Consider the following 144,179-nt stretch of genomic DNA (forward strand, 5'->3'; position numbering starts at 1 on the left):
GTTTCTTTTTTGCTTTAATGTAGCATGCAGCCCGGGAGGAGATTCTAGCCAACGGAGGAAGTCTGTCTCACCACCACGGAGGTGAATCTCACCATACATCATCTGAAATAAATGAATATATTCCCTCACTTGGATCTCTACCGAACACAACATATACAGTTATCTGTGTCTAAACTCAACAGTTCAGCTTTTTCAGAGAATTGCAGAGTTTGAATCAGTGGTTTGGCCTGGTTTATTACATCTGAAACACATGACTTATTAACATCCGCCTGCTGTTAGCTAAACTCTTTTATCACAGACACACACACACACACACACTGTATCCTACATGAGGTCGACTGCTATATTCTGGAGTTCACTCTGTGGTTTCCTGATCATTATGTTGTTCTACACACCTGAATGACTTTTTTCTTCTTCTATGGAACACAAAACAAAATTCTGAAGAATAGTAACTAAGAAAATGTGAGTTTCAGGCTTCAAAAAATTATTTGTGTGAGAAATGTAAGATTATTATCTAACAGTCTTCTCCAACAGTGAGCTGTCACGTGCTGCGATCGAATCAGTGAGTTAAACTTGTGAACTGGATCAATCAGATTTGTGAAAGAATCATTCTGATCTATTTAACTGAAAAGATCAGATTCCAAATTGATCATTTAGATTCCACAGAAGAAAGACAAATAGTTTATTAAATGACGTGCAGGTGATTTGAGTTGTACCTTTAAAATGAGAGAGGAAATGGTGAGCTGATATTTATAAACTTTCCTGACTGTGATCTAAAAGAAAGAAAGAAAGCGATGCTGATGGTGTGTGTGTGTGTGGTGGGGGAGTGCTCTGTAATTGTGATTAATAGCAGTACTGCGGTACTAACTGCCTGCCGGCAGGCCCTTTTGTCTACACACAATCACAGCATGACAAATGAAGTGTGTGTGCGTGTATCTGGAAAAACAGATGTAGTCTGGGCTTGTGAGGTGGGAGGGCGCAGGAGAGAGGCACAGTTTACTAACCTGTGTTTACCGTGGGTCAGAGATGTGAATACAACCTAGCACGTTTGCCAGACCTCCACTCGCTTTAAACACAAGTGCACACGATTCTTTGTTGGCCATGTGTACATGCATCGAAGCAAACTAAACTAACTGCTCTGTTAAAGATAAAGGGTTTAAGAGAGGCCATGCAAACAGACTTTAGGGAGAACAAGAAAAAATGAAGACTCCTTTTTTTTAATGATTCGGTCAAACCAATTTTGCAAAGCATTTGTCAGGCATCTGACTGTATAACTTTGGGAGGTGGCTGACATTGATACTTAACACTATGGATTAGTTGAAACACCTACCCCCTAGCAAACAGAACTTACTAAAGATTTATTTCACAAAAAAAAAAAAAAAAATTATGAAAGTGTCTCAAAAATCAGTCATTTCTGCATGAGTCATTTTTATTTTGGGTGCGGTGACATGGATTAGATTAGTTTTGCATTGTGCATTCATTGAAATTATACAACGAACCTAGCAAACAAAACTTATTACAAAAAATACATTTGAAAAAAAGAAGGGCCTATGAGAACATTTTGAAAGTAATGATTAAAAATCAGTGAATCATTTGTGGTTTATTGAATTGAACTGTCCAAACAAACCTAGCAACCTTCACAAAGAGAACTAACTGAACATTTATTTCACTACAAAAGGTAGGGCTTCCTATTTTATAAAAGTCGTCTAAAAAAAATACAAATAATTATTTGAATTGGCAAATCACTTTGTGAACAGTTGTGAAATGAACTGATTCACTAAAATGAATAAAACTTTCCAGCATTCACAAGAACAACAATCACCTCTGTTGCCCAACATCCCTAGTATTTGTATATGTTTTAGACTAAATTAAAATTAAAAATTAAATTAAATGTATGCATTTAGCAAACACTTTTATCCAAAGTGACTTACATTGCATTCAGGCTAACAATTTTTCCTAACACAAATTTTTAAAAAATTTTCCTAGACTAATGTGACCCTAAGGTGATTTTTTTTGGTGCCGTGACCCAGATTCAATTAATTATTGTTGGACTTCGCAGCAAGAGTTTTGTTTTTTGGGGTTTGTTTGTTTGGCACCATGCAGACATGCTTAAAACTTTCTTCTGAGCTGCGTGTGTAAACGCACGCCTCAGGACAGTGTAGAAATACGAACAGCAGTGCAGGTGAAGAGCAGGGGTTATATGAAAAACAAGTGCATCGGTCTCAAGCACACTCAGACCGCTTCCGCTTCATTCAGTCATTATTGGACACAAACCTATGCTTTGTCTCTGGCTTGAGTTTTTTGCATGTCTCAGCTGTGCAAAAGTGGTTATGAGAGATGAGTAGTGACAATACAGTGATGGAAAGAGAGTGCGGGAATATGGGCTGATGGTGAGATGATAGATGTGTAAATTATCTCCGTGATGGAGGCAATGATGCAGTCATGCCTCCTTCTGTTTCTGTCTGTCGCCCAGCAGAGACACAAATACACCACTGGTGGTTTGAAGAGGGGCCGATGTGCACTCCTCCTGATTGGCTTGCTGTGTGTTCGGTGAGCCAGCGTGTTTTTTTCATGTGAAGTGACTGGCTCTATGGCTGCAAGACTTATTTGCATATGTATGAGAGAGTCCTGGGTTGGGGTGTTGCCAATAATGAGCTGCCCTTGCCCTAAACCCCGCCCCCTCTTCAAATGGTAAAGTATTACGGCGAAATGCTGTCTGCTCGCTTATCAATCATATTAAGCGCGTGACACAGAGAGAGAGAGAGGAGATGGGAACATCAAAGTTCCCTAAACTGCTGCTCTCACAAACAATATGCCGTGTATTACACACTCTCATAAACATGTTGTTGTTTTAATGATCTGGGAAAGAAATCATATCAGCATTATATAATTACATTATCTTTTTTGGACATTGGTTTAATTTTTACTTAATTTAAATATATATACAAAGTTTATATTTTAAAACAACAACAATAGTTATATAATAATAACGTAACAATACTAACAATATAACAATTTACTAACAATATAACGATAATGGTTTAAGATTTATTATTTATATGTATTATATTCTTGTTGGAAATTATATTTATTATAATAATCAATAGAGTGGGCTTTTTTTACTTTATCCAGTAAGCAACACCCATGACGCTCTAGCAATGCTTAAAAACCTTTAGATGAGCTCAACAAAGAGCAGCAGCCCCCTGGCATCTACCCACACTTCAGTTTATTCCTTCGTGTTATGATTGAGTGTCATCATTTTTTGAATTGTGTTTACAAGTAGTTTTGGTACATAGTTTAGTGTTAATTTATGTGTTAATGATTGTTTTTTGGTGAAGTGTGATAATGTAGTTGACGTTTATGTATGTTCGGTGGTGTTTAGTCTAAACATGAGAGAAGCAGACAGACAGACAGACAGACAGAGAAAGAGTTGCTCTCTCTCTCTCTGCTGGGAGCGCAGGCAACTTAATGAGTTTGATAGTCTGCTGCTCTCCATAAATCACATCATGCAAAACATCTGAGTGTTTCAGCAGTGCGGCCCACCCCACAACATCCATCATCCAGCGCTTACAGCCGCTCGCACACGTCTGCTCAATCCCTCTCTCTCTCTTTCTCTCACAGTGGGAAAACTCCGGAAGGAATGGATGAAAGAGAGCGTGTCCGGCGTGGGGCTCGGCATGCTCAAGTCGGTGAAGGAGTATGTGGACCCTCAGAACATTTTTGGCAACAGAAACCTGTTGTAATTCACTAACACACACTGTATTCATGTTTTCTATTATCGTCGTCAAATTTTGATTTAAACTTCATATTCCTGTGTTTCCTGGTGTGTGTGCGCCCAGTAAAACCATTCTTCTGTTTTCCCATTAACTCCATCCTCTTGCATTATTTGACCTTTGACCTCATCTGTAGTGAGGTGGCAGGACTCAAGCGCCTGTAACATCCTGCCTCCTCGCGATGACGTGACTTCAGTTCTCGCCGGTCTTCCCAGGGCTCGTCTGATTGATCAGGTTTTTGATGCTGTTACGTCTGGATGTTTGTGTGTCTGGCACTACTGTTGAGTTTGGTATAGTAACAGTGACTGAATGATGCTTTTTAAAGCAGTGTGCCTTCTGTCTGTCTTCCACTCCTCTTTCTGAGTGGCTAAATGTTTACTGTCTCTTTGATCCTCTCTGTACTTTTGCCTTTTCTATGCGTCTGTCAAACTAGGTATACTATAATTTTGGGTCAATCTCATGGAAAAAAAAGTCCTATTTGTATTTCACTCCAGACTCAAAGGGAATACAAGAACAATAGCCAACCCCGGTTCTTTTTTTTTTTTAAGGTTTACAAAAAATATGAACAATTTCCCCTTATATCTCACTATGGTAATATAAAAAAAAAATCCTACTGTAATCAAAATAATTTATTTAAAAATAATTATTTGTATTACAAAAATAAAAATGGGGAATATAAATCTATTAATTTTATTTATACTATCTATAATATATATTTACAGGTGCTGGTCATATAATTAGAATATCATCAAAAAGTTGATTTATTTAACTAATTCCATTCAAAAAGTGAAACTTGTATATTATATCCATTCATTACACACAGACTGATATATTTAAAATGTTTATTTCTTTTAATTTTTATTATTATAAATGACAACTAAGGAAAATCCCAAATTCAGTATCAGAAAATTTGAATATTACTAAAGACCAATACAAAGAAAGGATTTTTTAGAAATCTTGGCCAACTGAAATGAATGAACATAATAAGTATGAGCATGTACAGCGGGCTCCTTTTGCCTGAATTGGCTGTGTTGACCTTGGACCTCAGAAAACACAGTGGACCAACACCAGTAGACGACATGGCACCCCAAACCATCACTGACTGTGGAAACTTTACACTGGACCTCAAGCAATGTGGATTGTGTGCCTCTCCTCTCTTCCTCCAGACTCTGGGTCTCTGATTTCCAAAGGAAATGCTAAATTGACTTTCATCAGAGAACATAGCTGTGGACCACTCAGGAGCAGTCCAGTCCTTTTTGAAGCGAGACGCTTCGGACGCTGTCTGTTGTTCAAGAGTGGCTTGACACAAGGAATGCGACAGCTGAAACCCATGTCTTGCATACGTCTGTGTGTAGTGGTTCTTGAAGCACTGACTCCAGCTGCAGTCCCCTCTTTGTGAATCCCCCCCACATTTTTGAATGAGTTTTGTTTCACAATCCTCTCCAGGGTGCGGTTATCCCTATTGCTTGTACACTTTTTTTCTTCCACATCTTTTCCTTCCCTTCGCCTCTCTATCAATATGCTTGGACACAGAGCTCTGTGAACAGCCAGCCTCTTTTGCAATGACCTTTTGTGTCTTGCCCTCCTTGTTCAATGAGTCAATGGTCATCAACTGTCAAGTCAGCAGTCTTCCCCATGATTGTGTAGCCTACAGAACTAGACTGAGAGACCATTTAAAGGCCTTTGCAGGGGTTTTGAGTTAATCAGCTGATTAGAGTGTGGCACCAGAGGTCTTCAATATTGAACCTTTTCACAATATTCTAATTTTCTGAGATACTGAATTTGGGATTTTCCTTAGTTGTCATTTATAATCATCAAAATTAAAAGAAATAAACATTTGAAATATATCAGTCTGTGTGTAATGAATGGATATAATATACAAGTTTCACTTTTTGAATGGAATTAGTGAAATCAACTAATTATATGACCAGCACCTGTGTGTGTGTATATATATATATATATATCACAAAAACGTTATAAGATTATATTCAATAACATTAGTTATGTTGACATGAATAAACAATAAATTATATATATAACTTAATTTTTAAGAATTATAAATTAAGTAATTATAAAAAGCATTGACTAGTCTATTTGACCTTTCTGTAAAAGCGTTAAAATGTTCTCTCTTTTATGGAGATGAAATGTGATGTGGACGTTTTTGTGAGATTCTCCCGATGAAGAGGTGTAGTTTGTGCTGAGATCTCTCTGTATCTGTGGGCTTAAACAGATGTTGTATCTTCGTGGATCTGGTTTGGTTGATCATCTCAATGATCCGCATCAAATCTCTCCTTGTTTTTCTACCAAAGACTGCTTCAGCCACACACACATCTGTACATCCTGTACATAAACATGATCACATGGTTTGGAGAGCACGTTCACTGAAGATCCATCATGATAAATTGTATTTTTTTAACACAACGTATGCAAAAAGCCAGAGATGATCTGAACTGAGATCTAAAACATTATATGTGACCGTTACATCTTTTGATTTGTATGCATTCAAGCAGGATTCCTGCTCCATTAATCTGTTGTCGATTTGCGTCTCTGAGAGTCCGTTATACTCTGTTCTTCTCGAAGTTGTTTGACTTGTGTAGGAGATGCTTGCTTTCAGAGAAATAGTTCACTTAAAACAGAACATTCTCTCATTATTTACTCGTCCTCGGGATGTTTCAAACCGAATGACATTCTTCTGTAGAACACAAAAGGAGATGTTTGGAAGAATGTTCATGCTGTTCTTTTCCAGACAGTATGGATAAGAGATAGTCCACGCTATTAAATTTGTATGTCTTTATGTGCTGCATTTGCTTCATTATGATCACTTATGAGACACATGACCACTGCCATGATATAAAACCTGCTGCACATTAACACATTTAAAATGTGCAATTAAGTTTTGAGAGTTACTGCTGATACTTCGTGGTTATTTTTTTATTAATATGACTTTGAGGTTGGAGCTAATGATGACAGTTTTCTTAAGTGAACTATTTCTGTAGGCCTGTAAGCTGTGCAGACACATCCGTTACTGATTAATTTAGTGTTTAACAGCTTAGAGTTCAAACTACAGTGGCAGGGTCTTTATTTTCAGACGTCCTGCCCACTGCTCCTCGAGCCTGTCAGACGGGGTCCACTGCTTTCCCAAATGACACTCGACCAATTACGACGTGTCAGAGGAGCTTTTATATTTCTACACTGAGAAAAAAAGATGATTCATTGAATTTGCAAAAAATGTTAAAGTATGTGGTTGCAATCAATTTTCTATCTAGATTTGAATAAATTTAGTTGAACTTTGAATGTTTTTTTTATGTATCTAAAATAAATTATTTGCAACCACTTACCTAAAAAAATGTGTACATTATAATTTTTTTCAGTGTGCTTTACTCATGTAATCATATAATATTTGTATTTATGTATGTATTTATATTTGGGGGGGGGGGGGGGGGGGGGGGGGGGTTGGTGAGTTTTATTTTTAAAAAGTTGTTACATTTAAAAATATAGTTAATATTTTTGCTCAGATAATTTTGTCCAGTACAGCTGTAGAGAACGCAGTTTGCGTAGAACACTAATGGAGCACCAGTCACTAAACAGTCGTAGATTTTTTATTAACTACAACAATATTGTTACACGAGTGATGGAGAAATAACTCTTGGGAAGAAAAAGCTGAAGAACATTCAGTTCTTTAAACTTCTGAGGATCTGAAATTAAATTTTAAGCATTTAGTCACTTGTTTTAATGCATAGACACTAGTTTATGTAAATCTAGTTTCTTGTGGGAATGAATCATGCACAAACGCCTCTCACCACACGGTGTCACTGCTGAGTGCCATCTGTCTGGATCTGAATACAATGCTGCTCCTAGGAAACCAGGAAACCATGAGCACATTTGAATTGAATTATGTGTGTCAGGTTAGTGAGACATCTAAAATGAGCAGTTTTATCGCCACCTCTGCATGCTACAGCATTAAAAAAGTACTAGGAGCTCATGTTATTTCTGTTTTTACAGGTTTATGTATTAATACCAATGCTCAATTTTTCAAAGTATGCACAATAAACATGCAACTCATTACCAGCAGCACGTTTATTTGAATCGGACAGTTCACACTTTCAGAAATAATAGTTCAGGATTCTCAAGAAATCTCTTCCAGACAAAAGGAGAGCTGGAACCCAGAGCAAGACAATTCAAAAGAGCCTCATCACGTACATAAGAATCTTAAGTTACAACAAGAACCAATCCCCCAATAAATCATTGGGAGTAATGTAAAACATTCAGAACGATGCAGTCGCATGATATGAAATCATTCCTCCCCGCTGCGATGCAACAGCTGCTTCCATGCAGGTACATTAATGAATTACAGATGACTCTCATTACACTTAACTCTTCTTCTCTGAAGCACACGCTTCTTCATGCAATTACATTTGACTCTTTATCAGCTGACAGAGGACCAGAGTCCACTTCAGGACGCAAAGGATCATGGGACAGGGGAGAGATCTGAGTGAATGTTTGTGGCTGTTTGTTATAGTTGCCCTCAAAACGATAGATGTTCTCCTAATTGGAGGAAGACTTTCCGTAGAGGAAACCCCCCTGTGACCTCTGACCTGACTCATAGTACATGTTCGAACACAAGCCACTAAAAATATTAGTGTGTAATCATACAAATTTAGCTCCATACAGCCAGTCTATCTCTGACAGCATACAGATCCAATAAACAACCCCAATACCCTTCCCATCAGCCAACAGGCTTTATTTTTCCCAAATACTACGGTATAGTCATATTTTTTCCCCTCCATCCAGGAAAACTGAAAAGACCAGATAATAAGTGTTTATTTTGTGATGGGTTTGTGTTGAAAACCTTGGAGTGAGTTATGCCATAAATCCAGCATTCACATTTAAAAATATTTAGATTTTTTTTTTCTTTAAGATGTAGACGTGAATCCGTGAATTTAACAGTTATACAGTCCTGGACAAAAAAAAATAAAACAACATTTTTATGTGTATTACAAACAAAAAAGGAAACAATTTGGACATGTTTCATATTAGTGAATTTTGATAGAAAATGTGTTGCAACTGAAATAATATATATATTTTTTTTAACCTGCTAGATGAGATTAGAGCTTCATTTACAAACAAGCTAACTTTCCATACTGTGAGGTTCTGTAATGATGCCCGTGTGCACTGAAGTAGATTTTTAATTAGTAAAGGCACATACTTGTCTCCGAACTTTTGTCATCAACTCTTGTGGAAAAAGGTGGCTGACAAAAACAGTCTGAAGTTAGACAGACATTAGCAGACATTTACCTCCACATTTCCTACACTACTTTTATGAGACAATCTGTGGAGGAGAGTAATGCACTTCTGTAGTAGTTGAAAACATGACCTAATTATTCAAACTATTTAGTAATTATTTAAAGCATGCAGAAGGTGTGTAGTACTTCTGTGTAAACCTGCCAGGCGTTCGGTGTGGGTCTGAGGTAATGCATACACCACGACTTTATCCCAAATCACACACTCTAAGTACTTTTTCTGAATTTTGACATACTACACTTTCCACACTCAGGTTTTTGGCCTACTATATAGTAGGGAAGTATGTGACTGTGGGTGCTGCTTCATATGGTTAAAACAAGAAAGGCATGTAAGGCCTGTTTCACTCCAGCCTATGAGGCCGTTCACACATAACATGTCTTAGGGTCTAAAAACACTAAAGAAATGGTTTTAAAAGGCTTTTGAGATGTAGACAGCAGAATAGAATATCAGGCATCTTTTGTAAAGAAACCGGTTGTGATAATTGCTTGAAAAAATTTAATATCCTCACACAGCCACTATCAGTGCTTCCTCTGCTGTGTTGCCATCACAGAAAATCATCTTCCATGCCTGATTGATACTGTAAACTAAAGCTTGCAATGCTCGCCCCGCCTACGGGGCCTTCTGATTGGCCCACTGTTTTGGAAATGACATTGATGGGCGGTGCTGCATGTAAAAGTAGATTTTTTTTTACTTGACATGGCATCTCCAAAACATGATGCTCATGTACGAAACACTGCAAAAGTGTGAGACGCGAGTGCAACGGTCATACACAGCCACCTAGTGGGTTTATATAGAAAAACAATGGGAAAATAGCACACTGGAATGGAAAAGTGCATTTTGTGTGAAGTTAAGTTTTGTTTTTTCAAAATAAAAGTTTCAAAGCTGCATCTCTGAATTTCTGAGTTACTACATCAAGTATTTTCTTTAATAATTTATGAAATGTCACAGTCACAATCATCATGAAATGTAATTTACATGAGGAGCGGCATCACATTTATAGCCAAAAAGTAAGTAATAAGTAACTACTATAGTACGATGCATTGTTGGAGAAACAAATTATTCTTGACTGTTTTCCGAAAAAGTAGGACCTTTGTTCCACATCCCTCATTTGGACAATTTTGGTTAATGACGTTAAGAAGGTGGAGTGAAAAAAGTTGTTTGCGAATGTTTGTTGGAATATAGATTTGGGAAACACCAAACTGTTGAATTATGTTGGTAACAATAGAACTTAAAAGCATTGTTGGTTAACTATGATTTTGGGAAACGCACCAGAGTACAAATCTTCAGGATTTCTCTTTTTTTTTTTTTGCATCATACATACTAGGGGTGTGCGATAATAAAAAAAGAAAAGAAAAGAAAAAAAACGACTAATTACACTATATTTTGTTACTTTGGAAAATATACTTTAAATATATACTTAAAATTGGTGGTAAATCACCTCAGTCATTGAATCATGCATTCAACCGATTCATTCAAAAGGCTGATCAGTTCAGTGACGAAACACCTTACTAGCTTATTGTTTATTGGACACGTTTATTGTTAGGTTTTTGCAATATACTTGATAATGTCAAATCACGTATCGATTAAAAAAATTATGATATTATCGTAGAAAATATAGATCGCACACCCCATACTTGAAACAATAAAAGTGTGAATAAATGATGCCAGAATTGTAATTTTTCATCATGGGCGCTGGAGTAAAAACACGTTGCTTACGTCGAGATATGAAACCGGCCCCAGACATGAGGGAAAATCCATGATGGTATGCAGTGTGAACTAGAGAGAAGAGTGATGTCAAGGATGGGCTGCATGCATTATCATAGGGTTTTACCAAGGCACAGAGTACAGCGCTGGAGTGGGTTTGCATTGCAAGCATTGCAAAGAGCCCCGCGGCTCCACAAACCCCTGATCCTGGAATAAACACATCAGATAAAACAACAGAGACAAACCCTGCAGCATTCACTTCCTCACATTACATACAGAACCACGCTCCAGTGCTCAGGACATGTCTACATTCAACAAGATCAAAGCTACAAAGGGAAAAATACACTATCATACCTTTCAAAAAGCGGCAATCCTTCTTAAACAGTCCCTGCTGAAAGAGTCTTTATGTTAGCATGCTAGCCCTAAATTAGCTAATTCAGCCAATTAGCTTCTGGGCGTAAACACATCCCTAAGGTTCTCCGTTGCTAGCTAAACGTGCAGTCTTTGCACTATGGAGAAGAATGCAAACTCGTTCACGGTTGCCTGAAGTGCTCGCAGACAGAGTAAATGCCCGATAGAGGGCGCTAATGAGGTAAAGTCTGCTGGTCTGAAGCATGCAGCAGAGGTCAAAACTCCTTCCATCTGCATTGCTGTGGGTCTGAGAGAAGCATGTGGAGAAACCTGGCAGGTTTCTCTCTCAGCTGCAGCTGGATGCAGTGGTGTCTGCGTTACGTGGACTGCTGCTTTCCTGGCTGCTCTGGTGTCTGTGGTGAAGCTCTTCCCATTTGGCACGATTGGCCTTTATCAAGTCAACCATCGGCTGTAGTTTGGGGTTTAATTTGGCAAATGTCTGCAGAGAAAGAAAGAAAGAGCTGATTTATGTAGTAACTGTGGTATGGCAGTGGTAGACACATTAACAACAAAAGACGGAAACATTTTCTCCAACCTTTTAAAAGTTGATATGTCTATTCATTTTAATGCACAAACAAAAGTAAAAAAAAAAAAAGATTTGTGATGAACTGTAATAAAATGTACTCATAAAAAAACTACTTGCAGATAAAATATTAATGAAATATAACACCACTTAACATCACACTTTAATTTCTTAACTTGCACTTTTAAAAAGTCCACTCTGTAATGTCAAATTTAAAGTACATTTGAAATAATCTTTTGTTGTTCTTTACAGAAATACACTTGTTTTGTTGTTTTGACTAACATACTAAAGCACATATAAAGCACTTGATTATAATTATTAACTGTAGTGTGTTATTCAAAATTGCATGGAAAGATAATATACTCTATTTAAATGCACATTACAAATATATGCCTTGTGAGTTTTAAAAGAAATGGCATTAAGTATATTTTAGCTTTACCATAAATGCATGTCAGTACATTCACTTTAACCATATACAGTATAAAAGACAATAGAAGAAATTATGAGTTGACATATAAGTCTGCAAGTAAACAAATGAGTCAAAAACCCTCTAAAGTTCAGCTAACTGCATTTTATATAAATTTAAACGAATACATTTTCTGCAATTTAACATGCAATTAAATGTCTGAAGATATTACTGTGCTTTCAGTTTTCAGTTTGGATATTCTTTTCAAGTGCATTATTATTATTATTATTTTTATAATCAGTATGGTTTTAAAGCAACTATGAACAAGTATATTCAAAACCCTCTTATTAAGGTTAGGGATTTTTACTAGAATGTGAAGAAGAAAAAAAGGTGACTGTATTCATTAGAAATTAACATTCAAACAGGACGGACAGATTCTTGTGATTCTCATGTCACTGTTCAGGAACATCACACATTTTTAGTTCAGTCTAAAGCATTAAAGTGAGGAATGACTGCACATGAATAAATTAGCTGTTGTTTGAGTTGCTCAGTGATAAACTGTCATAATTCTGCCATGTGCTGGAAAAACACTCCGCCAATTATCGTTCAATATTTGATACTGGATTTTTGATGCTGCTCTGCTGCACTTCATTACACACCTGTTTCTTGTTGCCATGACCTTCCTTCATCCCTTACAAAAAAGATGTTTATTCAAAAGTGCTATTACGGTAGTATACTTCTTTTAAACTAAAAATAGGAAAGTCTGCTTTTAGTTTACTTTTTATGTACTTCTCAATGACATTTAAGTATACTTGACTTATACTTAGTGTACAAAAAATTGAATTATATTTGAACTATACTTGTGCTCCTAGAATCTGTTTTCATTATTATGCCGTAGAGGGCGCTAGTACACAACTTCACTGAATTTCCAAAAAAAACACAAGTGAAGAAGAAAAAGAAACAACAGATACTAACACATGTAACACGATCATCTGACATGAAACAGCATCAAAACTGTAATGTTATGGAATAAAATGTTGACCGATGAGGAGGTAATAATTACAGTCAAGCTTTGGGGTGTTGATCGACTCCATCTACATTTTGATTATCATTCTGAATCCAATTCATAGTCTTTTTTCAGCTTTTGTTCAAAATGTTATTTCTTTATTTTTTATGAAACACATTAAAGTGTTTAAAAAGAATGCATGAAGCTGGAATAAAATGTTTTTGTTAACAAGCAGATACCCTGTTCTTTCTATGGATGTTTTGTATGTTCAGATATTCATGTAACAAAATATATACACATTAAACCTTAATAGGGACATAGTAGTATACTTAAAATATGATGTAAAGTTCACGTAAAGAAAACTGCTGAGTGTCTCAATTAAAAGTAAATTTACTCCATCTCAAACTGTGTGTAACCTCCTTTATTTTCTACACTTCCATCCCTTCTCTTATCGCTCTATCTACCTTCTTTCAAACCCAGAGCTCCCTCTAGAGGCTAACTCAGAACAACACATATCCCTCTCTCTTAAGAACAAATATACTATAGGGACAAAGTCACAGTGCAATTAGTTAACAATTAATGTACAAGTTACTATTGTACATTTTTTCTTTCTTTGCAACCTTTCAATCCCAACATTGATTTGCAAACAACCCTTTATGAACGAATATTGGTACAGTAATGCAATTTCCAAACACTTGGTATAAGCATCACATAACAGTGCTGAAACACAATAATCACAATATAGCAAGAACATTCTTTTCCTTATACTGTGTAGACACCTATTGTGTACTAGTAATGCATTAAGCACATTTCTGCTCCGAACAGGACGTGTAACTACTACAGGTTGTTCACCCCCTGCTGGATTAGTATCCCCAGAGTCAAACAATGGCAGTTCACTGTACTCGTCTGCTCTGCATTGAGTAAGTGCAGGTGCCAGGTGGGATGCATTCCAGCATCGTCCATCTGATAACTTGTATGTGTACAACCCTTTCTTACCCACAACCTTTACGGGTTTTCCAAATTTAGACTGGGTCTTTGGCACAATTCCGAGTTTCTTTACACGGACATATGATCCACACTGAAATGAAACATGCTTTGTGCCGGATTTTCTTTCTGTACTGTTTCATTTTTTTCTGTTTATTTCTTACATGTGAGGCAAGCTGGTGAGGTGTTGACCTTTTGCCTGCAGGTGGCAAGCAAAGACCTGAGACGGTAAGTTTGGTTAACATTGCTCTCCCATGAAAAAGTTCAGTTGGTGTGCTCTGTGTTGTAGCATGTGGCGTTGCACGGTATGCCTGCAGAAAGTCTTTGGTGAACTCCTTTCACCCTCTTCCTTCCAGCGAAGCAGTTTGTAAACGATCATTTAAGCTCTTGGGTGATACATAGATGATGTCCTGTGTAAGATTCCTCTGTTTTGCAAGAACAACCTGAAGTCGTGTGAACTGTACTCCATTATCAGAAATCAGCTCTTTCGGATTCCCTTCCCTGCTAAACACTGTAGACAAAAACTGTATCACGGCCTGGGTGGTAGGATGTGAGACAAATGCTATCTCAGGCTACTTACTGTAATAGTCCACCAAAGTGACCGGAAAAAAACGATCAATCAGCAGGTTCTGCATCAAAAGGACCCATGATGCCTATGGCCACTTTCTCCCAGGCGTCAGTAGGATAAGGTACAGGTTGGAGTGGAGTGGTATGTATAACAGCTGATTTGTCATGTAACTGACAATTGACACAAGCTTTGACAACTGTTTCTACTTGTTTGTCCATGCCAGGCCACCAGTAGAGCTCTCTCAGCCTCTTTTTTGTCCTCACAATGCCCTGATGTGTATCATGTGAGAATGCAATGAACTTGGGCTAGAGACCTTCTGGAACCAGAAGGAGTGTGGTTCCCCGCACCACACAACCATCCTGAAGTGAAAGTTTATGGCGCACTTGAAAATACGTCTTTAAAGCATGATCCAGTGCCTTTGCACACTTTGGCCATTTTGAGGTGAGCATTCTGTGTAGCTTAGCTTGGATAGGACAAGAATCACATGCTGCTTTGAACTCAGAGCTGGTTATTGCAGTGAGCGTAGACGTGAGAGCTATGACTTCTAAATCATGTTCCAAACTAGGTTCAGTGCTAGGGAGTGGTAAGCGAGATAGACAGTCTGCAGTCATGTTCTCGGCTTATACTGAATAACATAGGTAAATGCCATCAGCCTAGCTGACCATCTTGCTATGCGCATACCTGCTCTTCCTTGACCCTTGGATGACAGAAGGGTGGTCAGTGGGCTGTGATCTGTACGCAGTGTGAAGTGTCGTCCCCACAAGTAGGTCCTCCATAGCTCTGTGGCCCAAACACATGCTAGTGCCTCCTTTTCTACCGTGGAGTACTTCCGTTTTTTATATGGTAAGGGTGCGTGAAGCAAAAGCCACTGTTCTCTCCGTGTTGTCTGAATGTATCTGGGTAAGAACACCTCCTATCCCGTAGTCTGAAGCATCTGTGGTGACTATAGTAGGTAGTTCTGGATTGAAAAGCGCAAGGGCAGCACTATGCACAATCATTCTCTTAACAGTCTCAAAGCTCTCCTGAGCTGATGAATTTATAATACCATGACGTGAGACCCAGAAATGAACGAAGGCTAACCCCATCAGCAGGGGTGGTGCATCGGACACTGCAGAGACATGGGAAGCATCAGGCTGTAATCCCTTCTCAGACAGGGTGTGACCCAGGAATGACAGTTCTGCTTTTCTGAAGTGGCACTTTGCCATGTTAAATTTGAGGCCTGCTTTATCAATTCGCTGCAGCACAGTTTGTAGATTTTCATCATGTTCCTTAAGCATTGCTCCTGCGACCATGATGTCATCCAAGTAACAATGAGCTCCAGATTGACCTTTAAGGATTTCAGACATCATCCTCTGGAAGCCCCTTGGAGCTGAGGCCAGTCCATATGGAACCCTTTTGAAACAAAATAGCCCATCATGCGTGATAAACGCTGTAAGGTTTTGACTGTTCTCATGCAACATTACCTGGTGATATGCATTTTGGAGGTCTAATGTGGAAAACACTGTTGTTCCACACAGGTTTGCAAACATCTCCTCCATATGTGGAAGAGGAAAGCTCTCTACTACCACTGCCTTGTTAGGCTCGCGTAAGTCAACACAGAGCCGAATCCACCCATCTTTTTTTCTAGAGACAACTATTGGGGAGACCCACTCAGATGCATCCACAGGCTCGATCACATCCTGTTGTACAAGCTTCTGTAATTCCTTGGACACCTCGTTGCGAATTGAGAAAGGCAACCGCCTCAGTTTCTGCTGCACAGGCTGAATACCAGGCCGAATGTGAACATGGTGCACATATCCCCTTGCACATCCCAGCCTGTTTTCTGACTTTGCATCTATAGCTAAGGCAGTATGTGTGCACTGGTCCGTACTGACCTGACCATCACAGAGTTGTAAGCACAGTCCAGTAAAAAGGTCTCTGCCTAGCACAGCTGATCCCTTTTGAACAATGTCTGTGGTACTGCAATGGCCTCCATACGAGATGCTGGCTGGCAGGCATCCTTTCACTTCAATTGCATCGCCCCCAAAACTAACTAGACTGAGTTTCGGTGGTGAAAGGGGTGCTTGACTGAAAGATCCAGTGTAAATGGACATTGGTAATATGGACACTGCCGATCAAGTGTCCACCATTAACTGAATGTTCCGTGTTTGTCTTGTGCTTGCACATAATTTTGCCACAGTCCCGAGCAGAATGTTCAATATTTAACACAGTCACTTCAGGTACTGTAATTTCACTCACCCGTTTGTTTCCGCGACATATCTTTGCAAAATGTCCTATTTTGTTACAGTTCGTGCACACCGCATTCTTTGCTGGGCATCCGGGGAAAATTAGCTAGTGCTGCTCAGATCTGCAATGGTAGCAAGTACGTGCACGGTTTAATTTCGGCGGTCCCCGCAAGGCGTTGATTTTACTTTTGCTCCATCAAACCGTGTTATGTTGTTGAACTACTTGTAACTGTTGGATGACGCGATCATTGCTTTTGCCTCCGCTGTAGCAGTTTCTTAAGGTCGAGTGGCACTTCCAGCAACAGCCTTTCTCTAATGTGAGATGAATTAGTCTTTTCGACCAGCTGATCACGTATCATCTCGTCCTCGATCGTGCCGAATTCGCAGGTGGCAGCCAGTTCACATAGTGCATCGACATACTTTTCTGTAGTCTCGCCCACGCGTTGGCTACGTTGGCAGAAGCGGTAACGTTCAGCAACCACATTAACTTTAGGGACAAAAAACTCCCTTATTGCACTCAAAGCAGAATGTAGAAAAGCCTTTTCCTTTTACCACTAGAGGGTGCATATGTTCCATTTTACCATAGACAGTAAAAGAAATGGACACAGCGACCCCAATGGAACTCAATTGAGACAAGTGAAGCCCATTTTTAGTGATTTTTAGCACTTCCGTTTCTAATGCGCAGACTCAAACTAAGCTTGATGACGTCAGCAACCTGTCTGACAGATGTAAATCTTCTAGTAGCTGTGCGTGCAAACTGCCATCGTTAATCTTGCAGAGACGGCGAGCTTGAGCGGGGAGTTCTTTGGCGTGAGTGAGCAGGAGTAAGTATTCTGATTAATTATTTTGTATAGTATTTTAAAATGTAACGCCAGGGCTTGTATCTATGGGCTCCTCTCTTGACGTCTCCCCGAATTGCCTGCGAGCTTCTCCTCCTGTCTGTACGGTAATTTCTCTACTGTGCGACAGAGAGTCAAGTGGTTATGACGCAATCGTTAGCCTATTTTTACAAAAACTGTTTCTACGGGGCCATAATGTAACATAGAAGGTAATGGAGCCCTTTATACATTGTCGTGTATCTTTAGAAATAAATAATGGACAAATGGAGTCTTTAAACGCCTCAGATGTAAAGTTATTCGCTGTCAAAGTGACGCCAAAATGAATGGGAGTCAATGGGATGCTAACGCAAGTGAAGTTCTGCTACAAGATGGCGGTATGCGGCCGACTTCAACTTCCGGTCGACTTCCTTCACGCTTGCATTTTAATGATACCTATACACGGATACCTTCCCTTTAAGACACTGAGCATATACACCCCAAGTGCTGGGTCACGGTGAGCAATCGAACTTTAAAGTTGTGTGCGTTCATGCAGAAAAGTAAGTTTATTTTGCATTCTCTAGCGGAAACATGAATGTTAATCATGTTGATGTTATTGTGTTGATGATACACTAATCTTGTAAGCGTATATTTGCACAATATTGGGTTATTTGTTAGTCTGTGTTGGGAAGCTAAAATGCTAGTATCACAGACACATGCTACAATGTGTTGTTGTTATTTTTACGTATAAATCTTGATCTGTTAGCTATTTTGAGATCGTTTTGATTTGCTGTGCTATCATGGTTGTGAATTTGTCAGCAAATTTAAGACCATTGATGATTGTTTATCTATCTGTTCAGAATGGAAATGTTTAGCATTTTAAGTAAGTTAATGGAAAGACTGTAATATTCTTTATAACTAATTTCCACAATTTCTTTATTTCAGACCACACATACACGCACATACAGACTCCAATGCCTTTGCCTGTATACCTTAATGCTCACCAACGTGGATTGTAAAAACCCAACTCATTAAAGCTTTCTTGGATGTTACTCTCTGAGCCCTTTACTCTCTAACCGGAGTCACCAGTTTTCCAAGGTCTATCAGAACAATCCAGAGGTTCCACCTCTACACAGAAACATACGTATCGTCTCCCTGATCACTCATGGTCAGTGTTTAGAACAATCTTTGACCCTAGGCTCCGAGGCAGTGTATTAGAAGAGCGCGCTTCCTAGCATTAGGCAGCTCCTCACCCAGGGCCAGCAAAAAATTGTTGAAAGTTTTGATCCACGCTTTGAACGGAATGGGTGGTTCACCCGGTGTTTGCAGGAACGGGGCAGGTTGGCTCAGAGTCAAAGCCATCCTCATCGCCAATATGTTGAGTGTCTCAATTAAAAGTAAATGCACTCCGTCTCGAACTGTGTGTAACCTCCTTTATTTTCCACACTTTCATCCCTTCTTCTCTTATCGCTCTCTCTACCTTCTTTCAAACCGAGAGCTCCCTCTAGAGGCTAACTCAGAACACCACAAAAACATATGAGTATACTTGCAGTATAAAACTACTAAACTAGTAGTTTAGTGAGACTATACTTCAAAGTGTACAAAATATTTAGTAAAATATCAGTATACATATAAGTTAACTTTTAGTATAATTGCAGTACAAACTACAAACACAGAAGTAAACTAGTTGAGTAAGTCTGCTACTGTTATACTTTAAGTACACTTAAAAGTATACTTTCATATACTAGAAAGTGGGCCAATTTAGTCCCAAGTAGTAGTGAAACAGTACACTTACAAGAACACTGATATTTTTATACTTGCTACATGAAGTATACTTAAAAATGTACCTGAACTTTACTTAAGTATACTTAATAAAATAAACTTGAAGTATACTACACACTGTTCTGCCTCAGTGGTCCATCAGCACTCGTAACGTCCAAATCATTGAGAGGTTCATCAAGAAGGGAGTTTCAGGCAAGACAAGAGCGAATTAACTAAGATGCAAGTAGCTTGACATTTAATATTTGACTGTTTTACGATACAAATGATAACCAGTGACAGTAATGCCCAGTGCTGCAAACTGCTAATTTAGAAGTTTTGAATTGAAAATATGATATAATTTAATTATAATTTAATTGAACATGATGAGACAAGAAACATTTTGTGCTTTTGACATATTAGTCATACAAATAAGAGTAAATGTGTGCATATTTGAAATTATTTTTCCAAATAAAGAATCCTGAATGACAGAATTTTTTTTTTACTGTTATTATTTATTTTATTTTTGCATCTCTTTTAATCCTTTAAATAAAAAGATCATCCCCATCTAATTACCAAGACATGGTTATGACCTTAAGCCTGACAGAGCAATAGTGAAGAAGTTTAAAATGAGAGAGAGAGAGAGGGGGGGGGGGGTCAAGGCAAAAACACTCCCACACATTTCCTGCTTTCCCGCAGAGTGTGTGACTGGTAGGATTCTTTAAACACACACACACACACACACACACACACACACACACACACACACACACACACACTCACTCACACACTCAGGATGGCAAAAACTATGAAGAAATCCGCTTTCAGCTTTCCATTGAATTCATACATGCAGGTAATTTTAAACCAAGCTCTCAAAACCTGCTTGAAATAAAAAATGAATAATAAAAGAGAATTTCTTCTCTTCAGACGTATAATCAGTGGTAATGTATTTAGTTTGCTAAGGCGAGCAACACTGTTACTGCTGCTCAGTGATGTGACCAAATCCACACGCTCATATGTAGAGAGCAGAACATCACAGAGACACTGGTGTGGACAAGTACCCTAGCAACCACCTGCTGTAGCAAACCAATGGCATAGCAACCAGCCAGAATACCCTAGCAACTGCATTACACAACACCACACAATGCAACACCCTGACCTTCCAGCAGAGGTCAATTCTCTTCAGAAACTACAGATCTGGTGTTCATTAACAACAATATGAAGCGTTCTCATCTCTGCCTTTCTTCGAGGATGACAGCTAATAGAGGAATTAGAGCATACTGAGCGTGCATGACGTCAAATTATGCCTGTCTCTGAAATCTGGCCAGCTAGACTGATATTTCTGTGCATACAGGCAGAAGAATGAGAGAGAGGGAATGTCTGAGGGAACTGTGTGAGTATCTCTTAACCCCGTATCCTACTGTATCATACACACATTACACACAGGCCTTCAAATCAGTCTACTGTACTACTTGCCTTCTGTCGTCTGACTGATAGTTCAGACTTGTTTAGCAAGTGAGAGGCTCTTTTGTTTAATTGTAATAATATTCTCCTCCAGGTTGTGGTTAATGTGTATTTTTTCTGTGAAATCGTCATATATCTCTGAAAATGTCTTTTAGCAATTTCATTTGGTGTTTCTAGTGTGGTAAAAAGGGCAATTCAAGCTTTAAGTAATATGTATAAAGTTTTTTTATGGATTGGGTAACATCCCTCTTTGACTGTTCTCTGTGTAAGATTTTAGTCAAATTATTATGTATTGATGATGCATTACCTCGTACAGCGGTGCACAGATTCCATCAATCCACTCCAGCTGTAGACCTGGTAGCTCATCTTTGCGGTTTCGGTCAAAAATTGCCTATCACACACACACAAATACAAACTATAGTTTAGTGTCACACCTGTGCAATAATCATGCTGTCTAATCAGCATCCTGATATGCCACACCTGTGAGGTGGATGTATTATCTCGGCAAAGGAGTGCTCACGAACACAGATTCAGACAGATTTGTGAACAATATTTGAGAGGATTAGGCCTTTTTTTGTACATAGAAAAAGTCTCAGATCTTTGAGTTCAGCTCATGAAAAATGGGGGCAAAAACAAAAGTGTTGCATTTATAATTTGTTCAGTGTATACAGAGATATAAAAGTGCAAAACAGAGAGAGACACAGACCCTCTTGAATTAACCCTTTTCATGTGTTTTTCTTTATTTTGTTCACCCATGTCCACCTACAGATGTAATTCGATGGTCATAGTTTGTTGTCTGATTAATATTTGGCTTCAAAGCTATTAATTTAATTAACTTGTCTGTTGTGGCTGATAATGCCTGTGCTCTTTTATTTCTCTTCACAGATCTGTATGTGTGTGTGTGTGTGTGTATGTGTGGCAGCGCGGGCTGCAGCACAGAGATAGAGGGTCCGTGTTTGAATATATCATGCTAACACCCACACACTCTGAGAAAAAGACTTTTAACCTTAGGCGAGCGTCTCTACAGAGAGCTTCAAAGCTGTGGCATCCTGAGACTTCCTAATGTATAATAATACCTTCTGCCTCACAATCCAGGCCAATGGGAAATATACTGGGAAAAGAGCTAGCTATTTCCCTTTTAAAACTGGATGAATGTGTGCACACTTCAGTTTCATGCAATAGTAATATAACTGGATCATGTCAGAGCAAACCAATTGTAAAGTTCTGTCAAAATCTGTCATGGCCATGTAAAGACGGAATACACTTTTGCATAAATGTAGGCATTTTACAACTTAAAACACATTTTTGTTCTAACAAAAATGCATTCCTTCTATAAAGAGGCAGGTGATCCTGATGTGATCATGTAATGTTCAAGTGTTAACCTCACCGAGGGAGTCAGTTTCAGTTCTGATCGCTCTCTGTCTCCCTGCTCGAAAAACTCACTCGTCACCAGCTCTGCGACCTGTTAGAAAGACACACGTTAACACGCGAGGGTCAGTAGTCTTATTCATGTTTTATTTTGTATTTTTAGTTTTCATTGTAATTTTCACATAATTGCATGTGGTTTTGTCATTTTTATTCTTTTTAATTTGAGTAATTTTAGTATTTTAACTTGAAACTGTAACATGTTCAAAGTTTAACATCTTTTATTTCACTTCAGCTTTTCCCTTTCTTCGAATCCCAGTGATATTAATTTGCGTACTCATCTGTGGTGTATTGTGGGTAAGAGCATCTACCTTGCATGATATCTCCCAGGGTTTTGTGACAGCACCCAGATCACACGCTGTCATCAACATCGACCTGAGAGATGTTCAGAAACAATTTCCAATCAGAAATGTGAAAGTATTTGGTGTGTTTGTGCAGCATGTTCACATGTAACTGACCTGCACATGTCTCTGTGTTCCTTCACGTTCCAGTTGTATTCTCCTTTATTCACCAGCTCAAAGAAGGAGTTCCTGTTCCTGTGGATGAAAACTCAGTGAGCACTGTGCAGTTCACAGAGCAGCCACACGTTAGCAGTACAGGGTCACATCTCACATCTGCCTCCAACATCAGTGTGAAGCAGGGCTACATTCACACATGTGCACGATTCATTATTACTGCCTAAGAACACTACAAACAATACTTACAAAGCTCATTTGTGTACGTCTTGGTAATATACAGTTGGCATATTCCTAGTGAACTAACATGGTGTGGCAGAGACAGAAGTGTGTGTTATTTCAGTACTCACTGGAAGTAGAGTGTCAGGTCTGTGGCCAGGATGGATTGTTTCAGGAGCTGCATGAGTTCTCCATACTCGTGTGACGACAGATTAGAGAAGATATTGTGACCCTAGAGACAAAGAAAAAATGACAACTGTTAAACAGAAATATTTTCATTAATTTAGGTGTCATTAAATATGGTTCTGCCCTGCAAAGAGTCCACTCTGAAGATGTTTGAGAACATATATCTGCACTGATGGTGTGCCCATGTATTTTTATCTTACAGATACAGGTACTTTTCAGGATGAATTTCCATATAAAGTGGGTTTGTGTATGAATATATAACCATTACTTTACATGTAACTCTGAATTCAGGCCACCCACACATGCTTACATCAGAGCGCCTGATTAAAAAAAAATGATATTTAAACACACACACACACAAACAAAAAAATGTGTGTGTGAAGTTTAAACATTAAGTCCTTGTGCTGCCTTAAGAAAAGCAAAGACATTTCTTTAAAAGACACACATACACACGCTTCCATTTACTCATGTTTGACATATATTTGACATATTTTTCACTTTAACTGAATTATTTCCAGCAATTTAGCATCATTTAAGCTTGTTCAAAGGATTTCACTCTAGTAAACGTCTGCTTTTCAGTAACTGCAATCTAACAGATTAAAGAGCAGAGCAACCGTTCCCATTTCATTAAGGACCAACTTAATTAATACTTGTCTGTCTGCTGGTCGGTGAACACGTTCGTTCTCTGAGTAAATGATGAACGAAGCTCATTTGTATGCAAATGACAGTGACACAGATAAACACGCTGTATCTGTAGAAAGCAATTATTCACAGTCAACATCTGTCAGTTACCACCGGGTGTGATTTATTCACCTCTCTCTCTCTCTCGCTCGCTCGCTCTCATTTCCCCCTTGTTATCTCATTTACTGTGGCCACGAGGATCTCTTGTATGGCATTGGTTTAAGTGTAGCTGAGTATATGAAGTGAAAGTGTAAAAGTCTTCCCAATACAAGCATTCATTTATACCTATTTTATTTCTGATTTCTATGATGTGCTCACTTCATTGTTCTTATTGGGGTTTAAACTCGAAATAGAAATTGATCATAAATGCTAAATTCCCTGCAATGCACTTTCTTGTAAACTGTATTGTGGTTGTAGAATGAAAATGATTGTAAACTAAGTCTGTTTGTATAATTTAGCTGATTTGAGCTGTTTTATTACGTTATACTGATTTGTATTATGGCTTAAGTTAAAGAATCTTATAGATTGTAAATTTTTTCGCAGGATTGTAGTTGGAGTTCAACAATAGAAGTGATGATAGATTGATGTATGGCCTATTTTGTCAATTATAACTCATTGTAAACTGTTGGTACTACAGTATTTCTTGTAAATAATTTGTATTATGGAATTTTTAGCAAGCCCTTCAGGTGAACTGATTTGTATAATAGTTCTAATAAAATATAAAGTTCTAATAAAAGGTTCTCATTTATTTGTAACTTATACTGTAGTTCAAATAATTAATTGTTAACTGAAACCAAAATTAAGGCCAACTTTTCTTCTCAATTGTAACATACATCAAGAAAAAAAAGTGCTGGACATGACTGATTTTTGTCCATGAGAATTAATTGGATTGTTGTTGTTGGGTTTTATATATATATATATATATATATATATATATATATATATATATATATATACTGTACACACACACACACACTTGTTTATGCTACATTTTACACAGAGATAGTAAACCCTTATATTTTTTGCAAACAGGTTTTCTGTAAGGGGTGGGTTTAAGATTAGGGGATAGAAAATATAGTTTGGTCAGTATAAAAGTCATAGAAATCAATGGAAAGCCCGGCCAGTTGACCTCACTCTGCAGGATCATAACAGCATGGTTGAAATGATGGTGCTCTAGAGTGGCTGATGTCCCATAAAGAAGAGAGAGAGCTGATCCCGTCCTGAGAAAAACACAAATGTCATTCAGTTCATGTGCAAAGAGAAGACACCCAGCATTCAGCTTCATTAAACGCTGTAAGCTTCAAAAGACGCCAGACGTGAATCTTGTATTGCACTAGCGGTTGAGTCTCACTTGGCCTGGAAAGCGTTGTTGGTTCCTCTGTGGTCCAGATCATGGCAGATGCAGCCCACTATCAGAGCCAGAATCTCCATCTCAGTCAGAGTCTCCTGGAAGCCGGCCGTCTGCAAATGAACACACATCAACATAAATGTCACCTCTGTGATAAATGTACAAAAACAGAGGCAGAGGAATACACACACACATAATAATAATAATAATAATAATAATAATAATAATAATAATAACAATAATAGTATCAATGTCTGAGAAACTGCTTTGAAGTTTTGTGTGGTTTTTTAATAGTATGCTACACTACAATCTACAAACAAAAAGTGACCAACAGCAATTAACAATTTAAGAGGAATATTGTTTTAATTGAACCAATTAATAATCAGATGGGGTTTTCAATATCAACTTTTACTGATAATGTGACGAGCAAATTAAAATAAAGCCTTTATTTACCTTCATACCAGAACAAGCGCTCTGGAATAGCCTGCATTCATTTGATTTAAAAATACAGTAAAAACAGTTAATGTTGAGAAATATTACTACATTTTAAAGATCTATTTTGTATTTTTATATACAGTCAGGTCCATATATATTTGGACACAGGCACAATTTGTATTATTTAAGCTGCTGACCAAAACATATTCAAGTTCATATTTTTGCATAAGCTATGCTTAGTTCCTCTTCAGGAACTCGAGCTGCGTCGAGGACGTTTGGGGAACGTGTCCAGCATGACGTCTCTGAATAATGTGTATAATCAGTCCAAAGGAAGGGCGTGACGTCATAGGCGGGTGACGTCAGAGACCAGGAAGCATAAAGCATGAGCGGCAAAGCCGGAAGTCAGCCTTGTGTCTTCAGCAAGCGCTCTGTGTGTGTGTCAGTCACTATCTGTTTGTGAGTCTTATTTAGTGTCGTTTGTCCACTGATAAACTCCATTGTCAAAGCTTCAATCAAGAGAAGTTTTGGGCGAGAGCAGGCAGCGTTCAGGCTGTGTGTTTTCCCTGCCAAAAAAAAAAAGGTAGGGACACACGCAGCTCGTGTGTTGTCTACTTGAGAGTGAAGCGCGCAGTGTCAGCTCTCGAGGGAGTTGACGGCTGCGATGCGAGCCATTGCTTCACTCTCAGAAGGCTCTCTTTGAGGAGAGAGCTTTCACTGGCATTTCTCGCGGTGCCAGCCCCGCTTTTGTCGAGGAAAAAACGGAGCGGTGGTTGTGCTCGCGGGATTCGCTTTCGGATCTGCTGGAAGGAATGTAAGACGGGTCTTTTCAAGTCCCTATCTTCTTTCTTAGCCACCAGATCCGGCGCCCGCTCTCGGGGGTTCGGAAGCCCGCGTTTGCGGTACTTTCTCCCCGATGAGAGGGCGCGACGCACTGCCTGTCTTTCTCAGAGGAGATTGATATGGAAAGGCGTCGATGAGCTCGCCAGTTGTTCAAGCACCAGTCACACAAGCACCAGTTACACACGCATATTATGCCTAATATTATAATAAGCAGCATTAATGAGGAGTGGAGCTCGCGCAGTCGGCTCTCGGGGGGCTGATTGTGCTTTTCTCGCTGTTAAGCGCTCCGCTCTCGCCGGGCACGCTCCGAGGAGTGTGTCCGTGCATGCGATCTTGCAGTTGCGGTCGCTCTGGGGCTGATGCACGGCGGCGACCGCGATGGCGGGAATCGCACATGATCTGGTGAACGAGTTGGAGACGGCTCGTCCTATCCCCACCCGTGTTTACTAGATCTAGAGCTCGTTCTCGAGGCTTGGAAAACCAGCGAGGCTTGGAAACCAGTCTGCGGTTTTTCGCCCTCTGAGACAGCTCGCTGCTGCTGCATGCTCTCTCATCGGGCACGCTATGAGGAGTGTATCCGTGCATGCGATCTTGCGGCTGGGGTCGCGCTGGGGCTGATGCACGGCGGCGACCGCGATAGCGGGAATCGCACATGATCTGGCGAACGGGTTGGAGACGGCTCATCCTCTCTCCACCCGTGTTCACTAGATCTAGAGCTCGGTCTCGAGGCTTGAAAACCCGTGCTGTGGTTTCTTCGTCCTCGGAGGCAGAGCTCGCTGCAGCATTCGTCTTTCTCTGAGGAGATTGATGCTGTCTGTGTGACTGAGTAGCATATATATATATATAAAAAATAGAACATGCACGCTGCCGAGGCAACGCGTGTATTACATTGTTTCATCTTTATGTACACCAGACAGTGTTGACTCGTCTGGTTGTTGACTACTATATATTAATATTTATCTGACTATGTGAAGTTAGATGTGCAGGGGCTCTAGGGATGTAATTTCTTATGTGAGAACACGTGTGTACCGCTCTTCCTCTGAGGAGGTTGAGGCGGTCAGGGGCTGCTGGGCGGAGCAGTCCCAACCATGTTCCAGCCCCTCATGCCGGGGGTGTCACTTTTGTACTCCGCAGACGCTAGAGTCAGAGTGGCGCTCCCAGGCCGAAGGCTTCTAGTGGAAAGCAGTTCTACGGACCGTTGTTTTCGCTGGATAGCCTTCATCATAATGTCCTGAAGCGTAAGGCCTAGGACGTTTTGAGGGCCAGCTCCCTCTGGGGAAGAGTGGTGTACACCGCATTACACGGTGCCCGTCTCTCCTCGGTGCCCTCAGGAGATCGAGCTGCCAACCCTGCCGGTGTTCCAGGGCGCAGCGGTCTCCAGCGAGCGCTTCTCTCAGTTACCGCCCGGAAACGTAGCGGTGCTGAGAGGCTCGCTACCTCTACGGAGGTATCTAGAGCAGCTAGTATGGTCGTCCCCTGCTGGTCCGCCGCTTCAGGACACCGAGCTAGTGACTCTAGGCACACCAGAGGACAGTCTCGCGAGACTGGTTCCCTTAGGAGGTCACATGGCAGTGTGGGAGCCCCTGCCAAGTGTACTTCACGGGGTCCTGCCCCGAGCAGGCTCTGGTCTAGTCTTCCTAGCAGACGACGTGGGTCTGAGGCATGTCGTTTTTAGGAGACTTCAGCTACGAGAGTCCTGAGGCTGCGGCTCAGGACCTCGGAGGGCAGGCCCCTCTGGGGAAGAGCGGTATACACCACGGTATACAGGCACGTATGTCACCTGCTCGGATCGAGTCGATCCTCACTGCAGTCGCGAGAGTGAGAGAAGGCCGGTCACTCACTGTCAAGCAGTCACGGAGATTGCTGGGTCTGATGGCAGCTGCGTCCAACGTGAATACTATCAACCACTAAGGAGGTTTGCACTCACGCCATTTATACAAATAGCGTACCAGATCCTTGTGTGGGCCTAGGACGAATTCCTCTCACTCAGAGCAGTCCACATTCCTGGGCATCTTAATATGGGAGCAGACATCCTGTTGAAGCAGGGGCCAAGGCCCGGGGAATGGCGGTTTCACACCAAGGTGATGAAGCAGAGTTGGAGAGTTGGGCCAGACTCGGGTGGATCTGTTTGCGACTCGAGACACATCGCACTGTCCCCTCTGGCTTCCTCTGACTCATCCAGCTCCACTGGGGCTGGACGCCATGGTACAGACATGGCCGAGGCTTCATCTGTACATTTTTCCCCCGATTGCTCTGCTCTCGGGAGTTCTGGAGAGAGTGCGCCGGGACGGAGTCCGGCTGCTGTTAGTAGCCCCGTTCTGGACACTCCATGGGAGGTTCCCGTCAGGAGAGATCTCCTCTCGCAGGCGGAGGGTGCGCCCCCGCATGGAGCTTAGAGGCTGTAGGTGCTGTCTCTGAGGAGGCACAGCTCTTAGCTTCCGGTCTCTCAACCAAGGTTGTAAGACCGTTCTCCAATCCAGAGCTCCCTCATTGAGGAAACTGTATGCCTTGAAGTGGAAGCTTTTCACTTCTTGCTGCGGAGACCGCCAGCTCGACCCAGTTAATTGCCCGTATGGTACAGTGCTGGAATTCCTGCAGGCTCTCCGCAGGGTTGACCCACTCCACCATGAAGGTCCATGTGGCGGCCATGGTGGCCTACCGCGCCCCTCTCGGTGGCCAGTCAGTGGGCAGAAACCCTCTGCTTACATGTTTCCTCCATGGTGCGCTGAGGCCTCCGGCCAGTAGAAGCTTATGCTAAGCGGTGATCAGGATGTTATCCTAAGCCTCGAGTCCTCTGATCTCCCCTCTCCTGGGGGTCAAGACTCACTCCTTCTGAAGTTTGGCCATTGGACGGGTTGTCCCCGAATTCTGTCAGGCTCCTTCTCTTGCTTTAGCTGTGCTCTTCCACACTAGGCAGAGATTTGAAAGTCTGGCGGCGTGGGCATTCTCGTTCCCCAAACGTCCTCGACGCAGCTCGAGTTCCTGAAGAGGAACGTCTAAGGTTACGTATGTAACCCTGGTTCCTCGAAGGAACGAGACGCTGCGTCGCAGTGCCACACTTCCGGCATCTCTGGCTGGCGCTTGCTTCATCCTTTGAGGCTGACTTCCGGCTTTGCCGCTCATGCTTTATGCTTCCTGGTCTCTGACGTCACCCGCCTATGACGTCACGCCCTTCCTTTGGACTGATTATACACATTATTCCGAGACGTCACGATGGACGCGTTCCCCAAACATCCTCGACGCAGCGTCTCGTTCCTTCGAGGAACCAGGGTTACATACGTAACCTTAGACGTTTTTCAGGATTCTGAATGGAAAGTTTCAAAGAACAGCATTTATTTGAAACAGAAATCTTTTATAACATTATACATGCATTTACTGTTAGTGTCAATCAATTTAATGCATCCTTGCAGAATAAAAGTATGAATTAAAAATAAATAAACTGACCCTAAACTTTTGAGTGCTAGTGTATGTGAATCAGACGATATTATTATATTTATTATCATCTACAGTTTACAGTATACAATTCTAAATGTCAAAAAGATGAAATACAGCTACTGGGTTTAGTTATGATATATTAAAGTAATCAAACCCATTCCTCACACAGAGAGTAGGTCACTCACTGTCAGCATGGAAAACATGCACTGGCAAACGTTGAATGCATGTCTCCAGTTATGATACAGAACCATGCGATAGTTCTTCCTCACGGTCAACAGCCACCGACAAAGTATCTAGAAGGAGAAACAAGAGATGTAGTGTTACAGATACAACGAGTAGTCCCTGTCTTCTAATCTGATTGGTCTAGAGTGCTGAAAAACACTGTCACAAATATATAAGAAATAACTGTCCAAATCATTCTACTCAATATGAAGTTTCATCACATTTTACTTTTATAAATGAATACAGGCTTACGGTCAAATCTCTGCCATGCTGATATTCAATACAACAGCACTTTTGCTTGTGTGATATTGCTGAGTTAAAGAAATGCAAACATGTGTGAACCTCGTAGTCTATTTTGAATTTCTGCACCATCCCCAGCTCCATAAACATCCGCAGAGCTGCAGTGACCATGGCATCCACATCCAGAGAGAAGTCATCAAATGATAGTTTATCAATGCCCAGTTCACACACCAGAGGGATGTTTGCTGCCTGAAGAAGAGAACAATAGAGAGAGAGAGAGTTTGTGTGTGTGTGTGTGTGTGTGTGTGCGCAGAAAGGACAGAGTTTGCACTCGAGTGCTTTAAAACAGATGCTTTGTGAATGGAACGAAACCAGCGTCAGGATTTTCAGTAATTTGTGTTAATGCTGAATGAAGCTCAGAGTTGTTCTAATGAGACACTACAAATAGATTCACACACACACACATTAACAGATCTAATGAGGGACTGCCGGCAAGAGGAGCTGCGTGTTATGCTGTGACGTCATTAACAAATTCTAATTGTAGATATTTATTAATATAATTATTCGTACCCGGTACTCATAAATAACAGGAAGAAGAAACCAAAACATGCTGCAGTTTCCACCATCCAGCATGACACATTACACTGCAGTGGATGCTTTTACCCAGTTATTACAGGGACAATCCACACGAAACAATGTCGTAAAGGCATATTTGTGTTTATTTTATGGTTACAAAGTGTATGATGATCAAATACGTAATTATTGTAAATAAATATCGATAGGACACATTTCAACAGAAATTTATATAAATGGAGAATGTCTTTTTTGATTTAAACAGCAGGATTTTAGAAATTGAGTGCAGATAAAGAAACGATCTACACACACACAGTAATATTTAGTATCCATTATATTTATTTATATGGTATTAATCATATTCTGAAATTGAGTTATTTTTATATTTTAATTTCTCTTTTTAATTTTAGTTTCATGTGCTATCGTCATTTTTATTAACTTTTGTCTACTGTATTTTTTATTTCAGTTTTAGTTACTTTAGTACTTCAACTCCTGTGCTAAATGCCAGAGCAACATTTCTAATTTTTATTTAAAAAAAATAAGATTTTTTAATCTATTATTCCTCTTATTTTATTTTAGCTTCAACTACCATTTTTAATAGTTTTACTTCACAAAACTGGTCCAACAATATAATCCATATGCTCTGCTTTATATTGCAAGTTTTTGATAGCTTTTTCTGATGAACAGATGATTAAACTCCTGATTTTTAAAACATTTTCAAAATATACATATATATGTGTTTGATATATATATATATATATATATATATATACAGGTCCTTCTCAAAAAATTAGCATATTGTGATAAAGTTCATTATTTTCCATAATGTAATGATAAAAATTAAACTTTCATATATTTTAGATTCATTGCACACCAACTGAAATATTTCAGGTCTTTTATTGTTTTAATACTGATGATTTTGGCATACAGCTCATAAAAAACCCAAAATTCCTATCTAAAAAAATTAGCATATCATGAAAAGGTTCTCTAAACAAGCTATTAACCTAATCATCTGAATCAACTAATTAACTCTAAACACCTGCAAAAGATTCTTGAGGCTTTTAAAAACTCCCAGCCTGGTTCATTACTCAAAACCGCAATCTTGGGTAAGACTGCTGACCAGAAGGCCATCATTGACACAAGCAAGAGGGTAAGACACAGAAAGAAATTTCTGAACGAACAGGCTGTTCCCAGAGTGCTGTATCAAGGCACTTCAGTGGGAAGTTTGTGGGAAGGAAAAAGTGTGGCAAAAAACGCTGCACAACGAGAAGAGGTGACCGGACCCTGAGGAAGATTGTGGAGAAGGACCGATTCCAGACCTTGGGGGACCTGCGGAAGCAGTGGAGTAGAAACATCCAGAGCCACCGTGCACAGGCGTTTGCAGGAAATGGGCTACAGGTGCCGCATTCCCCAGGTCAAGCCACTTTTGAACCAGAAACAGCGGCAGAAGCGCCTGACCTGGGCTACAGAGAAGCAGCACTGGACTTTTGGACAAATTTTGCATGTCATTCGGAAATCAAGGTGCCAGAGTCTGAAGGAAGACTGGGGAGAAGGAAAAGCCAAAATACCTGAAGTCCAGTGTCAAGTACCCACAGTCAGTGATGGTCTGGGGTGCCATGTCAGCTGCTGGTGTTGGTCCACTGTGTTTTATCAAGGGCAGGGTCAATGCAGCTAGCTATCAGGAGATTTTGGAGCACTTCATGCTTCCATCTGCTGAAAAGCTTTATGGAGATGAAGATTTCGTTTTTCAGCACGACCTGGAACCTGCTCACAGTGCCAAAACCACTGGTAAATGGTTTACTGACCATGGTATTACTGTGCTCAATTGGCCTGCCAACTCTCCTGACCTGAACCCCATAGAGAATCTGTGGGATATTGTGAAGAGAAAGTTGAGAGACGCAAGACCCAACACTCTGGATGAGCTTAAGGGCGCTATCGAAGCATCCTGGGCCTCCATAACACCTCAGCAGTGCCACAGGCTGTTTGCCTCCATGCCACGCCGGATTGAAGCAGTCATTTCTGCAAAAGGATTCCCGACCAAGTATTGAGTGCATAAAAATTATTTGAAGGTTGACTTTTTTTGTATTAAAAACACTTTTCTTTTATTGGTCGGATGAAATATGCTAATTTTTTGAGATAGGAATTTTGGGTTTTTTATGAGCTGTATGCCAAAATCATCAGTATTAAAACAATAAAAGACCTGAAATATTTCAGTTGGTGTGCAATGAATCTAAAATATATGAAAGTTAAATTTTTATCATTACATTATGGAAAATAATGAACTTTATCACAATATGCTAATTTTTTGAGAAGGACCTGTATATATACATACATAGTGTGATATTCCTGGATTTGGCTTTAAGCAATGGGTTTTCATTCACTCTTGGAAACATGTTGGTACTTGTCAATGAAATGTTATAAGAGCTCCTGGCAAAATCCAGTTAACACGTTAAAATTGAGCATTTCACTAGAAAATGAACCCATGATTAATTAGGCATTTCGTCAACAAGACTCCACGGAGACTATCAATAATGCACACTTATGAGATATTGAATAGTTTTACTCTGAATTATACATATTGCATAAACGATCCAGTCTGATATACTGAGGTTAATATATCATAAATTTGGTTATTTCATTATTGATGTTGTACCTAACAGCAGTGAAATGTCAGACAGCGCTATAAAATACAGTCTATTGGGTATGATTCAGTGACGCATTACTGTTTACCTTAAACTTATCCACCTCAGTCTTTGAGCAAGTGGCGTGATATGACAGCACCTACGGAAAACAAACACATAAAATCTATCTTTAAAGGTTCATATTTTATGCATTTCTATATTTTATGTTTATAATAAAGACATGACACTTGAATAACATCATAGAGATGATAGAAAGAGCCAGCAAACTGGCCGAACTAGACCCAACCCCTGGTACTACAAGAACTCAACACTACAGCTATCTGATTGTTAATGGATGATTAAAAAAAACAAACCTTTCTGACCTTCTAAACTGAGCAGAGTGTTTTTTTTCCAAAGCTGAATTTAAAAAAAGAACATGAATATCAGAATTTTCTAATATATCGTTTGTCTCCTTATAATAGACCTCTAAATAATCAACATGATCAAAACTTTGCTGAAAAACCTGTTGTACACAATCCACTACATGTCTTCTGTCTTCTGATTGATAGCTGAGACTCACTTACCCCCATGTTGTTCCAAACCCATAAAAGCTTCGTTCTACTTCGGAAATTAATCTAAGATATTTTGGTTGAAGACCAGGAGGCTTGTAACTGTCCCATAGACTGCCAAGTAAATTACACTGTCAAGGTCCAGAAAAGTATAAAAAGCATCATCAGAATAGTCCATCTGCCATCAGTGGTTCAACCGTAACGTTATGAAGTGCCGAAAATACTTTTTGTATGCAAATAAAACACAAATAACAACTTTATTCAACAATTCCGCTCCTCTGTGTCTGCACCATTTTGGAGAATATGAGCTGAACGCAGGCTGCTTACGCTCTTCTGTGTCAGCCGCAACACAAGGATACGTTTTCTACGTACTGTATATTTACGCTTTGGTTTGAAAGAAAACAGCGCATCTGTTCAGCACGGCTGACTGCTGTAAATGTACAGCTCACATTCTCCAAAATGCGGCTACACTGATGTTGAGAGACTGTTGACAAAGGAATTGTTGTTTTATTCACATACATTTTTGTTTTATTCACATACAAAAAGTATTCTCGTTACAGTTGAACCACTGATGGCAGATGGACTATTCTGACGATGCTTTTCACACTTTTCTGGACCTTGACAGTGTATTTTACTTGGCAGTCTATGGTACAGTGTCAAGCCTCCTGGTTTTCATCCAAAATATCTTAAATTGAAGAAGAAGAACGAAGCTTTTACGGGTTTGGAATGACATGGGACATAAGTGATTAATGCCAAAATTTTCTTTTTGGGGTGGAGTAACCCTTTTAAATGATGTGCTAACAATGAATAGTTGTATTACTAATATTAAAGATGAAAAAAATACAATATTTATATATTTTACAAATAAATATTGTAAAAAAAAATTATGACTGGTAGTTATTCCTAGTTAATGAATCTACCAATGTTAACTTAAATACATGTAAAGGGTTTCCATTTAACTTAACCCAGTCAGCCACGGCTTTGTGAGAAAACGACAACAACAACAACAACAACAACAACCCTACAGAGCAGCTTTGACTGTAGAGAGTGTTTTGACTGTAAACACACCATCATCTGTGTTCCCAGACGATCTTTGTTCGATGAAAGTGAATTGATTGAATGATTTGAAGGTGAGGATATATTCCTCTGTGTCTCTCTGTTTCATTGTTAGATTAAAGGGGTCATATTCTGCTCTTTTATAGCTTTTTAGGTCCGCTTATAATGTCAGTAAGGGTTTCTTGCACCAACACAGTAATAATTTGGTTTGAATTGATCATTTTCCACCCACTGACTGAATTAAACAGGCTGTTTTTTTGTGTGTGACAGGTTAGTTTCAGTAAATCTTCTGGATGAACTGGAAGATTTGTGTAGCTAACATTATTGTTTGTCTAGTGTACTTAGTATATTAAAATTGTATATCAAAACCACAAGGAATATTACATTTTTGGTGATAGGATCTCTTTAATAGATAGATGTAATAGAGAGATGGCTGCTGGGTGAAATGGTTGAGTGTCAAACCTACTCTGAGTCATGAGTGAATACAGCTCTTGCGGCTCTGCCTCTAACAGGAAGTAGGTCAATATATTCCACCAGCCACATGCTCCCATCTTTACTATCCTACCAGTCATAAGTTTCTAATCTAACAACCCACCAATTATAAAATCTCCAACTAATTTACCACCACTTTAGAAATATAATAGCAATCATGGTCTGGAAGTGTGTGTGTGTGTGTTCAGAGAGACATACATCCAAAGCGACGGACTGTTTGGCCCAGGACTTCTTCACTTGATCATACATAATGGTGTTATTGATTCCCAGTCCACAGAATATCACAAATGCCTAAAGAGAGAGAAAGAGACCATGGAGTCACACATACAGCAAGCTTTCAAGAACAAATTTAAACCTCTGAAAGGGGTTTTTAAATCTTCGTTTCAGGGATCTGAGAGTGGTTTGCAAGAATTTTGTTTTTAAACACACTTAAAATGAAAATGATAAAAAATGGGGGAACCAACAGAACCACCAAAAATGTAACCAAGGTTGTGTTCACATTTGTCATGTTTGGTTAGATAAAAAAAAACTCATTTTGCGATTGCTCTTAATGCGGTTCAGTTGAATAAGTGTGATTGCTGCCATCCAAACCCTGGTGCGCACCAAACAAGAGAAACTCTGGTGCGGTTCAAATTCATACACCACATACATTTATACATTTCATACACCAATCAGTCTGCACAGTGCTAAACACACATATTGTTTGGGGTATTCAGTAAGTTTGGTCAATATATGTCATTAAACCCGACCAATCAGGTTGTGAGCATATGACTATGCTTTCAGGTTCAGTATCTTTAGGACAGGCACTGATGTTGGATCAGAAGACCTGGCTAATAATCTCCATTCCAGTTCATCTGAGAGGTGTTTGATGGGGTTGAGGTCAGTGCTCTGTGCGGGACAGTCAAGTTTTTCCACACCAATCTCATGACTTTATGGACATTGTTTTGTGCACTCAGTCATGCTGGAATAGAAAAGGGTCTTTTCGAAACTGTTCCCACAAAGTTGGAAGCATAGTATGCCTCAAACATTAAAGGGAAAGTTCACCCAAAATTGAAAATTCTGTCATTACTAACTCTTGTGTCGTTCCAAACCCGTAAGACCTCCGTTCATCTTCAGAACATAAATTAAGATTTTTTGATGGAATCTGAGAGCGATAATATTCTTACATCCCTAATAATAATCGTTATTAATATTATATTACAATATTATTTTATATAAGATAATATTAAGTAAAATGAGATTCACACACAAACTTTCTAGGCCAAGCTTTATGGTTCCACTTCTGCGTTCATTTGGAGAATACAGTAGGCCATAATTCTCTCAAATCACTCAGAGACCCTTGCAAAGAACTAATTGTGAAGATAGCATGTGTGGGTGTATGCATATTTATGGACCCCTTTAAAGTGAATGTTTTGGTCTGCAGTACAATTCGCTTAAATCATGTTTGATGATTTAAGCAATCATTAAGAGATCTCACAGATACCATACCTCAAACAGCCTCTGATCTGCATCATCAAATGGTTTTCCATCTAATCTGTTCAAGACCTGAGCCACACCTGCGACACACACACACATACATGAAGACAGTGAGATTGCATGCTGTGTTTCATGACCCATATCAGGTCCTTTCAAGCACAGCAATGCACTGCAGCCATTGCTGAAGGATTCAGGAGTGAAGAATCTCTACCTCGCCCCACCCCCAACCTCTCTCTCTCTCCCTACATGGCTAATTAAACAGTGTGCTGTGTTTTAGTATGCAATTAGAATGATTGTTCCTTTTAAGTGCAAACCCTCCCCATGTTCACACCCCTAACACCTCCCCCCATCCTCACCATCTCATTACAGTCAAACAGAAATGTGGTGCTTGCTTTGGACAGCTTGTACATGCATATATATGGCTCTACCAGAACACTGCTTATAATTACAACAAATTTTGTCATTTGAAGAAGACTGTTCACCTGAAAACCAACTGATATGTGTCTGACTGAGGGAAAAAAAATTGTTTCAAGTAATACTAAACCGGCTATGGTGTTATCATTTCAGTATATAGTTACACAGCTCACTGCATCTGCATATTATATATAGAACACCCCCAGCTATTTTAAAAACAGCATGTGAAAGAGTAGCATTAGGCAATGATAAATGCTCTAAACCAGTGGTTCTCAATCCGCGGCCCGTCATGAATTCAAATGCGGCCCACCATATGCTGAATAAAAAATAAAAAAAAAACTTTCAGTTTTACAATTAATTTAATTTTTTACGTTAATTAAAAAATGTCACCTTAGAAAAACTGTCATTCGACACACTGCATTGAGCAGCCGGGTTCAGTTTTATACTGTAGTATCTGTTCTTTTACTAAACTAAATTATTTTTATTACTATAAAAAAAATCTAAACTACGGTGGGGGTCGGTGCTGCAATGGACAAGTGACGTAACCGGTGTTGTGGCTTAACACCGTCATATATATACTATGCCAAAAATTCTTTATTCATTAATTTGATATAATGTTTATAATGTTTTATACAATGTGTAAAGGATGAAATCTTAAAAAGCAGCAGGTTGATATCACTTCTCATTCTCATTTATTAGTTTATTATACATTACTTCATGTACACTTTGGTTGTGTAGTGCACATGTTTATTGTAGGCATCTGGGCATCTAATCCATACAAACATTTGTAGTATATACTGCATACTACAAAAATAGTAGTATGCTGAATACAATTTCAAACATACCCAAGGACTTAAAAAAGCAACAGTATTTATATGAATATACAATCTTTCATTTATGGACTGTGAGGTCTCTGCATTAAATCTTTACTCTCCTTATAGTGCTGAAATGTTTACAATGGCTTTATACATGATTTGAAAGAAAAGAAGCCTCGTTCTGAAACTATGGCAGTGAAGAAAAAAGAGAGCGTGAAGGGGAGAGAGAAATCTTTTGAATGAAGACATCCTTGACTTTCTGCTTCTACTGGCTGTTTGTGCATATAATGACTTTCGGTCCCTAAAAGAGTCCTCCCACACACACATACACACATCCACCCACACACAGTGCACTTGTACAGAAGCACACTCACACACACACACACATGCTGATGTAATACAGATATAAATTTAAACAGACATTATCCTATAAAAACATGTTTGTCTTCCATTCTCTCAAACACATCACTTAACTCTAGCACACAACACAATACGACACAGCAGAGCAGCGAACATCAGTACATACTATCTGTAGTGAAACAACAGCACTTAACTGGATAACTTACCTATGATTTGGTGGTTACTGTTCCAGATAGGGACACATAGGACAGATCTAATATGGAAGCCAGAGAACTGATCGGCCTGAAGACATTACAAACAAACACTTGTCATCATATCAAAATCCAAATGATCTGACTTGGAGAAGTGAGCAAAAATTTGAGATCATCTGAAGACACAGTGTTATATATTATCTTGTGCTGCTGGCATTTTAAAGATGCACAAGAGCCGACAGAGGTCCAAGGTTTTAAGCAGAGCAGAAGTCTCTCTCATCTTTAATCATGCTCTCTAAAGGAAGATTCTGGGTTAAATACAACTCTTTCTGTAGCATCTGCTGTCCATTACCACAGAATACAATTTCAACTAGTCCCTCAATTATAAAGTTAAATGGTATATTACTGCAACAATATATTATATTACGTTAAAATTCTGGGTAAGACTGTTATGATGTCAATTAGAATGCATTAAAGTGTAAGCCTTTAAAGGTGCAGTAAGTGAAAAGCAACACCCCAAAAAAATCAATTTTATTCATATTTGCTAGCTGTCTGGTTTTATTTATTCATATATTTATTTATTCTGTGCTCTTTCCTTCAGTTCATGGTTTTAGCAAGATCATGAGTTAGATTACCAACAAAATTCACATGCATGAACTTATAGAAATGTTTGCCTTTGTATGTACTGTACTAATTGATCTATCTATCCAATTGTATTCATTTATTTATTGCTGTTTAGGGATCTTACTTCAGCATCGAAGCGTGGGTCTTGGTAGGCATCGCTGATATTCACAGGAAGCCCAGTGGAGGCGACCAGCTCTGCAATGCTGTTATTAATCAGCCAGTCAGAATAGGATGATTTTTCCATGCTGTCCTTGAAACTGTGAATAAGACAAAGAGGAAGTGACATGTGCTGCTATGTACAAACCCAAGACAATCCTTACTATTACTATTGCTCATACTTTGGCTTAGAGATGACATATAAAATCTAACCCCACAGTATTAAACTTGTGTGCAGCTTGTCTTGCACCATTTGTGCTTTGGACATGAAACGATATCGCTAACTGTCTGATTTACTGAGAAAGCATAGCGTTCCCTTGTGAAAATAAGTACACTTCAGCATACTTTTAAAATAAGTAAGCACTGTGAAAATAATATACTTTACAAAAACATACTTTGTAAACTGAAGGTACCGGTAATGGCTTTGAACAGTTAAATGCATTTATCTAAACTTAAGAGTGTTTTTTTTTCTTCTAAGGACTTAATTAGGAATTAAGTTCATCTTCATATGTAAATTCATAATTATTTCTATTAATTTTGAAATATGGTTACATTGTACAGCCAAATGTACCGACAGACATTTATTTTTAGTCTTTAGTATTTTTAGTCATTTAGTTTTAATGTCATTTCTATTGTACTTTTATTCAAATATATGTGTAATTATGCATTTGTATGTGATGAAGTTTCAATTTAGTAAAATACACTTAAAATGTAATACAGAATAACACATTAAAGTCAACGATACTTTACATTTGATTTTTGTATGTTAGTCAACACATCAAATCAAGTGTATTTAAAGAATGACAAAAGGTGATTAAAACATTTAAAACTCTGAAGTAAAACTGAAAATGTGATATCATTACAAAGAGAACCCTCTAAAGGAATATAGTAATGAAAGTGTCTCTAAGTTTTCATTCATTTTTATTAATTACTATTCTAAGTAATTAAGTAGTAGTTAAAAAAAATATTTTTATGATATGAAATACACTACAAGCACACATTCAATACAATTAAGTAAAACATTTTCACAAGGGGTTTAGCTCCATTTAACACATTTTAACATGCTTTGTATCCATTCAATTAACCAGATTTCTCCTAAAAATCAGTGAAAATGTCTGCAGATCTCATTTGGGCTTCAATGTTATCATGTAAACCCCTGCTGCTAGTACTCAAATTAGTGTTCTCTTCAATTACGCGACAGATCCAATTCTAAATTACAATGTATAAAGAGACCTGCGGAGACAAGCAGGTGAAATTAAATGCAAGTTCAGAATCAAGCGATCGAACAAAGTGTGAAAAGCGCTCAGCCGCTTCAGCCTGAAAGAGCTGATGGATGCTGAGGTCCACATGCTGCTTTTCACACTCTCATTCCCTCTCCAGTAATTTACAGCTAACGAACTTTCCTCTGCATTTTAATAAGGCTCTATGGAGCCTGCAAAAGCAATGAGAAGTTAACGCTCTGACTCTCATAAACGCCCACGTGCAGCTGGAGAACCAGTCCTGATGTAGCCTCTCTCTCTTTAATCTCTCGCACATGGTACATTTCAGGCTCTTGTGCTCTGGGCTGAGAGAGTCTGATCAAACATCTTCTCTCATACTCTCTATCGCACCCCGAAGATCACACTTGATTAACGGCGCTGCGAGCTGCTGTCGTAGGAAATGTCAGAGTCGGAGGGATGAATGGGAGCGTGTGAATGCGTTGTGCGGGCTGCAGCTGAGCACGCGAGATGTGTGTTGTTGTGAGTTGCATCTGTGTGCGTATGAATGGACAGCAGAGATGCGTCTCTTCCGTTTGGCCCCGAGCTGTTTCAGAGCGCAGATCAGATCAGATAAATCATCCTTACATAATTGCTCAGCCTGTACCTATAGAGCACCCAACACTGAGGATGAAATCACTAAATAACACACATAAGTTTGAGAAGATCCCCTGCAATATATTACTGAAGCTGTATAATGTCAAAGCTTTGAAGCAGTGTGACAATTTTTTGTCTGTATTCGATTACCTTGTGTTTCTAAACAATATTTTACGAGTTTATGTGTTTGTATAATCATTTAGTGCAGTGGTTTTCAACCTGTGGGCCGCTCAGGGCGGTGGTATTGCAGGTGGGCCGCCAATTACTATTAAAAGAAATAATAATATTGTTATTATATGTATAAATATCTAAGTCATAACATAATATAATTTCATATATATCATAAATAAAAAAATAAATATTAAACTGTTACTATGCTTCCACTATTCGAGCTCGCTGATTGGTTTAAGAATAAACCACCAATTTATCTTAGATATTTTTGCTGCATATGCTACAGAACAACAAATTCAAACATGCATAAATGGCTGTCAACAGGCTCAACATTAATGGCTGTTTTGTTTCCTCCTGACTGCTTGCTCCGATGACTGTCTACCCACTGCTGAGCTCTGCCTGGATCTGGTTTTCCCGGTTTGCTGAGCGGTGCCAGCCTGAGTTATTTTCTGTTCATTTTTACAGTCCATTCTAGGGCTGTGTGATTAATCGAAATTGTAATAAAATCACGATTTGAGCGTGCGCAATTTCAAAATCGCTTTATAGCATGATTTCCGTGGCCCTGACCTCCCACAGTATGCTATCCTATCCATTCAGAATGCAACGTGCCTAGCGCGAGAACAGAACAGACTGGGCATATGCATACGTAACGTACTCGTTTACTAACGTAACCTCGGTTCCCTGAAATACGGGAACGAGTACTGCGTCGAAGACGCATACGGGAAAAACTCCTTTTTTCTCCTGAACTGAAACCTTATTCAATCACGCAGTGAAACTGCACGGCCATTGGATCGTGCAGTGTTATTAAAACAAACAAATGGCTTGGCAGTGGTGCTGCACGAACCTATGGCAGCGAAGCCTGCCAAAGCCCGCCAAAATGGGCGGAGAATCTGGCTATATATTGGCCGCTTCGCCACAGGATGCATGCAATTGAGGAACAAAAAGGTGACCTTACACAGAAAGTACCCTAGCATGAAGCGCCGGGACGTCTAGATTATAAAATCTAGCAAATGTGGATGGCGAGTTCCAACCAGCCGCCGCACAAATTTCTGCGATGGTCACACCACTAGACCATGCCCAGGATGAAGACACTGCTCTCGTCGAATGGGCTCTTACTCCAATTGGGCTTTGGAGGCCCAGAGAAGAGTAGGCTAGCTGGATTGCATCAACAATCCACTTTGAAAGCCTTTGCCTTGAGACCGGTAACCCTCTGGTGCGGTTTCCAAAGCATATGAAGAGCTGCTCTGATCGCCTTATTGGTGCAGAACGCTCTAGGTAGACTTTTAGAGCCCTCACTGGGCAAAGCAGATTCAGCCCTGGATCATCCTCTGTGTTTTGTAATGCAGAGAGAGAGACCACTTGTTCTCTAAAAGGTGTGGAGAGCACCTTTGGCACATAGCCATGCCTCGGTTTCAGGATGACCTTCGAGTCGTTAGGCCCAAATTCAAGGCAATTAGGGCTTATCGAGAGTGCTTGCAAATCGCCCACACGCTTAACAGACGCTAGTGCCAACAGCAGAGCGGTCTTTAGCGACAGGGCCTTAAGGCCTATGGATTGTAGCGGTTCAAAGGGGGCCCCCTTTAGGGCTCTCAGTACCATGGGCAGGTCCCATGAAGGGACAGTGGGAGGCCAAGGCGGATGAAGCCTTCTGGCACCTCTCATAAATCGGACGACTAAGTCGTTTCTGCCCACCGACTGGCCTGCTATAAGGGCGTGTGACGCAGCTATAGTTGCTACGTAGACCTTGAGTGTGGAGGGGGATCGTCCCTTCTCCAAGAGCTCTTGCAAAAATTACAGTATCACTGATACGTCACAGGAGGTCGGGTTTTCACCATGGTCTGAGCACCATGTGGAGAACACAGACCATTTGGAGGCATAGAGGCGTCGTGTAGACGGAGCTCTAGACTGTGAAATTGTGTCTAGCACACGCTCAGGGAGTCCCGCGGGCTCCCGTCGAGCGACCAAAGGTGCAGAGACCACCTCTCTGGGTGTGGATGCCAAATCGTTCCGTCCGCCTGGGAAAGGAGGTCCCGTCTCAGGGAAACGGGCCATGGGGCCGATATCAGCATTTGTGACAGGTCGTGCTGATTTTCCCAGAGTGGGGCTACAAGCAGAACTGATCTGACCAGCACATGGTGGCTCTTTAGGTCTGACAGGAAGCTCTGGCAGGCTTGTTGAACTGCAATCATCTCGAGGCAGTTGATGTGAAGCCTGCTCTCCTCTTTCGACCACTGGCCGAAAGCGGGTTTCCCTTCGCACAGCGCGCCCCAACCCTTGTTGAACGCGTCTGTGGAGATCACTTTTCTTCTGCAAACCATACCAAGTGGAGCACCCCGTTCCATCCATTGCATGTTCCTCCAAGGGGTCAGGGCCGAAATGCAGTCCTGACTCACCTTGATATTCAGGCGTCCGTGACACCACGCATGAGGTGGAACACGCGGTTTCAGCCAATATTGGAGGGGGCGCATACATAGCAACCCGAGCTCCAGCACCGGCGATGCTGCTGCCATAAGACCCAGCAACTTCTGGAAAGTCTTTAGGGGTTGAGAAGCACCTATTTTGAAAGAGGCCGCAATTCGCTGTAGAGCCGCGACGCCCTCCTTCACCATTGTTGCCCTCATTGTCACTGAGTCTAACACTGTTCCCAGAAACGATATCCGTTGGCTGGGGGACAGCGAACTCTTGGCAAAATTCACCCTGAGCCCAGGCACTCCAGATGGCTGAGGAGCAAAGTTCTGTAACCCAATGCCTCCCCCTCTGACTGAGCTAGAACTAGCCAGTTGACGAGGTAATTGAGAATGCGGATTCCCTTCTGCCTGAGAGGGGAGAGAGCTGCATCCATGCACTTTGTAAACATGCGAGGCACCAGAGACAGCCCAAAGGGGAGGACCTTGTATTGGTAAGCCACGCCCTCGAAGGCAAATCTCGGCCTGTGACGGGAGGTTATCTGGATGTGAAAGTAAGCGTCTTTCAGATCCAGCGAAAAGAACCAATCCCCTGAGCGTATTTGTGAGAGGATTTGTTTCAACATGATCATTCTGAAGCGCCGTCACATGAGGGCACGGTTCAGATGCCTTAAATCGAGGATGGGGCGCAGCCCGCCATCCTTCTTGGGAACTAGGAAGTAACGGCTGTAAAACCCTGAGTCGCGGTGTGCTGGGGGAACGATTTCTATAGCTCCCTTCACCAGCAGATTTTCCACTTCGGCATGAAGAACGTGAGCGTTCTTGTTGTGCACCGAAGTGGTGACCACCCCGCGAAAGCGTGGTGGTCGTCGTGCGAAATGAAGGGAATAGCCGTGTTTTATTATTCCCATGACCCAATCTGATACCCCGGGAATGGCTTGCCATTGTGAGGCCCGGATGGACAGGGTATGTATTAACTCGAGTGTTTGTCCGCCGTGGGGGGACATAGCACTCATGAGTGTTATGTGAGGAAAAACTGCTCTTTTTGTGAAGGAGTGTGTTTTTTATTTTGTGCACTATAACAGCGCTTTGCTGTCTGGGCGCTAAAAAGGGCCCATTGTTTGCAGCAAGAACAACTTCGTCGACACCTGGAGATGGACGGCAAAACACACGGGGCAGTTTGGGGGGTGGTCGGGCCGCGGCGAGACTTAGCCCCCTCCTCTTTCTTTCCTGTAGATCAGGATGACGGCGGCGGCGCAGGGTCCAGCACTATCTTGGGCCGGGGTCCCATGCGTTTAGGGAACTGATACTGTCTGGTGTCCGAGCGAGAACGGTGTCGAGGCTCGGGTTTCACAGGCTGGGCCGCAGTGGTAGCAGCGGGCACTTGCTTGGGAGGCTGACTAGTCGGCACCTGTCTGGGGCGACTGGCAGCAGCAGATGAAGCGCATTTTGGCAGGAAGTGTCGCATCGCCTGGGACGACTTATGCGCCTCTGTGAAGCGTTCGGCAAACCCCTCTATTGCCGGACCAAAGAGACCGCTGGGGGAGATCGGTGCATCCAGAAACTGGGCTCTGTCAGCATCCCTGATCTCCGTGAGGTTAAGCCACAAGTGGCGCTCCAGTACGACCAGGTTAGCCATCGAGCGCCCAATGGCCTGTGCAGTGCTCTTGGTAGCACGTAGTGCTAAGTCTGTTGCACTTCTCAGCTCCCTGAGCGTGGCGACATCCGGGCCAGACTCATCAGTGGTGGCGACTCATCAAGTTTGGCCTGGAAGACTTGCAGCACTGCCATGGAGTGGAGCGCCGCGGCTGCTTGCCCTGCCGATGAGTAGGCACGCCCGGCGAGCGCCGACGTCGTACGGCAGGGTTTGGACGGATGGTTGGCCTTGGCTTTCCATCCAATAGCTGCTGGCGGGCAGAGATGCATGGCCACAGATTCGTCCAGCGGCGGCAATCGCTCGTATCCTCTTTCTTCAGCGCCGTCAATTGAGGTGAGGGTGGATGAAGATGAAGTACGCAAGCGCGCTGAGTAGGGGGCGCGCCACGATTTTGTGAGCTCGTCGTGGACCTCCGTGAAGAGCGGGCAGATCGCTGACGAGGGGCTTGCTGGCGCCCCGGCAGAAACCATTCATCCAGACGGCTACCGGCTGGTTCCTCTGGAGGAGACCATTCCAGACCCAGCTCATCCACTGCCCTGGAGAGAACGCGGATAAGCTCAGCGTCCATCCCGAGTTTCGAGCGGCTGGGTTCAGATAACATCGAGGGGGCGGGGTCGGGCGAGCCCGACAGCTCCTCAGCATCTGAAGCAGCTAGAGACATGCTGTCCTCTAGCAGTTCCTCCTCAGTCCCTCCAAACAAAACCAGATCACTCGCAGCAGCAGAGGGACACTGGTCTGGCTGTACAAAGAGGACTGGGGAATCCCCTCTGGGCGGAGAAAACGAGGCACGCGGGGGCTGAGCCGGCGTGAGCTCGTTTTCATCCTGCTGCTTTAATCCTCTGCCCCGCCTTTTTTTCCTCGCCGGCTCGCGGGAGGAAGGAAACGGGAGGGTGCGAGGAGCGAGATCGCTCTCTGAAAACAAAGCGATTCGCGAGCGCAGAGAGGCGATATTCATGTTCTCGCAATGAGAACATGAATTCCCCGCGAGTGCTGTGTCAGCGTGGGGTTTCCCCAAGCACGCGACACACTCGCTGTGCCCGTCATCAGTGTGCAGAGGGGCTCTGCACGAGCTGCAATGAAGAGACGGCATATGCATCAACGCCGTAGAAAGGCTCTTTTAGAGAAAATTGCTCTTTTAAATCTCTCTCTCACCGGATGGCCGCAGGGAAGCGATGAATCTGCAGCGGGGACCAGCAGTCGCGTTCCAGTGTGAGGCGTGTCAACGGCGAGCAGTTCAGCGGAGATCACCAAAGCGATGTGACGTCGTCGCTGAAGGAAAAGAAATCTGAATTCCTGTGGCGAAGCGGCCAATATATAGCCAGATTCTCCGCCCATTTTGGCGGGCTTCGGTGCCATAGGTTCGTGCAGCACCACTGCCAAGCCATTGGTTTGTTTTAATAACACTGCACGATACAATGGCCGTGCAGTTTCACTGCGTGATTGAATAAGGCTTCAGTTCAGGAGAAAAAAGGAGTTTTTCCCATATGCATCTTCGACGCAGTACGAGTGAAGTATTGAAAGGGAACTCCAGGTTCACACATGCACCTTTTTTCCAAGCCCATGTTAACGGATCAGAGCGTTCACACTGCACATGTGCGAAAATAATTAATATCTAGCACATGAGTATAGAGAGAGTTGTGAGTGCACAAGACGCAGTTTGAGTGAGAGAAGACACGTTTTAAGTGCGCACAGTCTTTCCGGGCGAGAGCAGTGTGTATCTGAACAAGCACGTCTGGTTTTGTGACAGAGCAAAGGAAATCTGCATGCGAGCAGAGAGATTCGTGCTCGTGCATTATTTTAATGTGCTTTCACATTACAATAACATGCTCTCGCTGCTGCTTCTGCACCGCTCACACATACTGTATACACACTGCAAACAGAGTATGTGTGAACCTGTATAATGTATAACAAATCTATTTCAACACCTGAGGCACTGCTACAATGAGCTCTGACCAATGCATGGCAAAAAAGAAAAAAAAGTCCCTGGGCACAGGATTTATTTATTTATATTTTTTGCCATAAGTCTATAAAATTTGTTACACCTTTACTATAGCGATTATTTTGACTTATGTCTGTTCAAGAGACGTTACAACTTTTTGATAAAGCTCTAATTGGTTTTCTTTTGGAAATATGTGTCAAATTCATCCTGAATGCATTTAAAACTGTAAAGCATGTGTGTGTCAAAATCGTTATTAAAAATATTTTTTTTTCTCATATTGCACAGCCCTAGTTCATTCAATAAATACAGTTAACAATCTGTCTCCTGACTACTAAGTTATTAACCCAACAATAGCGGGGTCAGTTAATTTTTTTGCAGTGGGACGCACAAACATATGTGTTTGGTTGTGTGGGACGCGAGTTAAAAAAGGTTGGGAACCACTGCTTTAGTGATAATTGAGTGATGTTGTCTACTATAGAAAACTATAATTTTTGAAGTAAATACACCAGTGAAAAGTAGACTTTATAGCATACGTTTAAAAATAGTGCTTATTAAGAAAAGAAAATACTATAACAGAAAAATACTTAAGTGTGAACTGAATGTAAAGTTTTCAGACACCGGGCCCTATTTTAACGATATAAGCGCATGGTCTAAAGCAGTGGTTTTCAAACTGTGGGTCACAGAATGCAACAAGGTGGGTTGCACAAAGTCACTTGGCTGCAGCTAAATTTGCGCTTCAATGACACACACACTCACACAATTTAGTCTAGGGCTGCACAAATGTGACGAGTGGGGCGGGGACGAGAGCTGTGGGAATGGAGCGAGGCCGGTGGAGTGATTGGAAATGAGCGACAACTGCGACACTCACCGGTCTCGAGTCCCACAGAGGAGATTGGAAGGATAGAAAAGACGAGCGACGACAGTGAAGGACGAGAGAGGACCAGGCCTGGGCTTTATTTTGTGTTTGGTTCCTCTTCAGGAACTCGAGCTGTGTCAAATGCGTTTTGGGGAACGCACTTAGCATGAGCGACTCTGAACATCGTGTGTAATCAGTCCAATGGAAGAGCGTGACATCACAGGCGGGGTGACGTAAGCGACCAGGAAGCTATAAAAGCACGTGCCGCGCAGCTGGCGTCAGCTTCGTGTCTTTCAGCAAGCGCTCTGTGTGTGAATGTCACTTGTTTGTCTTATGAGTCTTATTTACTGTTGTCTGTCCAGTTAGAACTCCTAGACATGCCGAAGAGCAAGGCGAAATCAAAACATAGTGAAGGCGATTCCAAATCACGTTATAGGTTGTGTGTTCTTCCCTGCCCGCGATATATAACGGGTGGGGATACACACAGCTTATGCGTGGTTTGCATGGGAGCGAAGCACGCTGAGTCGGCTCTCGAGGGGGCCGACTGTCCGCACTGTGAGCGTATGTCGGTGCGACTGCTTCGTTCCCGGAGGGCCCTCTTCGAGGAGGGGGCCTTCGCCAGTGTTCCCCGTGGTGCTGGTCCCGCTTCTGCCGAGGCAGAACGGCGGCTGCACTCATGGGGTTTGCAAGTGGATTTGGTGGAGGGAATGGAGACAGGCCAGTCCCTATCTCCTTCCACTTCCGCCAGATCCGGCGCCCAATCTCTGGAGTCGGAAGCACGCTCTGCGGTTCCTTCCACCCAGGGAGAGGGATCGACGCTCCGCCTCTCTTCCTCCGAGGAGGTCGATGTGTAGTCTGTCGACAGGGATTCGCCACCCCATTTGCCGCAATATGAGGAGCTCTTGGAGGTGGTTACTCACGCGGTGGCCAAACTAAGCATTGAATGGCCTGCCGAAAAAACGACTGAACCACAGCGAAGCAAGCTTGATGAACGCTTCCTGCCCGTGAGTCAGCCACCTCCCAGCCGGGGTCTTCCATTTTTTCCCGACCTGCATGATGAGATCGCCAGGTCGTGGAAACGCCCATTTTCAGCCCGCCTCTACATCCCCTCGTCTGACTACTACGGCAACGTGGTGGGGATGGGAGAACACGGCTATAGAGCGATGCCCCGGGTGGAGCAGACGCTCGTGAGCTGTCTGTCCCCCTATGCGGCATCCTCTCTGAAGGCCCCGGCATTGCCCTCAAAGCCACTCACAACAACATCGGCTTTGGTGGGCAAAGGGTATGCGGCTGCAGGTCAGGCTGGAGCATGTCTGCACACCATGGCGGTGTTACAGGCGTACCAAGCCGACCTGCTTAAAGAGCTAGATGAGGGAGAGGAGATCAAGTCCCATGATATTTCAGAGCTAAGAAGGACCGCTGATCTCTCCCTCCGCGCCACCAAGGAGACCGCCCGAGCGATTTGGCTGTCCATGGCAGCTATGGTGGCCGCGGAGAGGCACTTATGGTTGACCCTGTCCGATATGAAAGAGCGGGACAGGGTCTGCCTCATGGACGCCCCAATTCAGCCGACTGGCCTGTTCGGCGACGCAGTCAATTCTGTTGTCGACAGGTTTCAGGCGGCGCAAACAAGCGGCGGCGTTCCATAGGTTCCTCCCTCATCCCCCCCAGCCGCACCCTAGCTCCTCATACCGCGAGGCACAAAAACAGAGCGTTTTTGCTCTCGGGCCGAGGTCTTCTAGGCCCAAACAAGATCTCAGGGCAGTCATAGAAGCTAAGAAGTCCTCGGCCAAGAAACCCTGACGCCAGAAGCCCAGGGTTTCAGAGGGCAGCCTCTGCTGGGGTAGAGCGGTACACACCGCAGTACACGGTGCCCGTCTCACCTCAGCGCCCTCTGGGGGCCGGTCTGCCAACCCTGCCAGTGTTCCAGGGCGCAGCGGTCCCCAGCGAGCATCGGTCTCAGTATCTTCCGCCTGTGCGCGTAGCGGGGCTGAGACGCTCGCCGCCCCTGCGGGGGCCTCTTACACCAGAAGTCAGTCTCAAGAGACTGATTCTCTTAGTAGATTATTTAGCAGCGTGGAAACTACTGCCAAATGTATCTCAATGGGTCCTGCACATAGTAGAAAAAGGCTACCGTATTCATTTCGGCATCCTCTCTGAAGGCCCCGGCATTGCCCTCAAAGCCACTCACAACAACATCGGCTTTGGTGGGCAAAGGGTATGCGGCTGCAGGTCAGGCTGGAGCATGTCTGCACACCATGGCGGTGTTACAGGCGTACCAAGCCGACCTGCTTAAAGAGCTAGATGAGGGAGAGGAGATCAAGTCCCATGATATTTCAGAGCTAAGAAGGACCGCTGATCTCTCCCTCCGCGCCACCAAGGAGACCGCCCGAGCGATTGGGCTGTCCATGGCAGCTATGGTGGCCGCGGAGAGGCACTTATGGTTGACCCTGTCCGATATGAAAGAGCGGGACAGGGTCTGCCTCATGGACGCCCCAATTCAGCCGACTGGCCTGTTCGGCGACGCAGTCAATTCTGTTGTCGACAGGTTTCAGGCGGCGCAAACAAGCGGCGGCGTTCCATAGGTTCCTCCCTCATCCCCCCCAGCCGCACCCTAGCTCCTCATACCGCGAGGCACAAAAACAGAGCGTTTTTGCTCTCGGGCCGAGGTCTTCTAGGCCCAAACAAGATCTCAGGGCAGTCATAGAAGCTAAGAAGTCCTCGGCCAAGAAACCCTGACGCCAGAAGCCCAGGGTTTCAGAGGGCAGCCTCTGCTGGGGTAGAGCGGTACACACCGCAGTACACGGTGCCCGTCTCACCTCAGCGCCCTCTGGGGGCCGGTCTGCCAACCCTGCCAGTGTTCCAGGGCGCAGCGGTCCCCAGCGAGCATCGGTCTCAGTATCTTCCGCCTGTGCGCGTAGCGGGGCTGAGACACTCGCCGCCCCTGCGGGGGCCTCTTACACCAGAAGTCAGTCTCAAGAGACTGATTCCCTTAGTAGATTATTTAGCAGCGTGGAAACTACTGCCAAATGTATCTCAATGGGTCCTGCACATAGTAGAAAAAGGCTACCGTATTCATTTCGGCTCTGCGCCGCCAATGTTCAACCGGGTCATCCCGACGATAGTCGGACCCAGGCAGGGTCTGGTTAAGGAACAGGAAGTTAAAACCCTATTAGAGAAGGAGGCCATCGAGGTGGTCCCTCCTCAAGACAGGGAGTCCGGATTTTACAGCCGGTATTTCATAGTTCCAAAGAAGGATGGGGGGTTGCGTCCGATTATAGACTTGAGGGTCTTAAATCGTTCAGTTATGAGATTGAAGTTCAGAATGCTCACAATCAAGCATATTGTAGCTCAGATCAGGTCCGAGGACTGGTTTGTCACAATAGATCTCAAAGATGCATACTTCCACATATCCATCCTTCCACAACACAGGAAGTAAGTTTCTGAGGTTCGCTTTCAGGGGCGAAGCTTACCAATATAGATTACTTCCCTTCGGCCTTGCACTCTCACCCCGCATGTTCACAAAATGTGTAGACACGGCTCTGGTCCCCCTGCACATGCAGGGCATCCGCATTCTCAACTATATCGACGATTGGTTGATTTTAGCTCAGTCAGAGCAGGTTGCGGCTCGGCATCGAGATGTCGTTCTCGCACATATGGGGGAGCTGGGTTTGAGACTGAACGCCAAGAAGAGTTTACTTTCTCCGGTTCAGAGAACCACCTATCTAGGCGTAGTATGGGATTTGACCGCGATGCAGGCACGATTGTCCCCTGCTTGTATCGCGTCGATCCTCATCTCAGTCGAGAGAGTCAGAGAAGGCCAGTCACTTACTGTCAAACAATTTCAGAGATTCTTGGGTCTGATGGCAGCTGCGTCCAACGTAATACCTCTTGGCCTGCTGTACATGAGACCCCTACAGTGGTGGCTCAAGACCAAGCAATCTACTTCACACTATCAAGGTCACGCGGCGCTGCCTCCGTGCCTTGGACATGTGGAAGAAACCTTGGTTCTTGAATCAGGGCCCGGTGCTGGGAGCTCCTTGTCGCCGTGTAGTACTAGCGACGGACGCATCTCTCACCGGCTGGGGTGCAGTCATGAGTGGCCACCCTGCCCGTGGTCTGTGGAGCGGTCGCCATCTAACATGGCATATCAATTGTCTAGAAATGCTAGCAGTTTATCGTGCACTGAAGCACTTCCTCCCAGACCTAAGGGGTCACCATGTGTTGGTGCGCACCAACAACACATCGGTGGTCTCTTACATCAACCACCAGGGAGGTCTGCGTTCGCGCCCTTTGTAGAAGCTGGCGCACCAGATCCTGGTGTGGTCCCAGAGCAAACTCCTCTCATTAAGAGCAGTATATATTCCTGGGAAACTAAATATGGGAGCAGACATACTGTCGAGGCAGGGGCCGAGGCCCGGGGAATGGAGGCTTCACCCAGAGGTGGTGAAGCAGATATGGAGAGTATTTGGCAGGGCTCAAGTAGACCTTTTTGCGACTCAAGAGACATCACAATGTCCCCTTTGGTTCTCTCTAGTTCATCCAGCTCCGCTGGGACTGGACGCTATGGTACAGACCTGGCCGAGGCTTCGTCTGTACGCCTTTCCCCCTATTGCTCTGCTCCTGGGAGTTCTGGCGAGAGTACGCCGGGACGGGGTCCGTCTGTTATTAGTAGCCCCGTTCTGGCCGGGCCGAGTGTGGTTCGCAGACCTGGTCTCGCTCCTCGACGGCTCTCCATGGGAGATACAGATCAGGACAGACCTACTCTCACAGGCGCAGGGTATGATAATTCACCCTCGCCCAGAGTTGTGGAAGCTGTGGGTGTGGCCCCTGAGGGGGCACAACTGTTAGCAGCTGGTCTCTCAACTGAGGTTGTCGAGACCATCCTCTAATCCAGAGCTCCCTCAACGAGGAAACTGTACATCCTGAGGTGGAAACTCTTCACCTCATGGTGCAGAGACCACCAGCTAGACCCAGCAAACTGCCCAGTTGGTACAGTTCTGGAGTTTCTACAGGCTAGGCTCTCTGCAGGGTTGACCCACTCCACGCTGAAGGTTTACGTGGCGGCCATTGCGGCCTACCATGCCCTTCTCGATGGCCAGTCTCTGGGAAGACACCCCCTAGTTACACGTTTCCTCCGCGGTGCGCTGAGGCTGAGACCTCCAGTACGGTCCCGTATTCCCCTGTGGGACTTGGTTGAGGTGTTAGAGGCAATGTGCAAACCCCCGTTTGAACCCATTCAATATATTTCAGACAGACATCTTACACTTAAGAACTCCTTTCTGTTGGCTATCACCTCTCTGCGGAGAGTAGGAGATCTTCAGGCCCTCTCTGTGGCCCCCACTTATCTTGAGTTTGCACCTGGCATGACCAAAGCATTCATATACCCTCGAGTGCGATATGTTCCCAAGGTTCCCTCTGTTACACCACGACCCGTAGTGCTGCAGGCCTTCTGTCCTCCTCCCTTCCGGGAGCCCGACCAAGCGAAGCTAAATTGTATGTGTCCAGTTCGAGTGCTGGACGCATACGTCCACAGAGCTGCCCTGTGGAGAAAAACTGACCAATTGCTTGTATGCTACGGTCCCCCCAAGAGGGGTTCTCCTGCTTCTAAGCAGACTATTAGTCACTGGATAGTCGAGGCTATCAACGCCACCTATGAGTCCTCTGGTCGTCCCCCGCTGTCGGGAGCCAAGGCTCACTCTACTCGGGGTATGGCGGCCTCCAAGGCCTTCCTAGCAGGTGTATCCATGCTGGACATCTGCAATGCTGCGGGGTAGTCCACGCCCTCTACGTTTGTTAAATTCTATGGCCTAGATATGCCAGTTACTCCAGGCGCTTCTGTTGTCTTGTCCTAAGCTGTGCTCTTCAGATACACACTAGGCAGGGGTTTGGTAGTCTGGTGGCGTTGGTACTCGTTCCCCAAAGCGCATTTGACGCAGCTCGAGTTCCTGAAGAGGAATGTCTCTAAGTTACGTATGTAACCCTAGTTCCTCGAAGGAACGAGACGCTGCGTCTCGGAGCCATACCCCCGGCACCCCTGCCGGCGCTTGCTGGTACTCGAAGCTGACGCCAGCTGCACGGCACGTGCTTTTATAGCTTCCTGGTCGCATACGTCACCCCGCCTGTGACGTCACGCTCTTCCATTGGACTGATTACACACGATATTCAGAGTTGCTCACGTTAAGCGCGCTCCCCAAAGCGCATTTGATGCAGCGTCTCATTCCCTCGAGGAACTAGGGTTACATACGTAACCTAAAGACGTTTTTGTTTGTGCACGGCAGTCATCTGTGAGGGGCTGTCGCACTGTTTTGGGTTTATTTTGTCACAACGACATAGCCTACCAACATTAATTACAAACTGCAATATCCTTAGCGTGATTTTAGAATTGCAATTAAGGCGTGCGTAGTGTGTTTTGAAGCATGGGCGTGCACAAGTTGTAATAACAGTGCAGTTCTCAGAGCAATGTCATTAAAAGGTTAAATCGGTCCACATTATTAAACAGAAAAAACTTGCTCACGTCAATACACTATATTCTACATGAGATTGCATACACCAGAAAATTCTAATTGTTATGAAAACGGTTTCAGGTAGGTCATGTTTGTTCATTTCTATTGTCCGTTTGAACTCTGCACTTTTTTCGTTCGGGAAACGGTTTGTAAAAAGCATTTCACATGTACAGGGTGAGCAGGGCACAAACGCAGGGTTAATTGTAACACTATAAGATTTCAACATTTCCACATAACAAAATGTACACAATTTCGCAATATTTCCTTGACGTATCATCTCTGTTTAGAGAAAAATTTGCCAAAGTTCAGAAATCTTTTGAAGATATTGCTGAACATTTATTAAACCATTGCAAAACTAAATTTTTGCTTGAACTAAATGTCATCCAGTTTTTTTTTTATTATGTAAAACGAGACACATTTCTTTTTTACCTATTTCACAATTATTTTAATCTCCAAACTGTTTTAGATAGTTCTGCTTTGCTTCTTATGCTTTTCTAAAAAAGTGTTGGATTGTGCAATGTTCTCGCCAACACACACGGAATGATCGTGAATGCATTTTCTGCAACAAAACACAGCAGCGCAGAATACAGTTCACTGGAGTGAACCTGTTTCACGTTTTTATGGACACTACATATTTTAACGTCTGTAAACTAAAATTAAAATATTAGTAGTGAAATTTTTCAGTTGTACTCTAAAATTAAAATGGTTATTTTTCTTAAATACTTAATTTCTGTCATCAAACTTTGAAGTAAGATTAGGCAAAATACTGGACAGGAAAATGACAGCTGTGTCTGGCTGAAACTAGCAAAAACCCTTGCGCAGCGCCTTGCACTGGGTGTATGATAGGCCCCACTTTGTTAATTGTAATGAAATGAAAACATACTATAACCTATGGAACGAGAATGTGACCAATAGGAAAACTTCATACCGATGTTCATTAGTCACACAGCCTGTTAGGAACTATAAACACTGTTAAAGTGTGCGAATTAACCTGTGCTTTCTCTAGCACACTTCTTTTACACAAGGGTGTGAATGCTTGCCTGTGAAAGCTGATTTTGGTTCAGGTGAAGCAGCACGGTTTACATACGAGTGCTCCAGAGACGGGACAGCACAGAGCAAATCATATATGCATGTTGGCGCAGACCACAAATCATATCTGACCCATTTTAATTTTACACAGAATAGTCTACTTTACAGAGCAATGAAGGAGGTCAAATATCTCTAATGGTTAGACAGCCATGGAATTTTAAACAGCACTAACGAAGAAAAAAAGAGGACAACACTGTGCCATCATGCATACAACACTAAGGATGTGTTCCAGAAAGCAGGTTATGCAAGCTGATAACCTCAACATCAGTAAAAAAAAAAACATCTCGAACCTGTAAATACAAGTCTGTAAACATCATATCTGTACATGATTCCATAGCTTTATATAAAATGTTCTTCCAAGCTTAATAATTTCAAATAAAACAAGTTATTTTGAGAAGAAAAAAAGCTTTTAACTTAACACTGGCAATTTATCAGCCAATGGCTAACAACAGACATTATTATGTCATCTAGCACAAAACAATTTGTCATGTGCATGTGATTTACTCACAGTAGAGAGCTGATTTTGAAAATAATTTGTGGTTTTAATATCTCAGAGCACTTTAGTAAAGTGACTGCATGTAATGTTTTGTTGCTCAGATGGTGAGGGTGGGCTGAGCGATGCATGCGTTCAGATGGTGATGGTGTGTGATCTCCCCAGACAGACCTCTGCTGGAACATTAGACAGGTGCAGAGAATGAGATGATATGTGTGACTGAACACACATTGTAGTGTGAAAGCTCCCATATGGCAACTGAGATCTCTAAACCTGTGTGCTTCATCGTCACTGGCTACACAAAACAGTCATGAACAACAGACCTATCTTGCACAAAGGAACATGTTTGCTCTTAATCCTGGGTTCCTCAATGGCTGTGTGCTTGCAGATCTGTTGTGGTGTGTGCTGTTTTAAGAGCTGAGCTCAGGGCTTTGAGACTCCACTAGTGCTGAATACTGGACTTATTGGAGGGCTGAGTGTGGGCTGCAGATAACAGATATCACACAATAACCCTGACCTACTGCACACCCTACAGCATTGCTGCTATATACTCCACACACACAAACTACAACATCATAATCCTGAGCTACTGCACACGTGACCCTACAGCACTGACCTTAAATCACAACCCCTCAAAACACTGTATGCATAAACTACAACACCAACACACTGTACACGAGTGTATTAGCATTTTTTGAAATTCTACAAAGCACTGAACTGAACACATTTACACATATTAGAGTTGTGTCTCATACTTATTCCCAACATTTTATTATTTGAGCCTCATGCTACACCTCAAATTAAAAGAGAATATATAGTAATGTTAATATTAATTAGTCATTGCCTAAACTCATTCTCTCAAATGGCTTGGGTATGCAGAGGATTTGCAGCTTATACTTTATGGACCAACTAACACTGTAAACAAACTAACTCATAATGCACCACAAGCACAAACATCACAGATACATCTCTAGTTAAAAAGCAAACTTAGACCAGTGGCTGACAACCACATTCCTGATTTTTTTGAATGTCGCCATTTTCCGAAACACCCTCAGTACTCACCCTCATGCTGTATGAAACCATGTTGATTAAACATTCTGCTGAACACACACTAAAAAAGCTATTTTAAGGGAATATTAGTGACTAAACACTTGCTAGTAGCCACTGATATCAATACTATTTTTTTCACATACTATAGACATCAATGGCTACCAGCAACAGCGTGGTTATCCACTTTCTTCAAAATCTTTTATATTCTTCAATATAAGAAAGAAACTCATACAGGTTTGGAACAACTTGAAGGTGAGGAAGGATTCATTTAACGTTTCCAGATATATATTTGCATGGCAATTACATTTAAATGAAAATGTATTATAGTTTATATTAAATACAATTATACAGTAAAAAAAGATTTTGAACCACTTAAGTAGGACCTTAAAGGGATAGTTCACCCAAAAATCTAAATTATGTCATTAATAACTCACCCTCATGTCGTTCCAAACCCGTAAGACCTCCGTTTATCTTCGGGACACAGTTTAAGATATTTTAAATTTAGTCCGAGAGCTCTCAGTCCCTCCATTTAAGCTGTGTGTACGGTATACTGTCCATGTCCAGAAAGGTAAGAAAAACATCATCAAGTAGTCCATGTGACATCAGAGTGTCAGTTAGAATTTGTTGAAGCATCGAAAATACATTTTGGTCCAAAAATAGCAAAAACTACGACTTTATCCAGCATTGTCTTCTCTTCCGTGTCTGTTGTGAGAGAGAGTTCAAAACAAAGCAGTTTGTGATATCCGGTTCGCGAACGAATCATTCGATGTAACCAGATTTTCTTGAACTAGTTCACCAAATCGAACTGAATCATTTTAAACGGTTCGCGTCTCTAATACGCATTACTCCACAAATGACTTAAGATGTTAACTTTTTTAATGTGGCTGACACTCCCTCTGAGTTCAAACAAACCAATATCCCGGAGTAATTCATTTACTCAAACAGTACACTGACTGAACTGCTGTGAAGAGAGAACTGAAGATAAACACCGAGCCGAGCCAGATAATGAACGAATGATTGACTCGTTCTCGAGTCAAGAACCGGTTGCATCAGTTTTCGGATCACCAGTAGTTCTTTCTGACAGTTCGATTCAATAAACCGGTTGAAGAAAACGGTTCACCGGTTCTTTTGCGCTCGACGTAATGGCGTCATTTGCGATGATTGCCCATGATTCAAGGCTTCGGTTTACCCGCGCTCATAACATTAGCACAGAATCGGTTCAGAATCAATCACCAAAAGAATCAGTTCGGTTCAGACGCTCTGTGTGTCGGTCTGCTCCACGCTGAATCACACATGCGCAGTATCATCAGCTCCTCGATTCACAAATCAGACGCGTCTGACAGAAACAGTTTTTGACTCGAGAACGAGTCATTATCTGGCTCGGCTCGGTGTTTATCTTCAGTTCTCTCTTCACAGCAGTTCAGTCAGTGTACTGTTTGGGTAAATGAATTACTCCGGGATATTGGTTTGTTTGAACTCAGAGGGAGTGTCAGCCACATTAAAAAAGTTAACAGCTTAAGTCATTTGTGGATTAATGCGTATTGGAGACACGAACCATTTAAAACGATTCAGTTCGATTTGGTGAACTGGTTCAAAAAGATCCGGTTACATCGAATGATTCGTTCATGAACCAGATATCACAAACTGCTTTGTTTTGAACTCTCTTACAACAGACACGGAAGAGAAGACAATGATTAATAAAGTCATAGTTTTTGCTATTTTTGGACCAAAATGTATTTTCGATGCTTCAACAAATTCTAACTGACCCTCTGATGTCACATGGACTACTTTGATGATGTTTTTCTTACCTTTCTGGACATGGACAGTAGACCGTACACACAGCTTCAATGGAGGGACTGAGAGCTCTCGGACTAAATCTAAAATATCTTAAACTGTGTTCTGAAGATAAATGGAGGTCTTACAGGTTTGAAACAACATGAGGGTGAGTTATTAATTACATAATTTTCATTTTTGGGTGAACTATCCCTTTAAGTATGTCTGTATAATTCATAATTACTTGTATTTAAAATAAAATATATATGATTATACCAAATGTGCTGACAAACATTTACCTCAGTGTTATTTACATTGATTCTCTTATATATATTTTAATTACACATTTGTAAAGATAAAGTTGCAATTTAGTACATTTAAAGTATATAATACTTTTAAATGTAATATAAAAATACACTTGTAGACTTTACATGAGCATTAGTATGTTAATTAAATCATGAAAATAAGTGCACTTCTTAGAAAAATGATAAAAGATCAATAAAACAACAGTTTGAAATACAATGATTTCAAAAGTAAAACTTTTATTTTGACATTTTTAGAAAATGCACTTTTTAAACGTGTTACTTAAGTGTTCAAAACATTAAATGTTATGTCAGGAAAGAGTTCTACCTTTAAGTAGACTAACAGTGAGTGGCATTTTAATTTATTAAAATAACATTATGTATACTTTTAAGATTTAAAGTACAAAACAAATGCACATTCAATACTATTAATTGCACTTAATTTTCACAAGGGTGACATTCCACCTACACTGGAAATCCACTGTAAACACAGATTGCAACACAATTATACTATATACAAATAGTCTTCTTCAACCAACTATACACGAGTTACCGACTACAACTCCAAAACACTACTATAAAATTCAACACACAGTAGTTCACAAAATCCAGAAACAAATTGCCATCTTACACAGAACATTAAAATACACTGTAACCTCTAATGAGCTAATTACTGCTTTATAAATATCTGTAGGTTGTGTAATATGGAGATGCACCTAGTGCTGTGGATGTGACACCTTTTAAAAATGCTTAAACACAAAGAATCACAAACACACACAGACACACACGCCACAAGCAAACACTCCTGCTGGCACTGAGACTGACATCTCTCTCTCTCAAGCTGTGTGTGTGTATTAGAGGTCGTGGCAGAGAAACAGTTGTCACTGTGGGGGCAGAACATCAGCACACTCCTCCTGCTGCAGTTAACAGCAAACACTGCCACTCTGAAATGGCCTCATTAGCACTAGCAACACTGCCGGGTCTCAACTCCTCTCTGAGGTTATATAAGAGGTTATATAAAGTAAAGGTATGTTTGTGTGAGAGAGTGTGTTAACGCCTAGACTTTTTTCACAAGTGTGTGTGTGTTTAACCTGCCGTTAGTCGCACCTGTTCTCCATGTCGGCGCTGCACTTGGGTGACAGAAGCTCAAAGGACTTGGTGAACTTCACCACCTGCGGGAGACATTAAAGCGAGCAGGATTAGAACGATGTGTCAGGCAGGGGACGGGGAGGGAGAGGATCAGAGCGCACCGGAGATTCGATGTCCTCCAGCAGCTGGACGGAGCAGCGTTCACACTTCAGCAGCGTCTGAGCTCGATGCATGATCTTCCTCACAATCTTCTCCAAATCGGTCTGCTCCTCGAACAAATCGTTCACAACCTCAAGAAGAGCCTACACACAGACACAAACAGACAAAGGCCGGAAACACACTTATTAAAAGTATATGAATGCAACTAATGCAATTAATGCGTTAATGCATTCATGTATTGCATTCAAAAATACGCATTGCATCTATATCTGTGTTTCTGCAAGGGCCCTAAAGCAGGAATTAGAAGTTTATTTTCTAATGAACTGCATGTTCAATTGGACAATTCATAAAATCTCACCCTACTTTCATTTCAAACCCATTTTTTTTTCTTTCTTATACGCACCCCCCCTCCCTCATGCAGTTGTAATTAATGGAGGCAGGTTTCAAACTTCATAAAGGACTTAAAAGCACTTCAAGGCTTGCAGCAAAATTTAGTTTAAAAGGGATTTGGGCCTATTTTTCTATTGATTGTAGCAGCAGTAATGAATTAAATGATGAGCAAATTATGGAAAAGAGCAGTATAAATGGGCAAACCCTTAAAGATGCTGTGTGCTTAAATGCACTAAATGTGCAATTGGAGTGCACATAAAATCTTACAGTTTATTAAAAAATAAACTTTTATTTAGTTAAAAAAACATTATCTATTAATATTCTTTTGGCATGCTTTTTTGATGTGTTTACCAACATACTAAAGCACATGTCTTTATATCACATCTGAATGTTAAAATTGTATTAGTGTTATATTAGTGTATTATATATACTGTAACACTAAAACAGCTTGCTGCGAACGGAGCTGTTTTTGACAAGGTAAAAGTATGTTGGAGACATTTCATTAATAAATGTATTAATTCAAAGATTAATAAATTCTGTTAATGTTAGTTAATGCATTAAATATAGTTACCAACAACCTTATTGTTAAGTGTTACCTTTTAATTAAACTGGAATTAAACTGCGATTAAGTGTCTGAAAACTTTACATTCAATAACCTAAGTATTTTAGGTATATTATTTATATTATATACAATAAATATATTCTTTCCATAATAATTGCTCTTTTTGAAAGTATACTGAAAGTGTACAAGGGTCTCAGCAAACTATGCCAGATTGTAGTAATCTAAAGCAAACTACAAAAGCTAGTACTCAGAGCTGCAGTGTGTAAGATGATTTCAGCCTTAATTTCCAGAATGTCTTTGCGCTGTATTGTCTGATTAGCATAATTCCTTTAGTGAACTGGCTGCTAAAACATCAAATATGTGCAAATTACCAACTCTATCAGCAGGCACCATTAATTCTTAGTAAACTCCCTCTACAATGAATTATGTTAATGGCTTGATGCCAACAGTGGCTCTTCAAGTTCACTAAAGCAAGTATCATTAAAATCACTCGCAGCAATCAGTGCATACACTGAATGATCTCTTGAGGTTCCTCACTTTCTGCTTTTATCTCTTTCATTCTCTCTCTCTTTACTTCATTCTTGGCATTATGTTCTTGATCGATATTTAAAATGTGTTGATGATGCTGTAAAGACGCCACAACTCAGATTTATGCTTCCCCAGTCACACACACACACACATTTCTTCTTGATTCAAAACCACTCGATGCAGGAACAGAGTGTGTAGGAAGCAAAAGATCAATAGACAGATACACATGTACTATGTAATAAACACGCACACACACACACACACACACACACACACACACACACACACACACACACACACAGCGCAGTCTTGTTACAGTAGGAGGGGTGCAGAGATAAAATAGGGTTTTAATGAATTGCTGAAGTAAGTGTCTTCTTACCCTGCTTCTGTCGTACTCTTTCCTGGAGGCAGCGAAGAGCTGGGCATTTGAGATGGCGATGCCACAGAACGGCAGGTACATCTGCAACACCTGCACAGACACAACAGTGTTTAGACATGTACGTAGAGTCAAAGCCAGTCTAAGGAGTCTTGATAAACACCAGAACAAGTCTATCCAAAAAGTGGTTTTAGCCTTGCAAAGTACTGTACCAGTGGTTACAGCTAAATTACATTACTAACCCTAAACCTAATCCTCAAAAGCAAATTTGGAATTAACATACTTTGAATTATTTAAATATGCAAGTTAATTCTGGTAGTTTTAGTGCATTTTAATAAATCTAATTATAAAATCTACTGATTAAAAAATGTATCAAATGAACTGCATTATATGCCCATTCTCATTCATCAGCATTATATTTATATAGTAAAATAAAAACTACTGGAATTTGCAGAGAAAAGGCTACAAATGAAGATAATTCAAAGTCAACAAACACACTGAAAAAAGTGAAATGACTGCTTCATTTAATTAAAGTAAATTTTTATATTGGTCTGAACCTCTGTTCAAATATTAAAGAACATACACGGACTTTAGAAATAACTGTGGTTTTTATTTTATTTATTTAATAGTACATAGCAAAAATGATACATATTAAAAAAAAAGACAACACAATAAATATTTTATTATATTATATATTTAAATAATTGTTTTTATTTACTGTATAGTAAGTAATAATAATAATAATAATACATTTTATTTGTAATGCGCTTTTCTTAGACCCAAAGCGCTACAGTAATAAAGTAATAAATAAAGTAAAACAAAACACCAAAAGCAATACAACAATTCATTATAGAAAGACAGTCTTGAATAAATGTGACTTAATCAACTTTTTAAAATCATCCAACGTTGGTGCATTTCTGACGTGCAGAGGAAGTACATTCCATAGCTTAGGGGCTTTATATGAAAAGGCTCTTTCCCCCATGGTCTTTAGCTTGCATGATGGCTGGTTAAGTGAAAGAGAGTTAGTAGAGCGAAGAGAGCGTGATGGAATATAAGGGCTGATGAGTTCACAAAGATACTCAGGTGCAGTCCCATGAAGTGCCTTGTATGTTAAAGTAAGAATGTTAAAATCAATTCTCGCATTTACGGGAAGCCAGTGTAATTGTGAAAGAACCGGTGTAATGTGTTCACGAGGAGAAGTACAAGTGAGCACACGAGCGGCAGAATTTTGTATATACTGAAGCTTGCTCAACGATTTAGCTGGAAGGCCAGAGAACAAGGCATTACAATAATCTAACCTAGTTGTTATGAAGGCATGTATAAGCCTTTCTGTGTCTGCAAAAGAGAGAAAAGGTCTAAGTCGAGCTATGTTTCTCAGGTGGAAAAATGCAGTTTTAGAGATGTGTTTTATGTGTGCTTCAAATGATAATTGTGAATCAAAAATGACACCAAGATTTCGCACCTGTGAAGTGGGGATTACCATGCAGGAATCAACAATCAAACTGATCTGCTCGGCCTTACGTGTGGCTGCCACTGTACCAATCTGCATCAGTTCAGTTTTGGAGCCATTCAGCTTCAGGAAGTTGTTATGCATCCAGTTACTGATCTCTGCTAAACAACCACGTAAAGCTATTAATGAGCAATGGACATCAGGACTAGTGGTGATGTAAATCTGCGTATCATCCGCATAGCAGTGATACCCAAGACCATGTTTCCTAATGATCTGCCCAAGTGGAAGCATATAAATATTAAATAATATTGGACCCAGTACTGAACCCTGAAGGACTCCCTGTCGAACAGGCACGGTATCTGATTTATAGTTACCCAAGCCAACAAACTGGGCACGTTTAGTTAAATAAGACCGAAACCAAATGAGGACAGCTCCAGAAAGACCCAACCAATTTTCCAGCCTGTCAATCAGAAGAGAGTGACATATAGTGTCAAAAGCAGCACTGAGGTCTAACAAGACCAAAATACTGTATGCACCTGAATCCGCTGTGATAAGAAGATCATTTATGACCCTAATTAAAGCGGTTTCAGTACTATGCCCTCTTCTGAACCCAGATTGAAAAGGTTCAAAGAGACTGTTAAGAGCTAGGTGATTATTTAACTGAACAGCCACAACACGCTCAAGAACTTTAGCCAAGAATGGGAGGTTAGAAATCGGCCTGTAATTGGTAAACCAAATTAACCAATGAACCAATTTATCTTAAGTGAAAACTCTACTTTCATATTATAGCTTATATTGGCCTACATTAGGTAACATTTTGGCTCATGTCTATAGAAAATATATTAAGTATGAATTTCTGATAAATATAATAATATCTTTATAATATATTTTTACTTTGTATGACTGTTTTTGTCTTTGGGAAAATAGCTTTTTTAATTAATATTAATTTGTATAATGTTAAATATAATTTATGTATTTTTTATAAGTTAGTCCAAATAATTGTTTTCAGTGCATTATTATTTGGAAGAAAATATATACTTCTTTTTCAGGTTTCTCAACACACTATGCCCATTTTCCATTGATCAATCCTGAATCCAACTTATATATATATATATATATAGTGTTCCTGTAGCTCAATTGGTAGAGCACTGCACTATCAAGTGCAAGGTTGGGGGTTCGATTCCCCGGGAACACATGATATGATATGTAAAAATAAGCTGTAAGTCGCTTTGGATAAAAGCGTCTGCTAAATGCATAAATTTAATTTTATATATATATATATATATATATATTGTTACGGCTACTGGTGTGTGAATGAAGGTGCACGAAGGAGAAGATATACTAAAGGGTACTTTTAATGATCGCGGGAGAATAAAGGGACATCCAACATAATGCATTAACTTAATCACGGACAAGGAGGAACTAAAAATACAGGGTATTTAAGCACACGGGAGGTAATCAGGGAAATGGAGACAGGTGAGGATTAATCAAACTAACCAAACAAGAACATGAAAATAACCAAATAAGGAAACAGAAAGTCAATGAGTGTAACAGTTCGCCCCCTCCGAATGAGGAATACCAGCGGAGGGAGGGTGGGGGTTCTGGAGGCGGGCGTGGGGCAGGCAAGGGACAGGCAATGGAGAGGACCCAGAATGGAGTAGGAGGGAGGAGCCAGGGAGGAGGAGGAGCCGACGAAACCAGGGGGCCGACAGACGGAGACTGCGCCGTTGGGTGAGGAGCCCAAGATGGAGCAGAGTAGCCGCAGAGCCAGGGTTACGCAGAGGGTCCGGAGGTAATGAGTCAATGATTGTAACATATATATATATATATTAGGGGTGTAACGATACGCGTATTCGTATTGAACCGTTCGGTACGAGGCTTTCGGTTCGTTGGACTAATTAATTATATTTGGAAAATAAAAAAAATTGTGAAATATAATGATATGCGTTCAACAAGGTAGCCCAATAACCCAAACAATGTAACAGGCAACGCCCCTGACACCCCCGAAGAAGAAAAAAACACCAACTTATATGTTTATGTTAGGCTACTCAGTCAGGCGCTCGCTCACTCAGTACGCGCTGAAGGCTCGTTGCAAAATGGCCAATGCGTTTAACAGACCAGAAATAGAAGATCCTCCAATAACCAACAGGTCTGGTGTTTGGGTGCACTTTGGATTCCCTGTAAGCTATAATGGTGATGGCAAGAGAGTTGTGGATAAAAAACAAAGATATGTCGCATCTAGGGTACACCAGCGGGAATACAAAAAAAAAAAAAAAAAAACACCAGCGGGAATACTTGAAACATGTCAACTCATTTACGCCGACATCACCTTAGTGTGTCAGTATCTGGGAAAAGACGGAAAAAAGTAGAAACATACATGCAACAAACTATCCCCGCAGCATTTAGACAGACATTTCCAACGGATTCAAACAGGGCAAAAGACATCACCACGGCGATTGGTAGGCTACATTTACGTTATAGCCGCGGATATGAGACCTTACTATTTACCATTCATTCTATCATCACCATTATAGCTTACAGGGAATCCAAAGTGCACCCAAACACCAGACCTGTTGTTTTTCATGGCTAACTTAGCGTTAGCCCGTGGGTAGACATACACAGCAGCCACAAACACAGCAATGAACTCCCGGGGTAAATAAAACTGTCTGCATTTTAGCAGCAGGAATTCCATGTCTGCACAGCAATGTCTTTCCATGACAGTAACATCCTTACACCATTTGTTATTTATGAACACGAATACTCCTCCCCCTCTCGTCTTACCAGACTGTAGTGTGCGGTCTGATCTATAAACACCGCAACCCGCTAGCTCCACAGTTGTATCCGGGATGTTCTCATGTAGCCATGTCTCTGATATTATCGTGACACAACCGTCCCTGCGGTGATCCGTAGTCCGGAGTCTCATCTCGTCCATCTTGTTGACGAGAGAGCGGGCATTAGCAAGAAAAATGCTGGGCACAGCAGGTTTATGTGGAGCTAGGCGAAGCCTGTCCCGGCTCACAGCCCTCTTTCCCCGCTTCTGTTTCTGCGTCCTCCTCGATCGGTGTCTTTTCCCAGATTAGTTCCCTATGCTTTGCTGGCTGTATAATCTCCACCGGAAATGTTCCAAAGTTGCCAGGTACATATAGTGAGCTGCCGTTTCTTATCATCAATAGTGTAGATCGAGTGTACTTCACCATAAAGCTTCTAAGCAAAGGAGAGTGCCAAGCCGTTGCGTGTGCCCGTGCGGCCATATTCCCTCCCTATCAGCTCAAATCAAAGCCTTTATCCCTGTAAAGCCTGACATATGAAATAATAGTGCAAATTATTATTATGTAAAAATGTATTTAAACTTCAGACAAAACGTCATAGGTTACTTATGTAACCATGGTTCACTGTGTAGAGAACGAGATACTGCATCCTCTAGGGGTTACTATGGGGAAATGCATCATTGTGACCTGTGTCTGAAGCATACATTGAAAAACACCAACAACACGTTGGCTGATGACAGCCCATGACATCACTACCAGAGCGATAATAGTATAAATAGGCACCAGAAGAAGACATCATCCACTTCTTTGTCTGAAGCTTGCATCCGAAGCATTGTTGGAAGCTAGAGGATGCAGTGTCTTATTCCCTACTCAGGGAACCATGGTTACATAAGTAACCTGAGACGTTCCCTTTCAAGGGAACTTTGAACTGCATCCTGTAGGGGTCGCTATGGGGAACAGTATACCCACGCCACCATGCTGAGGGGAGTGCCGGCCAGAACCATGGTGAGCACTTAGTACCAACTCTACCTTTTCCATGGGAGTTGCCCCTGGGTCGTTAGACGGCTATCCATAGCGGCTATCCCTTACGGCCAAAGGCCTAGGCTACATACCCAAACTTACCTGTTAGGGCCAGACTCCTGGGCAACAATGTTTTGTTATAGCTTTTGGAGCAAGGCACCACCATCTTGCAGTACCACAGTGTGTGATGTAACGGGGTTGGTTCGCTCCGATGGTCAGTGAAGTAATATACATCTTTACATTTTGAACACACAAATGTTATTTTAACACATAAATAGTTTGTATTTCACCACAATTTGGATGAATATTCAACATCAAACTGTCTATATGCTAAGTTCTGATCGTGGTATCCCAAACATTGTTTTTATAATGTGAGGCGCTACGTGATGTAAACAAACAGTTCCACTCATTCTCTACTATAGGAGAGGAATAATTGTATAAACTTGTTAAATCATCTAAACCAACAACATGTATGTTAGATCCTATACCATCTAAGCTCCTAAAAAGGTGCTTCCAGAAGTCATAGATTCTCTTCTGACTATTATTAATTCCTCATTGTCATTAGGATATGTCCCCAAAACCTTCAAACTGGCTGTTATTAAGCCTCTCATCAAAAAACCACAACTTGACCCCAAAGAACTAGTTAATTATAGACCAATCTCGAATCTCCCTTTTCTGTCCAAGATACCAGAAAAGGTGGTATCCTCACAATTATATTCCTTCTTAGAGAAAAATGGTATATGTGAGGATTTCCATTCAGGATTTAGACCGTATCATAGTACTGAGACTGCTCTCCTTAGAGTTACAAATTATCTGCTCTTATCATCTGATCGTGGGTGTATCTCTCTATTAGTTTTATTGGATCTTAGTGCTGCGTTTGACACGATTGACCACAACATTCTTTTGCATAGACTTGAACACTTTGTTGGCATTAATGGAAGTGCATTAGCATGGTTTAAATCATACTTATATGACCGCCATCAGTTCGTAGCAGTGAATGAAGATGTATCATATCGATCACAAGTGCAGTATGGAGTACCTCAAGGCTCAGTACTAGGGCCGCTACTCTTCACGCTTTATCTGTTACCCTTGGGAGATATAATCAGGAAACATGGTGTTAGCTTTCACTGTTATGCTGATGATACTCAGCTCTATATTTCTTCGCGGCCTGGTGAAACACACCAATTTGAAAAACAAATGGAATGCATAGTCGATATAAAAAACTGGATGACGAGAAATTTCTTACTGCTAAATTCTGAAAAACCAGAGGTGTTAATTATAGGACCTAAAAACTCTGCTTGTAATAACCTAGAACCTAGCTTTGTCAATTCTTCGTCATCAGTTAGGAACCTAGGTGTGCTACTTGATCGCAATCTTTCCTTAGAAAGCCATGTTGCATTTATGCATTTATGACCTCAAGGTTAGATTATTGTAATGCTTTATTGGGTGGTTGTTCTGCACGCTTAGTAAACAAACTACAGCTAGTCCAAAATGCAGCAGCAAGAGTTCTTACTAGAACCAGGAAGTATGACCATATTAGCCCGGTCCTGTCAACACTGCACTGGCTCCCTATAAAACATCGTATAGATTTTAAAATATTGCTTATTACTTATAAAGCCCTGAATGGTTTAGCACCTCAGTATTTGAATGAGCTCCTTTTACATTATAATCCTCTACGTCCGCTACGTTCTCAAAACTAAACTAAAATCTGGAATAATCTACCTAACATTGTTTGGGAGGCAGACACACTCTTGCAGTTTAAATCTAGATTAAAGACCCATCTCTTTAACCTGGTTTACACATAACATACTAATATGCTTGTGACGACTCATGTGCGTCATCCCTGTGGTGCAATGGAAATGTGCCGCCTTCCAAAGGAGTTATTGATGGGCGTTTTTATCGAGGACACCTGCTGTTGCTTTCCGGTCTCTTCCTTTAAAAAGGGCCTTATGACAAATGACTGGAGGAGGGGCTGCATTTCGGACTTTGTTTGTTTGCTTTCTGTTTATGCTTTGCATTGCATCCAACATTACTACAGCCCATTACACTTCATGCATTCACTAACTTTACACCACTGATTCCTGACAGTTTCATGTTACTTTATTTCTTTTCTGTATAGTTCTCTTTTGTTAATAAATTTCGTATATGTTTTGGCACTTCAGCGTGTGTCCCCGTCTTTGTTGCGTCCTTTTGAGCCATGGGACGTAACAAATGGGGGCTCGTCCTTTTTTGTTTGATAGTTTGCGAATGATTGAAATATTTGATAAACTCATTTGTTTCGTCGAGTTTTTGCTTTTGATTTCATTTATTCATTTGGTTTGAACATAGTTTGAGAGGGTTGTTTGCTCCTGACATTTTGAGGGAAATCCTATTTGAATAATTTGACGTCACAGCGCAATTTAGTTTTGTGTTGGGGACCACCTGACAGTGATTTGTGCAGTGTGTAATGATTCGTTCGCCGTTCGAGATCACAGACGGGTAAGTAACTGTTGTGTAATTTTTTTTTTTTACTTGGAGTTTTTCCCGGTTAGGCTGAGCGACTTGTTTCCTTTGAGACATGTCGGTTTTGTTGTTTTTGTAGTGCTGTGGTGAAAGCGGGTAGTAGCGGTTGTCTCGGGAGCACTTCCGTGGTGTTGTGAATTGTCGCTAGTTTAACTAGTTGCAATTGCACCCATCGGGTTCGTGTGCTTAATTTGTGGGAAGTCGTGGCCTAATGGTTAGAGAGTCGGACTCCCAATCAAAGGGTTGTGAGTTCGAGTCCCGGGCCGGCAGGAATTGTGGGTGGGGGGAGTGAATGTACAGTTCTCTCTCCACCCTCAATACCATGACTTAGGTGCCCTTGAGCAAGGCATCAAACCCCCAACTGCTCCGCGGGCGCCGCAGCATAAATGGCTGCCCACTGCTCTGGGTGTGTGCTCACAGTGTGTGTGTGTGTTCACTGCTCTGTGTGTGTGCATTTCGGATGGGTTAAATGCAGAGCACAAATTCTGAGTATGGGTCACCATACTTGGCTGAATGTCACTTCATTATTTACCCCCGCCTGTAACTACATGAAGACTAGGGTCCAGTAAGTTAGATTGTTTGGAAATTCTGAGTGTTTGTTTGCATAATTAGTCGCTTGCGTTCTGTGATGCGTTTATGGCAGATGTAGAAAAGTTTGCTAAATCACCTTCACGTGAATCATTAGATAAATGCAATAAAGAGCAGCTTTTAAGAATTGCGGAGTTTTATGAAATTACAATTAGTGATAAGAGACTTAAAGAAAGTACTATTAAGATTGAGTTGGAAAACTCAATAAGATTGAGTTGGAGTTGGATTGTGTTTTTTTCTCTTTTTGAACATGTCGCTGAGATACACGGTTGGTCCAAAACAAACTGTGTATTGATGTTGCAGTGCGTGTTAGTTGGTAAGGCACAACTAGCTTTTTCTGCTTTAACTATTGATGAGTGTAAAGACTATGATGCTGTTAAGGCAGCGGTGTTGAAAGTTTATGCGTGTGTGCCTGAAACTTATCGACAACGATTTAGATCGTGTAAAATGATTCCAGGCCAGACCCATTTGGAGTTTGTGCAGGACTTAAGACGACATGTTACGCGTTGGTGTTCATCGCTTGATGTTAAAACATTTGATGATTTGCTTGAGTTGATTATAACTGAACAGTTTAAAATCTCTGTTCCAGAGCAAGTTGCAACGTATGTTAATGAACACAAATTTCAGTCTCCTGAAGAAGCGGCATCATTGGCTTATAACTATGTGCTTACTCATAAGCGTACGGCTGCTGTTAGGCAGATACGGGAGGAAGCAGGTTTAGCTCATTTGACAAATACTACTTCACAGTTTGGTCACACATTTTCAAGCAAATTTGATCCGTCCAAAATTTGTAACTACTGTTGGGGAAAAGGACACTGGAAAGCAGATTGTTTGATACTTAAAAGTAAAAATAAACGAGTTGAGACGGGTAAATTTAAACCTGCGGCAATGGCCAATTCTGTTCACTTATGTGATAGTGACACTGATATTAAGCTTTCTAATAATTGCTTGTCTAGTTTTGCTCCTTTTATTACAGATGGGCGAGTGTCTTTGTTGGATGGATCTATGGAAGTTCCCATTAAAATCCTGCGGGACACTGGAGCTGTGGATTCATTCATTTTAGAGTCCACTTTGCCATTTTCCTCGCAATCTGAGACTGGTGAGAGCATGTTAGTAAGGGGAATGGGGTTAAATACATTATCAGTGCCTTTACATAAAGTGAAACTTAGCTCTGATTTGGTGACTGGTGAGGTTGCGGTAGGACTGCGCCCTGTGTTACCAATTGAGGGGGTTCACCTTATTTTGGGTAACAAATTGGCAGGAGGTCAGGTCTGGCCTAGTGTACCGCCATCTCCTATGGTTTTGTCCGGGAGTGAGGTTACTCAAGAATTTCTAAAGGGAGATCCTGTAGCTATTGCAACTCGTGCTATGGTTAAAAATGCTCAGTGTGTCCTGACCGATGAAATCAAACAAGTGTCAAGGGCAAATATTTCTCTTCCTATACCTGACTTGTCTGATTTGTCTTTTCCGTTCTCTACAGATGAATGGAGTAAGGAGCAACATTCAGATTCTTCATTGTCTGAATTATTCACTCTTGCTCTTTCTGACGGTGACGTAGCTGATGTGGTCAGAGCGTACTTCGTTCAGGATGGACTCTTGCTGAGAAAGTGATGTCCTCATGGCCAGGATTTTGTCGGTGATCCTATTGTCCAAGTAGTTGTTCCAACAAAGTTTCGCTCTATGGTTTTATAAGTTGCTCATGAAAAATCTGGTCACCTCGGGGTTAAGAAAACCTATAATCGGGTTCTGCGCTATTTTTTTGGCCACGACTGAAGCGGGATATTTCTGCTTATGTTAAAAAGTGTCACACGTGTCAACTTACTGGTAAGCCGAATCAGGTTTTAAAACCGGTTCCATTAAATCCGATTCCAGCGAACTGTGAACCCTTCGAACTTGTTGTTGTGGATTGCGTGGGTCCTCTACCATGTTCAAAGTCAGGAAGCAAGTATTTGTTTACCGTTATGTGCTTGGCTACACGTTTTCCTTCTGCCTATCCCTTGCGCACAATTACGTCACGTTCCATTGTAAAGGCTTTGTCACAGTTTATGTCAATTTTTGGCATTCCTAAAATTATCCAGAGTGATCAGGGTACTAACCTTACATCTCATCTTTTCCAACAAGTATTAAAACAGTTGAAAATTAAAGGATCACTTCACCCATTTGCATTTAGCTTTGTATTGTTAGAAACCCAGTCATATATTATAATGATCATGGATTTTTCCTTTGTTTATCCCTGAGATGGGAGAAATAAGGATTTAAGTGTTTTACTTCCTGCGTATTATGACGTAAAAATCGTCATTCTGCGTCATAATAAGCAGGAAGTCAAAATTCATTGAAAAGTGTAGAGACTACAGACACTAGCTTATTATTATTCCAGGGGATGGGACCCACTCACCCTACAGGCCTATTACAGATCAGTGGGTGGGACTAAACTTACAGAAAATGAAAATCCGCCATCTTGTTTGGAAGCTATGTAGCTAAGCTAACAAGCGCTTATGGAGTCAGATTTACGAGAATGGCTGGAGGAACAACTCATGATACGGAAGAAGAGGATTTTCAAAGTCTGTTGCTCGAAACAGATGTTCGTGGCTATCTATACGAGCCACAATATAGCGCAGAGCAGCTGAGGCTGATGGAAGAACAGGAGGCGGCGGCTGCAGCCGAGGCCGGAGACCTGTCTGTCATGTCCGAGGAGCCCGGGCGTGCTCTAGCTGGTGCGGACTGGTGGTGCCTGTGCTCTCGTTGTGCGCCTACGGACACAGAGCTCGAGTCCGTCTGCTGCAAGAATTTGAAAGATGCCAATTTCTCCTCGAAGAAATTTCTGAGGCAGACAAGGACACGGATGTTTGCGTTGTGAACCATCCTAGTTTCGCCCCGCATATGGACAGAGGCGTCCTGGAGACATACTTCAGAATTCCGAAGGTAAACTGGAAACGCCAGCCGAAGCCTGCAGGGACAAATGGACGTCTAACTGTAAAATAAGTGTTTCAATTTTATTTATTATTCATTTCGTGAAATGTACACAATTTCTTCAAGCATTATTATCACGAAATGATTCCCGGTTAATAAGTTACGTAACGTCAACTGTAAACTGTTTGTGCAGTACCTTTTTTAATGCACAAAAAGCTTACTGTGGCATTGTTTACTACTGTGGCACGTAAATACCATACATCGCTAACTGTGTCCTCAATGTCTTGTAGACAATATCGCCTAACAGCCTAGCAGCGGTGTTCTGGATTAGTGGGAGTGGCTTGTGGAGCTGTGCAAATGTGTTGCATTGTGGGAGTTGTGGTTTTACATACAAATGAGCCCTAAAGTTACTTTCTGTAATAACTCGGTCAAAAGGCACCAAATTCGAAAGTTTTAATAGATTTCGACTACATATATGACCCACTTTCAATGAAGATCAATGTTCCCACGGGCGAAATGCTCCTTTAAGCATAATCATCAGGTCCTTGTGTCACGTCTATTGCCGTCTTCTCCTTTTGTAGCGAAATTTGAGGGGCCGTTTGTGGTGAAGCGTAGACTGAGCGATGAAAATTACATAGTGGCAACTCCACATCGGAGGAAGTCTACTCACTTATATCATGTAAATTTGTTAAAACCGTACTATGAGAGTTTTAAGTCAAATAATGAAGGATCCGTTCATTCAGTTCTACTTGCGACGTCTGATGTTTTAAACTTTTGTTCAGGGTAGAAAGAGGGTTATGAACCTGATGATAGTGTTTTACATGGGCGATTAAACAATACTGAATCTTTGGAAAAACTTGATGCTACTCTGGTTCACTTGTCACCGTTACAGTCTGTAGATTTGATTTCTTTGTTACAGAGTTTTCCAGAATTGTTTGGGGACACCCCAACACGTAATGACTGGGCTGAACACGACATTGATGTGGGTAACGCATCACCTATAAAACAACGTTATTATCGAGTGTCACCAGAGAAACGAAAGCTAATGGAAGCAGAAATCAAATATATGCTGGAAAATGATATCGCAGTTCCTTCAAGTTCAGACTGGGCATCGCCTTGCTTGCTGGTTGCAAAGTCTGATGGTGCGGTAAGATTTTGCACCGACTTTCATAAACTTAATAGTGTGACAAGGCCGGATTGTTTCCCACTCCCACGAGTGGATGATTGTATTGATCAAGTTGGTTCTGCTAAATTTGTAACAAAGCTTGACCTGCTGAGAGGATACTGGCAGGTGCCTTTGAGTCAAAGAGCTCAGGAAATTTCCTCATTTGTTATTCCATCAGGCCTCTACTCATACCGGGTTATGAGCTTTGGGCTACGAAATGCACCTGCCACCTTTCAACGGCTGATGAATCGAGTAGTTTCGGGCCTTGAAGGGTGTGCGGTGTATTTAGATGACTTTGTAGTGTTTAGCGACAGTTGGGATTCACATTTAGAGCGCTTGGGCGCTGTCTTATGGCGTTTGTCAGACGCCAAGTTGACAGTGAACCTTGCAAAATGTAGCTTTGCTCAGGCTACTATAACTTATCTTGGCAAAGTTGTGGGTAACGGGGAGGTACGTCCATTAAGTGCTAAAGTTCAGGCTATTTGTGACTATCCTGTTCCTACTACAAAAAAGAGCTGATGCGCTTTTTAGGATTAGTAGGTTATTATCGTTCCTTTTGCCGCAATTTTTCTTCCGTTGTCGCACCACTCACTGATCTTCTAAAGGCTAAGGCAAAATTTGTTTGGTCGTCGAATTGTGCATTGGCTTTTGACAATTTATTTATTTATTTATTTGATAGGGACAATGCACATTAATGAACATCTGCATTGAAACAACAAAAACAGACGTAAACATGCAGGATTATAGCCACAGGGCTAATTTACATCCGTAGTCCCTTAATTGGCAAATTACAGAAATACAGAACTTATAACATACAAAATGACAGAAAATGAATAAGTTCAAGCAAAGTAAAATAAAAGTCACTTAATGGTCACAAAACTGGTTTGCTTTAAGCCACACTTTGAGTTTGATTTTAAATATAGGAAATGTGGAACATTCCTTTACAGTGATGGGGATACTGTTCCATAACTTACAAGCCTTCACAGACAGAGCATTTTGTCCAAAGGCTGTTCTTCTGAAAGGCACCTCACAGTCACCTCTAGTGGAAGCCCGTGTCCTGGCACCACTGTGAGTCTTTAATTTACAGAAGTCCGACATGGGAGATGGGGCTAATCCATTTAACACTTTGTTGTAACCGCACTGGGTTGTACATAATAATTAACTCAAATGATATAGGGAATTTGGGTAATTAATCAGGAATATGATTAATATATATATATCATATTACAGTTGCATTAAAATTATTGAAGATGAAAAATAGGTCAATTGTATATATTAATAACTCATCACAAGGCACTGTAATTCACTCATTAATATTTCAATATTCTATTCTTCATATCAATTATTGTGATATCTTTTACTAGAAATTAATGTAAATCAAACGTGGTTCGTCCAGCAAACGGCCGTAAGATTTGTTTTATTAATTCTCAGTAACGCCATCACTTCCTATAATTCCAGGACGAATAGTTTCTGGCCATGAAACCATTCTCCTGTCCTTATAAAATTTATATCACTTAAAAGTAACATATGAGCTTTGTAGCTAAGATCGGCATTTCATTGACTTCGTAACATGAGCAACTTAGACAGACAATCTGGAATATATGGAATTGAATAATTGAACTAATAATACATCAACTACGATTTATACAGAGTAAATACGCGTACGACAATATATATACAGTAAACTTTGTACAAGACCTAACGCAATCCAAATGAGGGAGAGGGAGAGAAAGAGAATGAGAGAAAAGGCATGATAAATGAGAGAAAAGGCGTGATCACAATCACGCCCTCAGTTATGTAAACCAACAGACATTAACCCTTGAGAGGCAACATAGGAATCAGATTATAGACAACTTTAGCAGCATTTTAATCTATAGAGAATCGATACTTGCAAGTGTCTCTGTGTGTGTGCTGGAGCAACGTGGGCGTGTAGCGTGCGTCAATCTGGGCTTGTCCTCTCTGTGTCCGGGCTGCTGCGGAATCGCGCGATATTTGAAAGTTCAAAGAAAGCGATGTTTCAGAGTTCGTCTTCCTCGTGTGGAGAGGTGAATAAACTTAGTAAAGAAAATAAACAAAACAACGAAAACGAAAGCTTCCGAAGGAGTCATGAGAATGGCTGTCCTCTCAGCCCCTGTGCTGAGGGGGACGGCGATAGGAGCGCGGCCCGAGGCCGCGCAGAGGGACAAAGAGAGCGGACCAGCGAAGAAGAGCGAAGAGAGAAGGAGGACCTTCCGGGGTCAGCTCTTATAGCTTGAAATGGTTCACGGCTCTGTTCGCGTGAACAACCAATGAACGTCCGCGATCTGAAGCGGGAAAAGGTTCCTTTGTCTCTGTGGAAACACCCAACCTAATAAATTAGGGTTTATCAGATTTCAACAGTGATATCCTAGCACGTTCATAATTCCAGATTAATACATTTTTCATTAATTTGCTTTAGATAAATGAGTTCGTCAAAGCATGACGATTACATCAAGAGACTCTAGACAACAAGAGTGACATATATAGATGATCAAAACCTGAAGTTATGTTTCAATGCAGGATTACACACATTTAAAGATTAACACACGCTAACAAATTGCAGATAGTCCCAATTTAAATGGGAACATCTAATGCACCAAAAGAAACAATACTATATACATTTAGAATACATCTGAGTACATTTTACCATTCTTTTGTAAGAGTTAATTTTACTGTACTCTTTTACTGTAGATTTAATTTTACTGTACTCGATACAGTAAAGGTATTTGAATTCCGAGACGATTTCTAATTCTTCTCCTCTTAAAAATACACCAGATTGTTTAATGTCGCGGGACTGTTTAGTGAACATCATACAAACTGTCTTTTTAGTATTGAGTAGCAGACAGGATTTAAAAAGCCATTCATTTACAGGGACCAATGCGGAGGTCAGGATGGCAGAAGCCTCTTGAACACTTTTTGCACTTGTGTAGATGACTGCGTCATCAGCATACATTTGAAATTCAACATCAACACAAGTGTTTGGAAGGTCATTTATATATAAAGAAAATAATAAGGGACCGAGTATTGACCCTTGAGGCACACCAACGGGGACATCTAGGAAAGACGATTTGACACTGTTAATGTTAACACACTGTTTTCTTGAGTCCAAATACGATTTAATCCATTGAATGGCATTTGAGGAAAAGTTAAAATATGTCAATTTAGATAATAAAATCTCATGATTAACAGTGTCAAATGCTTTTTTTAAATCTAAAAACACAGCACCGACACAAGCACTATTGTCCAATTTACTTTTTACTTTTTCTACAAACAAACTGTTGGCAAATTCAGTTGAATGATTGGTGCGGAACCCAAATTGCATCGGATGCAAGGGGGAGTGGCCTTTATTTAGATGCTCATTTATAATTTTAGCAACCCACCTCTCAGCGACTTTGGAGACCACTGGAAGGATACTGATTGGTCGGTAGTTGGCTACATTTTATTTATCACCAGATTTAAAGATTGGGGTGACTAAGGCCATTTTCCAGAAGGATGGAACAATTCTCTGCTTGAATGATAAATTGATCATATATGTTATTGGAGCAATTAAGGAGTCTTTACATAATTTTAGAGAATGTGAATCGAACCCATAAGCATCCTTTGCTTTGGAACTCTTAAGCGATCCAATGATGTTGTCTACCTCCTGCTCTGTTATTTCACACAAATTGAACACAGGCTTGGAAGGATCAATGGGTCTAGTTATTTTCTCAGGTGGCTCAAACAGTTCAGTTATCTCCCTAACAGATTTAGAAAAATATTGGTTAAATTCATTCGATAGAGAATTTGGGTTATTTACTACAGAGTTGTTAATTTTGAGTTCAAAGTCTTCAATTGATTCTTTCTTTTGTCTACCAAGTAATTTATTGAGATATTGCCAGATCTTTTTGCCATTCCCTTTTGCATCAGTGATAATATCCATGAAGAATTTTGCTTTTGCCTTTCGCATATAGTTAGTGACTTTATTTCTTAAGGATTTAAATTTTTGCTATCTATTGTAAAAATCTATTGTAAGACCTGATTTTAATGATTTTTTAAGTTGCACATCCCTCTCCTTCATTAATTTCCTACACTCATCATTTAACCAAGGTAACAACTTTCCTTTTCTCTTGTTATGGCTTCCTCTTTTGGTAAAATGTAACATTACTTGATTGATTTTAGACTGAAACAGATTACTACAATTCTCTATGTCCTCACTTTGATTTAATTCACTCCAATCGGTTTCTTGCAAAGCCGCCGCAAAGTTTGGCATTTGGTTTTTTGGAATAGCATTATACACAGTATGACTGTGTGAAACTTTGAAACGTCTTTTTGTGAGCTTTCTTGAAAAAAAGAAAGCATTGTGATCTGATAAGCCTGTCATAAAGTTAAATGTTTTTGTAATTCTTTCAGGTCGATTGACAAAAAGTAAATCTATTAATGTTTTGGAATGTGAAGTTATCCGAGTGGGCTGTTGAATTAATTGTGTGAAATTATAGCGGTCTGTAGTTTCTTTAAGATGTTTTCTAACCTTCCTTTCATTCCAATTTACGTTAAAATCACCAATAATAATGGTTTCTTTATTTAAATCACAATATTTGAGAAGAAGTTTAAATTTTTCATAGAAATCCAACTTTGCAGATGGTTTACGATATACACATATTATGGTAAATGACATTGAAGATGAAAGGGATACGTCTACTCCGACACACTCAATTTGGATATCCTCTGGCCATACAATCTGTTTACTATTAAAAACATCTCTCACATACAACAAAACTCCTCCGCCCCTACCATGCTCCCTGTCATTCCTGTACACATTATACCCAGGCATATTTACAACAGAATCTGGAGAGTTATGTGTCAGCCATGTTTCAGAGAGGCCTATAAAATCAATGTTGGAATTGCAGAGCAGATGTTCTAGCTCTTCTCGTTTAGGTGCCATACTCCTTATATTTAAATGGCCGCCTAATAAGCCTTTAGGTTTGGCTCGCGGATCCCATATTATTTTTGCCTGATTCAGAGTATGGAAATTATTAGATGATCTATGTCTTTTCAACACGAGATTCCTGGTTTTAGTCTGTATTGTTACTTGGGCAATGGGTGGAAACTGCGGTGTGGAGCACTCACCGGTAGAGGTGACAGTACCTGACTGGTTACTGACTGGTTAACCCTGGTTACTGCTGATGCTAAGGCCTAAGTCTGGCTCAATGGTAACTGGACTGCTGCTACTGCTGCCATTGTGGCCTAAGCCTGGCCTGGTGGTTGCTGATCTGCCGCTGCTGAAACCTAGGCCTGGCCTGATGGTTGCATACAGTTTGCTTCTTTCATCCACTAGTTCATGTTCATGTTGGTGAAGAGCAAGACCATTAATACACCTTTGCTGTTTAGTAGCCATCAGTCCCAGAGGGAATATATCTGTTGGTTCCTTCCTTCCAGTTGAATCATTCCAAACCAACACTGCTTTCTGAAGACAGTGTTTGGACAAATCACTGTTTAGATCTGGGTTAAGATTTACAGATGGGCCAGGATTTAACCGTATATCCCCACTTAGTAGCAGCAAAACTAGTAGAATCTTGTAATCATGCCATTTGCTTCTTTTTGTGTATTGTTTTCTGTCTTTAGTAGCAATTCCAGTATAATGATCTTTCTGCCAGAAAATAGAATAAGCAATATGCTGTCCATATCCAAAATAAATTTGTCTTGATATATCATTAAAGGGTACATGATGTGTAGGAACAACTGATTGATTTCTAGCCAAAGAAAGGCCTTGAGCTGATGGAACAAGCAGGAACCACATACAAAGCAGCATTGTCCAAATACATCCATTTTCTCTGTACCTTTTGGTTGATTCTCGTATTTGATGCATGCATTTCTTTGAATTGAGGTATCTTTGTTGAAAAGCATCGGCTAAAACTGTTACAATCTGATGTAAAATGCTAAATAAAAGGATATGTGTGGAGCCTAAAAAAACATGCCTGTCCTCAGCGGCCAATAAAGTGAAGTCTTTATTGTGTTCTTCCACTGTCCTGGCTGCTCCTTGTTTTGAGAGGCCTTTTTCGTTACAGGTGGATGCAAGCCAGGTTGGTGCAGGGGCTGTCCTTCAACAGGGCGATGAGGAAGGGGTGATCCACCCTGTCAGTTTTTTTTCTCGCAAGTTTAATTCCTATCAGTTGAATTATTCCGTAGTGGAAAATGAAGCTCTGGCTCTGATTTGGGCGTTGCAACATTTTGAGGTTTACGTTGGTTTGGGTCAACCCGTTGTAGTCTTTACGGATCACAACCCGTTGACGTTCCTGAATTCATTCCATTGTCCGAATCAAAGGCTTATTCGTTGGTCTCTGTTTTTACAGGCTTACTCTCTGGATATTCGACACGTCAGAGGATCTGAAAATGTTGTTGCTGATGCCCTGTCGCGTGCTCCTCTGGGTAATTAAAGTGCATTTATATTGTTGCTAATTTTTTTGTATGTTACAGGGTTTCTTGATAGACCCCTGTCTTAAGGGGTGGGGTGTGACGACTCATGTGCGTCATCCCTGTGGTGCAATGGACATGTGCCACCTTCCAAAGGAGTTATTGATGGGCGTTCTTATCGAGGACACCTGCTGTTGCTTTCCGGTCTCTTCCTTTAAAAAGGGCCTTATGACAAATGACTGGAGGAGGGGCGCGGCTGCATTTCGGACTTTGTTTGTTTGCTTTCTGTTTATGCTTTGCATTGCATCCAACATTACTACAGCCCATTACACTTCATGCATTCACTAACTTTACACCACTGATTCCTGACAGTTTCATGTTACTTTATTTCTTTTCTGTATAGTTCTCTTTTGTTAATAAATTTCGTATATGTTTTGGCACTTCAGCGTGTGTCCCCGTCTTTGTTGCGTCCTTTTGAGCCATGGGACGTAACAATGCTTTTAATATCCAAATCCGTTAAATGATTTTTTAGGCTGCATTAATTAGGTGAACCGGGAACACTTCCCATAACACCCTATGTACTTGCTACATCATTACAAGAATGGCATCTACGCTAATATTTGTCTGTTTCTCTTTTATTCCGAGGTCACCGTAGCCACCAGATCCAGTCTGTATCCAGATCAGAGGGTCACTGCAATCACCCGGATCCAGTATGTATCCAGACCAGATGGTGGATCAGCACCTAGAAAGGACCTCTACTGCCCTGAAAGACAGCGGAGACCAGGACAACTAGAGCCCCAGATACAGATCCCCTGTAAAGACCTTGTCTCAAAGGACCACCAGAACAAGACCACAGGAAACAGATGATTCTTCTGCACAATCTGACTTTGCTGCAGTCTGGAATTGAACTACTGGTTTCGTCTGGTCAGAGGAGAACTGGCCCCCCAACTAAGCCTGGTTTCTCCCAAGGTTTTTTTCTCCCTTCTGTCACCGATGGAGTTTCGGTTCCTTGCCGCTGTCGCCTCTGGCTTGCTTAGTTGGGGTCACTTCATCTACAGCGATATTGTTGACTTGATTGCAAATAAATGCACAGATACTATTTAAACTGAACAGAGATGACATCACTGAATTCAATGATGAACTGCCTTTAACTGTCATTTTACATTATGGACACACTGTTTCATAATGAATGTTGTTCAGTTGCTTTGACGCAATGTAATTTGTTTAAAGCGCTATATAAATAAAGGTGACTTGACTTCACAAACAACAACATTTGGACCAATCAGACACACCATCATTCATTTGATTTAAACGAACTAAAACTATTATATTGTGAACAATAGTTACATTTTGCCCTTTTTTGTTCTACTCACTGTGGCTTCTTGGGGCGTATTGCTTTATTAAAACAGAGTGCTGCAGCTGTAACATTAAAACACCTTGGGTTCCCTTGAGATTTTTATGTAATTTACATTGTAGAGAAAAACCTCCAATTATCACTAATTTATACTTACCACAGATCTTTTTTACTCATGAATTGAAAAACCACATAATAAAACCACATAGCAAATTAGCCATCCGGGTTTTAATGTCACAGCTTTAGCACCCTTTTCTGTCACCTCTTTATACACAATATCAAAACTTATATTTTTGTTACATAAAGCAAACCATGAAAGTTGCACAGTTGTTTTCTATAACCTGTTTCGTACATCACATTTTTAACATGAATGAAATGCAATATAAATGAAAAATTTCAAATACAAATTTCTATTCATTCTTAACCATTCACTTCACATTACACAATGCTTCAAACGTCCGTACGTACAATGTCACAACACATGAAACTGTGAATCATGTAGAATTAGCTGATTTTAGAAGAAACAGAAACTAAGAAGAAACTGTGAATGTCAGCATGCCCAGCTCATTTATTTTAGAGAAATTCATACTACAATTATTGAGAATGAGGGGAAATGTGACCAACACTGACCAAATCAGCATTTTACCCACAGACCGCATTCTTTAAATATCAATTGTTCAGTAGATTAACAAATGATCACAGACCCCTCTAAACATACTAGGTGCCAGGATGTCTGCGAACGACTCCAGACCATGACACCTCAGCCATACCAGATAACTTTTACGACCTAAGAGTATGTGGAGAGGATCTTCCTCCTACTAAGTTCTCTCTGAAACATACTGCTATAAAAATGGACTCTTCTCTAATTCATAGAAAAACTTTTCTTTGAATGAACACACACATACTTCAGGTCATTGTGCATGTTGTTACTGTACTCGTGTATTGTCTTTTTGTCTTGTATACTGTTTTATGCATGCTTATGATAGAACCACTCGTTCATGTAATCTTACCTACCTTTATGTGTAATCATATCATGTTTAGTATCTATGAAATCACCTTCTGATGATCTTAACGAGAGTGTATATTATATGTTTATACCTATGCAACATATTAGTGTTCTAAGAACCTTTAGTAATTTTTGCATCAACCCCCTACTCGAGTTCCATTTGCAAAATGCCGTGCTCTCAAACAGAAGGTTGTTTAACTCCCCAGTATTTCCAAACTCCCGCTTGGAATTTCAGCCTTTCTCACTGGGCATCCATTCCTCAGAGGCGTGAACAGTCTCAGACTTTAAAAAGGCTCATACACAGTTCAGCCCCCTATTCTCTTTCCTGTGTCCTGCTAAGAGTATGTGAGCTAGAACTCGCTTGGACCCCTAAGTCTGCGCCAGGCCTTCTGCCTTGACTTTCCATTCGTCAAGATCCTCTGATTCAAACTGGTCTTTCTCATCAACTCACTTCAGCAGAGACCAACTGGAGCACCAAATAGCATCAGGACTCTTTTTCAAACAGGCGAGACTTGCAAGTATCAAACTTAGTCTTATTAATTGATACATTAAGTATATGCACCTTTTACAAAGGTGTATTTGAACTAAGAAACTGATGTTTCCTTCAGGCTGTAGATCTGCTGAATATCAAATTGTATGATAGCTTCATGTTTTTATTTCTCTTCGTTTCACTGCTTAAGCTTTAACCCTTTTTCCAATGCCCACTGTATGCGCGTGTGTGTGTGTATGTGTATGTGTATGTTAGACTAGTTTAAGTGTTTATGTAGTTAATAAAGTCTTACTTGTATCACACTTGAGTTTGTTCATTGTTTGCTCATAACTGAAGTCCCTAATCATGCACATTTTTGCTACATGCTCTGAGTAGCATTGTAGAGTAAGAAAGTTATTTTCCTTAACCAGGAAACCAGTGCCCTTAGAATTGGCAGACAGTTGTCACTGAGAGGTCAAGTAAATACTTACAGTGGATCTAAATATTTATAATTAATCATAACTAGTTATGATTGAGTATTCATATTTCCCCTTTGAGCTGATTCACTACAAATATCATTCATGTTGCACTTTGTTATATCAGACCATTAAGCCTTGGTCTGTCACACAGGGGCTACCGCTTGCTCTCGCATAAGCTTGTTGAAGGAACTGTCTCAACATATCCCTAGTAGCAACCCTGTTTAAATAAGTGTCCTGAGGATCCATAGGTGGAGTGGCGCCCAAGATGAACAGAGCTTTTACCAGATCAAGAAAAGGCATGAAGCAACCGCGCCAAGCCCTCACCTGCAGTAAATATCTAGCTGAGGGGGTAAACACCCAGCTCTCAATCGAGAGGGGAGCTCGACATACCGCTGCTCTTGGAAAACAGAGAACTCAACTCTCACATGAGAGGAGAACTCTGAATTCAACAAGGGAATAATGCGCTCCCAAGCACTGCTAATACTACCACAAGAACAGCCCAAGGAGTGAGGAATCCAACTCCTCAGAAGGGGAGAGAACTCGAGTGCTTGAAAGGGAGGCACCATGCTCACAATAACCCTCAATGCTGAGGGGAGCAGTGCTTCAAACTGTGTTAGTAGAGACACACTAGTTGAGTGGAGCCCAAGGTACTTTAAAGGGATGGTTCACTTTCAAATAAAATTTTGATATGTTTTAGCTTACCTCAAAGGCATCCAAGATGTAGATTTCTTTGTTTCCGCAGTATTTCCCATTTTGATATTTTTAGGTCAAACCGTTCTTGTCTGTGACTCATATAACCGAGGTCTATGGTCACCACCTCAAAGAACATGCACAGAGGAGTCCAAATTAAACAATTCCTCATTGTAAGTACACACTGATGACCTAAGACACGAAACGAGCGGTTTGTGTAAGAAAACGAACAGTATTTATGTCGTTTTTTACCTCTTGTACACAACCACGTCCAACTGACCTGAGGGCGCGCGTGCTTCCTGTTTTCGTGTGACGTTTGCACGTGCTCTGGCTTAGTCTGCGCAAGCGCGGAAAGCCCCGGAAGTTATCTCTCGCGCATGTACATAACTCATTGTTTACACTTACTGTCTACGGTTTACACAGAGATTTCGGAAGTTTTACCTTTCACTGTGAAGATCTAAACATATTTAGACGTAAAGGAGATTGCAATGGAAGACGATTTCAATACATCAACAGACAACGTTGATATTTTTTTCACAACCATATTTATTTGAACCAGCATACACAGATCAAGTATTCAGAGCGATGGAGGAAGCATCCGCTGCAGGCAGCACGTCTTCAAGCCTCAGAGAGACAGAGATCTCTTCAAAATTGGTGGTGTTTCAGTAGCAAGTGTTGTGAGATGCCAACAGAAGTGGAGAGTATATGTTGTCACGAATGGAACATAGCAATGCCACAACTACAAGATGAAGACAAGGACATTGACAGTATCGCATCGCACACCTGCCTGACTGAAGTTCCTGAGTTTTCTCCGCTGTTGAGACGCATCGTTTTGCACGTTGTGTTTTGTTTGCCACGTAAAAACTGGAGGTGACGTCTAATGCCAGAGGGACCCAATGGCACGCTGTCAATAGAGTGAGTAATGTGTTGTGTTTATTATAACCGCAACGTTTATAGGGTGCATTAGAAATTAATTAATTACAATTACTGCATTATATTTTAGACAGTGCAGATTGGTGGCGTATCATGTGGTAAACAGTAAACAATGAGTGACGTACATGCGCAAGAGATCACTTCCGGCACTTTCGACACTTGCGCAGACTAAGCCAGAGCGCGCGCACACATCACATCAGGAAGCACTCGTGCCCTCAGATCAGTTGGACTTGGTTGTGTACAATAGGTAAAAACTACATAAATACTTCGTTTTCATACACAAACCGCTCGTTTTGTGTCTTAGGTCATCAATGTGTACTTACGATGGGGAATTGTTTAATTTGGACTCATCTGTACATGTGTCACGATTATTAGATGGAGTGCCCATGAACTTCATTAGAGGGCACTCCACTCAGGACCATTCCACCCATCAACCACCAGATGTCACTTGGACACTAGCACCTCTCATACTGTTGCACCACACCCGAACTACATTACCCATGAGTCACTGCATCACAATCACCCTGCCACACCTGCACCTCATTCATCAGCCAATTTCCTTGCCACATTCACTCTCACTCACTGCGAAGTCTTGTTTAGCCAGTCTGACATTTCCGAGCGTTTTCCCTGTGTTTATTATTCCTGTGTTTTGACCTTTGGACTGTTTATTCCGACTCTGATTCTCCGCTGCCTGTCTCGATCCCTGCTTGTTTCTGATTACGATTCTGGTTATCCCTGACACACCTGACGCCATTCCTGATTTCTGCCTGTTTGACCATTCTTTAATAAAATGCTGCATATGGATCCGAACGCCTCCGACTCCTTGTTACAGAAGACTTCGCCAAACCAGGATCCAGCAGCTTTAAGGAGTAAATCCAGGTCAGCCATGAATCCAGTAAGCCAACTTATGCGTTTACGTCAGGGAATTAGGCCCATCGAGGACTATGTGAAGAACTTTATTGAGTTTGCCCATTTATCTATCATGGACGAGATGTGCCTGATGATATTTTTTCGTGGTGGCCTATCTGAGCCGCTTGGCTCACTCATGCCTTTGCATGATCCTCACTGGACTCTGCAGTATTATATTGATCTGGCACTCCAACTGAGCAGCTCTGCATATACTGTGGGTGTTGTGGAGGAGGAACACAGCACTTTTGCAGTATCCACCACTCCTGAGTCTTGTCCTGTTATGGCCGCCAGCCCAGCGCCTCTGCACAAGATGGCCGCCAGCCCAGAGCCTCTGCACAAGATGGCCGCCAGCCCAGCGCCACTGCACAAGATGGCCGCCAGCCCAGCGCCACTGCACAAGATGGCCGCCAGCCCAGCGCCGCTGCACAAGATGGCCGCCAGCCCAGCGCCGCTGCACAAGATGGCCGCCAGCCCAGCGCCGCTGCACAAGATGGCCGCCAGCCCAGCGCCGCTGCACAAGATGGCCGCCAGCCCAGCGCCGCTGCACAAGATGGCCGCCAGCCCAACACCACTGCACAAGATGGCCGCCTCAGTTGAATTTCCAGAGTCAAGTCAGGTCCCCGTCGACTTTCCAGAGTCAGGTCAAGTCTCCACTGACCGTCCAGAACAAGAGTCCAATCAGGTCACTGTTGACCATCCAGAGTCAGGTCAAGTCTTCGCTGACCTTCCAGAGTCAGGGTTAGTTCCTGTTGGCCTTCCAGAGTCGAGTCAGGTTCCAGTGAACTCTCCAGAGTCGAGTCAGGTTCCAGTGAACTCTCCAGAGTCGAGTCAGGTTCCAGTGAACTCTCCAGAGTCGAGTCAGGTTCCAGTGAACTCTCCAGAGTCAGGGCTAGTCACCATGGACTCTCCAGAGTCAGGGCTAGTCACCATGGACTCTCCAGAGTCAGGGCTAGTCACCATGGACTCTCCAGAGTCAGGGGTAGTCACCATGGACTCTCCAGAGCCAGGGCTAGTCACCATGGACTTTCCAGAGCCAAGGCTAGTCACCATGGACTTTCCAGAGCAAAGTCAAGTCACCGTTGATCTTCATGAGCAAAGTCAAGTCACAGTTGATCCTCAGGAACCAAGTCAAGTCACCAACGATCTTCATGAGCAAAGTCAAGTCATCAACGATCTTCATGAGCAAAGTCAAGTCACCAACGATCTTCATGAGCAAAGTCAAGTCACCGTTGATCTTCATGAGCAAAGTCAAGTCACAGTTGATCCTCAGGAACCAAGTCAAGTCACCAACGATCTTCATGAGCAAAGTCAAGTCATCAACGATCTTCATGAGCAAAGTCAAGTCACCAACGATCTTCATGAGCAAAGTCAAGTCACCAACGATCTTCATGAGCAAAGTCAAGTCACAGTTGATCCTCAGGAAGCAAGTCAAGTCACCAACGATCTTCATGAGCAAAGTCAAGTCACCAACGATCTTCATGAGCAAAGTCAAGTCACCAACGATCTTCATGAGCAAAGTCAAGTCATCAACGATCTTCATGAGCAAAGTCAAGTCATCAACGATCTTCATGAGCAAAGTCAAGTCACCATTAACCTCCGTGAACTAAGTCAAGGCACAGTTGATCCTCAGGAACCAGGTCAAGTCACCAACGATCTTCATGAGCAAAGTCAAGTCACCAACGATCTTCATGAGCAAAGTCAAGTCACCAACGATCTTCATGAACTAACTCAAATCACCAACGATCTTCATGAGCAAAGTCAAGTCACAGTTGATCCTCAGGAACCAAGTCAAGTCACCAACGATCTTCATGAGCAAAGTCAAGTCATCAACGATCTTCATGAGCAAAGTCAAGTCATCAACGATCTTCATGAGCAAAGTCAAGTCACAGTTGATCCTCAGGAACCAAGTCAAGTCACCAACGATCTTCATGAGCAAAGTCAAGTCATCAACGATCTTCATGAACTAACTCAAATCACCAACGATCTTCATGAGCAAAGTCAAGTCACAGTTGATCCTCAGGAACCAAGTCAAGTCACCAACGATCTTCATGAGCAAAGTCAAGTCATCAACGATCTTCATGAGCAAAGTCAAGTCATCAACGATCTTCATGAGCAAAGTCAAGTCACAGTTGATCCTCAGGAACCAAGTCAAGTCACCAACGATCTTCATGGGCACAGTCAAGTCACAGCTGATCTTCATGAACCCAATCAAATCACCACAGATCTACCAGAGCCTCGTCACATCTCAGCCGAACTCCCAGAGCCTCGTCACATCTCAGAGCTCTCGTCCTATCCTGTCACGGCCAGGGAGGCCGTCAATGAGCTCTCATTCATTCCGGTCTGGGCTATGGAGACCATCCACCAACTCTCTGTCTGTCCTGTCATGACCACGGAGGTCCTCCATGAACTAACCGCCTGCCCTGTAATGGCCAAGGAGGCCAGCTACCATCTCATCACAGCCACGGAGGCCGCTATTAACCTGTCAATGTTCTCTGTTTCAGTCCCACCTGAGCAGACTTGCGGTCCGGTGCCATCGACTCCACTGTGGTGGTCCTCTGCTTCGCCCTGGTGGGCTTCTGTCCCGTCTGCTCGGCTGTGGTGGTCCTCTGCTCCGCCCTGGTGGGCTTCTGTCCCGTCTGCTCGGCTGTGGTGGTCCTCTGCTCCGCCCTGGTGGGCTTCTGTCCTGTCTGCTCGGCTGTGGTGGTCCTCTGCTCCGCCCTGGTGGGCTTCTGTCCCGTCTGCTCGGCTGTGGTGGTCCTCTGCACCGCCCTGGTGGGCTTCTGTCCCGTCTGCTCTGCTGTGGTGGTCCTCTACTCCTCCCTGGTGGGCTCCAGCTCCACCTGCTCCACTCTGGTGGGCTGCCACGCCACCTGCTCTGCCTTGGTGGACCCTTGTTCCAGATTTAGGCCCAAGACGGGCTCCCGTTCCTGAGTTAAGCCCATGGCGGGCCCCTGTTTCCTATGCCAGGCCCAGGAGGGGCTCCTGTTTTCCTGAGTTAGGCCCAGGAAGGGCTCCAGTTCCACCTGCTCTGCCCCAGTCCACTGCACTTCCTCATGGACCTGGCCCTCCATCCCTCCCCCTGTTCCGCCTCCGCTCCACCACCCTCCTAGATTGTTTTGAGCGTCTGGAAGCTGCTCCTTTGGGGGTGGGCTATGTCACGATTATTAGATGGAGTGCCCATGAACTTCATTAGAGGGCACTCCACTCAGGACCATTCCACCCATCAACCACCAGATGTCACTTGGACACTAGCACCTCTCATACTGTTGCACCACACCCGAACTACATTACCCATGAGTCACTGCATCACAATCACCCTGCCACACCTGCACCTCATTCATCAGCCAATTTCCTTGCCACACCTGCACCTCATTTACACACACACATAAAAGCAGCACATTCACTCTCACTCACTGCGAAGTCTTGTTTAGCCAGTCTGACATTTCCGAGCGTTTTCCCTGTGTTTATTATTCCTGTGTTTTGACCTTTGGACTGTTTATTCCGACTCTGATTCTCCGCTGCCTGTCTCGATCCCTGCTTGTTTCTGATTACGATTCTGGTTATCCCTGACACACCTGACGCCATTCCTGATTTCTGCCTGTTTGACCATTCTTTAATAAAATGCTGCATATGGATCCGAACGCCTCCGACTCCTTGTTACAACATGCTCTTTTAGGGTGGTGACCATAGACCTCCATTATATGAGTCACAGACAAGAACGGTTTGACCTAAAAATATCAAAATGGGAAATACTGTGGAAACCACGAAACCTACATCTTGGATGTCCTTGAGGTAAGCTAAAACATACCAAAATTTAATTTCAAAGTGAAATATCCCTTTAATATTATTTTTTTTAAATAATAAATAAATAACAATTAGACAGTCAAATAAACATAAGTTGCTTCAGTCCAGTAAGTATTCATCTTAAATAGTACTAACAGTATAAAAGTTATTCAGACATAAGCATAAAAGATTTCACAGCAAAAAGAATCACTACCCGAAAAAAGTTTTTGCAATTATAATAAAAGACCTATTACATTCTACAAAAGCATAAATTAACAATCAAATCATAGAAGGCTTATTGACAATTTAGAAGCCTTAGAAATTGATATATCAGATACAGTAGGCTTTACAGGGATAATATTAATAAATCTTCATTTGTTTGATCTGTATTGTTTAATAACTCTAGTTCCTTTTCAGGAACTTGAGCTGCGTCAAGCGCTTTGGGGAACGTCCCTGACGAGACCGACTCTGAATATCGTGTGCAATCTTTCCAATGGAAGGGCGTGACGTCACGGGCGGGGTGACGTAGCGACCAGGAAGCTATAAAGGCACCTGCCACGCAGCTGGCTTCAGCTTCTTGTCCTTCAGCAAGCGCTCTGTGTGTGCATGTCATTCTGTCTGGTCAGTCTTAGTCTTCGAGAAGTGAGCCTTCCCCAGCGTTCCTCGTGATGCCGGTCTCGCTTTCACCAAGGCGGAGCGGCGCCTGAGACATTTAATGACTTTGAGAAGTTAATATATCACTTCAATGTGCATCACAATCTAGACCCTGTTTACTTGCCTGATTGTTTGATTACTTTAAATTCTGAGGAATATAATGACTTTGAGAAGTCACTACAATGTATACTTTATCACAATCTAGACCGTGTTTACTTGTCTGATTGTTGGATTGCATTGGATTCTGAGGAACCTAATGACTGTTATCTAACTTCGAGAAGTTCAATATATCACTTCAATGTGTATTGTTTCACAATCCAGACCGTATTTACTTGTCTGATTGTTTGATTGCATTAAATTCTGAGGAATATAATGACAGTTATTTGACTCGTGAAGTTAGATGTACTGGAGGGACTGCTGGGCGGGAGCAGCCCCCTCCGCGTACAAACAGAGCGTTGCCGCCCGTGATCCCCGCTTCGGGACCAGAGGCTGAAGCAACGCTCTGGGCCAGTGACTTTTCAGCCTAATCCGAATCCGATGGAGCCGTACTTTAGGCTGGGAGGCTCATGGCCAAAAAGTCATGACGCATTTCGGTCACGACTACAGAGGGCGGCCCCTACTGGGGTAGAGCGGTGCCCACCTCATTACACGGTGCCCGTCTTACCTCAGTGCCCTATGGAGGTAGGTCTGCCAACCCTGCCAGAGTTTCAGGGTGCAGCAACTTCCAGCGAGCACTGCTCTCAGTTATTTCCGCCCGTGAGCGTAGCGGAGCTGAGACGCTCGCCGCCCCTTCGGGGGCCTCTTACACCACAGATCAGTCTCGAGAGACTGATTCCCTTAGTACATTAGTTAGCAGCTTAGAAACTACTGCCAAATGTATCTCAATGGGTCCTGCACACAGTAGAAAGAGGCTATCGCATTCAGTTCGGCCATCCACCGCCGACATTCAACGGGGTTACACCGACAATAGTCGGCCCCCGGCAGGCTCTGGTTATGGAACAAGAAGTGAATACCCTATTAAGGAAGGAGGCCATCGAGGTGATCCCTCCTCTAGACAGGGAGTCCGGGTTTTATAGCCGGTATTTCATAGTTCCAAAGAAGGATGGGGGGTTGCGTCCGATCTTAGACTTACGTCATCTAAACCTCTCAGTAATGTCACTGAAGTTCAAAATGCTCACTGTCAAACAGGTTGTAGCTCAAATCAGATCCGAGGACTGGTTTGTCACAATAGATCTCAAAGACGCATCAAAGACACATCACAGGAAGTTTCTGAGGTTCGCTTTCGGGGGCAAAGCCTACCTTTCTCACCGGTTGGGGTGCGGTCATGAGTGGCCACCCTGCCCGCGGTCTGTGGAGCGGTCGCCATCTGACATGGCATACCAGTTGTCTAGAGATGCTAGCTGTGCATCGAGCATTGAAATATTTCCTCCCAGACCTGAGAGGTCACCATGTGTTGGTGCGCACCAACAACACATTGGCGATTTCTTATATCAGTCACCAGCGAGATCTGCATTCGCGCCACTTGTACAAGCAGGCACACCAGATCCTTCTGTGGTCCCAGGACAAACTTCTCTCATTCGGAGCAGTGTATATTCCTGGGAGATTGACTGTGGGAGCAGACATACTGTCGAGACAGGGCCTGAGGCCCGGGGGGGCTTCACCCCTGGTGAAGTAGATATGGAGAGTTTTTGGACCTCTTTGCTACTCAAGAGATATCGCAATGTCCCCTCTGTTTCCCTCTAGTTCATCTAGCTCCTCTGGGACTGGACGCTATGGTACAGACCAGGCTGAGGCTTCATATGTACGCCTTTCCCCCTATTGCTCTTCTCCCGGGAGTTCTGGCGAGAGTACGCCGGGACGGGGTCTGTCTTCTATTACTAGCCACGTTCTGGTCGGGCCCGTTATGGCTCGCAGATCTGATCTCTCTCCTCGACGGCTCTCCATGGCAGATTTCGATCAGGACAGATCTACTCTCTCAGGCGCAGGGCAAAATAATTCACCTTCGCCCGGAGTTGTGGAAGTTGTGGGTGTGGCCCCTGAGGGGGCACAGTTCATAGCTTCCGGTCTGTCAACCGAGGTTGTTGAGACCCTCCTCCAATCCAGAGCTCCCTCTACAAGGAAATAGTACGGCATGAGGTGGAAGCTCTTCACCTCATGGTGCAGAGACCGCCAGCTTGACCCTGTTAACTGCCCAGTTTGGTACAGTTCTTGAGTTTCTCCAAGCTAGGCTCTCTGCGGGGTTAACGCACTCCACCTTAAAGGTGTACGTGGCGGCCATAGCTGCTTACCACGTCCCTTTCAACGGTCAGTCAGTGGGTAGACACCCCCTAGTTACACGTTTCCTCCGCGGTGCACTGAGGCTGAGACCTCCAGTACGGTCCCGTATTCCCCCGTGGGACTTGGTTGTGGTTTTAGAAGCTCTTTGTAAAGCTCCATTTGAGCCAATACAAGATATCTCAGATAGACATCTGACCCATAAGACTGCCCTGTTACTGGCTATTACTTCTCTAAAGAGAGTTGGAGATCTTCAGGCCCCCTCGGTGGCCCCTACCTACTTAGACTTTGCCCCTGGTATGGCCAAACATTCTTATACCCTCGAGTGGGTTATGTTCCTAAAGTTCCCTCTGTTACTCCACAACCCATAGTACTGCAGGCCTTCTGCCCTCCTCCCTTTCGGGAGCCAGACCAGGAGAAGCTAAACTGTATGTGTCCAGTTCGAGCGCTGGACGCATACGTCCACAGAGCTGCCCTGTGGAGAAAATCTGACCAATTGCTTGTTTGCTACGGTCTTCCTAAAAAGGGTTTTCCTGCCTCTAAGCAGACCCTTAGTCATTGAATAGTCGAGTCTATCAACCTATCCTATGAGTCCTCTGGTCTTCCCCTTCCTTTTGGAGCCAAGACTCACTCCACTCTGGGTATGGCTGCCTCTAAGGCCTCTCTAGCAGGTGTGTCCCTCTTGGACATCTGCAACGTCTGCCCTCTACATTTGCCAGATTTTATGACCTTGATATGCGAGCCACTCCGGGCTCTTCTGTTCTCTCGTCTTAGCTGTGCTCTTCGGATACACACTAGGCAGGGATTTGGAAGTCTGGCAGCGTGGGCACATCATTCCCCAAAGCGCTTGACGCAGCTCGAGTTCCTGAAAAGGAAGCGCTTGCTTCCCTACTCGAAGCTGAAGCCAGCTGCGTGGCAGGTGCCTTTATAGCTTACTGGTCGCTACGTCACCCCGCCCGTGATGTCACGCCCTTCCATTGGAAAGATTGCACACGATATTCAGAGTCGGTCTCGTCAGGGACGTTCCCCAAAGCGCTTGACGCAGCGTCTCGTTCCTTTAAGGAACCAGGGTTACATTCGTAACCTTGAGACGTTTTCCATATGCATGAATGTGTTCATTATTTTGTCAAGCCTGTTAAATATCCAGCCTCAATGTGAGGAAGTGTGTATGTGTTTTTATGCCATTTAACTGTATGAGGATGTCTTGTGTATCTCAGTAACTCTGCTGGGTGTATTTCCCTCAATATCTCATCTACAAAGTAGTGTGACATAGACAGCAGAACTTGACTGCCCTGAATGCATTTGCTGTTTCCGATTTCCTCACAGCTGTGCTTTAAAGGTCTGAGATCTCCTCTAGCACTCCCAGAATGCCAAACACGCACTCAGACTGCTGTCAAAATGACAAAAACCCTCTTACATTCCTCTTTTGGTGAGCCAGAGAGCGTCTCTGAGAGAAATTAGTGTAGTCATAATGTTAAGAATAAACATGGTCATATTAAAATTCTGTCAGGAATCGCATCAAAACCTGCCTCAGGACAAGCCAGTGTGACACCACAGAGAGGCCTGTGTGAATCTGTCAGTCCTCAAGTCACAGAAAGCGCGGGTAAACAGGGTCCTGGAGTAATTGGATTCTGTCTGACTGCCCATTGTTTCTCAAATATTTGCCTTTTTCCTTGCAATTCTGACTTTTTTCCCCTCAGAATTATGAATTTAAATTTAACTTAAATTAAACCTTTTTTATTAGCAATTGCAAGTTTACATCTCACATTTATTTATTTTATAGAATCTTTTTTTTTTTTTTTTGGCATTTTGGCCTTTATTTTGAATGCGCAGTTAAGTATTGACAGGAAGGGTTGTGGGAGAGAGACAAGACTGGACTGGGAAAGGTCCGCGAGCCGAGACTCAATGCTCAACAGCATTATATGTCATGGCTGCCCATGAGGCTATTTGCATGGACATAACTTGCAATTCAGATTTGTTTCTTGCAGTTGCAAGTTTATATCTCACATTTCCGACTTTTTCTCAGAATGATGAGGAAAAAAACCTTTAAAATTATGAGAAAAACGTCATTGCCCTCAGTTTGAAAGGATGGATCTCAAAATAACACTGTCAATGTTGGAAAGGGTTCAAATATACCGAAAATTTTGGAAAATCAAAGAATGTGCAGGAGCTTGGGGATTTTTTTAACTGCTCAGGACCAACGCAGTACTCATGAACAATAATCACAACACAAGAAAAACAGTCGTGGGTCATCCAGGAAACGACACAGATTATTAAGATTCAATATTTGAACGGGGTCATTTTTATAAATTCAGGTTTTCTTTTGTCTTGTGGAGAATATATAAACATCTGTTATGTTAAATAGCTTATTCAGGACAGTATTAAATAAACAATAACATGCAATTTTCATGATACCTCTTATTTTGTTAAAATTATTAACATTTTACATATTCTGCAAAGGGCATGTCAATTTATGAGCACAACTGTAATTGTGGCCATGTAATGTATGTTAAGGAGTTCATGGTTGTAACATGAAAACATTTTTACAGTCTAGGTGAACTGGGGAAGGAGTTTTTGATCCAGACCTTTTAAATGGACCTATAATAGAATGGTGGAACTATGATATCACTTTGTAGGCAAAAACCCAGAAGCGAGTTTCGGAGTCAATGGGTTTTCTGAATGAGATTTTGGTTAAATCCCTAAAATAAGGCCTTTGGTTCGCACAGGCTCAAGATACTTTCACGCAGTGGCGTAGATTACGCGGGGGACATGTCCCCCCCCACTTTGGATAAAACGGAAATTCGCCCCCCGCATTTTCTCGGTGAAGTGTGTTCGTATAGAGGTTTTCAAGAGCTGGTGTGAATAAATTAAAATGTAAACTCAAAGAGACAGGATAGTTTGCGCATGACCTGATGTTTTATTTGGACCTAGAAGGTGAGACAAACATCGAGGAGTGCTAAACACTAGTGCAGTGTGTGTTTCTTTCATACTCGAAGCCTGAGGGCACTCTCCTGCAGTAAATCATACCAGGAAACTCCTAATATGGGCAACAGCATCCAGCTATCGCTGTATGAAAACAGTTGTTTTCACAGAAAAATCTTTTTTACAGTCTATGAGAAAAACAGACACGATTGCGACAATATGTTTTTTTTTTCAAGTCATCTCCAGCAGGTGATAAATAAAGTATATGGAAAAATGCTATTATTACAGTATAAAAACTATTCTGCCATATTTTGTGAGTAGTATATAAACAAATCATTATTATTTGTTATTGTCCAGCGGTTATAGATTTCTAAGCCAATTAAAAGCTAGAAATTAGAGAAAAATTAAAGTTGCCTATAGTATCCTACCAGACAACAGTTTTTGAACAGTAAGCTTGTTGATGTTTTATAAAGAAGTCTCTTCTGTTCACCAAGCCTGCATTCATTTGATAAAGTACATCAAAACAGTACAATTTTGAAATATTTTTACTAGCCTATTTAAAATAACTGTTTTCTATTTTAATATATTTCAAAATGTAATTTATTGAGATTTCAAAGCTGATTTTTTTTTTGGCATCATTACTCCAGTCACACAAATTCTGATATTCTGCTAAAAAAAACTTATGATAATGATGAAAACAGCTGAGTAGAATATTTTTAAGGTTTCTTTGATGAATAGAAAGTTCAGAAGATTTATCTGAAATAGAAATTTTTTGTAAAATGATGCCTTTATCATCACTTTTGTTCAATTTAAAGAATCCTTGCTGAAATAAAAGTATTCATTTCTATAATTTATTTTCAAAAAAAAAAAAAAATATATATATATATATATATATATATATTTTTATTTAACATAAATGCTAATCTTTGGATCCCTCTATTCATCAAAGAATGCTGAAAAAATGTACTCGTCTGTTTTAAATATTGATAATCAGCAAATCAGCATATGAGAATGATTTCTGAAGGATGTGAGTTATGATGCTAAAAAATTCAGCTTTAAATCATAGGAATAAATTACATTTTATAATTTTTTTTATTTTAATCGTAAAACTATTTCAAATAAATGCAGGCTTGGTGAGCAGAAGGGACTTAATGTTCAAAAACTGTTGAATGGTAGGCTATATAGATAGAAACGTTATATTGTATGTGTAATTTCTGTCCCCCTCACTCCTGAAAAGATGGCTACGCCTGTGCTATCACGTCTTATTCTACAAGATAAAACACTATTTGACTCCACTATTGATTTTTTTAACTGTTACATGTCTTAAAAAAGACAGTCTCTAAGGAGTAATTTAATATTATTTTGTGGAGATTATCTTAATTGACAAAACGTGTAAGTTTCATGAATTATGTTAGAGGGGACCAGTGTCATGCTCACAGCCGATCCGCCTACAGGGTGATGTCATATTTCCCGCACTATATTAATGCAGAGAACCTGTGTTTGCTGAGATGGCAACAAACAGCACTGGGCTTCTGTGTTCGGCCCGTCTCAGCCCTGTGTCTGAGCTGAGGAATAAAGATTCAGGATTACACGTAAGCACAAACTAGGCATTCAGTCACTACCTCAGGGCTCCTGTGGCCTATTTTCAACAAAGAACCATAAATCTCAGACACACAAAGACATACACAGCAGGCAACCATCTCACTAGCAATAAACATCTGCCTACGAGCAATAATTTAGCATATGTCTCAAGTTTCACATCTCATTCTTTCTTGCTTTGAGTTTCATACTTCACTTGGAAAAACATCACATTACGGAAGTAAAATTGGCTGTGAATGTTGTTTCATGTTGACTTTACAACTGACTGGAAAAGTCTAAATGAGCAAAAGTGATTTAAACAAACACACATTATAAATGCACTGTAACACACACATGCAGATCTCTGAACAGCTCTATGTGCTTTACTACACAGGCAGCAGGTCTACATATCATTATTTCAACAAGACTACTGCTGTGCATTTAAAAAGGTCAGTCAATCTGGTCAACGGGCTGAACTACACCGGAAAAAAGCACTGAATGATTAAAAAACTAAAAATTAAAGATTAATTGATGTTGCAGAGGCACATTTCATAGTTTCTTGAAACAATGGTACAGTGGTCATGCTCTGAATTACCATGTACACTGTATATTGACTGAATATTTCCAGGATTTCACAATATATAACTGTAATATTTCACAGGTAATTACATTATTACCACTTCACAGGCTTTAACTGTGATATTTCACAATATAATACCGTATTTAGACTTTTACTGTGAAAATAATGCAGGCGCGGGGCTTTTACAAGAAACTACTGTGAATTCCGTCATTTTCGCGCTGCAACTGCGTCATCTGAGCTCCCCCGGAGCTCCCTGGCCTGATCTCCTGCATGGTCTCACTCGATGGATTCAGTGCGGTTAGTGTTTAATTTCAAACTTTGTCAATTTGATGACTGTTTTTAATATGAAATTTCATGTTATTTAAAAGTATGAACCAAATTAGCGTTAGTTAAGTTCTGTTTCATGTTTTTGTAACTTAGCTGGAGCAGACTCGCGTCTAGGTTTGAGCGCGCAAATTTGAATGATCAGAAGTTGGTTGTGTTAATAAGTGTATAGCTAGTAGTACCGTATTAGGTTATTAACTGTGAGGCTTCACGTTAACTACACCGTCAAAATTGAACTTTAGCTTTGCTTAATGCTTTTCTTAGTTAACGTTCGTTACTCTAACAGCGCTCTCTCTTTTCCCACAGCATTTTTCTACCACGGGAAATAAAGTTATAAGGCAAGCTGTGGCCTTAATGTGTGTATTATGACAGTTATGATCAACTAGATACATTATAGTGTTGTGCAGAGCCGTTAAATATGTTTTTCAACGGCTCTGGTGTTGTGGATTTGTGCAAAGGTGGAATAAATTAATCTCAAATTAGTAATGTTAGCTAGTTGGGCGTCGTCCATATTTTTCTGCCGTGTGTTAAACGGAGCAGCCGTTGTCTGTCTCGTCAACAGAAAAAATAAAGTGCATTTTATTATAAAAAAGATATAGGAAAATAAATGTGTTTATCACTGAATTAGTGGAGCTTCGTTAGCTAAAACAGGTCGACATCTGGAGATATTAGGAGCCATTTTGTCTGTGAACGGGTAATATTTCTAGGAGGAAGAGTGCAAGCAGAAACAGCCACATGGAGATGGACTGGCAACAGGCTCTTCCTCCATCCTCTGCAAACAGTACGTGTAAATGATGTAAATTGTTGTGTGCAAATGCATTGCCTGGGTAAATCACACACATCTAACTTACTTTGTTGCAGGACTATTCTTGACTGTGTGTTTGTGTTATCTTTTGTAGATAGTGGACAGAACCCATACTATGCAGGTGCCTGCTGCAAGGGAAGGAGTGAGACACCTGCAACCCTCTCTTTTCCCACCTTTTTGTCTTTTCTTCCCTCTCTCACTCTTCTCTCTCTCCTTCTTTCTCTTTTCAGCTCCTACGTTGTGAAGTACCATTATCACATAGTAAACACATGCACAGTGCACACACATAGACACACATTCCTGTTACCCAGTGTTCATTCCTGTTACCCAGTGTTTATTCCTGTTATTAAATTGTATTTTTCAAGTACCATTATCACACAATGGTAAACACAGTAAACACATTCCCACACATATTGACAGACATTCATGTTACCCAGTGTTCATTCATGTTACACAGTGTTTATTCCTGTTATTAAAATGTATTTTTCTTCTAAAAAAATAAAAGTTAAACCATTGTTTTTATCAGTTTTGTTTGGTCCATCATTTATGCTAAATCACAGTATAGACATGGTTAAATACAGTAATTCTACAGCAGCTTACTGTTAAATTACAGTAATATGATAGACTAACTGTAATTGCACAGTAAAATACTGTAATTATACAGCAGCTTATTGCTGAATCACAGTAATATGACGGCATAGTTATTGTGAAGTCACAGTAAACAGCTGTCATTTCACAATTATTTACTGTAAAAATGATACGGTAACTTGCTGTGAAAGTCATGCAATTATTAACCTGCAATTTATTGTAAATTTACAGTGAAATAATTAACAGTGTACATACCATGATAAAGTAATTAAAGCATGCAAGTACCAGGGCTTTTTGGATATATAACATGATATAGAACTATTCTTTTAAAATAACATGGAGTAAGTAAGTGTGTATTGGACATGTATTTTGGCACTGGCACTGTTGTACTTTTTTTTGTGTGTGTGAATACAATGGCATATCAAATTGAATGTGCACTTGTAGTGTATTTCATATATTAAAAGTGTAGTTTAAAAAAAACAGTACATGTAGATATTATAATATTAATGAATAAAATGTCACACAAGTGTCAATCAAGTTATACACTTTCATAATACACTTAAGTACTTAAGCACTTAATATACAAAATAAATTTCTTCTGTTATGGGCGTATTCAAGCTGCGCGCTTCAGTTTGAATCTGAATAGCGCGTTCAGCGCGGGGGGGTGGTCACATTAGATATAATGAAGGGAGACATGAAAAACAGACATCGCGTTGTTTTCATATGGATTACTTTATCAAAGAAATTCTGTTTTCGGCGGCACTTGTTTAGTTTAAAAGTAGACATGTCAAGCTTTCTATAGATATCTCTCTCATGTCTCTTTGTTGAGTATTCACGGAGTTACAGTTCATTTTAATGACGTGTTTGTAAATAAAGATCAGCGAAGACAAAGGCTGCAGACAGCACACCTTGTTTGTTATCTTTATTTTATAAGTGCACAAAGTTTTGTTGTTATTATGTCTGTATCAAAAAAAAAGTAGACCCTTAACAGATTCGATTGATGTATTGCTCTTATCTGTACGATTAAAACTGAAAGTGTAATTTAAGTTCTTTTCGGGGTTATCAGGAGAAAATGACTCAAAACGCGTATCCGCGTTAATCGTCTTCAAAGAGTTAAATACATGACAAACAAGTTTTAACTGAAATGACATTAAAATATATTAGTTTACCATAATTTCTTGACAGCACATTCAACACTATCTCAAAGACAAAAAAAAGTATTTCAAACTGTGAATTGCATATAAAGATGTACTTAAGTCCTACTTACAGTACAGTAAATGGGTCGCAAAAGCTTCTAAAATTCAGCTAAATGCATTTAATATAACTTAAAACTAATACATTTTTATTTAATTGCAAATAACATGCAATTAAGTGTACAGTCTGAAAACATTACATTTAGTTTGCACTTTAAAGTATATTATGTCCATATAAAAGTATGCTAAAGTGTACTGCATTTACTCAAATCATACTGTGTTGTTTAGACATGTACCATGTTAATAACTTAGTAATTTATTGATGCACTCTGGAGTAAATTCCATGGCACACTGTATAAATAAATGTGTATTTTATGATGTGGTACAATGGTAACAGCATGGTATTCTTTGAAGTAGCATGGAGTCATTTTCTCTGGTTATTTCTACTTAAAATGCTAGAGCGGTGAAGCATTTCGCAGTGGGTCTGAACACCAGCTGTATGGAGAGAGACACACATTCTGTAAGGCAGATCTGCGTCACTCAGCTGCGTCACTGTCTGAGAGAATATGATATTGCATTGAATACACAGTAATTCCTCAGCGCTGCCTTCTGCTAATCCTGCTGAGAATTCATGGGACTATTCACAGTACCGTGGCATTTCACAACAAAGAGCAGAGTCGTGTGCGCATCTGGAAGCCCGGCAGCACATTCGGACTCAGCTTTCAGAAACACACAGCAGAGCTTAGAAACAGAGATCAGATCTGTGCTCACTGCACTGAACAGTGTGAACTGCTGGTGTTTGCACATGCAAAACTTGCTTGTGGTGGATGACAGGGTGTTGCTTTACATTTGATAGGGTTTACTCACAAAAAAGCCCACCCTTAAGTCTCTAGATGTGACTCAGATCCCTCATTCTGTGTAGGGATGGGTGATATCTTATTGTTTGCGATATACTGGTAAAAATCCTCCCCACGATAAGAATTAGACTGTCTATGATAATAATGCAATTAGTTGTGGACATCTGTGTGTGGCAGATATGGCAGAAGGCGGATGTGAAATTGAGGAGTACATTGCTAAAGGATCAGCTACTTCTACGTACAGTCTGTAACTGGTTTGATCTGACTTAGGGCTGTAGTGTGACAAAAAATCAGTCTGAGCTTTGACTAAATGTACAGTAGCACGTATGCGACACAGTTTTGAATGTGTATGAGCCTGTTTACAAACCTGTTGACCAACAAAGATAACATTTATTGACATGCTTTTCCTCCAAGTTAACTTAAAGGGTTACTCCATCCCAAAATGAAAAATGGGTGTCGCTCCACACCCATAAAAGCTTTGTTCATCTTCGGAACACAATTTAAGATATTTTGGATGAAAACTGGGAGGCTTGAGACTGTCCCATAGACTGCCAAGTAAATAACAGTGTCAAGGTCCATGGATCAACCGTAAAGCGATGAGAATACTTATTGTATTCAAAGAAAACAAAAATAACGACTTTATTCAACAATTCGTCTCCTTTGTGTCTCTCCACATCACCGTAGTGCCATTTTGGAGAATATGAGCTGAGCGCAGAAAGTTTACACTCTTCGGTATCAGCCACGACACAAGGATGTGCTGTTTTCATTCAAATCAAAGCGTAAATACATGTAGAAAATGTATACGTATGGCATGGCTGACCAGAAAAATCCTTAGTCAAGGACAGCCCTATAAAAAACAAACTCATCTACATCTTGGATGAGTGCTTTTTTTTGGGGTGAACTTCCCTATGAACCTTCCCTATTGACTTCCATTTTGCAGTATTAGCTGCAGTGCGATAAAAGGTAAAACTGCAAAATTAACCAGTGTATGTTCGAGATAATTAATTAAAAGTGAGCCAAATAATATCAAAAGATAGAAAAATTAAATTAAAAATTAAATACTGTATTCCTTTCATGGGTCTAGTCTTTGTTTCTCCTCGAAATGAAAAGAACACCTCTTTATAACATACACAGTATGATACGTCCACCATATTGTAAGCCTGTTTGGAAAACACTAATGTTTGGTTCTGCCAATACAGAATCTAAAAGTGGCACCTTTGTCTCTGTGGGCAGGAAACAATAGCTGCGTCTCTGTTCTGCCTCTCAGTCTCACACACAGGGAAGAGTTTCATCATTAATTCAGCAGTTAGTAGCATGCATGACATGATGCTAATGTACAGTGAAAAGCACATTGAATCTCATCGCATTGGGGTTCATACAGTCTCACAGGAACACACATGCAGTCATAGTACACGTTAAAGGAATAATTCACCCAAAAATAATAATTCTGTCATCATTTGCTCAACTTGTTGTCATTCTAAACCCATTCGATTTTCTTCCTTCCATGGAAAACAAAAGGAGATGCATGCATGAGATGCTTTCAATCTCCATAAAGGTATTTTTAAATATATATTTTAATTACTCATTTGGAATGATGAAGTTGCAATGCAGTACATTTTAGCTACATTAATTTTTACATAATATTGAATACTACAGTTAAAATTATGAACAACAACTTTACATGTGCTTATGTTCTACCTTAGAGAAATCAGAACAATGATTTAATGTTGTTTAACAAGAAGTCTGAAGTAACTGCAAGTGCACATTTAATGCAATCAAGTGCACTTAACTCCCATTTAGTGAGTTACAATCAAGAACAGTATGATGTATGAATCTTCGAGACCAGAATCAATGAATCCACTGAAAAGTAGTGATGCACCGAAATGAAAATTCTGCGCCGAAACCGAAACCGAAAATTTAGGATGCACTTGGCCGAAAACCGAAACTGAAGCCGAAAATGGCTTCTTTTAAAAACGTATATATATATTGCTTGGATTTAATGGATCTGAATTGAAAAATCATAATATAATAATCAAACTTTTATTAACAGTTACATAACAAAACATAAAATATTTTTTACAATAAATATAAATAATAATTATTCTTCAAGTTTTATGTTCCATCAAATAAAATAGTTTTTTAAAAATTGTGCAAAAAAAGCAACAATTTTGGAGATTTTTGCAGAACAAATGTTACATATTGCAACTTTGGTGTCCTCTCGTATAGGGCTGTCACTTTTGTGAAAAAAAAAATCCTGTTCGATTTTTGAGACATAGGCAAAGTGTTCATTGAATCGTTAGTAAATTGCCTATATTTGGCGTTGATCCGTTTTTCAACGCCAAATATAGGCAAATCCACCGACAACTAAACAGGCATTAGGGCGAACGTAAAGAGGGCGCTTGAGACGCGCACAAATCAGCAATGTGGACTGCCATAACATCAATGAAAAACATTACTGAAGGCTACATTGATATTATGCACTAATAGGCTCTGTGTGTGTGTGTGTGTGTGTGTGTGTGTGTGTGTGTGTGTGTGTGTCAGAACCTGCAGTTGCTGTGTGACGCGCGTTCGCTGCGAGCGTATAGTGACGAGCTGGACGCGCTCCGAGAGAAGGCCATTAAAATCGATTCCCTGTTTTCGTTTTCGAAACTTGTGTTGGTTGGTCCGATCGATTGTGCAGCTTTTGTGACAAGCTTTTTTTGATTGTGACAGCCCTTTGACATGCTTAATCTTTGATAGGCAGACGCGTGATAACAGCTCGACTGTGAGTGAAACCTAAGCGCTTGCTCACGGATGGGAGGGGCGGGTGACATTCATTTTCGGTTTACGTTTTTGGCTGTTTTTTTTTATTTCGGCCCGAAACCGATAATGCCATTTCGGCCGAAAATTTTCGGCGGCCGAAATTTCGGTGCACCCCTACTGAAAAGAATCACTAAACAGTTATCACTTTTCTCACACAAGGCTATTATATGGCATTTGAAGTTTTAGATTATCACAAACAAATTGTATGGACCACTTTTATGACACTTCTATGGTGCTTTTTGAAGCTTTATTCCCTCCTAGCTACATGGAAAAGAGAATGGAAACATTGGTTTGTATTTCACAAAACAAACAAAAAAGAAAGAAAGACTTGCAAGTTTGAAACTACATCAGGGTGAGTGAATAATGACAGAAAAACTATTTTTGGATGAACTATCCCTTTAAATATCTAGATAGATCATGCGTCTCAGTCTGTAAGTGTGTGGCTGGTGACTCTGAGATAAAGGTTAAATAATGCTTTCTACAAAATAACACAATGCCTCATTTAGACCATCAAAATACACACACACACAAAGAGAGAGAGTTAGTGTGTCTCCTCTCAGCATCCCTGACGCCTCTGGACACATTCATTATATCCAGTGTCAGCGCTGCGCTCACTGCTTACGTTGAGAAATACGAGACATCCTGTTCAGCTTTAAAACACACAGCATCTGTTTCATTCATTCACAGAGATGAAAGATATGTGTATTCACCTCACAATGACGAGTTGTGGAGCCATCGACACTGGACCAATCAAATCAGAAGAACACAATGATAACGTTCATTTAAAAAAAACTAATTAAATAAGAAAGAACAACTAGGCTTATTTTCACATTCATAGTTAATTGTGCATCTTGAGGTCTGTATATGTAGACCACCTACTTCAATAACTCAACAAAACGACAGAAGATATGTAAGTATTTTATATAGAAGTATTTTTTACTTCATTACCTACATTTTCAAGTAGCTGTACTTTACTGGAGTAGTTTTATTTTAAGTAACTTTTACTTCACTACATTCCAAAGCACAAGATCAAACTTTTTACTCCAGTACATTTCATAAAACGTATCGTTACTTCTTATTTTTAAATGAAGAAACTGTCACATGCTCCAAGACGCAAAAGCGGTGTCCAATTTGTGAACAAACTGATTCTTTTCAATGAACATGTTAAATCAGTGCACAAATTGGACCAAACGATTCATTCGTGAATTGGACTAATCAGTTCGCAGCTGTTCTCGAGTCAACAAATCACTGATTCAAATCCTCCGTTCAGAGCGAGTATCCAGTGAACTGTATTCACAAATCTGACAAGAAACCTTGAGTGCATGCGCAACTAATGTCGTGAAAACTCAGTTACTAATGTCGAATTTTAAGATGAATTATTGCAACTAAACATTATATTTAGGTCACAACTGTCAGTTGTTTGTAAACTAAATCTGATGTAAAGGGTGATTTGTTTAAACCCACTGAAATGTTTGAATGTGTATGTGTAGGTTTTAGGTAAAAAAACCAAACCAAATTTAAATAATGCATGCACATTCATCTTCCCCGCTGCTGTGGCAGTTTTACTAAAATGTTATTCTTTAAGCCCTATGTGACGTCTGTTTTCAGATTTTCGTCAACACACATTAAATATGAGATGATAAGATGTATCTTGATTGACTAATCTTCTTAACTGACTAGTGCGGGCTACTGGACAATTCATAATAATTCATGTGCAGAGTGGGGGAAACGCCCCCCTAAGGACTGTGTAACTTGTTTTCTGTGTATCAGAAGTTAAATATGATAAGAAAGCTGTCCTTTTGACATAAATTATAAGCGAGGGTTCCTGAATTGTGCGCATACGTCAGTGGAACCAGACGATAGGCTTAAATGTTTCCCGGCTTGACTGTTAAAAGCAGATGATTGGCTTTCCAATGGGAGGGGCGGGACATGTGCATACAACCGCCATCTTTGCCGTTACGGGTTTTCCTTACATAGTTGTATTGAGGATCGAGGAAGTGGCATGTCTCTTATAAATTGTCTCTGTTACAATCCATCACGCTCCCTAAGGTCACAAAACTAAAGGAGGTAGAGCTTTTTCACATTTGACTCCCAAACTCTGGAATAGACTTCCTGTTAATGTTCAGGGTTCAGAGACACTCTCTCTGTTTAAATCTAGATTGAAAACACATCTCTTTCGCCAAGCATTCACATAATGTATATCATAACTTTATACTTCAGTTACATCTGACCAAATTCACATTTTCATTCTTTTGTTTAGGTTGAATACATCATTTTTTTGTTTAGTTGGAACAGTAACTATGCAAATTGTTCTCTAGGTAACTAGGAATTAAACAAACTTCAGTCTGGATCCAGCCCTTACGAAGACCAGAGATGATGCTGGTGGTTTTTTAATGTCGATATATGATATGATAATTATGTGTTACGGAAATACAAAAGTATTTCAAATGGTGCTACCGTAACTCCAAAAAAACTTTTTTGTAAAGACAGAGAGAAGTAAAAACGTTCAAATGAACATGTCTTGTAAGTCAGTACATTCACAGGTTTCACACGTGCTGTGCATCCGCCGTGAAAGATGGCGTATTACCGGTGTGACTTGAGTTCCTGTAAACAGAGCAGCGCGGCTCTGGGATTTCAGCAGCGGCCGCTGATTAATGACTCTGCCATATGAGAACTGCTTCTGTGTTTATAAAGACTTCATTGTTACTGTAAGGTCAACATTAATGAGACACTTTATTTCTTTTTCATGATAGCGTGGCGTGGTTGACCACGCTACCTTAACCCAGGACAAACGATGACAAGGACAACTAACACTAAGTATTCAGCTTTACACAGACAGTCATGAACACTGCCAACTCACAGTGATCCAATGACAGCACCATTACATAAGCACACAGTTTGTGACGGCAGTGCGAAGCTACGAGACTGAATTTCACTCTCTACACCTTATTACATTTCTCTGCTCAGAGGCAGAATTATCTGTTAATGGAGAAATAACAAATAAGAGTGACCAAGATAAAGTCAAAATCTTATAAAAAATATATATGTTTATGTAAGTGTATAATTAAACATAAGTAGTTATACTGGCTTTGCATTGTCATAAAAAGATGAAATGATCTGGTATTTTAAGAGACTTATTGACATCCTATCACAGAACCGCACTTAAGTTCTTCAGAACGACCAATTTTTTAATGCAGGCCTTGTCCACACTAATATTTTTAGTTTTGTAGTTTTTGTTTTTGGCCTTCTGTCCACACTGGGACAGCGTTTTTGTCATTGGAAACTGAGCTTTTTGAAAATGGTCTCCAAAGTGGATAAATTTGAAAACGCCATTTTTGTTTTTTAGAGTGGACTGTGAAAAAAAGGTATTTGAAACGATGACACGTTTAGTCATGTGACACATCTTGTACTAATAGATATCTGTGTTTTTACCGGTATTGTGCCTTTTATGTGCTATACTTTCTGTTGCTAAAGATATGTTACTTAGTACCACAATCCTGTAAAAATGAGAGAAAATGTATTTGCAATTGCTATTTCCATCTATATCATCTCAGTGAGCTTTTATGAGGCTTTCGCATGTGCTGTAAAGAGAATTTAACGTTTTCTGACTTTCAATGTGGATGAGAAACTTTTGGAAAATGCTTGAAAACGCTAGTGTGGACAGAAAGCATTTTTAAACGAAAGCACCATTTTCAAATGTATCTGGATTAATGTAGGCGTAGCCACAACCTGCATGGTTAGATGTTTGGTTTTATACACATGTGGCAATGGGTTTGATTGAAACACGTGAATTCAATAATTAAAAGTCTATTTGTCCAAATAGTGTATTTCTTCTGCCACTTCAAGTGGACTCTGACTGACAAAATCATTTAGTATATGTGTATGTACAGTACAGACCAAAAGTTTGGACACACCTTCTCATTCAAAGAGTTTTTTTTATTTTCATGACTATGAAAATTGTAGATTCACACTGAAGGCATCAAAACTATGAATTAACACATGTGGAATTATATATGGAATTATATACATAACAAAAAAGTGTGAAACAACTGAAAATATGTCATATTGTAGGTTCTTCAAAGTAGCCACCTTTTGCTTTGATTACTGCTTTGCACACTCTTGGCATTCTCTTGATGAGCTTCAAGAGGTAGTCACCTGAAATGGTCTTCCAACAGTCTTGAAGGAGTTCCCCGAGAGATGCTTAGCACTTGTTGGCCCTTTTGTCTTCTGTCTGCGGTCCAGCTCACCCCTAAACCATCTCGATTGGGTTCAGGTCCGGTGACTGTGGAGGCCAGGTCATCTGGCGCAGCACCCCATCACTCTCCTTCTTGGTCAAATAGCCCTTGATGCCTTCAGTGTGACTCTACAATTATCATAGTCATGAAAATAAAGAAAACTCTTTGAATGAGAATGTGTGTCCAAACTTTTGGTCTGTACTGTATATGCAAATTAGTCCCCGCCTCCACTCAGTCATCTGCTCTTCTTTCACTCAAATTAACTGAAGTAGTAAATGCTATGCAATGGCAAGTGGCACTACTGGAATAATTCAGCTATATATAAGATTGTTTCCATTTCTAACATTAAACCATTCAGGATGGAGAAAAAAAAACTTGTACAATTAGGTTCAGCGAGTGAAGCGCTGTTACAGAGCATGTGCATGTGGTACCTTCTCATCATCTTCAGTGAAGAGTGCTCCGTTGGGACTCTTGTTGATGGCCTGTGTGACCCCGATGACCTCTCCATCACTGTTGTGGATGGGCATGCACAGCAGAGACTTGGTTTTATATCCAGTAAGTTTATCAATCTCATCACTGAAACGATGGTCCTACAAAAGAGAACAAGAGACAATCACTCTCAGCTGAATGGGAACACATAATACCTGTTAGGAGAAGCCAAACTAATTAGAGATGAAGAGTGTCATTGCTGTGCTGCTAGCGGCACGAAACAGAACTGCAAAAAATTTAGAAGTGACAGAAACATGAAAAACACTACATACCCTGCCTGGAGTAGAATATTTCTGGTCTCGCTTTATAACTGCTTTATAACACACAACCCAAAAAAAAAAAAAAAAAAAGAAGTCTCTTATTCCCAGCAAGGCTGCTTTTATTTGATCAAAATTCCAGTAAAGGTAATATTATCAAATATTATTACTGTTATAATATTGAAATCATATATTATTCTAATAGGTTGATTTGTTGCTCAGCTATTTTCATTTATTATTGGCACTCAATTATTACTAATGATTTTTAATATAATCATTGCTGATTAATGTTTGTGGAAACCATAGTACATTGTTGGAGAAATATTTGAAGAATAGAAAATTCAAAGAACAGCTGTTATTTGAATTAGAAATCTTTTGAAACTTTACAAATGTAATTTATTTATCACTTTACATCAATTTAACACATACCTGCTGAACAAAAGTATTTTCTTTCTTTTTATTTAAATTACCCAGACTTTTAAATGGTAGCACATCACATCAATTTTTACATAAACATTCAGCAGCACAAATGTCTTCACCATTGATAATAATAAGAAATGCTTTTTGAGCAGCAGATCAGCATATTAGAAACATTTCTGAAGGATCATGTGACACTGAAGACTGGAGGAATGATGCTGGAAATACAGCTTTGATTCACAGGAATAAATAATATTTTAAAATGCAGTTATTTTTAATTAAAATAATAAAATATAATACTTCACAATATAACAGTTTATTATTGATCAAACAAATGCAGCCTAATTATTAATCATTCCAAACTTTTGATTGGCATTGTAGCTTTAACATGAACAAATACTAGCATTAAATAAAGCTTGACAGATTAGCTCATGTTCAAATATACAGAAATGTCACGAAACTTTAATAACGTCTTATTCATATTTAAATACATAATCTATGTAGCTACAACGTATATATAATGCAATGACTTATTAATGACCGTTATTACAAAGTGTTCATATTTGTAATTAATATTAACTAATGACGTTCATGCCCATGTTTCCATCTCATGTTTGAATGGTCTCTGAAATGCTGAGTTTACTGCTATTAATAATGCAGTTTTAATGATCTGCTCCGCTTGCTGAATGAAAAGGCAAATGCAGATTGACAGACTAATTAGAGAACTGCGAGCTGGCCTCATCATCACCATCATCATCATCATCATCACAGCATCAGGACTATAACTGTAGAACAGGGAGGATGAAGTTTGTCTGAGCTGATCGATTCAGTAATCAATACTCAGATACTCTCACACAACTCATTATTTCACTAAGGCCCTTTATGGATCTCAGGGAATAATCAAACGAAAAACACCACTCAGTCACGATAAAATACTTACTTTCTGTGTGACAGTCATTATCTGAGGGACCTCCCCAGAGATGCAAGAGTCAACAAATGCCAATGCTTCCTAACCCTAACTGAATTGCCACTGGCCTCAAATGAGAATCATTTAAAAATCAAATTCATTTTTTTTTATCCAGTGGGATAAAATGATTATTCTGTTTATTATAATGTTATTGAGTCAGGTTAGACGTCATGCTGAATTTAACACAGATGCAAATTATGCTGTGAGGGATAGACTTGTTCAATGACACATACTGTATAAAGTTATTTTTCCCTCTTTAAGGTGGATTCCAAATTAAAACGGACGTTCCATTGGCAAATCTGTTCTCGAACTTCAGGATTACAAACTACAAACTGTCATTTTTATTCCTGCTTCACCTGTTATGCATCAGATCAAAGTAAGAGTTCGTTGGCTATTACTTTGGTCCCTTTAAAATTGTTTACATATAGAAATGACAGTATAAATCCTTTGTTCATTATCATTTGGAACAGGTTTTAGATGCTTTTACTAAAGTTCCTGTCTCTCATTTTCCTTTAACATTACTTCAAGAGGAACACTTTGAATTAAAATAGGCTCCTGTTTGATTCTGCATGACTTTAATCCCATTACATTAGATCAAAATTATAGCAGAACTTGTGACAGAATCATCTTTAGCTATTTTATTTCTGCTTTACCTGATATGCATCAGGAGTTTCACCATCAATAACTGTCTATCTAAAATACTTTCCTGCCTATCTGATAATTATTTATCTAATGATCCTTTAGTTAAAAATAAATAAATTAAATCACTATTTGGAACAAAAATAAATAATAATACAAAAATAGGATTTTACCTTTATCCAATAGGATAAATGTATCAATCCTGTGCACATTAAGACTTTTTTTCTAGAAACAATCATCTTCTGCTTCACTTAAAATGTGTTTGTGTTTCACCATCAGTAACTGCCCTGTCTGTGATAATGAATTATCCATATGGGAAAATGGGATGTGATTGACCTTAACATGGATCCTACTGCATGGTAACAATCCTAATCCCAGAGGAATTAAAAAGAATCATAAAAGAATTAAATAAGAAAAAAAGAAATCCCAAAGAAAAAAAGACATAGGTAGGAATTTGACTTTAAGTAAAGATCTTATTTGACTGACACTTTTATCCCTTTACAACTGTGGTTCCAAACACACATCCTTTTTTTCTTCTTTCGGACAAGTAGCAATCACTTTACTCCTGCTTTCACCTGATATGCATCGGGAATGTTGAGAGTTTCTCCATGTTCAGCCACATATCCAATGATGCCCTTTCCCCAGGGCACCTGCACCTCATCTGAGTTACTGAGAGAGGGCAACACTGTGGTTCCAGCGTGAACGTCAAAGAACTTGGACACCAGAGTCTTTTTATTGGACGGTCCCTCCACCAGGAACAGGGAGCAGCGGTCAGCATCCACCATGATGCACACAAACACCAGGATCTTGTAACTCAGACTGGTCAAATCCAGGTCGTTGGAGATGTCTTTGACGAGCTCCAGGAAGAACTCCCTCTCGTTGTGCTCCTTCAGGTAGTATTTGTAGTCCACGGCGGTGGAGGGGTACTGGGGGATGTTGACCCGGGACTCCAGCAGCGCGGAGAGGATGTGTGCGGTGGTCGGCGGCAGAGAGCTGGCTTTCCGCAGCAGCGCGCGCCTCCTCATGCTGGTCAGCGGCTCCTGTGCTCTGGAGTTCACGTGCTCGTCGTAAGTCCTGTTGGCGTTGATGGCTTTAGACCTGGCGAAGGTTTTCCTCAGCTCTTTCTGCGAGGCTCGTCTCTGCAGCCCGTCGCTTCTGCTCGCCCAGCTGTCTTTGCTGCACGCGTTCGCCGCTTTCTCCGCCTCCGCGCTGGAGTTCGCCGGAGTTTTAGTGGCGTGATGGTTCTTCATCCACTTTTCCACCACACTTGCCTTGCCTTTTCTGTTCAGATAGTCCTCTAATAATTCCGGGTGCGCATCTAGAAAACTTTCCACTTCGGAAAAAACCATGTTTGAGCCTGCCATTGCAGTCATCTGTACACGAATCGCGAGAGACGCGCGTTTTGCACGGTCATTTATGTGAGTGCAGAGCCCAACGTGTCATTCGCAAACTTCAACCACCAGATCCTCCGCGAGCGGAGCGGAGTTTACGCATGTTTCGATGCTCTCGTTCATTCTAAAGCAGCGCCAGTGAGATGATGCGACAGAGCGCTCCGCAGGTGCATCGCTGACGTCATGGTCACGCATCCCTCCCTCCATCCTCCTCGGAGTCTTTTCATAAACTGGGCTGTTTCATTATAAGTGACAGTGGAAAAATTGAGTCTCAATGGTTTTTTACAACTCTCGTGATTATTCTGACGTCGCAAGCAATGCCTAAATTACTGTATACATGTATTCCTTTAGATTATTACTTATATATTAGTTAAATAAGCACTTATATTTTTGTTAGGTATGTGTACGACCACATTCCACTATGAAAATAAAATTAAAAACAAATAAAAATAGCACTAGGCCTACATATTTCTACCTTCTAAGCGGTTATTTTGCACGAAACCTCGAGTATCTACGGCACGGTGTCTGTTCAATTTGATCACTAATTCACTATTTCTCTATGTACAGTTGCAGCTCCATCGTCCTCTAGTGGACAAATTGAGTTCTGCAGCTGGCCAAAAGCATGACCACATCCTTGAATGTGAGAGGGATCTTTATATCTAGTATAATGTAAGCGCATACTACACTCTTTAAATTTTTTTTCTCACTGTGAAGAACCATTTTCCACTATAAAGAACCATTTTTGTTGTTGATGTTGGTTTTTACACTGGAAAGTTTCAATGAAGGTCAAAGGTTCTTCACAGAACCACTGATATCAATACAGAATCGTTATTTTTAAGAGTGTAGACAGAGTTCATAAACTACATCAGCTTTCTGTGTACACTGAGGCGAGAACTTCAGCGGCTTTCCTTGGCGGCATCATAAATTAATATTCATGATAGGATAGCAATCTATGTTATCTGTCATGGAAACTAATTTTTCCCATTTTGTGATAAAAAAAAATCTAGCAAACACAGAAAACACATAGGTCAGAGTTATTAGAGTCAGTTGATAACTCATGCACTCATCAGATCACGTCACCACATCAATTCACGTCTGTCGACAGTATCTTATGATGAAGTCTTATTATTATTTATTATTATCTTTCCCCTAACAGTAGGACTTTCAACCGCGATAACACAATCTACAGACAGGTTCAGCACATAGGCCTATCACAATCTACCACAAGATTTAAACAAGCATTTTTTTGTTTTTAAATACTTAATGCCTTCAAGTCAATTTCATTATATGTTTCCTACATATTTGTGTCAAATTCATTTATCAACCTGTCAGTATCATGTAAGGCCGGAGTAGAACATGTGCTCTTCTCTGAAAACAAAGCTTAGCCTTTATCCTTCTTGAAGATTTAGTGAAAATGATCATATTATCCCAATTTTACAGTCTCTGCACTGGCTACCTATTAAGTTCCGTATCAGTTACAAATGATCATTACTTACCTATAAGGCCCTAAATGGTTTAGCTCCTGCGTATCTAACTAGCCTTCTACCACGCTACAACCCATCACGCTCCCTAAGGTCACAAAACACTGGACTTTTGGTAGTTCCTAGGATAGCAAAGTCCACTAAAGGAGGTAGAGCTTTTTCACATTTGGCTCCCAAACTCTGGAATAGCCTTCCTGATAATGTTCGGGGTTCAGACACACTCTCTCTGTTTAAATCTAGATTAAAAACGCATCTCTTTCGCCAAGCATTCAATAATGCACCTCTTAAATTGTGAGTGTAGTTGTATCTGATCAAATGCGCATTCTTATTCTTTAGCTTAGGTTAAACTAATTAATTTTACCGTGTTGGAACAGCAGCTACACTAATGATGTCTGTATTTGTTTCTATGTTTTGCCACGGGATTTACATTTACACAAGCTCCAGTCTGGATCCAGAACACCTGAGAAGAGATGATGCTGACCCTCAGAGGACCCCAGATGATGCCAACCCTGAATCAACAAACAGAACTAACAATTATTGCTACTTACTATGCAATTGCATTATAATTGCTGTTAATAATGTTCCTCATCTGGTTGACTATTTCTTGTATTAATTTTTCTGAAAAATTCCTGTCAAACGTGCACAAACTGACAGTCACCACTTATAAGCTACTACTAAATATTGTAGAAACGTAATTTTCTGTAAAGTTGCTTTGTAATGATTTGTATCGTAAAAAGTGCTATACAAATAAACTTGAATTGAATTAAAAGCATAATTTTGGAGTTTTGCTATTATCCTATTTTTTTTTAGGTCAAATGCTGCTCATTTTATTGGGCCATTTTTATTGTTGTATTCTCTCAAATAAATTACATTTGTCTTGTATTTTGTGTTCTTGTTTTTTGGTGTGTATCCAGTATAATTTTGGGGATTGAATGTAACTCATGTAATGCTAAGTAAATAAGTTAAATTATTGCATAAATAGGGACAGCGCCATCTATCTGTTATAAGAGTATGTAGGCTATTAAGAGTTTCCAACAGCAAATTCAATTTACCGGTAAACATTAAAATACAGTCATTATTGTTCAACTGTTTAGTATTTTTGTGTTCAGCATATTAAGAAAGACTAAGTGTTAGGCGTCAAATACCTTGATTCAGGCAGATGAAATTAGTTGAACTGTTTTCATCAAGCTTAATTACAGTGGTGTCAAAAGTATTGGCATTCATTACTCAAATAGAAGTATAGATACTAGGGTTTAAAAAGACTTTTGTAGAAGTTGAAGTATCAACTCAAGCTTTTTACTCAAGTAAAAGTGTAAAAGTACTGGTTTAAAAAACTACTTAAAGTATAAAAGTAAAAGTAATGTAAAGGAAAAAATGCCATTAAGAACAAAAGCTTGGGCCGTGCCACAGGGGCCTATTGTGCACTACCCCACCTCCTCAAAAAAAAGAAAGACATTTTTCTAAAGGCCATAATGACTGTAATGTTATATTAAAATATTCATGTTGAAAAATTTGGGATGCACTAGGCTACCTGTGTTTCAGCTGCATATATGCCCATTGAAAATGAACGCACTTTAGTACAATGCAAATACATTAAAGAGATAGAGATATGATGACTAGTTGCCAATAAGTATTGTTATGGTGCAAAAAGTCAAACTTCAGGGGCATGTCATCAATAACCTTTAATGGAATATAAATGTACATCCAAACTTAGCTGCAGGAATCTGCGAGGGCAATGGACAAGAACATTGGTGCAGGCTTAGTGACAATTACAATCAAAAACTAAAAATGAAAAATAACTCATAATCCAGATACCTTCTTGTATTCGGTACATACGTCTGTTATGTCCAGTGTGGGAGAGGTAACGAGTTACAAAGTTGGTAAAGTCTACTTATCACAACATTGTCAATCGCATCGTCAATCGCAAACGATAATTTATTAAAACATCTCGCTACAGAACTACCTACAGTAGCTTAATTTGTGGAGGAGGAAGAGAAAGCACTCATTTGGTAAATGAGCCAGTAGTGAGAAATAATAACTTTTAAGTAGGGTCCAGTGCCTTTTCGATACTTTTAAAACGGTACCGGCGCCTAAACGGTGCCTGAACCGATACTTTAAAAAAAAAAAAAGAACCTCAAAAAAAAAAAATATGGATAACTTTAAAGAACATTACAAATATTTAAAATAAATCCATAGCTTTCCCACGCTCCTTGGATGCTCTCATTTCCCAAGTTGTGCTTCCCTTAATCTAAGGCTAATAAATGTATTTCACAATCTGGTTCATTATTTAATACAAAACCACACATAATGTTTCTACTGTATCTCTGTCATTCACTCTGATATTTAGTTAAGATGAGTGCTGTCTGTCACTGTCTTTAATCAGTTCTGTGAATTACTGTATGGCCATTCTTTATAAAGTAGCAACAATGTTGTTTTTAAAATACAGTACTGTGCAAAAGTCTTATGGAAAAGAAAAAAATAGTATTTTCACCCCAAAAAAGGGTTTTAAGCCAGTTATTCATATCTTTTGCTGTAGCGTGTCTGTAGGAAATATCAGTTTGCCATTAATATTTATAATAATCTAGTGCGATTTTGAATGCACAAGCAGTCTGACAACGGCAAAATGAATGTTTGGAAATGTAAACTGATATTTTCTACTGACACACTACAGCAAAATATATAAATAACTGACCGAACACCATTCATTTAAGTGAAAATACTAACGTGCCTAAGACTTTTGCACAGTAGTGTATGTATAAACTACGTATTATTAAATTAAGTAACTTATATTTAAATAAGTGTAATTAAAGTATGTGTTCGTTCATATGTGTTAAGGGCTAGATTTTCGCTGGAGGAAACGGCTGTGGTGTGATGAGCGGTGACAAGCGAAAACTTTACATTAGATGAGAAAGCGACTGCTTCTTCGTGACCTTTTGTAAACTGTATTTATGACAAAGAACTGCACAGAGACGGATATTCTAACAATCTATCGATAAACACACACCCTGCGGATTGAAGAGCGCGCTGAAAGACGGGAGGAGACCGGTCTGACGCCGGTTTCATTTGAAATTTAAGCGGACTGACTCTGAGGCGATCGGATACCGGTTCCATACCCAACCCTACTTTTAAGAAATATATTTTTTGATAAACGAACCCAAAACTGAATATGTCCTTGCTGGAGTGTGATGTGATTTGTGTCATGTGCAGGATGGATCGCGTACAAACCAATAGGGTCAGTGTTGCCAGATTGGAAATGCCCAAGTATCGTACCAGATGTTCAAAATTATCGTATTTGGAAGAAAATTATCGTACACGAGTCAAAAGAGTTATTAATCTATTCTAAACCAACAACATTTCGAAACGACCTGCAAATTAACACAATAGATAACACGGCGTATTGTTGGACGGAAGCAGTGAGACAAAATACTATCCCATTATTTTCAGTGACTGTCTCCGGCGTGGTGCATATTAAATCATATTTAAATGATTTTTAACACTTGCTTTGTCGCATCCAGTGAAGAAGGAATTTAGCTATTTCTGCGTGGTGCAGTTAACTCCACATCTGAGCCGTTGTCATTGGAAGACTGTGTGTTGCCAGATGTTGAAGTGGTTCTTTCTGTCATGGACCACTGAAAACAAGCTGAAAAGAACTAGCAGTAACGAAGCTATTTTAAAAATGTAAGGAGTAGAAAGTACAGATACTTGCGTGAAAATGTAAGGAGTAGAAGTAAAAAGTCGGCTGAAAAATAATTACTCAAGTAAAATTTCTACTTAAGTACAGTAATGAGTCTTTGTGTATTACCTTGTGTTTTACATAGGGCTGATTCAAGCTCTGCACCAGGGGAGACCAGGGACAGTTGTAACACTTTTTGCAATTTTTAGCAATACATCAAAAACCATTTTTACTGGAATAACCAATTTGTTATATCATAAACTTCAATCTGTCAGCTGCTGAAACAATGTATTTAATAGGGTTTATGAAATATGTACAGGTTGCAAAATTGATTTTAATACAGTCTCTCCACTGTTACAACCGTCCCAGTGTACAGGGACGGTTGTAACGCATGTCAGGGACGGTTGTAACATGTCTAAAATCTGCATAATGAATCAATCATATACTCAAAATAGAAAATATTATTTATCAGTAATGTTATTGTGACTATTCATTTCATGTTTTTAAGTAATGATTACCTTTTTCACACAAATAACACAAAAAAAGAGGATGAAACTGTCAAATTATAATGCAAGAAAATTGTTTATTGGGTAGAACACCTCAAAAAAGGTTAAACATGAACTCAAACATTCTCAAAAACAGAGGGGGGGGGGGGTCCTATTAAATCCTATAATTAATTAAATAATTAATTAAATCCTAATTATTAATTATTGCAAATTGCAAGCCATGGGTTCATTTAATTTAAGCACTGGGTTTTGATTTTCTTTTCTCTCTCTCTCTCTCTCTCTCTCTCTCTCTCTCTTTATATATATATATATATACATATATATATATATATTTTTTGTAAACTGTATGGACTACTTGAATTACTTTGTTGACGTAACTAACTGGGGAGTAGATCAGTAATTCCCATCATGTTTTACATGAGACTGCAAAATAAGAAAAAAGAAATGTTTGTAATGTGTAATTCTGTTTTGTAGTGTTTAATGATCAGTTTTAGAATATTTAGAAGAGTTTCTAATATGTTGTTGAGTTTGGTCTGTTAAGTTTCCTCAACAAATATTATTTGTTTAAAATGAACTTTCTATGTCTTTGTTTTTTGGTGACTTAAATTCTGTCTAACACCAAGTGGACTTTCTTCCATGAATACATTATGCTAGTTAACACTCTGCCCCAGACTCTTTCTGATCCTGTTTTGCTTCTTTGAAACTTTTCTCCCTTCTCTCGACTGTATTTGTGGAGAAACTACACATATTGATCTGTGGCCCGTCGGGCAGCGTTTTCAGCTGCTGTGTGTTCAGACTCCTCCAGCATCCACACAGAGCCCCTCACAGACTGGAGCAGAGGATCAAAACCCTTCATTGTGTGGGAGCCATTAGTCCATGATCCTCTGCTCTTTCTGTAGGTGATCAGGAAGCTGTTCTCTGCACTTCCTGTGTCACTCCTGCTCACCCTATACAAACAATCAGAAGCATTTATCTAGTCTGATCCTAACAAGACAATCCAGCCATGACTGCTGTGAGTCAGATAAGTGTGTGTCACTGGCCACCTGCTCAGTGTAACCAGGGGTGGCGCTCAATGTCGTCTAAACTGGGCCGATCTGATGCCGCTGCACTGAGGCACCAGCGAATCAGCTGACGGCACTCTGTTACACACAACACAGTGTTCAGGAACACAAAACCACACGCTTCACCTGGATCTGGACCTGATTTCTGTCTCTTGCCTGTCGACAGCTCTCTAGGAAAGAGCAGTCTGCTTTTGGAGGTGACCCTCAATGCGCCTCTGAAGGGGAAACAGCTGCACAGGATGTTATAGAGCGTCACCCCCACTGACCAAACCGTAGCCGGTCCCGCATGATAACGGTGCTGCCGAAACCACTCAGGAGGGGCGTACTGAAGAGTGCCTGAGAGACCCAACAAGACCTCAAACATCATCTGAAGAGGCCCCAGTCCAAACAGATTCCCTTCGCTCGATCATCAAAAGTCCACAAACAAACACAGATCACTGCAGGGAGATCAAACCAACCTGCAAAGTGTTTGTAGGCCGAGTCTTTCAGCAGATCTCCACAGCCGAAGTCCAGCAGCTTGATGTCATGTGAGTCTGTGGAGATCAGCAGGTTCTCTGGTTTGACGTCCCGGTGCAGGACTCCACGGCTCTCGCAGTGTTTCAGCGCCGTGATCAGCTGCAGGAGCACTTTCTTGGCCAGACTCTCCTCCAGGCGTCCGTTCTCCTCACAGAAACTCTCCAGATCTTGGCAAGGAAGCGGGCGCTCCAGGATCATGGTGTAGCGTCTGGGACGGTCAATTAACTCCAAAATCCTTTTACGCACACCACAAGGAAATAATCTCTGACTATTTAAGCAATTTGTTTATTGAACAGTTCTCCACATCCATTACGCAAAGAACACACGCACAGTATAAAGCTTTCTGTCTCCATCTCCAACCTTTTTACACAAACCACAATGAAATAATCTCAGACTATTTAAACGTTATTTAACAGTTCTCCACATCCATTATGCAAAGAACACACGGACGAAATAATACTCTCCATCTCCATCCCCACCACCTTACAAAAATACTATAGTGTACTACTTACAATTGCTTGGCTAGTCAAAGCTGATCCCACACTTGTTGCCAAAAAAATAAATGTTACAAGCGCGGCAGCACCATGCTCTTACCTGAACTACATGCAGGCGGGGTGCCCTAGTTACAGGTGTCCAAATGTCGAGGTGCGCTCTGGGGTCGTGGAGATAAAGTCTCTCATGAGGGGACGAATGTCCAGGGAGTTCAGAATGTCTGTGTTGGTATGCATCAGCGAAAGGTGTGTGAGTCTTTTCTGGGTCATGGTGCTGCGTACCCATGTCTTCAAAAAACGCAAGGCAGAGAAAGTGCGTTCGGATGAGGCCACGGAGATGGGTAGGCACAGACATAACTCGATCAGTTTTTCTATCTCTGAAAACATGGCTCTTGTTTGTGGCTGGAGCTTTATCAAACATGATGCTACATAAACCCTCTGTCTTTTGTGACATCGGCAAGCTGCTTGGCGATGCTTGGCCTAAGCATTTTGAGCTGGAGTTCAAGGCGGTCTGTATCAAGCTCCACCGGGAGCTGAAGGGCCTCCAGATCGACGCTTCTTCCCTCTGCTGCTTTGATAACAGCCCTCTCTCGCTTTGCGGCAAGCTTCATGCTGGACTGATCAAATCTTCTGTCCAGCTCCGCCGATATCACATCAATAGCCTCGAAAAAGCTACGTCGCCAATCCACTGTTTGTGCGCCATGCGCGACTGCCTCTGGCTCTCTAGTTTGGCGAAGGCGAGCTGGGGTTTTGCTCACTCTTGGGGTGGTGCTGTCTGGCATTTTCAGGGAGGTTTGTGATGCGCAGGTTTCAACCTTGCGGATCAGCTCGTCCACAACTGCATCATCCCGGAGTGTGTCTATTTGTTCTTTCAGCACACCTGTGCATTCCAGTGCACCTTGCGCACTTGCTGTGGCACTCTGTAAGTTTGTGGCAACTGCTTCACAGGGTTCAAACAGGGCATGGCAGCATAAAAGACCAAAATATGTTCTCCCTTTTAAAGCCTGTTTGTGGAGTCCCCCAATCTTTGCTCTGCTGTCCCCCCTGACACTCTTGTCATCCTTCAGCTCGTGCAGTGTAGTCAGGAGAGCGGGGTAAGCTGCAGTGATGCAGTTAATGGACATGTCACGGATACACCACCTTGTCGGGCAAAGGCCTAAGATGTTGACAGAAACCTCATCACAGCCAAAAAAACGACTGGTAGAGCGATTTTCTCTTTGATGACTCTCTAATCACAGATGAGACACCCTGAACAAAGCTTAAAGTATCGGCCACAAGACTCACTTCACGTGCGGCTTCTTGAAGAATCAAATCCAGTGAGTGGTTGCTGCAATGCACATAAAGTGGGTGTGGGTTTAACTCTTTAAGCCGAGCCTACACGCCTGAAAAACACCCTGACATATTAGCTGCTCCATCAAAACAAAATCCTGCGATATGTTCAAAGGGGATATTTAGTCTTAAAAAAATATCCTTAATGCAACTGAAAAGAGTTTCTCCAGTGCTGTCCCGGGCGTTATAAAATCCCCAAAAACAGTGTGAGGCTCCAAGCTGCTGTCAACATATTTTAGACAGCAGGAGAACTGTTGTAAGGCCATAAAATCGGCAGTGCGATGAGCGGGCAACAATTTCACTCTGGATTGCATGAGCAAACTTTTCAATTATTTCATTTTGTATAGTGTCCGACATCCAGTTGTCTCTTCCTTCTATCCACTTTCTTTCTTCAGGGAGATCATAGATGCGCTCCAGCATCAATTCATACAGTATTCCCTCGCGTGCTGTGATGCCCCTGAAGGCAATTCCCTTACTGCCAAGGAATCGGATGGTCCTGAAGAGAAGCTCCAAACAGTGTCGGGCATTTGCCTGCTTTCTGGCATGAGCACTGGATAAGCGAGCATCGATGGGGACATCATCCAAAGCGGCCAACTTTTGTATTGACTCGCTGTGCAACTCTGATCTCTCATGCTCGTAAAATTTTTCAGTGGCTTTACGCCAATTTGAAAAGCCGGCATTCACAAAACGGTTGTCTTTCTTAAATTTGTCTCTAGGTATGACTTTTTTTTCGACTGCTTTCAGGCAAACAAAACACAAAATATGATCAGTCTCTTCCACATAATGCAGCCACTGCCATCTAGCAAACCAAGCCGGTGCCACAGAACGTGAGAAAGTTTCATTACCACAACGCCGTGCGGGAAATTTGAAACTGGATGTTGGCTGGAAGGGCTCGTCTAATCCAATCACGCTAGGTTGGGTTGCGGGTGCTGGGGCTGGGCCTGCTGGTTCAACTGCAGGCAGAGGCAGGCGGACAGACTCCGTTGTCATGGTTGCGGTATTAGATTTCTTCGCTGGTGGTTTTTTCAAAAAAATCCAAAATCCGTTTCTGTGACATATTTTCTCCTCGTTTCTGTCATTAAACTATGTAAATTTACTAGTCAGCTGCTGCCAAAGATGGATGTATTCTGCATGGAACGAGCGGGAATCCTCTTTACTCCTGACATGCCTGACATTGACAACGTAACTTCCGAACCTGTGTTGATTAGGCCTCAAAATATGAAATTAAAATCCAAAATATACGTAATAGCCTACGTGTGTCAAAATCATTTTCTAAAATATTCATAAGGAATTTATAAATTGTGCAAAATATTTTAATAGGCCTACATTTTTTTTTTTTATCTCCCTCTCGTCACTAGGGGGTGCTGCAGCACCCCCAGCACCCCCACTTCCCGCGGCCATGATTGAGGGAATGAATTAGTAAATCATGCACACGATTTAGCCTACTATTTTTTCCTGCATGTCATGTGTGGGGCTCCAACTTTCTCTTTAGCCTTCATTGAAATAAATATTTGAATATTCATTTTTTGAATAGCCTAAATATTGGAATACAATATTTAAAAAAAATGTTAATATAGTTTTATGAGGGATTGAGTTGGTCGCCTCCGCTCTTATTTGATCACAATCATTCATCCTCTTTTATTACAGTACTGTTTCCTATACTTTCTTTTTATCAAAGTGACATCAATAGTCCATGGGTTGACCATTTGCAGCCAGTCATAATTTTGTTGTAAAATTATCTCTATTTTAGTACATGTGTATGCAGAAGAAGATATTTATGTCACTCTGTACTCTTTACTTAACAGTGTAAAACTCATTATTAAACAGTATAAAGCACCAGTCCCAGATTGTGTTACACCAGTCTGTCTGAAATCCTGTGCTGACCAGCTGGCCCCTTCTTCACACAGATCTTCAGCAGATCACTGGAGCTATGCGAAGTCCCTTCATGCTTCAAACGCTCCACCATCATCCCCATCCCAAAGAAATCCAAAAATTACAGGACTAAATTACTACAGACCTGTGGCTTTAACGTCTGTGGTTTTGAAATCATTTGGGAAACTGGTGCTGGCCCACCTGAAAGACATCACTGGACCCTTACAGAATCTTCTTCAGTTTGCCTACAGAGCAAACAGATTTGTGGACGATGCAGTCAACATTGGACTGCATTATGTTCTGCAACATCTAGATAGACCGGGAACTTACGTGAGGATCCTGTTTGTGGACTTCAGCCTGGCCTTTAACACTATCATCCTAAACCTCCTCCTGCCCAAACTAACTCAGCTCTCCGTGCCTACCTCCAATTGTCAGTGGATTAACAGCTTCCTGACAGACAGGCAGCAGCTAGTGATTATGGGAGAATCCACATCCAGCACCTGTACAATCAGCACTGGAGCTCCTCAGGGCTGCGTTCTCTCCCCACTGCTCTTCTCCCTGTACACCAATGACTGCACATCTAAAGACCCCTCTGTCAAGCTCCTGAAGTTTACAGGCGGCACCACAGTTGTCGGCCTCATTCAGGATGGTGACGAGTCTGCTTACAGACAGGGGGTTAAAGAGCTGGCTGTCTGGTGCGCTCTCAACAACATGGAGCTTAACACACTAAAAACAGTGAAGATGATCGTGGACTTCAGGAGAAACCCCTTGCTCTCCCCTGACTCACCATCAACAGTGCTGTGACTGCAGTGGAGTCATTCAGGTTCCTGGGAACCACCATCTCTCAGGACCTGAAGTGGGACATTGACATTGACTCCATTGTGAAAAAGGCCCCACAGAGGTTGTACTTCCTTCGCCAGCTGAAGAAATTCAACCTGCCACAGGAGCTGCTGAAACAGTTCTACTCCACCATAATTGAATCCGTCCTCTGCACTTAAGTAACTGTTTGGTTCAGCTCAGCTACCAAATCTGACCTCAGAAGACTACAGAGGATAGTTCGGACTGCTGAGCAAATCATTGGTACAACCCTCCCTTCTATTCAAGAACTCTACTTATCCAGAGTGAGCAAAAGGGCTGGCAAAATCACTCTGGACCCCTCACATCCAGCACACTCCCTCTTTGAACTGTTGCCATCTGGTCGACGCTACAGAGCTCTGAGCACCAGAATGACCAGACACAGGTGAAGTTTCTTCCCTAAGGCAATCCATCTCATGAACACTTGACAATAACTGTGGAACACACAACACTATTTATACACTCATACACTTATTATCTGACACTTACCTAGTCTAAACTTCAAATTTTCACATAATATACCCTTTGCTCCACATACTACTGAAGCCTTATTGAATCACGCCAGTGAAACTGGTCAATGGCGTTTAAGGGTGCAAAATATGAGGGGCTCCCACTCTATAGGCTGCAGCTAGGAGCAATGGGCGTGCCAAAAGGTAGGGGGCGTTCTAAAATATTTCTCATTGGTGAAACGAAAGGTAGGGGACTTTCCAAAAGGTTTCTCATTGATGAAACATAAGGTGGGGGGTGTGCCAAAAGGATTCTCATTGGTGAAACGAAAAGAAGGGGGTGTGCCAAAGGTTTCTCATTGGTGAAATGAAAGGTAGGGGGCCTTCCAAAAGGTTTCTCATTAGTGAAACGAAAGGTAGGGGGCGTGCCAAAAGGTTTCTCATTGGTGAAACGAAAGTAAGGGGGCATGACAAAAGGTTTATCATTGGTGAAACGAAAGGAAGGAGACGTGCCAAAAGGTTTCTCATTAGTGAAACGAAAGGTAGGGGCATGGCAAAAGGTTTCCTATTGGTGAAACGAAAGGAAGGCAACATTACAAAAGGTTTCTCATTGGTGAAACGAAAGCTGGGGGGCGTGCCAAAAGGTTTCTCATTGGTGAAACGAAAGGGGGTGTGCCAAAAGGTTTCTCATTTGTGAAACGAAAGCTAAGGGGCATGCCAAAAGGTTTCTCATTGGTGAAACGAAAGGGGGCGTGCCAAAAGGTTTATCATTGGTGAAACGAAAGATGGGGGCGTGCCAAAAGGTTTCTAATATGTGGAACGAAAGGAAGGCAAAATGCCAAAAGGTTTCTCACTGTGTAATGAAAAGTGGGGGGGGCGTGCCAAAAGGTTTTGCATTGTTGAAACGAAAGTAAGGGGCATGCCAAAAGGTTTCTCATTGGTGAAACGGAAGGTGGGGGCATGCCAAAAGGTTTCTCATTGGTGAAACAAAAGGTGGTGGACGTGCCAAAAGGTTTTGCGAAAGCTGGCTGTTTCGCTTAAAGACGAGTCATTAATCTCTATAGGTTTACAACTTAAAAGGAAGCAATAACTTTAACAGTCCTATGCAACCAAATTGAATTCTTCCAAGGTAAAAACAGCATTAATGATATTAAGAATATTATTTTAAATAACTTTCGAAAGTACTTTCGGAAATTCTGCATGGCGCGGGTTACTGACGTAATCACCACCGCAAGTCATCAATAAACAAAAACAAATTATAATTATTTTTTTGAGGATACAAATGTAAGGAAAACAGGTCAATTTAGCTCAAAGGGAATCATTTAAGATTTTAAAGGGAATGTGAACAGAATCACTGATTCACGGCTGATCACTGAGACGCCCTGCGATTCACTGAACGAGCCGTTTAACATCAAATCTGCACTGGATATTAATATCCAAAGTATAGTGAAAACACTATCAATTAGCACAGTAACTAGATCGGCAGTTTAAGACATTAACTTGTAAGAACAAAACACAAGATACTTCTAGTTTCAATATGAATAAGGCTTTATTAAATAAATCTAAGACATATAAACTAATTTAACATATAAACGCACGCATTCACACAAGTTGCAGGAAGATCGAAAGTTAGGGGAGAATGAGTTTAAGAGAATGGTAATGTGGAATCCCAAGTTTACAGCAATACGTTAAATTGCATAGACATGAACAGCCATCAATCACTTAATATGCCCCCGCATTGAGTTCCTCAATGAGGTTAAAATTATATTATACACCAGTAAAGGTGTCTGAAGGTACATTGCCAGTGTTCCCCTTGTTGTCATTGAAAGGGGGTTTCCCGATGTCGCTGATTGGCTGGAAGTTCAGTAGTCGCTGAAGTGGCGTCTTGGGAAGCCCGTGGTTGGGCGTTGGCTGAAGACGCACTGGCGGTTCTGGGAGGGGGGTTGGGGGGGTGGGGGGGTGGGGGGTATAGGCAGTGCCCCCTGTCACCAAGCTTGGCCCCCCCTCTTGCCCCCCTAAATTTGGAATCGTAAAATCACACCAAACAACTGCGCATTTGATCAGTCGCGGCGCCTTCGATAGGCTACAATGCAGCACGATGTATCACAATAATTCGACCTGATGTGACAGGCGGAACAAATGCGTGTCGCACTTGGTTCCAGTCGGCCGGCCCCCTTGGAGCGTTAGACGGTTACACGCCAGAAGCTCACTGACTGACTGTTGCGCGCCGCGGCCAGGAAAAAGGGAATACACGTCTACAGAACCGGAGTCATACAACAAGAATTACCGCTGAGATTTAAGGTAACCAAAGCTAGTATCTTTTGTGTAACTGTTATAAAGTAAGACTTCTGGTCAGGTAATGTTGTTGACTGCTTTATTCTGAGCTTACACCGTTCACAGCAACCCTTCTTTTACTCAAACACTGAGCGTATTTTCCAGATTGAAACGTATCACTCTGCCTTCTCTCTTAAAGGTGCAATATGTAATTTTTCTGCTTTAAAAATAGCAGATATCACTATATCTATGTTATATATATTTTTTAGTTGTGTACTTACATTATCACGACAGTTTCCACGAACTTTCAAATCCGGAGAAAATTATAGTTTAATTAGAAGACACGGCAAGTTTCTTTATTTCCGTTTTGTCGCCCGTCTATGGCGTCATATAAACTTTGACCCCTCTAGTTTATCTAACTTCCTGCGGAACCGCCAAATACAAAGGTGAACAGAAGCAAAGACGAGACGAAGAAGAAAAAGTAGTAGCTAGCCTTGATCGAGACTATTATATTTTATATTTATATTGTTTATATTCGTATTTATACCTCAATCACTAACTTAGTTATGGATCATGATTATGCTTTGCCTGCACGTTCTGTGAAGCGCAAACGTACGACTGTACGGGTGAAATAAATGACCCGAGAAGGTTTTGGGACAAGAGAAGCAACAAGACACGGGTAAATATTGGAGTTGCATTTCCAAGATAGAGAGAGCTTCGTGACAAGCTGAAACTACAGAGAAATGCTTGCATTTTAATAAACAGGTATGCATCCATTCAGCTAACTATATCTATCTGTATATTTTGTGAAACGATGATGTCTTGTGTAAAACGCAGATGGACTAGCTCTCATGTAGAGTATAATGTAAATCTACATGCATTCTATATCTAGCTGGATAAAGTAGCTTCAAATGCAGTTCACTATCTTGTTCGATATCATAGTATAAACGTAATTATATTTATTAACGAAAGGCAACCGTGTTTTTTAACATATATTACTACTAGCTAGATGGAATATTGATTTGATAGGGGTCTGATAATTCATATATCTCTCCGTTCGAAAATACGTGATTGTCAAAATACTAAGACCGGCGTCTCTGCTGCGTGCCAGAAGCGTGGCGCGCTGCTGCTGCTGTAGGTGACATAGAGGGAGACCGCTGACAGACCAGGCTCTTGTCTTCGTGACAACAATATCTATACTTCATGTTGAACATAAATATAAAGCCTACTGATAAAGGACACCGTCAACAGTACTGACGGCAAAATAGACTATGTTTGACAGGTGCAATATTTGAAAATCGTTAATTATTTATTTATTTTTTAAATTACATTTATATCTGAATTTATGTCAACCTATAGACTTTCAAACATCAAAATGCCATGAATTAATATGTATTTGTGTACAAAATTACATATAAACATGTTTTCCTATTATATTTTGCCTGGAAACGCTTCCAACACGCGCACGTGTCGCGTGAAAAATAGGCGTCGGTTCTATTTCTAGCATGCACGTGTTTTCCGCGCGGCTCGAGCCGCGCCTGAGACACGCGTCTCACGTAGGCAGTCTGCAAGCTCTAACCTATTAACATGGGAGCCGAATTAAAAGCTGAGACGCTTGCGCCACGCATCCAGTGTGTCGCCGGCCTCAGTTAAAATGAGTGAGGAATGTGGGGAGCGACAGAGCGCGTGTTCCAATGAACAACAACTCCCATGAGCCTACGCTCTTTCCCGACATCATCAATGTACGTCTTATGTTATTATTTTGATTGAGTGACCCCTGGTGGCCAAAAATCCCATACTGTACATTTAATTATTTTAAAATAGTAATAAGACACTGTCAGTAACGTTTTTTTTATCGTCAGTAATGGTAACGGCGTTGCAAAGATGGAAAGAGGAATTTGTTAGAATCCGAAGTGAACATGTTCTTCAAACATTCCAGAAACAAAGAGGAAAGTTCAAACTTAGTTTGTTCAGAGATGAAGAAGAAGACTCTCCAGTCTCCACACACTTTAGTTAACAGAACCCAGATGTAAGTTTGGTGGTTACAAAAGTACATAAGTAATTGTAAATAAATAAGTAGATAAATAGTAGTAAATAAATTATGATATGTAAGATGTGCAAGAGAATGTATTTCTTAAATGTTTTAGTGGTTATTTCGTTGACGATTAATGTTCCCTGCTCCATCGTTCGATTATTTGATTGCTTTTACCTTTTGGGAGTGTTCGCCTGCTTGAGGAGGGAATGCTTTTTTTACATTGTATGAAAAAACCCAATATAGACTCTGATGATTGAAGCAGCAACAGCTCTGTGTCTTGTATTAATATATAAATATATCTCCCCTCATCAGGCGGTGAGGGTACTACATAACCACAAAGGTTCACTATATCACAACACAAATCCAAGAAAGCCAGCACCTATCATATGTAATATTCATATTCTGGTTTGCTGATGTTGTGTATTCCTCTCATTTGCTTTTTTGTCAATAGTTCAAAATGAGGAGAAAAAGGGACATTGTGTCCGATTTCTGCCCCCAAAAGAAAGATGACAAGGCAAATGTTGAGACAGAGCCAGACAGAGATGCAGAGATGTGTGAGGAGGCTGAGAGAGCTACAGAAAGAGAGCCAGTGAACCTTGGAGAGATTAGCAGTAAGGCCCCAGAACAGGAACAAGAGCAAGATGAAGATCCTAATAGTGACGACGAGCCTGAGGGAGACATACAAGTAGAGTTTGAGACCCAGACAGATGATCCATGTGCATCAACAAGCACTGCACCATCAGGTTTGTGATGTGGAAAAAGAAAAGCATTTGCATAAAGTGTGTGAGAGAGAGAGATAAAATAATCAATTACATAATTTAATTTTATGTTTAAATCATCTGTTATATGCACATTTCTTTCCCATAATTTTCTTATTTTCTGATTGATTTACTTGCTTTATTTGTAATTTGTACATTTCCTGATTTAACTTCTATTATTGTACAGTATTTGCAAATTTACAGTCATGCCAATAAAGCTTATTGAAATTTAGAGAGAGAGCAGCATTAGGAAATGTGCACTTTAATGAATGTTCCGAACATTTACACAACACAGAGGGGATACCCTTTTATAATCATGTGTGGATTAGTATAACAAGTTTACCTTTTATTTTGTGTGTATGTGTTGTGTGAGTGTGTGTGTGAGAGAGAGTGTGTGTCTTTATAGAATATATATTTACATGTATTGGGTTTGTCTTTCTCCACAGATATCAGCAAATGTAGAGAAGACCCACCGATGCAGCCAAAACTTAAATTGTTCCCAAGAACTTTGATGGGGGTCAGAAGGAGGAGCTTCAAGGCAGCCTGGTACCACATCTACCCCTGGCTTGAGTATTCAAAAAACTCGGACTCTGCGTATTGTTACACATGCAGACATTTTAGCCCTCCTAATAGTCCTGACACAGTCTTTGACTCGCCATCCGGATTCAAAAACTGGAAGAAGGCAACCAATAAAGTGGGGGGGTTTTGCAATGCATGCAAGATCTGAGAGGCACAAACAAGCTATGGTTAGCTGGCGGGATTATCAGAAAGCTGCAGCAGATAATGCAACACTGGTAAATGTCTTAAATAAGGAACACAACAGACAGATCAGAGAAAACAGGAAATACATAAAAACTATAGGGGAAGGGCTGCTACTTACTGCAACTCCAAACATGGCCCAAAGAGGTCACAATGAGTCTGTAGACTCTGATAACAGAGGGAACTTCATGGCAATTCTAGAGACAATTGGTAACCATGATAAAGCTGTTAAAAAAAGGTTAACATCATTTCATAATGCAAAGTATACAAGCAAAATAATCCAGAATGAGGTTCTAGATTGTTAAGCGGACATGGTTCGAACTGAAATTTCAGAAGAAGTAAAAAGCAGTGAAGTCTTTAGCATCATGGCTGACGAAACAAAAGATGTAAGAAAAAGGAACAGATCTCTCTGGTGCTGAGATATTACTACAATGGAGCTATCCAGGAAAGTTTTCTCTATTTTGAGTCCACAGAGAAGCTGGATGCAGCAAGTCTTAGTGAGAAAATAATCCACATGCTAGAAAGTCATGGCCTAGAGTAGGCTACAAAAAGAACCTGGTAGGTCAAGCATATGATGGGGCTTCTGTCTGGAGTGGTAAGCATTCTGGAGTCCAGGCAAGAATCAAAGAGCAAGCAAAATATGCTTTTTATATCCATTGTAGTGCCCACTGTCTAAACCTCGTTTTAGTAGATACAATCAAAGCTGTCCCGGAGGCCGAGGAGTTTTTCTCTTTACTAGAGAAACTTTACGTGTTCACATCTGGATCAGCTGTTCATCCTAAATGGCTAGCTATACAAAGAGAGATGTATGAAGGGGCACCAAGAGAGCTTCAGCGATTAAGTGACACACGTTGGGCATGCCGATTTATAGCTCCACGTAACATTATGGATCAACTACCTGCCCTCAAGCGGCTCCTGCAAGAGATAGCCCAAGAACATAATGGTGCAAGATCCGTTGAGGCTCGAGGTCTGCTGGCACAGATAGATCTTGAGTTCATAGTGCATCTTGTTACTCTCCGTAACGTGTTTGGAGAAACAAAACTTCTCTCTGATATGCTACAGGCCTCGACTCTTGATATTTCAAAAGCTGTAGATTTAGTTGAAGCTTTAGTTCAGACATTAAAGGATTTCAGGCAGGAATTGTTTTTTGATGATGTTTGGGATGAGGTGTTGAACATTTCTGGACAATGTGATGCAACACAGCCACCGGCAAAACGACAAAAAATGCTAAGCTCTAAACTCGGTGAGCACTGTGTGATGACCACTGTTGGTCAGAGAGAGTCGGAACGAGGTAAAGACGGGTTTCGCACAACCTTCTTCTACCCTATCATTGATCTGATGCTCAGTGAGATTAACAGGCGTTTTTCCAGGACAAACTGTGACATAATGAACAGCATCCAGGCTCTAAACCCTAAAAATGATGCATTTCTAAAAGAGACAGCTCTGTACTCATTTTGCTCGATTGTATGATTCAAGTATTGAGGATTTGGGACATGAACTGCATCAGTTTAGCAGGATCTTGGACAGGAAAATACAGACCGGGATGCAGAGACCCTCCAGTACAGTGGAGCTGGTACAGTTCATTGAGCCATATAGAGAAGTTTTTTTTCTTCTCATCGTGGCTAAGTAGCAGCAGGCGTGCAGGCCGAAGCACGCTGGAACCGCGCTCAAAGAACAGTGATGACTAACAGCATGGCTAAAAGCTAAAGCTAAAAAGCAAAGCTAAAAGCAAACTAAAGTCAGGCATGACTAATAGCAGAAGCTAAACGCATAGCTAAAAACTAAAAGCATACTAAAAGCTGGCATGACTGATAGCAAAAGCAAAGCTAAAACTAAAAGCAAGATTTTATGGTGTCCTAAGTATTTAACCTGGCCTGTTGGCCACACCTCAAATGTTGTCTTGACCAATCAGATATTGCCTTGGCTCGGGGGTATCATAAATCATATGTTATCTTATCAAGCACATGGTCCGAATTTTCCCGCTCTTGCAGGGTCTAATTTTGGACATGATTCCTATAACAAGAATATGATACATTTGACAAATAACTGGTGGTCAGGACTGTTTCAAGCTAACAGATTCAAAAACGTACACACCAAACATGAATATGTATCCTTAAGCTATCCAATAGTTATTAAAAAACATACACAATAAGTGATTAAACATGATAGTCAAATGTGTGGGTTCCATATAAATGAATATGGAGTGAAGTGATGGACTGATATTCATTTATAAGTCTTTTTGAGTTCATTTTGGTCCATATATATGTAGAAAAGACAATTTTCTGTGCCATTATCTGACAAAGATTTCTGTGGAGACCAGAGGTTAAAAGGCCCCCCTTTCTTTTCAGAACCAGGAATATCAGTCTGGTTCTGCTAGGTGGGGGAAGTGTTTAAGGATCTTGTGTAGTACTCTCATGGGTTTACATGTGATGTCCGGCGTTGCATCTCAATTTGTTTTCCCAAATTTGACAAACTCTTCTCTGAATTGAAATTGTCAGTAATTGTTCTAGTGGTGTTAATGTTGAAAGCTGTTCTGTGAAAGAGTTGGTTGGTTATCTTGGGACTTGTGGCACAGATGTTTTATGACTTCCTGTTGCCTTTCTGAGGAATTCGGCTCATGTTTCAACCACAGTCCTGATCGACTCTTTAATTTGTCTGATTCGAGTCAGATCCGCTACACAAATGTCTCTTACCCCGGTTAGTGGCACTAGCTCTTCTTAAGTTAAAGTCAAAAGTTGTATTTGTTAACATTAGTTACAGCACTGTGAAGTGAACATGAACAAACAACAAACCGCTGTATTTTTATTAACAAATACTTACAAAGCTTAATAAATAATTTAACAAATGTATTGCTCATAGTTAATGTTAGTTAAGACATCAATGTAAAAAAAACCTTATTGTAAAATGTTACACTAAAAAACAATGTTCTGTCTGATAGAGAAAAATATATAGTTGACAAAACAAAAAAATTGTCATAAGAGTTTAGTTACCCTCTGTTAAGTGACATTTAGCAAACAGACACAGCTTTATCCACTAAAACATTTATTTAGCTTTTAGTTTCAGTTGCCAATTCAATTCAAGTCAAATAAAATAAATAAATAAATAAACCACTCATTCATTCATTCATTTATGCGGTAGTAGCAGAACAGAAGCCAGCAAACTCTTCGTCTGAACAGAACGCTGTGAAGACCCCCTTTGTTTCATGGCCACAGTATCCAGTGGTGTTTTTGTAGATGCATCTACAGCCATCACACCTCACATCTGGACCGACAGACTTCCAGTCAACGATTCCTACAAAAATAAATAAATAAAATCTCTGAATTAATGCAATAAACTTTCTAAATATCTTTATAAAACCGGTTCAGTTAATAAAAGTGTAAATATACATAATGTCCAGCCAGGTAAAGTGAGCTTTTCTTTGAAAACTGATGCCATAAAACTTTCTGCACACTAATGACAGAGAGAGAAAGGCTCCTTCTCCTTCTTTATAGACAACATCTAGAAGAATGTCTGAGTAGCTCTGATGGTAGCTGAATAATAATAATAATAATATTAATATAAAACATTTTGTATATATATATATATACACACAAAAGTATTTAAAATATGAAATTATGACAAAAATCACACAGAAAAATCAAGTTACAAGAATGTACCTAAAAGAGTACAAATGCCGACCTGCCAACCTTGGAAATTAGTTTAAGTACCATCAGTGTGGCGGGCGGTCATGGGGGGCGGGGGGTGGGGGTAAACAGTTTACTGTTTTATGTAACGGTTTAGTTAGGTTTTGCTATTTTTTCTGACATTTTTAAAAAGAAAGATAAATTAAAAATCCAGTACGGATGTGAGCAAGAATTAATATCCCTGTATGTTTTGACTGATTTGTGGTATACTGTATTCTATATATCTCCGTATTTTGTATTTGGATTAAACAAATAAAGTGAATGTAAGCATGTAGGCATTTATTTTGTGCAAAAAAGGGTTAAAATCACAAATCACATTGTAATCTAAAAACAAAAATAATCCTTTTAAAGCAGAAGTTACTAAACTAAAAAAGAAAATAATAAAAAGCAGAGACTAGGGCCTAATTGAGTAAGCTTCCTGCTTGTTTATGTTACTTTGTTAAAATGAGCCAAAGCAAAGTCATCCTTTAACATTTTGTCACAATTTGATTTAATTATATTCAGTGCTTTTGAATTTGTAAAATTTCAACATTTCTATTTCGTAAACATTGTGGGGACTACTTGAATTACTACTTAATTTTTTGGTGATTTAAATTCTGTCTAACACCAAGTGGACTTTCTTCCATGAATACATTATGCTAGTTAACACCCTGCCCCAGACTCTTTCTGATCCTGTTCTGCTTCTTGACACTTTTCTCCCTTCTCTCGACTGTATTTGTGGAGAAACTACACATATTGATCTGTGGCCCGTCGGGCAGCGTTTTCAGCTGCTGTGTGTTCAGACTCCTCCAGCATCCACACAGAGCCCCTCACAGACTGGAGCAGAGGATCAAAACCCTTCATTGTGTGGGAGCCATTAGTCCATGATCCTCTGCTCTTTCTGTAGGTGATCAGGAAGCTGTTCTCTGCACTTCCTGTGTCACTCCTGCTCACCCTATACAAACAATCAGAAGCATTTATCTAGTCTGATCCTAACAAGACAATCCAGCCATGACTGCTGTGAGTCAGATAAGTGTGTGTCACTGGCCACCTGCTCAGTGTAACCAGGGGTGGCGCTCAATGTCGTCTAAACTGGGCCGATCTGATGCCGCTGCACTGAGGCACCAGCGAATCAGCTGACGGCACTCTGTTACACACAACACAGTGTTCAGGAACACAAAACCACACGCTTCACCTGGATCTGGACCTGATTTCTGTCTCTTGCCTGTCGACAGCTCTCTAGGAAAGAGCAGTCTGCTTTTGGAGGTGACCCTCAATGCGCCTCTGAAGGGGAAACAGCTGCACAGGATGTTGTAGAGCGTCACCCCCACTGACCAAACCGTAGCCGGTCCCGCATGATAACGGTGCTGCCGAAACCACTCAGGAGGGGCGTACTGAAGAGTGCCTGAGAGACCCAACAAGACCTCAAACATCATCTGAAGAGACCCCAGTCCAAACAGATTCCCATCGCTCGATCATCAAAAGTCCACAAACAAACACAGATCACTGCAGGGAGATCAAACCAACCTGCAAAGTGTTTGTAGGCCGAGTCTTTTAGCAGATCTCCACATCCGAAGTCCAGCAGCTTGATGTCATGTGAGTCTGTGGAGATCAGCAGGTTCTCTGGTTTGACGTCCCGGTGCAGGACTCCACGGCTCTCGCAGTGTTTCAGCGCCGTGATCAGCTGCAGCAGCACTTTCTTGGCCAGACTCTCCTCCAGGCGTCCGTTCTCCTCACAGAAACTCTCCAGATCTTGGCAAGGAAGCGGGCGCTCCAGGATCATGGTGTAGCGTCTGGGACGGTCAAACCACTCCAGCAGCGTCAGGACGTTGGGGCAGGCAGGAGCCGAATTGACAAGGGTCATCAACGCAACCTCCAGCGGCAGCCGACCCTGACCTTCCTGCAGGACAAACGCTCCGTTATATCCAGCGCTGAATCAGACCAAACACAGCAATAGATTCACTCTCAACTCACAACTCTCAGTCTCTGTGTTCCTCGTTTAGAGACGTACTTGATGGCAACCTGTAGACAGATGAAGCACAGTAAACCATGCTGACTACTTATCACTCATGGGGGACATTTACTGACATCAACATTTCTAAAAGCTGTTTAACTGCAGGAGGTAAGAAAATGTCTCACTGGCAGTCCATCAGACCTGCGGGTCCCAGCATACACAGAGCCGAATCCTCCTCGCCCCAGCAATGGGCCCTTCACATACGCTTCTGCAACACACAAGATCACAAGAAACGTCTTTAACAGAAAACATGCTGCAGCATCTAAACCTGTTACAGAACGTTACTGTAATTCAACTGAAGAACATTTTCAGTGACAAATCATTGAGTGAGTCTTTAATCAGGTGTTAAATATGAGTGAATCTGACCTCTTCGGGAGCGTTTGGCAGCTCTTCTGTATGAAGGAGACGGATGCTCATCCTCCTGGCTGCCGCTCTGCCACTTCCTCTTCCTGTGAGGCTGATCTGTGGACACAGAAACGGCCAACTCTGAAGGCAGAGGTGCGATGTGTCCAGGCAGCTCTTGGCTCAGCGGCTGGTTTGGGTTTGGCAGCGGTTCCTGAGCGCCGTCACCAGAGCCACGTCTCTCAACCTCCTGATCATCCGTCTGAGAGACAGCAGCACTCCTGGATCTGGAGCGGCCCGGGCCTGCAATGTTACACACATCAAACACTTACAGCCTTTATTAATGACATTTATTAATAATCAACCACCAATGGCACTGCTCACATCCAATTATGTTACTTTACATTTTTATTGTCTTGAATTGCATCTGAGCAGCTCTGTAGTTTGCCAGCGTTATAATTGTGTCAAATAATTAAACACATATTTTACTGATTTTCATACACAGGGACTAAAATACATGTGATCAGTGAGCTGGTAGAAATGTGTGATTAAATGAGTTAACCAGCACACATTTCTTCACATCAATTCATTAAAACAATGTACAACATCATACTATAATAACATACCAATAATAAACAAACTAAATTAAAACACTCACCTCGTATTTCACCCAAATGAGCCATTGACAAACTCCTCCAAACGCCAATCAATACAGGAAATTAATAAAAAAAAGGTAATTAATTAATCAATTAATTAATTAATTACAGAAAGAAGAAAGTAAGAAAGAAACAAAGAGAGAGAGAAAGCAAGAAAGAAATAAAAATCCGAGATAAGAAGAGAAAAATAGAATGTCTTTCCTCAGAAATCCTTCAAATATAAAACTCTACTCAAAGAAAAATCCTCCGATCTGCTAAAATAAAAGTCTCTGCTCTGAACTCCGTCGAAAATCACAATCTCAGCACAGAAAATGTTCTCCAGAAGTCTCTGAAGTCGCCTCGTCTCTCAACCAGCAGATATTGATCAGATCATAACACGCGTCGCTATAGCAACTACAATTCGCGTTCGTGAGTAACGTTACAAGACTATTGAAAACCTTAATAAACTCTAATTCAGTTTAACCAGAGCTCCTAATAGCATCTCTGATTATATACATTATGATTATAATGATTTATGCTTTTATTAATAAATCTCACAAGTTAATATTGAAAAGTGCATAAAAACTCAATGTATAAGATAAATGCGTGCTCTCGCGCTGTCACGTGAATCGAATCGTAGTTGCTATAGCGACGCGTGTTATGTTTTTATACAGTCTATGGTTATGATGTGATCTCGTCATAAATATTTGTACACATTTTCAACTAAAATTAAACCTTGATATATAACGTAATGTTGTTGTAGAATATTGTTGTGAATAATGCCTAACCATAAAGTGCTCAGAAATGGTGACAAAAAAAAAAAAAAAAAAAATATATATATATATATATATATATATATATATATATTTTTTTTTATTATTATTAAAAAATATTGTCTTTCTACCCCGCACATGACATGCACGAAAAAATAAATAAATTGTGAGCACGGTTTAGTAATTCGTTCGCTCAATGAACTAAAACGTGGCGGGCGTTTGAGGGGGGCGGGGGGTAAACAATTTACTGTTTTATGTAACTGTTTAGTTAGGTTTTGCTATTTTTTCTGACATTTTTAAAAAGAAAGATAAATTAAAAATCCAGTACACTTTATGAAAAACTCCAGTACACGTCTGTATAGGGCTGAGCGTTATGAACAAAAATTAATATCTCTGTATGTTTTGACTGATTTGTGGTATACTGTATTCTATATATCTCCGGATTTTGTATTTGGATTAAACAAATAAAGTGAATGTAAGCATGTAGGCATTTATTATGTGCAAAAAAGGGTTAAAATCACAAATCACATTGTAATCTAAAAACAAAAATAATCCTTTTAAAGCAGAAGTTACTAAACTAAAAAAGAAAATAATAAAAAGCAGAGACTAGGGCCTAATTGAGTAAGCTTCCTGCTTGTTTATGTTACTTTGTTAAAATGAGCCAAAGCAAAGTCATCCTTTAACATTTTGTCACAATTTGATTTAATTATATTCAGTGCTTTTGAATTTGTAAAATTTCAACATTTCTATTTCGTAAACATTGTGGGGACTACTTGAATTACTACTTAATTTTTTGGTGACTTAAATTCTGTCTAACACCAAGTGGACTTTCTTCCATGAATACATTATGCTAGTTAACACCCTGCCCCAGACTCTTTCTGATCCTGTTTTGCTTCTTTGAAACTTTTCTCCCTTCTCTCGACTGTATTTGTGGAGAAACTACACATATTGATCTGTGGCCCGTCGGGCAGCGTTTTCAGCTGCTGTGTGTTCAGACTCCTCCAGCATCCACACAGAGCCCCTCACAGACTGGAGCAGAGGATCAAAACCCTTCATTGTGTGGGAGCCATTAGTCCATGATCCTCTGCTCTTTCTGTAGGTGATCAGGAAGCTGTTCTCTGCACTTCCTGTGTCACTCCTGCTCACCCTATACAAACAATCAGAAGCATTTATCTAGTCTGATCCTAACAAGACAATCCAGCCATGACTGCTGTGAGTCAGATAAGTGTGTGTCACTGGCCACCTGCTCAGTGTAACCAGGGGTGGCGCTCAATGTCGTCTAAACTGGGCCGATCTGATGCCGCTGCACTGAGGCACCAGCGAATCAGCTGACGGCACTCTGTTACACACAACACAGTGTTCAGGAACACAAAACCACACGCTTCACCTGGATCTGGACCTGATTTCTGTCTCTTGCCTGTCGACAGCTCTCTAGGAAAGAGCAGTCTGCTTTTGGAGGTGACCCTCAATGCGCCTCTGAAGGGGAAACAGCTGCACAGGATGTTATAGAGCGTCACCCCCACTGACCAAACCGTAGCCGGTCCCGCATGATAACGGTGCTGCCGAAACCACTCAGGAGGGGCGTACTGAAGAGTGCCTGAGAGACCCAACAAGACCTCAAACATCATCTGAAGAGACCCCAGTCCAAACAGATTCCCTTCGCTCGATCATCAAAAGTCCACAAACAAACACAGATCACTGCAGGGAGATCAAACCAACCTGCAAAGTGTTTGTAGGCCGAGTCTTTCAGCAGATCTCCACAGCCGAAGTCCAGCAGCTTGATGTCATGTGAGTCTGTGGAGATCAGCAGGTTCTCTGGTTTGACGTCCCGGTGCAGGACTCCACGGCTCTCGCAGTGTTTCAGCGCCGTGATCAGCTGCAGCAGCACTTTCTTGGCCAGACTCTCCTCCAGGCGTCCGTTCTCCTCACAGAAACTCTCCAGATCTTGGCAAGGAAGCGGGCGCTCCAGGATCATGGTGTAGCGTCTGGGACGGTCAAACCACTCCAGCAGCGTCAGGACGTTGGGGCAGGCAGGAGCCGAATTGACCAGGGTCATCAACGCCACCTCCAGCGGTAGCCGGCCCTGACCTTCCTGCAGGACAAACGCTCCGTTATATCCAGCGCTGAATCAGACCAAACACAGCAACAGATTCACTCTCAACTCACAACTCTCAGTCTCTGTGTTCCTCGTTTAGAGACGTACTTGATGGCAACCTGTAGACAGATGAATCACAGTAAACCATGCTGACTACTTATCACTCATGGGGGACATTTACTGACATCAACATTTCTAAAAGCTGTTTAACTGCAGGAGGTAAGAAAATGTCTCACTGGCAGTCCATCAGACCAGCGGGTCCCAGCATACACAGAGCCGAATCCTCCTCGCCCCAGCAATGGGCCCTTCACATACGCTTCTGCAACACACAAGATCACAAGAAACGTCTTTAACAGAAAACATGCTGCAGAATCTAAACCGGTTACAGAACGTTACTGTGATTCAGCTGAAGAACATTTTCAGTGACAAATCATTGAGTGAGTCTTTAATCAGGTGTTAAATATGAGTGAATCTGACCTCTGCGGGAGCGTTTGGCAGCTCTTCTGTATGAAGGAGACAGATGCTCATCCTCCTGGCTGCCGCTCTGCCACTTCCTCTTCCTGTGAGGCTGATCTTTGGACACAGAAACGGCCAACTCTGAAGGCAGAGGTGCGATGTGTCCAGGCAGCTCTTGGCTCAGCGGCTGGTTTGGGTTTGGCAGCGGTTCCTGAGCGCCGTCACCAGAGCCACGTCTCTCAACCTCCTGATCATCCGTCTGAGAGACAGCAGCACTCCTGGATCTGGAGCGGCCCGGGCCTGCAATGTTACACACATCAAACACTTACAGCCTTTATTAATGACATTTATTAATAATCAACCACTAATGGCACTGCTCACATCCAATTATGTTACTTTACATTTTTATTGTCTTGAATTGCATCTGAGCAGCTCTGTAGTTTGCCAGCGTTATAATTGTGTCAAATAATTAAACACATATTTTACTGATTTTCATACACAGGGACTAAAATACATGTGATCAGTGAGCTGGTAGAAATGTGTGAGTAAATGAGTTAACCAGCACACATTTCTTCACATCAATTCATTAAAACAATGTACAACATCATACTATAATAACATACCAATAATAAACAAACTAAATTAAAACACTCACCTCGTATTTCACCCAAATGAGCCATTGACAAACTCCTCCAAACGCCAATCAATACAGGAAATTAATAAAAAAAGGTAATTAATTAATCAATTAATTAATTAATTACAGAAAGAAGAAAGTAAGAAAGAAACAAAGAGAGAGAGAAAGCAAGAAAGAAATAAAAATCCGAGATAAGAAGAGAAAAATAGAATAAGTCTTTCCTCAGAAATCCTTCAAAAATAAAACTCTACTCAAAGAAAAATCCTCCGATCTGCTAAAATAAAAGTCTCTGCTCTGAACTCCGTCGAAAATCACAATCTCAGCACAGAAAATGTTCTCCAGAAGTCTCTGAAGTCGCCTCGTCTCTCAACCAGCAGATATTGATCAGATCATAACACGCGTCGCTATAGCAACTACAATTCGCGTTCGTGAGTAACGTTACAAGACTATTGAAAACCTTAATAAACTCTAATTCAGTTTAACCAGAGCTCCTAATAGCATCTCTGATTATATACATTATGATTATAATGATTTATGCTTTTATTAATAAATCTCACAAGTTAATATTGAAAAGTGCATAAAAATTCAATGTATAAGATAAATGCGTGCACTCGCGCTGTCACGTGAATCGAATTGTAGTTGCTGTGATGTATGGGAATTGTAGTATTATTCCTTACCTGAGGGTGGCGCTCTCCTTCTTAAGAAATGGTGGGTGTACCTTGTAAAAGGGGGGAATAAGAAAGTTCAGTAAAATATACCAGTCGCATGAAACCTGTGTCTCCGTGTGTCTTTGTAAAACGTGAATCCAAGAAACATCACAAACATCACATGGTGTCAGAAGAAAACTATGGATCAGTTAAAGCCTCCTAACAGTTTGGATTTTGAAGGAAATCTGGCGGAAAACTGGCGAACGTGGATTCAAAAGTTTGATCTGTATCTCATTGCAACTGGCATTGCAGAAAAGAGTGACAAGGTAAAAAGTGCGACATTTCTTCACGTGGCGGGAGATGATGCCATAAAGGTATTTAATACCATGGACTTTGATGATGATGTGGATGATTTTGAAATGCTCAAAGAGAAGTTTAGAGAATACTGTGAGCCAAGAAAGAATATTACATATCTGAGGCATATGTTTTT

At 41.1% G+C, this 144,179-nt stretch overlaps 4 protein-coding genes across 4 annotated transcripts in view; 1 reads left to right on the forward strand and 3 right to left on the reverse strand.

Moving 5' to 3' along the window:
- The window catches only part of agps (alkylglycerone phosphate synthase), a 55,930-nt gene extending 51,633 nt beyond the window's left edge, over window positions 1-4,297 (forward strand). Inside the window, exons 19-20 of the mRNA XM_059499532.1 lie at window positions 24-81; window positions 3,622-4,297. Coding sequence (XP_059355515.1) covers window positions 24-81; window positions 3,622-3,743 — 180 coding nt within the window. The 3' untranslated portion in view covers window positions 3,744-4,297. The remainder of the gene's footprint in view (window positions 1-23; window positions 82-3,621) is intronic.
- A 6,254-nt stretch (window positions 4,298-10,551) lies between these two features.
- On the reverse strand, window positions 10,552-114,536 carry LOC132094884 (dual 3',5'-cyclic-AMP and -GMP phosphodiesterase 11A-like). The gene is made up of 20 exons (XM_059499533.1): window positions 113,560-114,536; window positions 110,647-110,805; window positions 62,973-63,062; window positions 61,116-61,256; window positions 60,973-61,037; window positions 39,740-39,872; window positions 39,007-39,082; window positions 37,224-37,291; window positions 35,934-36,026; window positions 33,728-33,778; window positions 30,527-30,673; window positions 30,148-30,255; window positions 25,256-25,365; window positions 25,034-25,124; window positions 23,169-23,269; window positions 22,822-22,899; window positions 22,675-22,738; window positions 22,326-22,400; window positions 21,246-21,329; window positions 10,552-11,628 (listed from the first exon to the last, which is right to left on the reverse strand). Exons 1-20 carry the CDS (start codon window positions 114,355-114,357, stop codon window positions 11,476-11,478), a joined length of 2,685 nt encoding a protein of 894 aa, XP_059355516.1. The 5' UTR covers window positions 114,358-114,536; the 3' UTR covers window positions 10,552-11,475.
- Window positions 114,537-137,525: 22,989 nt separating this feature from the next.
- Window positions 137,526-139,194, reverse strand: LOC132095623 (serine/threonine-protein kinase pim-3-like). The gene is made up of 5 exons (XM_059500764.1): window positions 139,108-139,194; window positions 138,474-138,752; window positions 138,233-138,315; window positions 138,068-138,115; window positions 137,526-137,993 (listed from the first exon to the last, which is right to left on the reverse strand). Exons 1-5 carry the CDS (start codon window positions 139,130-139,132, stop codon window positions 137,526-137,528), a joined length of 903 nt encoding a protein of 300 aa, XP_059356747.1. The 5' UTR covers window positions 139,133-139,194.
- Window positions 139,195-140,928: 1,734 nt separating this feature from the next.
- Window positions 140,929-143,100, reverse strand: LOC132094885 (serine/threonine-protein kinase pim-3-like). Its single transcript, XM_059499534.1, has 6 exons — window positions 143,064-143,100; window positions 142,430-142,708; window positions 142,189-142,271; window positions 142,024-142,071; window positions 141,577-141,949; window positions 140,929-141,454 (listed from the first exon to the last, which is right to left on the reverse strand). Exons 1-6 carry the CDS (start codon window positions 143,086-143,088, stop codon window positions 141,105-141,107), a joined length of 1,158 nt encoding a protein of 385 aa, XP_059355517.1. The 5' UTR covers window positions 143,089-143,100; the 3' UTR covers window positions 140,929-141,104.
- Between the last annotated feature and the right edge of the window lie 1,079 nt (window positions 143,101-144,179).

This window comes from Carassius carassius, chromosome 19 (assembly GCF_963082965.1).
Source record: "Carassius carassius chromosome 19, fCarCar2.1, whole genome shotgun sequence".
In the NCBI taxonomy this organism is placed as follows: Eukaryota; Metazoa; Chordata; class Actinopteri; order Cypriniformes; family Cyprinidae; genus Carassius; species Carassius carassius.

Coding starts and splice junctions, on each gene's coding strand:
- LOC132094884 (XM_059499533.1), bottom strand. CDS start 114,357: ATGACTGCAATGGCAGGCTCAAACATGGTTTTTTCCGAAGTGGAAAGT. Junction 39,083..39,739: donor ACCCACGCTTCGATGCTGAA/GTAAGATCCCTA, acceptor TAATGTCTTCAG/GCCGATCAGTTCTCTGGCTT. Junction 23,270..25,033: donor TTATGATCCTGCAGAGTGAG/GTCAACTGGCCG, acceptor CTTTGTCTCTAG/GGTCACAATATCTTCTCTAA.
- LOC132095623 (XM_059500764.1), bottom strand. CDS start 139,132: ATGGCTCATTTGGGTGAAATACGAG. Junction 138,116..138,232: donor GCAGGTCTGATGGACTGCCA/GTGAGACATTTT, acceptor ATCTGTCTACAG/GTTGCCATCAAGTACGTCTC. Junction 137,994..138,067: donor GAACACAGAGACTGAGAGTT/GTGAGTTGAGAG, acceptor TTTGTCCTGCAG/GAAGGTCAGGGTCGGCTGCC.
- LOC132094885 (XM_059499534.1), bottom strand. CDS start 143,088: ATGGCTCATTTGGGTGAAATACGAG. Junction 142,072..142,188: donor GCTGGTCTGATGGACTGCCA/GTGAGACATTTT, acceptor ATCTGTCTACAG/GTTGCCATCAAGTACGTCTC. Junction 141,455..141,576: donor GGCCTACAAACACTTTGCAG/GTTGGTTTGATC, acceptor TGGGTCTCTCAG/GCACTCTTCAGTACGCCCCT.